Here is a 137,760-nt window from a genome sequence, read left to right as displayed (position 1 = left end):
TGAGTCAGCAGAGAAATAGTGCAGCTTGTTTAAACGTGAGTCCTCTTTAACTCCAGTTGCAGATGGATCATTACGTAGCACATGCTGCTCATAGTTTTCTCTGGTGCGCTTTTCTACTTTATCTTCGTCGAAAACAGTCTGCGCAGTCGTTTTGTCAATCAGGCAGAAGTGACAAAACTTGTTGGCTGAAAAGCTTTCCAAATAACCACAGAGGGAATGGATAGCTAAATTGTCAGCAGTCAAAACACAGATTGTTCCATAAAGTCGATGTCTTTGTCCTTGCATGTCTACTTCTACACCCGACCTTTCAAGTACTCTAACGTCCTCTAGCAGTGGTTTCAAAATTTTACCAAATCCATATACCTCTCTGTCCATAGAATTAAACAAAAGACATAAGTGAATATTTGAAAGTGAAGAACTATATTGCGGTGGCAGATTTTTTAAACTAAAATAAACGGCACCCATTTTATGGATTTTAGTTTTGGAGCCTAAAGGGTTCGTTGTTTCCAGGTCATCAAAATACAACTGTATTTGGAGTGCTTGAGGACATGTTCCAAACAATGGGTGAGATGTAAAATGAGTCCCATCACAATAATTGTGGATTTTCCCTTCGGTTTGCTTCTTACCCTGAAGGTAAACTTTTTGCATCTGGTCATTACTGAACAGAAATTTAATAGTCTCAATTACTGACACATATTGACACGTGTCTGCTGCCAAAACTTGTTTTAATTGTCCCTGTTTTCTTGCTGTGTCTGTCCTATGGCCAGTAAAGATTTCCTTCGGCTTCACAAGATCAAATTTCTCTTCAAAGTATTTGTTCATTTTGTAAGGTGTGTCTACATCTTTAAACATTAGTTTAGCAGCTTCAAACTCGCCCATTAAAAACTGGACAGACTCACTGCCAAGTGGTACCTGCAGATTATTCAACAATGTAGTTGTTGACTGTTTAAGATTATCAACAGTCCTCTCTAATACCTCTTGCGTACAAGAGATAGTTTTTGCTACATCCATTCAAGTTGTATTTGATGAACGGTATATCTTTGCCACAAAAGAGGCAACAGTTTCACTAGGAATGGCAGTTTGAACTGGAACATAGTCTGATGTTTCCACAGTACTAGATGTCCCAGTCTCATATGCATCTGATAAACTGTGGTCATTAGGTTGAAATGTCACATTGTCCATGAATGTTGTTGTGGACTGGTGGTCACTATGAAGCTGTTTGGCGAATGAATTGAAGTTATGATAAGTTCTTGGGCAACCATCTTGGCTGCAGATAATGGTAATGTCCTGTCCATCTGATAAGGCATGAATTTCACGGAGATGCCAAATGACTATCCTTACTTCTGTAGATATAAATTGTCTGCACTTTGGACACGTATACATTGTGTTGTTATTTAATGCGCAGCCTGAAGCTTTGAAAGCTTTGAAAGGACTTCAAGTACCTTGGGTCTCTTGGTTGAGATGGTCACATCATAGATGTGACCACTGAGCAACAGACCAGTTCTTTTTTTCTTTTTTCTTTAGCCCAGGTAAGATGTTTGACATTTGAAGCCCATGTCCAGGACCCGTCTGTGTGTGGTGGCTCTTGATGCAGTAACTCCAGCCTCAGTCCACTCCTTGTGAAGCTCCCCCACACATTTGAATGGCCTTTTCCTGACAATCCTCTCCAGGCTACGGTCATCCCTGCTGCTTGTGCACCTTTTTCTTCCACACTTTTCCCTTCCACTTAACTTTCTATTAATGTGCTTTGATACAGCACTTTGAGAACATCCAACTTCTTTTGCAATTACCTTTTGAGGCTTTCCCTCCTTGTGGAGGGTGTCAGTGATGGTTTTCTGCACAACTGTCAGGTCAGCAGTCTTCCCATGATTGTGAATTCAACTGAACCAGACTGAGAGACCATTTAAAGGCTCAGGAACCCTTTGCAGGTGTTTTGGATTAATTAGCTGATTAGAGTGTGACAATTTGAGCTACAATACTGAACCTTTTCACAATATTCTAATTTTCTGAGATTCTGAATTTGGGGTTTTCATAAGCTGTAAGCCATAATCATAAAAATTATATCAAATAAAGGCTTGAAATATCTTACTTTGCTTGTAATGAGTCTATATAATGTATTAGTTTCACCTTTTAAGTTGAATTACTGAAATTAATGAACTTTTGCACGATATTCACATTTTTCGAGTTTCACCTGTACATAAACGGAGATATGTTTGCAAAGGTGATGTTTTTGCGTCGCACAGCTCCAACCCAGGCAATCCGACGCCTTTTTGTTACGTCCGCGACATGCTGTCCATGTCCTTTCTTCAAAGTGGGAAAGCTAAAAAAAACCTTTCCCCGTTGTTTAGTTTGTGACCCTTTCTGTCGTGAGACTTACTATTGCAGCCTATCACACAACAAGAACGCACCATTTTATCACATTTATGAACACAATTCTCCAAGCAGAATACACCAGCATTGATACCTTACAAATGGCGGCTACGCCCATAATGCACTTCGCGATTCACGAGTGTGACGTCACCTGACAATGACCGATTATTATACTAAATAAATATTAAATATTTAATATTATAAAAAATATATTATATAAAAATATTATACTATTATTATTACGAAATTACACAAATTAAGAGTTAAAATAATTAAAAGTAAGACTTTTAATTAAGCTAAGTGCTCGTTTTCGTTGCACAGAATGTCTGCTAACGTTAGCACTTGGTCCTCCAGTCCCGCCCGCGCCAAAATCCGGTGTAAACTTTGACTGTGGACTTGATTCCATCGAGTGCACCGAGGGAACAGCATCAGTAATCAGCCTCACGTGGTCCTTACTCCGAAATCCCATCCAAGACTCCAACAAATCTCCAGGTCGATAATTCTCCGGAGTGAAATGTGCGCCACAAACGACCGAGTGTGTGGTAACAGACGCGGCAGTGAAGTCTGCTCTCTTCACCTGCACAAAACGCACCCAAGACCGAAAAGCCTTGTTTTTCCTAGAAGGAAAATGATGGACACGATGTCCTGACAGGCTGGAATTCGTGCAACCAGCACAAACACAATAATTTACCATTATGGCTTCTCTAAAACTCGATCTAAAACTTTCTGTCTCTCACTACTGCTCTAACTACATCAACACCCAACAATGAGAGAGCTGACCGCGAGCTCTTTTATTTGCCTCGCCCTACGTCATATGACGTGTTGCTATAGCGGGAAAGGCGTATTCCAGAGCCTAGCACATTTTCATCAAAATCTCTACATCAAATGAGATTTCATTAGTAATTTCTACATATGTTTTTAAAAGACCTCTGCAGACAATATAAAGTATTAATTCAGTTATAAATTCAACCTGCATGTTGCTCTTTAACTTACACCGTTAACGTTAATTCTAACCATGAGCCAGTTAACATTAGACTCATTACAAACTTAGCTTATACATATCTGAAGATTTTTTATTATTATTATCAGCTCGCCGAGAAATGTAAATGTCACAAAATAATACAAAAATACTTACATCGGTCTCCATGTCTGACTGCATCATCCAAGTCTGACTGCATCGTTATTCCCGCGCATAGTGAGTGAATAAGGGCGGACGGAAACAGCGTTTCAAAAAGACAGTGGCATGATGTGATTGGGCGAGACAGAAACAGCCGTTAATCTCGTAAATTCGATATAAAATACGTAAGAATATATTTGTTTTCGTCATGATTTTTATTAACTGTAGAGCGTTTCATATCTACCAGATAAAATATGTGTATTTATTTCCTCTGCCAACACAAATGTTTTCCAATCAGTAAATAACACATGTATGGTGTCAATTTATACAGAGCGGGAAAAAAAAATTTTTACACGTTGTGTGCTAAAATCTACACAACATGTGTCAAAATGCTATCTACACAGTCACATGTGTTGTTTTTTGACACATCTCTTTTTGCAGTGTGAATCTCTTAAAGGGGTCATATAATGGTGCATGCACTTTTTCAAGTTGATTGTACTGAAATGTGTGTTGGCTGTGCCTGTACACAACCATCCTATTATGATAAAAATCCATCCAGTGTTTTTGATTTAATCTCCTTATATATTTTCCCCTGCCTAAAATCGAGCCGTTCGACCGTGTGACGTCACACGGTCGGACGCCCCTCCCAGGATTGTTGATTGACAGCAGTGTTTCAACACAGACCCGCCCTCGCTCGTGAGCGAGCTGTCAATCATAGTCCGTCATCATTGTTGATACACTGGAGCAGAATGGCGCCTAAGCGATTGTGGTTTTGTGTTCTTCGGTGTAATAACGAACACAGCAGTCATTTTGATGTTCCTAAATCTGAACCGCTGAAGATGCAGTGACTGAGTTTTGTTTACGATGGGAATATTCCCCACGAGCAACGTCAATGCGTTCATGTTTGCGTGAATCATTTTTCACCAGACTTCTTTATAAACGAGGGTCAGTATAAAGCTGGTTTTGCTAAGAAGCTGCTGCTGAAAAAAGATTCGGTACCAACTATTTATATTCCCTCTGCACCTCCAGAAGAAGTAAGTGTAACGTTTTATTAACCTTTATATTAATCTTTGCAAATCGCTAACCCTAACGGAGGGGCGGGGTGACCAAAGCTCATTATCATTTAAAGTCATATGCACTGAAACGGCGTGCTGAAAACAGAGCTGTTTCTGAGCAGGTAAAATTAGTGTTTTTTAAAATAAATTTAAAATTTTTAATAATAGTATATTACAAAGTTTTCATTTAGACCCTAAAGAGTCATATTAACTTGTACAAAAATCGCATTATATGACCCCTTTAAGAAGGTAAAACGGACAACCAAAGAAATAGAAACTAAGGCAACAACACCACAACAAAAAGTGAAGTTTCAAGAACAAAGTAAAGAGAAAGAAGCGATTGTTGATAAAGTATCATTCGTAGCATTCATGGCAGAAGTGGTGAATTGCTCTGCCCAAACCGAAATTAGGACCGAAAGAATTAAAATCATTATCAGAGCTGCAGAAAAATATTTGGAATTAGAGGATGTACCTGTAATGTATGATAAACGAAAGGCTTAAGATGCAAACAGCAAAGAGTCAGACAGTAAATAGTCAGACAGCATGTGGTGGTTCATAATGATGATTATGATTGAATGCAAGAAGTTTAATTGCCAATGGACAAGAATTCCAAAAATTCATAACAAACCAAGAAAATTATCCTGACATTATTTGTGTGCAATAAACGTGAATAAAAGCAATAAAAATGTTTAATGCATGGATACAATACGATTCAAAGAGATAGACAGAAAGGAAATGGTAGTGGGGTAGCAACATTTATTAAACAAGATATTGGGTTGAGTTGAGTTGAGGTGAATGGTTAACAAGCGGTAGTGGTGGCGGAAATTTGGAAAGGATCACAGAGAATTAGAATAATTCATTTTTATAATCCTCCTTGTGACAGGTTAAGTAAGGATAAGTTAGAAAATATTAGAGGGAATGGAAATGATAAAGAAGTGTGGTGTGGTGACATTAATGCACACAGTACATTATGGGGTAGTACAATAACAGATCATAACGGACAGATAATAGAAGACATGCTAGAATGAGGAGGGTTAGTATGCATCAATGATGGAAGCTATACAAGAATTGATTTGGCACAGAGAAAATGTTCAATGTTAGACTTGACACTTGTTTCTGAAATTTTAGCAGGAAAATGTGATTGGAAAGTATAAAATCAAAGTACAATAGGTAGTGACCATTTTCCTATCAGTTGTAAAATGTATGTGGACATAACTCAAACAGTGGTGGAAAGATTATCAAGGTGAAAATTTAAAACAGCTGACTGAAACAGTAACAGTAACATTCCTGTCTTAGTATATAACAATAGATCAGTAATATCAGACAAAGAAAAAGCAGGTGTGTTAGCAGAAAGATTTGCTAAAGTGCATAGTAATTCAAATATAACAGACGAAATGAGGAGATATAGGGATCTGAGCTTGAGTAAGAATCCTCAAATTTTGGACGAAAAAGGACCATCCCAATGTACGTTAGATTTAGAGTTTACTCTGTTTGAACTGAAGAAAGCATTTGCTGGGGTAAAACAAACTTCTCCAGGTAGAGATGACATCTGTTATGAGATGGTAAAACACCTTTCAGAAACATCACTAAATATTATTTTGAGACTTTTTAATCTGGGAGTGGGAATCAGGGAAATTAGCAGCTGACTGGAAGCATGAGATCATAGTGCCAATAGTGAAGCCAGGGAAGGATCATTCGCAGCCCACTAACTACAGGCAAATGGCATTATCATCGAATTTATGCAAGCTAATGGAGCGAATGGTCATGAGCAGATTGATATATGTTACTGAAAAGAAAAAAAAAATTCTGCACATTCCAAAGTGGTTTCAGAAAAGGGCAAAACACATTAAATTCTGTTTTATGCTTGGAAACTAAAATAAGAAAGGCCCAAGTAAACAAAGAAGTGTTAGTAGGAGTATGCTGGAAAAGCATACGATATGATGTGAAAAGAGGGACTTTGTGGAATAATGAAGGCCTCTTTCAAAGACTGTGTCTATAGGAATGAGTTTTCTGTCTCTGTACCCTCACGTATCCCATGTAGCTCAAACATATTTGTTATACCCATATAGGGTAAATAACTATTTCATTGGTGGGGGTCCAATGGAATGTGTTTTTTCTGGACCATATAACGAAGTGCTTAACAATAAATGTTGAAGAAGGATTTGATAGCATTGAGTCTCTGTGTCATTTTTTTCTTCCCTCAGCTGAGCCGCATTGAGACGGGGATTGCAGATCAAGAAAAATAAATTAAATACATTGGATGACAAAATAATCTAACAGACTTTTAATAAAACTGGATAGAATGGAAGTAAAAGGAAGAATGTATAACTGGATTATGAATTTCTGGTTTAAAAGAACAATACAATTCTGCTTTTTCTCAGGTATATCAAGTATAATGGAACACCATAAGGAAGTGTTAGCAGTCCAATTCTGTTTAACATAATGATCAATTATTTTTTCACAGATAGCTACGAGAATAGGGAGGTCATTATATGCAGATGACATGGTGCTGTGGAAAAGAGTACGCAATGTTGGGCATGTGGAGAGGTGTATTCAAACTGCTGTAAGAAAGGTAGAGAATTGGGCTTTTGAATGGTGTTTTCGTTTTCAGTGGCAAAAACTCAGGTGATCTGTTTTGCAAAAAGAAAAATTAACCCAACAATAAACATTAATATGTATGAACAGTAATTGAAGCAAACATCAGTAGTTTGATTCTTGGGAATATGGATGGATTCAAAATAGAATTTTAAAGTACATATTCAGAAAATGATAGACACATATATTTGTGCACTAATTAGAGCTTGTGCACTAAATTGAACAAGCTTTTGATGGACAGCCAATAATGAGGCACAAAACATATGAATAAGTGATATCTACATTGCCCCCTATGTGGCTATGTCAGCAATACCTCCTTGGCTTTTTCCTATGCCTCTAGTGGACATTCAGTTATATGAAGATAAGTACACAGTACATTGATCGAACATAACATAGCATGATGTGGTGGTGGCGTAGTGGGCTAAAGCACATAACTGTTAATCAGAAGATTGCTGGTTTGATCCCCACGGCCACCGCCATTGTGTCCTTGAGCAAGGCACTTAACTCCAGGTTGCTCCAGGGGGATTGTCCCTGTAATAAGTGCACTGTAAGTTGCTTTGCATAAAAGCATCTGCCAAATACATAAATGTAAATGTAGCACAGTGCAAATATACACAGATGGCTCAAAAGATCCAGATTCTGGATTTACAGCAGCAGCATTTAACAAACCTCTTTTTAAAGTTAAAATTTCAAAGAGAATCTATGATCATATATCTGTATTTACTACAGAATTAATAGCAATATTCCTGGCACTTCAATGGCTAGAAGAAGTACAACCTACAAAGTTTGTGATATGTGCAGACTCACTTTCAGCTATCAATTGCTTGTCAAGTGGAATATCTGTAGCAAGACAAGATTTGATATATGAAGTGATGCAGAGTCTATTTAGAATAACTTTTTGTGGGTACCATCATATGGCAGAACTTATATCATACTAAATTATGTTTTTTTAAAATGTAAAAATGCAGAAAGTTTTCTGTAAAACTTTAACCAAACTTTAACCAAACATGTGTGTGTGTGTGTGTGTGTGTGTGTGTGTGTGTGTGTGTGTGTGTGTGTGTGTGTGTGTGTGTGTGTGTGTGTGTGTGTGTGAGCGTGTATTTATCACTTTGTGGGGACCAAATGTCCCCATAAGGATAGTAAAACCCGAAATGTTTGACCTTGTGGGGACATTTTGTCGGTCCCCATGAGGAAAACAGCTTATAAATCACACTAAATTATGTTTTTTGAAAATGTAAAAATGCAGAAAGTTTTCTGTGAGGGTTAGGTTTAGGGGTAGGGTTAGGTTTAGGGGATAGAATATAAAGTTTGTACAGTATAAAAACCATTATGTCTATGGAAAGTCCCCATAAAACATGGAAACACAACGTGTGTGTGTGTGTGTGTGTGTGTGTGTGTGTGTGTGTGTGTGTGTGTGTGTGTGTGTGTGTGTGTGTGTGTGTGTGTGTGTGTGTTTCCCCAGCCATGTAGTGCTCCACACTCCAATCCAGACATCACAGGCAAAAACATCATCTATGTGCACAAACCCACCTTCGCTTCCAGGGCTTACCATTCCACAGGTGCATGTTCACTAATGTTTATGGTTCAATGAACAATCATCGAAAACATTGTTTAAACCTCTTACAATAAAGATTTGTAAAGTTATTTGGATTTTTTTATGATAATGCTGCATAAATCGTGTAGCGTGTTGAATGTTCTCATGCATTCTAAGTTTTTATTCTGTTTTTAACAGGTTGGGACCAACATGGTTGAATACTTTGGGGGGACTTAAGCTAAACCCTTCCCCTTTGTCCTTGGCCTCAGAGACAACAGTCAGTGCCATCAAGAAATTAGCTCCGCAGAAATAATTTTAGGTAAGTTAGAGCAGACCCAGTGACTGTTCTGTATGCCAGCATCAGAGCCTTGAATTTGATACGTGCATCAACCTGTAGCAAGTTTATACACAGCTTGAAACAACTGGGTTGTTGCAACCCAGCAAAAAATTATCACTACCATAAGATGGGTTTGGCAATCAACCCATAAAGTTGTACAACCCAACATTCTAGGTCAAAATAACCCACGGTTGGGTTTGTCCATATTTGATCCAGCCATGAGTTGCAAAACAACCCAAATTGGGTTCTTTTCAACCAAACTTTTTTAAGCTTAATGGGTATTTTAAGGATAACAGCCATTTTCTATCCTACATAATGAATGTTTTAGACAGAGGGGCTCACCAGTTGTCACACACTACTTTGTGTTTTTACATTTATGCATTTGGTAGATGCTTTTATCCAAAGAGACTTAAAGAGCCCTTATTACAGGGACAATACCCCTGGAGCAACCTGGAGTTAAGTGCCTTGCTCAAGGACACAATGGTGGTGGCAGTGGGGATCGAACCATCGTCTTTCTGATTAACAGTTATGTGCTATAGCCCACTACAACACCACCACTCCTACACACCACCACCACTCCACTTTTCCCTGCACCTTCAGTTCAGTGACTGTTTAGTTTTCCCCTTGTTCATGGACTACACTTCCCAGTAACTTTTGATTATACTCACCTGCCCTCCTTCTTCCACAGCTGTTCCCTGTTCCCTCATTATACATTTGTGTGTGTGTGTGTGTGTGTGTGTGTGTGTGTGTGTGTGTGTGTGTGTGTGTGTGTGTGTGTGTGTGTGTGTGTGTGTGTGTGTGTGTGTGTCTACAGCCAGCACAAATGAGAAATAAATTCATTTCTAAATTTTATTTATCCTATTACATAAATGAACAATATATATATACAGTGTCTGTCATAGCCTACCTAAACCAACTAGATGTCCAAAAAGTTAAATGTTGACATTTCTATCTGATCTTTTTAAGATGTTCAGCAGATGTTAATTGGATTGTATGCTTTCCAGATGAAAAGATCTAAAAAAAAAAAGACATTTCGGAGATATAACTATACACGTTCTATCTTGGAATTCGTTTTCTGTTCTAGCTGAAATTTGAAAGGAATTAGACATTTAAACATCGACATGAATACTAACCCTGTTCATTTACTGGTGATATAGCCTATTTCTTCTGTCCACTTGTTAGACCAGTTGCGTGTGACCACCAAACTACTGAACGAGTGTGAAGGGCGTAAAACATTGGTTATTAGAGAGTTTTTGACAGAGCACTTAATTTTCACTCGGGATGAGTGAAGAGGAAGAGGAACAATTACCGCTGTTGGAAGAAAGTCCCGTTTGTTAACACATAATTAACATATCATAATAACATATTTGAAACCAGATGTTTATAAAAGTACGTGACATCTTATAAGCCTACTTATCTTAGTCTCCTATTTACTACTATGTAGACCTATAACTAAGAAAAAAATACCTCTTCCATTTTTTCTACCTAATTTCCTCACAATTAAAGACTACTTAACATTTAATACGGCTGTCACATTCTTCATTTTTCAACAGTGTAGCCTTAATAGTGTAGGTACTCTGATCTACAGTCGATGCAAATTATTGAGAAACGTCTCCAAGCCAGTTATTTGCATTTAACCAAATGATGAAGGCTTCACAAGCGAAACCATGTGAAGGGAATTAACTTAGGTGCGTGAGCTTGAGCATGTATATGTCTACTTAGGTTTTTAAATCTTCGTTCTTCCTTTGATATAATGTATGTGGTATATGAGTTTTGCTGGAATAGAAAACAGAATTGAAGACCCTAGAATCCTTTCAGCATTTAACTCAAATCATGATGGAGACAGGTGAGAGTAATTTATATTATATGTCGGAAAATGTATTTTATTTGATGTTGGGTTATTTACATAAAAGCTGTATTCATACACAAGCATTCTATTTTAAATAATTAATTAGTGAAACACATTTGTTGTTGTGTTACATTTGTTGTTTTTTGTTGATACCGCATGTATTTGTTAAATAGTCTACTTCACAGGCTTTAATGTAGCAATTCTAAATAAGAAGGTCTCATTTGCTTAAAAAAATATGTATATTTGTATATATATATATATACACACACACACACAAGAGTACAAAGTATAAGACTGCCTTTGAAAGAAAATATATATATTTTCCCTGTTGGAATATACAGTAAGTGAGCTGTATAAAGTGTTGTCAATCCTAAACGACAAAACAGCTGTTTGCCTAAGGATCTGAATTTAACCTCTTTGACAGACTGCGTGTTATATTGTTTGTTTAACATGGAGAGTATTTGCAATGATTTTTCCTTAGGCTTGATTTAACCAGCATAATGATATATGCACTCAGTTGAGGTAAATTATGATTCACATCAGGAGTGTTCAGTCCTGCTACATCAGTACTTGGCTATATCCTTGCTGTTGCACACCATATTGTAGTTTTCCTTTGATATTGAAGATCTTAATTAGGAGGTGTTTGAATAGAGTTATAATGTTCCACAGGGATGTGGTCTCCAGCAGATAAATTTTAACATAATTTTAATTTTGCAAACAAGAGCACTTGCATGAAAGTTTGGAAGTGTACAAACCATGCCATCACTCATCAACAAAGGAAAATGGCCATGAATGAACAATTCCATGGCAGGTAATGGCAAAGTGGGTCCTTGGTACTGTTTAAAAGGTAATATCATGAGGAATCTGATTTTCTCTAATCATCTTTTAAAATTAAAGGGTTAGTGCTGTTCAAACCGTACAGTGACTGTCAAATCTTACAAAGACGACTTATTGAATCACTGCTGCAAAAATGGCTCATTCCATCCATCTGCAACATTTGGACGTCATACAGTCGAATACATTTGAACATATAACCGCCCACATTTAGTTTTAGAAACATGAGGATGTCTAGAAAAAGTATGATAGACTCTTTTATACCTAACACCAGAATAAATTATTTTACATCTCATGCTGTTTCTGTTTGTGTGTAGCACCTGCTGCTCTGCATATCCTTCTAAAGGATCCCAATATTGGAAACAAGCCACTTTGTTTGTCTTTTTAGGTTTATTTTTAACAAGGTCCCAGATAATTTCAGTCCAACCTTTACAGTTTATGCTGCACATTTCAGAATGGATTGATTTGTGAACATGTTACAATGTGATTTCATGTAGGCTTTAAAAAGACGCTTTCATCAAAAGATGCAGCAGCTAACCATATCACAAACAAGAGTACCACATTTTTTCGTAGATGGCACTAAAGGCAACATAAGGGACCATTTAAAAAAACTAAAATTGTGTCTGTTTTGGTGCAAAAAAAACTTTACTTACACATTAAATAGAAAAAAATAATAATAAAAAATGATATGGCCAATTTAATACATATTCAAATGTAATAAATGTTTCAAATAGATCTTAATTGCATGAACATTTTATGTCAAGAATTGCTGTTGTCAAATTACATGTTCAAAATTGTACAAGCGATAGAATCTTTCGACTTTAATTCACAGTACAATACTAAGGTTTTATAAAAGATAAGTTAGAAATTAAGTTTGCTTATGTCTGTATTACTGCGGAATGGAAGGGTTCAAATGGTCCTGGAAGTCTTCCTCTGACTAATCTGCACTACAAAGCCACAATGCAGAAACTACACTAACACTGAAACTAAGAAAGAATGATTTAAAGGTTTTGAGGATAATAAAATGGTCTCACATTGTTTCCTCTCAATCTGAGCATATTTGAGCCAAATCCATCACACAACATATTATAGTCTACTCTTAAGATCTTCATTCAATTTTGAAAATATACGTGTTACTGTATTTTAGCTTTGCTGGGCAGTACAGTCACTGTACCTGGGGAACCCTATAGATTGTGATATAGGTTAAGTATGTTTATAGCCCTTATGTGTTTAAGCACAGTAAAATAATAAAAATAGTAAAGCATTAAAAAAATTCTCATTAAAACAAAACCATACTACCATACTGTTGGTTGATTCATGAACAAATCACAAGCACTGGCTGTGAATAGTGAAGTAATCCAGTAGTTAAAGTTCAGCCTGTGCACAAAAGGAAATTACAAAAAAACATATTTTTAAATCAACCTCATTGTAAATGTAGAATTCTTTGATTTATTTGATCAAAAGTGACACACACACACACACACACACACACACACACACACTATATGATCTTATATATATATATTAATAAGTCTGGCTAATTTTGTTAGGTTACTGTTGTGTTGTTCAACTGTAAATCTCTGTCACTATCAACATGGAAAGCTTTTGGAACAGACATTCCTTTGCATGTATACATTAGATTTTTATTTATTCACCTGCCAAACGCTTTTATCCAAAGTGACTTACAGTACATTCAAAGTAAACATTTTATCAGATTGGGTGTTGGGAATCAAATCCAAAATGATTTACCACTGAGCTACAATATACATTTATACATTTACATTTTTGCTTTTGGCAGGTTACTCAAGAAACATCCAATTGTTTGTAAAAGTAAAATTTTTGCTGTGATATGTCCACTGATGTCTTGTACAGTGTTTTAAATTTTTTTAAATTGTAATCTTCTCACATGTTATGTACTGTTATGTTTTTGCTATGTCAGACAACAAAAGATGTGTGTTGGGGATCCTTCCCTTGTATAAAGAGAATATTTCCATAAGATACAGTAGTCCTATATAAGATTAGCAACTGCTGTCATGAATTAAAATACTGTAGTTTGATTAGTCTCAACCAGTCCACCGGAAGACTTTTTGATGCTTTTTTTTTATGCCCCTCTTTATGACACTTCTTTAAAAGGAGAGATACAAATTTTGTAAATATATTTCTGTTCTCCCCACAGAGTATTCCAAGAGAGTGTACCAAGGTGTGAGAGTCAAGCATACTGTCAAAGACCTTCTTGCAGAAAAGCGATTAAGACAAACAAATGCACCCAGATTTAGTGTAAGTTAGTCATTATTCTCTCTGTCCACTGTCTTGTGCTTTTCTTGCACCCCATACCCATAAGTGTTTTCTCTTGTGTATGTGTGCATTTTGTCAATGTTAGATAGTATTAAAGGAAATGTTTGGCATTAGAAGTAGCTCAAAGCTATCTCTCAGACAGCCACTGTTGTCAGAACATCCATGTTTGAAATGGCCCTTGTTACTTTTAAGAGATAAGTATCAGACACACCTGCCAAAATCACATCTACCTTCCTGAAATGGCACAGACATGCATTGTTACCAGTAGACGGTTAAACCCCAGCCTAAACCAAGGTCATCACTGAGGTATTTGCTACCAAATACAACAGAAAAGAGAGTCCATGTGGCTAAGTGAACTCCTCGTGCAAGTTGTTGTCTGCTTTTGTTTTGTTTTCTGTCCTTACTGAAACTAATGACCCATTCAACTTATGCAAATTCCCCAGAGGGTGGTTAGCCATCTGAACAATGGTCTAGTAAAAACATACCAATTATATATTCCATGTTTCCAGAAGTAATATAGATGATTAAAAAAAATTAGAAATTGTGCAAGGGTAGTTATAGCTGAACTATCATTAGAATTCCCTTTCCAGAATGTTTGTGAAAGGGTGTTTGTGAATCTATATGGCATGTCCCTTTTGATTCTAAGTCTCTAACAAAGAAAGAAATCTATTAAACAAATTAACTTTTTCCACAGTATTCTTCCTCTACACGTTGCAGAGTCAACTGGGATATATTCCCAGTGATCCAATGATTTCTTTAGATCCTTGTGGCAAAATAGCATGAGAAGAGTACACACTCTACCGGAGGGAAGTGTACATATGGAGCAGGGGGGGTAGCACTATTGTGACACTGGCAAATCATATTCAAATATCCTCCCACATGATTTGCCTGGCTTTCAACAGAACAAGCGCAAGAACTTCAGCCTTCCTGCCTTACTCTCCCTATTCCTTCTGACTTTGAGTCAGACAAAATACAAGCCAGCACACCCAGGGATTCTGTCTCTCTCTTAATTTTTACATTGCAGTTACACATGCAGGGATTCATCCATTGTCTGTTTAATTACACATTGTCTTCTTGAGTGATTTATGAGAAACACATACACACAAAGACACAGTGTGAGGGTGTCAATAATGACTCTCTTACTGTTTGGTTTTCAGCCAAGCACCAGTTCTTCTCAGCCAGCTTTTGTAACAATGCCAGGTGAGTCCATCTTCTCTGTGTTCACATTAATACTAATTTAGGGTTAATTCACTGGTATACAGAGAGCTAACTAAATTTCCTGCTTCCTCATGCAGGGTCTCATATGCTTCCTGGTTATTACAGTATGAGAAGATCCTTCCTCCCTGACTCAGAGCTCTGCCATCCCATGAAGCAGTACCCTGCAGACACTTACTCTTCAGCGCTGGGAAGCAAGGCCTTCTCGTACGACTATCCCTCCAGTTACCCTGCTTTCATTGACAGCTACTACACTCCTGATTCTTATGGAGATTACAGAGTGCCAACTTCATATGCCACAAGTGGAGGGTCGCTGTTTCCACCATCTACACTACCAGCACTATTGCCATCTCTGTCTGGAGAGTCATCGTCCCACTTGCTCTTGGTATTTCACACTTAAAACAACCTGATATTATTTTCTAACGATACTAATTAGTTTAAAGGAACAGTTCACCACAAAAAACAAAAAAAACATTCTGTCATCATTTACTCACCCCCATGCCATTCCAAACCTGCGTGATTTTATTCCATGTTTCTTTTTTTATTATTATTATTTTTGGACACTCATTTCAATATAATGGAATGAATGGGGTTTGGGCTGTCAAGCTCCAAAATTACAAAAAAGGCACTATAAAAGTATCATCAAAGTGGGGCATACAACTATTATTTAAGTCTTCTAAATATATAGTATCATATGATAACTTTGTTTGTGGAACAAACCTAAATGTAAGTAATTACTCACTGATAATCTTCTCTACAATGGCCTGTTAATTTAACAGGATCATTGAGTTTGTTTACATGAACACCGGAAAGCTGTTGATTGCGAGAAAGCTGTTTAAGGCATAAAAGTGGGGTTTGAATTTTCCGGTACATGAAATGTGTTAGCGATTTACTCATTACTCGCTTATACATTCAGTCAGTAGGCAGATTTCTCCATGGCAAAATGGATATACTATAGTATACATTTCCTGTGATGCTGTTGTAAACAACAAACATGGTATCCTATGAAGACTTCGAAATATTTTTGTTCATCGTTACTTTGCCTTATTTCCAAATTTCCACAGTTGCTGCTTTGTTTGTTTCCTTAACTTTCCATCATGGATGCAGCAGCTTTTTGCTGCAATAGTGTTTTTTCTCTCTAACGTCATACTACGGGATTAACCCATCATACTTAAGCACATATGTGGATGCAAGAGACAGTAGTTGATATTTTAAATTGGTTTGTTCTAGTTGACTGTGTGTTTGCATGTGTGTGATTTTTTTTCCTTTCTCTCTGTACTGTAATTTGTATAGAAACCTACTGTAGGTGTGTTAAACCTCTTTAGAGGTAAGGGGAAAATTACATTTGTGTTTACATGACTTTTCAGAATCCCAGAATGCAAAAACTCTGGAATAAACCTTTTTCTTAAAGGAATAGAAAACAAAAAAAAAGAATAGAAAAAAAGAAAAATATTGGTTAAAATCAGGCACACAATGGAAGTGTAATGGGCCAATTTAAAAATGCCATTTAAAGGCAGAAATGTGAAGCTTAGAATTTTACAAAAGCACTTATATTAATTATTTTGTTACAAATTTTTATTATTGTATTATATTGTAAAGTTGCTTAAATCGTAATTTTTCGGGATCTTTTGGGGTTTTAGGGTTTACAGCGGTATGTTGTAATCAAGTTGTGAAATTGAATGTAACTTTACACAGAATACATTAGTAAGCAAAAAACATTTTAACACAAATATTTTATATTGGCCACATTTATTTCCATTGTAAGTGCCTCACTGTTACCCAGATTTTTGCTTTTTTTTTTTTTAAGAACAGGATGGACAAATCAAAACTTATTTTTGGGATATTCAACATTATGCCTCAAATGCCATCAACTGAGCTTCATTTGTATTAAACCTGTAATAAAATAAATACAAATAAAAAAATAAAAGTGCATGAAAGCGGGGTCACTGAGTCAGTAAACTGAACTCGAGAACTGGATCAGTCATGAACAAATAGACTTCAAATAGACATTACAACAAATAGAATGTTTTTTTTTTTTTTTTTTACTGGATCAACCAATTAATTGAAAGATTTAACAACTTTAATTTCCTCACACAAAGGTTTATTAAAACTTCAGAAGACTAGCAGATTTATTAGGCAGTTAGTTTTATTAGGCAGTTAGTATTGTTCATTATTAATTTTACTATAATCAAATACAATGCTGTCATTGATTCCTATTTTATACTTAAATGTATTACTTAAAGAAAAAGAGTGTTGTGTTTCTCAGGGGAGTTGCAGCATTTTTCTTAAATATTAGTGTGCGCAATTATTAGGCAACTAGGTCACACTTTAGTTTTTTGGTCAAAATGGTTCCTGGTCGTTTCACATTTATATATGTTGTAGTTAATTTGCACATTTTTGCGGCTCTCCTGACTATTATTAACAAAGTGTTGCATAGGCTTCCAATATTTTTGGACTTTTATGTTTTAGTTATATCTTTTTTAATGCTTATTTTGTTTGCCCACTTTATCTGTAGTAAGAAAGCTGCCTAATAATGATGCACATCTGAATACTTGTTATTAATCGCTTTATGCCACATCCTCCCTAATCAAGAATTAAATATCACTTGAAAATAATTCTGCTTAATAATAGTAACTTGGAAATAATATATGATAAGACTAATGACTGCCTAATAATTATACACACAATGTATGCATAATTAGTACAGAACATATTTATGAAATTTTATGATGCTTCTCATTTTGGAGCTTGACTGTCCCAGATCTCAAATTAATTTTCATTATATAGAAAGGAGTGGCAAGGATATAATTCAAAAATTCACCAAGGAAAAAAGAAAGTCATACAGGTTTGGAAAGATTGGAATGTAAGTAAATAATGACAGATTTTTTTTATTTTGGGGTGAACTATTCCTATATCAGATACTTTTGGGTGAACTATTCCTTTATTAAGAACTTATATGGAGTTTCTCTCTGTTTGTTTTCCACTCTATGGTGCAGAGAGACCCCTGGGATCAGCCATCTGAGGACCCAGCCAGTCAGCCAGAAGTCATATGTCCTGAGGTTCCAGCCCCTGTGGCAGACTCAACATCACTGGCAGGGCCTGACTCTGGTGGTTCCTCTCCATACCGTCTATCCTCGGGGCGCAGTGGGAGCTCCATATCATCCAGCTCTCAGCCTTACACTCTACAGCCTCTGGAAGATGTTCCTTTCCCAGCAGCCTCCTACACCTCGGCCCCCAGCTATACCTGCCCGCCGTACATGACAACACCTGCAGATCTGGCTGTGGTGAAGATAACACCTGTCACCTCAGAGGAAGCTAGTGGTGGAGTGGTGTCTCTCAGTGACACTACATCCTGGGCTAAAGATGACGGAACTGGTTCCTGGTTGTCTTATGAGACCAGGAGGGCTTTTTAAGAGGCTTAGATGTCAAGATAGCAGCTTTTAAGATACAGTACATGGACTGTGGACTGTTCGGACAGTTGTGATTACACAGCCTCTCTGTCCTTACATAGAAGGAGATTATAGTCATGAATAATACTGTTGTGTGTGTTGTGTGTTTGTGTGTGTGTGTGTGTGTGTGTGTGTGTGTGTGTGTGTGTGTGTGTGTGTGTGTGTGTGTGCACGCGCACGCGTGTGTGTGAATACACATTGTAAATATGACCTCCACAAGAAGTCATAAAACAAGTTCATATTCCATAATGATTCAACATGTAAATTCTGGCTTTATTTAGCCTATTACATGTCCTTGCAATTTATAATGAATTGGAAGCAATGCTCTCTTTTTTTCTCTCTTTCATTTCCGATAACTTGTAAAAAAAAAACATCTTATATCTTGACTGGGCACAAATAAAACTCACTAACAGCACAAAAGAACACTTACAGAAGGTGAGGATTGTAAATCAATTAAAGATGATGCCATGCAAGTTGCATTTTTTTAAACCAAAAAGCATGTTACTGTGTAGTCTTTTGTCAGGAATGCTAATATAAAAAAAATAAACTTTTTTTGCTTGAATACAGTGTGTCATCTTTATAAAATATAATAGAAATTAAATGTTCATCTAGTATATTTAAAGAAATATTCTGGGTTTAATACAAGTTAAGCTCAATCGACAGCTTTTGTGACAATGTTGATTACCACCACCAAAAAAATAAATAAATTGAGCTTACAATGAAGCACTTACAATGGAAGTGGGGGGGCTATTTTTGGAGGGTTTGAAGGCAGAAATGTGAAACTTATCATTTTAAAAAAGCACACATTAATTTTTCTGTTAAAACTCGTAGATTATTTGAGCTGAAAAGTTGTTTAAATAGTCATTTTACAGTCATTTGAGGGTTTTAGGATTTGTTGACGTAACATCATCATGGCATTGTTGTCATTGTAAAATTGTCTATTACTTTACACAGAAAAGTTTAGTAAGTGATTTTATCATGCAGAAATTGCGTTAGCACGCAGATTGTTTGTGGCGATACTTTTGAAATGGTGAGTATTTTAATGTTAAAAATTGGCCCCATTCACTTTCATTGTAAGTACCTCACTGGAACCCACATTTTTGCTTCTTCTTTTTTAAAGAAATGGAGGGGCACGTCAAAATATTATTTTTATGCTAATCAATATTATGCTACAAATGCTGTCTGGAAAATTCCTTTAAGCTCAATCGACAGCATTTGTGGAATAATATTGATTACCATAAAAATAAATTTGACTCGTCCCTTCTTTTTTTTTTAAAAAAAAAAAAAAGAAAGAAAAAGCCAAAATCTGGGTTACAAAAGAGGCTTTTACAATGTGTTTTTATAAAATTACAAGACCCCCCTTTTTTAAAGATAAGGTGGGACAAGTCGAAATTATTTTTATGCTATTCAATATTATACCACAAATGCTGTTGACTGAGCTTAACTTGTATTGAACCCGGAATATTCCTTTTTTATTGTTCTATGAAGATAAGAAACGCCCTGACCTCTCCCGTGATGGGAATTTGGTTGCTAGGACGCCTCTGCGTTGTTATGTTAAGGCCCCCTCGGCGGCAGAGCTGAACGAGGAAACTTACACATAGCCTGTTCTAATCTCTACAGCTACGGTTCAATTAACTCTTATAAGTCATACGTGTATTAAGTAATACAAAGTAACTAAATAATAAAGACGAAGTAAAGGTATATTTTAAAATATAATATTCAAAATAATTTTTCCATTTTGTAATTATTTCTATATGGGCTTCTCTATCTGAGCCGCAGTGTTGCTAGGAGCGTTGTGTTTTTGTTCCACTGGACAGCGCCGTACATCAAACTTTCCCGAAGTTTTGTTTTGCGATTACCATATTATCGTATTTCTTTCTAGAGGCCGTTTTTAAAGTGACATATTTATACTTGTTTTAGAGTCCACTTGAGCCTTTGGGGTATGAAACGATAAATAGTGCTTGTTATGAATTTGCATTAAGGGTGCTAAAATCCGTTCACTAGCTTAGCCTCTCGCTACTCTAGTTTGTCCGTTTTTGATAGAGCTGTCATGCTTTCTTCACCATTCAGCTGTCCCAATGCCATACATGATAAACTAGTAATGGGGATAAACCTTCGTAAATGTAATTTAAGTGCGCATCAACTCTTTTAAAAAGACTGACTTTATTTTACAAGCTCACTTGAAGTCGCCGTACTATTCCTTCGGGTCAAGGTTTTCGTCGCTAATAATGGATCAGTATCATATTTTGGAGGTTATTGGGGAAGGGTCTTTCGGGCGAGTTTATAAAGGCCGAAGGAAGTTTAGCGGACAGGTGAGCTGCCTGTTTGTGCGTTCCCCATACAGCCCCCCACAGGCTAGGATGTTAATCAGTAATTCACCTTTGTCGAAACAGGTGCCCTCTCTCCCTGAGTCACGTCACTTTTTTATTTTTTAGGTTGTGGCTCTGAAGTTCATTCCAAAAGTTGGGCGCTCAGAGAAGGACCTGCGCAGTTTGAAAAGAGAGATAGACATCATGAGGGGACTCAAACATCCCAACATAGTGCTGCTTCTAGATAGCTTTGAGACAGAGAAGGAGGTATGACTGTCACGACCAAATCTCAAGTCATTTTACATTTCCCACTGTTGCAGCTATGTTCCTATAACCTGGTGCTTCCAGTATAACGGCTGTTTGAAATGAAATATAGCTGCCAGGGTTAACAATTTTCACATTCAAATCACTAGGGAATAGTTCTTGTTGCCAAGATGGAGGATATATTCAGACGTTAGGTTGTTGGCATTGGTACAAAAAACTGAGCTTGTCTCGTTGATCATCCCATAAAATGTGTAACTGATAAAGTTTCTGTGGGAACAGCCTAAAAAATTATGACTAAATTAGTGTCAGTGGAATTAATAAAGCATGTATTCCTCTGGCAGGTAGTGGTGGTGACAGAGTATGCAGAGGGTGAGCTGTTTCAGATCCTGGAGGATGATGGGAATTTACCTGAGAGTCAGGTACAAATGAAACTTTGTTCAAAGTCACGTTGTTCTACAGTAAATGACAATTCAATCTAGTAGATTTGATTTCATGCCTACTGTATATGATTAATTTTCTATTGTTGGGGCTTGGAAATAGAACTATCTAGGACCTGTTATACATAATCTTTCTAATCTGTTTAAATGCTATTAAAACTTTATTGTATTAAAATAATAATAATTGCCTCATGGATTCAAACTAAGTAAAACATGCAATAGAGAGCAACAATACCTGCCCACTTATTCTGGGTTCCGGAAGTATTTTTCCCATACATTTTTCCCAAAGACTTTTTATAAAATCTTTCATTAAAGAGTTGTAAGCCATGAACCAAACCAACCAGCTCTGAGGTAAATCACAAAATCACAAATTTTACTTTGAGGCAAGAACTTATTTGAAAATCGGACAAGAAGACAAAAGGTACAAGACTTACAGTTTTTCATGAGGGTACGGACTACAATCCTATGGGAGTTGGTGGTCGCTCCGAGGCATGTTTTGCCAGCTTTATTGGCTGCGGTTCTCTGATTGGTGGATCTTTCTTTGCTGGACCATGGGAAATGTAGGTGTTTACTAGGCTTGGGATCGATTCGTTTTTCAAGCATCGAAAATCTGAAGGTTTTTTAGATGATTATTGAGATATATTGATTTTTTCCTACAGATAGGGTTGCTCATTGCACAATAGTCTTTCACCCATGACAACTCTCGGAAATGTTTGGTATGTTGATGTAAGTAAGGCATTTAGATAAGATATTGTTTTTGGTGGACTAGATCTGCTATGCTGCTGCTGCAGAGCAATTACGGAGACTTGTACTGTTAGTAAATAAACATACGGAGTTAGCATGTGATCATGCTGCATGAAAGACATGTTGCTGCACAATTTGGCATACATTAAATCCCCCGTATCAGACCTAGACAGATGGGAGCTGGGGATGGAGGTGTGTTTCAGAGCGAAGCTCTTTCAGCATGCTGCAGTGATCTGCTATCGCCATACTGAGCTATTTATTTAAATGTTACGCAAAGAGAGAGATGCAAGCTGATTGGCTCCTTGAATAGACTTTAAGGAACCAAACAGATTACTCAAAGCAAACCAATTGGCTTAACATGTCACATGTGAGCGAGCCACTGCGCTCAACGGAATATCATTTGGAAAACCTATCAGCTTGTGTCCAATAGAGTTTCATGGCTGAACTTGGGTCTCTTGTCTCTTCAGACATATTTCTCAACACAGCTTTTGTAAACTGTGAACGGCAGGGTTAATTAAAGGGAGGAAACTAGATGCGTTCTAAAATTCAAAACAATTATTTATTTTCTACAAAGGTACACACAAACCAAACACTCAGCATCAACATTCTGAAGTGTCATGGAATACAAGTCATATAGTTTTCCATTAAATTCTACCCAAATCATTATCAAAGGACAAATATTATTTTCTCTAGTATAACTGGAATATATATTGTGTAAAAGTATCTTTCATAGAGCCTACACAATGTATTTTCAGTAATAATTATGTCTTTTGTGGGTTGACGGCTTGAATGAAAGACCTATTCATGGCTACGTACAGAGAAATTGCATAATAAACGGTGCGCAGTTACACCAGTTTCACTAACCTGCAAACTCATCAACATGACTTTGTTCATTCTTGAAGAAGTACAAAACCCTTTGTGACTTTGGATTGCCATCTGTGCTATGTCAGCTTTTCGTGTGTGTGTGTGTGTGTGTGTGTGTGTGTGTGTGTGTGTGTGTGTGTGTGTGTGAGTGAGTGAGTGATCGTGACCGGCTTCAGTAAATGCCTTCTTGTGGTCTCCCAACGGTATTATGCCAGACTATTAAACAGAGGCAAACTGAGTGAATTGTAAAGCACACCGATTGGGATTCTAATTGAAATGTTGGATAATTTTAATATATTGATGCCTCAAAAATACATAGATAAAATAACTTTCCTATCAATTATCTGTATTATGACATCCCTATTGTTTACCATTAATTCTGCTATCAAACATGATTTTCAAACAATGAAGTTGAAATAACGCAGACTGATGGCTTCAACGGAAGCATATACCATCGATGAACAACCTCTGACCTCAAGTTTGGTCTGTCTTTAAATGTTCATAAGTTATTGTTGAAAATCAATTAATCTATGGAAAAAATTAATGGGATTTTTACTTCTGGAACCAGACTGTTGCACTGTATGCAAATTAGCATCATAACATTTTAGCTTGAAATAAATGTATTTTCTGAAAATATTACAGTTCTTTTGCATCACTGCTTTGGTGATATTCTGGATTTTCACTCGTAAACAGACCTGATAACTCAGTCACACGCAAATACAAACATGCCACCTTATGCATTGTGTTTGGTTTGTGTAGGTGCGTGAAATAGCCTGCCAACTTGTCTCTGCCCTGTATTATCTACACTCTCATCGCATTCTGCACCGTGACATGAAACCACAAAACATCCTGCTGGGAAAAGGAGGAGTAGTAAAGCTCTGTGACTTTGGGTTGGTGTTACCAATAGGTGCAAGGGCAAATTAATTTAGTAATTTAGTAACATAGTTTCTAGTTTCTTTTTAGATGGCTATAAAGCAGCTTGTGTAAGATTGATCCTGAATTAAAACAATAATTAAAACCGGTGTTAACATGTGCGGATACACAATTTCCATATCAAAATGACCTCTAACAGCATATTGGGGTCATGTTTCCTTGACTCTTCACAGATTTGCTCGTGCCATGAGTGTGTCCACATTGGTCTTGACCTCCATTAAGGGAACACCTCTCTACATGTCTCCAGAGCTGGTAGAAGAGAAACCTTATGATCACTCAGCTGACCTTTGGTCTCTGGGCTGCATCCTCTATGAGCTCCACACGGGGGCGCCTCCGTTCTACACCAACTCCATCTTTCACCTGGTGCAGCTTATTGTGAGAGACCCAGTAAAATGGCCAGAGAACATGGGTCAAGACTGCACGGTACAAAGTAGTTTAGTTCCCACGTCAAAAACTTAAAACTGGATTATCCTGAATTTGATTTTGAATTTGAACTGACTATAGCTACAATACATTTCATTAGGCTTCATTTGAGTGCTAGACTTCAATGTGATCAATGTAATGTTAAAAAAAACTTTTTGTTTTCTGTGTTATGGATCAGTTTTTGAATGTCTTGCTGTCTGATTAAATGTACTTGTAGGAAGATGACTGTTTGTTAATTAGAGCAATGCTACTGTTGCTGATTACCATAATTTTTGCATAATACTGAATTCATTGATGGATGCTTTTGATTGAGTGATAGACTTAAGTTAAATTGTTTCGTCTTTGTCTTCTCTTAATGTAGAGTTTTCTGAAGGGATTGTTGATGAAAGACCCCAAGAAGAGGCTCTCTTGGCCTGACCTGCTTCATCACCCTTTTGTTGCAGATGGAGTTTTGAGTGAGGGTTTATATATATATATAATATATATATATAATATATGGAAAAATCTGTTCTTAGTAAACATCTCTGCATACTTAAGCTTAATTTTAAGCTTAAACCAACTTGGAACAGTGTTTCTGAACATTTTACAAATCCTTCAGTATGTGGTAGTTGACAAAACATGCCAAGCAGTGACAGCAATGTCCTGGTTTTTTATATATATGTATTGTACATGGGGTATTGCAGTTTTTAATTAATTGAGGGACTAAATATAATTGTTTTTAAGTAATTTTTCACCCCACTGGACTACTTACTTTGAATAAACTGCAAATATATACACTTATTTTTCACACTTTCTCTCAAACGCTGCTGTTACAGTGTTATTATCGTAACGAAAACTAAATCGAAACTGAAAAAAGATACTGAACCTTAACTAAAATATCTTTTCATTACTCCAAAACGAACTAAAATAAAATAAAAATTACTTGAATTAATTTTAGTTTTTGAAACACAGTAGGGTGAATATGAGTAAAGTGGGACACTTTTAGATATTTTACTTTTCTTGGCACTTTTAATTAAGATCCAAATGGCACATAACTGGACATTATACCTTTTATAGAAAGCTTGGGATGTGTCCTACCTTAGTCAAAGAAAAATGGAAGAAATACACAATACTGGGAAGAAGATCCTTTGAACAACCTCTAATGACCAACTCCCAGATTTTTTTCAGGCAGTATTGGAAAAAATTATTCTATAGAAAATATTTACAAATTATTTGGAATTTATTTTGTCAATTTTCTTATACACGTTCACATCAGAAGCCGTCATATGTGAACCTTTTCATTTTTTAAGAACCTAAACGAGATTAACCTCAAATTTCTCTGTCATTTTCTTTATCATTGCTTTTCCCACCACTGGTCATGAAAAGACTTCTGTCACACATCCCGATGTAAAATCATCAGTTTAAAACCTTGAAATGTTAACTGTTTACTTTTAAGATTGAAAACTAAGTAAGATTATTTTGGTAATTATTTTAACCATTTAAGAAAATCCATATGTCCCACAGTCCCACTTTACCCATATTCACCTTATTTACAATCCACATTAATTAAACATGATAATATCACTAGATAGAGGTCACGCAAGACTGGCATGAGAAATTTAATTATGTGGTTAGACACTGTAATTGATATCAGTAAACAATTTAGCTTTGGCAGCCATAAAATACTGAAACTAAAAATGAAAACATACTAAACTGAAATTAGAAAATGAAAACTAAATGAAAACAGACAACGTGAACTAAAAAACTAAACTAAATTGAAATAACAAATTTAATATAAATTAAAAACAAAAAAACAATGTTATAATATCTAAACACCTTTACTCTAACGCTTCATTTGAAACATTTTAACGCTACAACTCAGAATGCTATAGTTGGAATTTGTCAGAAATTGTGCCATGTCATACTGATTGTTTGGACAGTGGTTTCAGATGAGGGTTCGAGCAACCCCCTCACGGTACCACCCAGCCCGGAAGTGCAGGCTTTGAAACAACAGCAGGCTGCAGAGAAGACAACGGCACACAGCGGAGAGGGCAAACTACTGCGCAAAGCTAGAGAGCTTCGAGAGAAAGAGAGGAACAACAGACTGGTAAACTCACATTACAGCTGTAAACAACAGTAGGCTTGAACAAAGAAGCTTTTTTCTTTTTTTTCTTTTCTGTGTTGAGAGGTTATGGATTAGTTTTATTTAGATGTATTGCTGTCTGATTCTTGTACTTGAAGTAAAATTAAATATCAATTCAATTTACATTGATGCTGATGTTGTCGATGTGATTAGTGCAAATTTGGCTATTTATTTCCATATTATGAAATATGGAAAGCTTGTAGAATCAACCAAGATTAGCATTAGAATCCATTACTGTAAGTGGAAGTGAAATAGTAAAATTGTGTTGTGTCTTGTTTTACTAGGAGATTGGGAGTGGAAATGCTGCATGCACCAGTCAGCCTCGCTGTAAGACAGCTTCTGCTGTAGGGGCCCCTACCACTGGCCTCTCATTGGGCAGCACCTTTTCAGTGTACCAAAATTCATCTCAGCCAGCAACCAATCAGCATCAAGCAAATGACAATGGTGTTACCAGGTAGTATTTCCATCTAGAATTTTTATTTGAAAAACTGAGGACCTCAACTTATTAACAGTGCCACTGAGACAGTGAAATATATAGATTTTTTAATTAATTAATTATAAGAATTTAAATATCTACAATAGTTGAGCGTCTTGATGTGCAACTCAAATGTATCTTGAGTAATCAAATCATGAAATTACTGACTTATTGATCCAAAAAAACTGAAAATACTTGTGGTAAAACACCCAAAACGAATGTCAAATTTCATTGCACACTACACACTTTTATATCAAGTTTAAATGCGAACTTGCAACTTACACACAAAACTCAAATAGAGTTTGTTGATTTTGTCTAAAAGATTTTGTCTTAGTGTTAAATAACTGATTACCCTCTCCCCCATTTCCCCATTTGTTGTTTAGGGTGTTCACAGCTGCATGTAAAGGCCAGATCAGTAAAGACTATGCAAGGGAGTTTCCTTCAGTAGAGGTGGGACCCCAACAAGTTCTGAAGCGCTCTGGATATGCACGGACCAGTCTGGCATCTGTTAGGATGGACAGTGAGGTTTGTACCACTGATCAATCTAGGTTCTTATTATAATAATTTACAATTATTAATTAGTTGGGCATCTTTATAGGTTTTTAATTTAGCGCAGTTTAATAGTCTCCAAGCTCATAAGCGTGTGTAAATTTTGTCAGTTGTGTGTTGCTGTAACATGGTTATGCCACTACATGTTGCTCTGTTCATCATTTTAGGAACTGTCATGATCCCACTTTATTTGCTCTGTGGTCCCTGTCTGTTTTCTGTCTGTGAGTGTTTGTCATGTGAATGAGCAATTGGCTGTTTCTGTGTTTGTGTTAGCCATGGTCTTTCCTACCCCGCCTCCTCATTCCCTCACCCTCTTGTCTAGTCCTCATCATTTTAATTGCCATCACCTGTTCCTCATGTGCTTTGCCTCTATATATTGTGCTCTCTTCCCTTTTTTTTCTTTTTTTTTTTTTTTTTGGTGAGATTGTTTTGTGAGTTTGTTCCTGTTTCCGGTCGGTTCCTGTTTATATATTTTTCTGGTTTATGTTTTGTTTGTTTCCTCTCCCACGTGAGAGTTTTGTTTTGCTTGTTTGTTTTCTGTTGTATAATAAAATAATTTATTTTTCACTCATTCCTGCATTTGGGTCCTCGTTCCAGCTTAATCCATGACAGAATGATCTAACCCAGCAGGAATGAGTTTTACTTTTTGTTCACATCCTCGCACCCATCATAGAAGCTCTTTTAACTTCAGCAGGAGGACAAGTCGGTGTGGGGATATGCGTTGGAGTTTTTGGTGCTGTCCTTGGGTCTAGGTTACAATCAGGCCAGCCATATGCAATTCTTAAGGGCTGGTCTGAATGAGCCCATTAGATCTTGTATCCCAGATATGGGTGAAGGGGAGGGGGAGTCTTTCCGCTACCATCAAGTTGGCCATGAAGTGGGATGAGTTTGTCTCTGTGTCTCAGAGGACAGACTTCCTTCAACCCAATTCAAGGACAACTCACTGGGGTTATAAATACAATTATTATTTAATTACTAATTTTTAAACACAATTCACAATTGTATTTTATCTGATTACACAATGATGACCCATCAACATTATAGACATTACAGTTTTATCTTCTGTTAATGCCTGATCATCTGTAAAGCTGCTTTGAAACGATGTGTGTTGTGAAAGGCGCTATACAAAAAAATTTTTACTTGACAACAATACCTCACCGGCAGTGGACGGGTGGCCGCTCGTCCTACCTCTCAGTGGAAGAGAAGACAGGCTACTGTACCCAAGCCCACTGTGCACCGGCAGGAGGCGGAGGAGCCCGCTGCTGCTGTTCAAGCCATCGGTAAGTGGAAGAAAACCGGTCCCTATTTCTGAGCCCACTGCAGTGCTCCTGCAGTGCCCCTGGAGAGGTCAGAGTCTGCTGCTGTTCTCAGGGCGGCCACTAATATCCCTTCATCTGAGCCTATCCAGTTTCCCTTGGCCGTTGATGAGCCTGTCCAGTCGCCAGCGACTGTCGCCCGCTTTGACACCTAGTCTGTCCAGTCTCCAGCGTCTGCCGCTTAGTCTGAACGTGTCCAGCCCTCTACGGTCACCACTCAAACTGTCCAGTCACCTGCGGCCACCAACGTCCAGTTGGACTCTCTCTCAGGTCCCAGTGGCTACAACTGACCTCGCCATCTGCCCAGTGGCCGCCACTGATGACCCCATCTGCTCAGTGGCCACCTTTGACCCAGCAGCCCTCACCAACCTCCGCCCAGCGGTTGCCAAAGACCCACCAACATATTCCCTGCCTTCAACAACATCCAGTCTGTCCAATCCCCAATGGCTGCCAACCAAACTGTCCAGCCCTCTGCTGTCCTCACCCAATCTGCTCTGTTCCCTGCAGCCACCAAGCCTGACCCATTTCTGTTCCCAGCAACCCAGTCTGTCTCAGTCGCTTCTTCCACCATCTCACTCTCAACTCTCAACTCACTCTACACCTCTCCTGTGGTCAGCAAGCCAGTCCCGTCATCCTCTGATCTTAATTATCTGACTGGGTTATCACATCACCCTCCAACTGTGCCTCGATTCCCTGGTATGTCATGGCCACCTGTTCCATCCTGCTCCCCTCCAGCTCCGCCATGGTCTGCCTGGTCCTCCTATTGTCTTGCCTAAGCCACCCTCATGGTCTTCACCACCACCCACCCACCCTCCCTCGTCTGTCATCTGCCTCTGGGTGATGTAATGATCCCGCTCTGTTTGCTCTGTGGTCCCTGTCTGTTTTCTGTCTGTGTGTTTGTCGTGTGTATGAGCAATTCTCCTGACCCCACCTACTCATTCCCTCTGGCCTCACCCTCTTGGCTAGTCCTCATCATGTTAACTGCCTTCACCTGTTCCTCATGTGCTTTGCCTTTAATATTGTGCCCTCTTGTATTTGTCAGATAATTTGTTTGTTCCTCATGTTCATGTTTATAATTTTTTTTCTGGTTTGTTTTGTTTGTTTCTTTCCTTTTTTTCTGTGGTTTAATAAAATAATAAATGTTTCACTCATTCCTGCATTTGGGTCCTCATTCCTGTTAAATCCATGACAGGAACAGGATGTTGACAGTGATTATGAGTGGCAGCAAGTGGTTGAATTTGGTGTTCAGATCCCTGTTAACAGTGCCATCCTTCAGAAGTTAAAGACTAAGCTTCTCTCAGCCAAGAACCAGGTAATGTTTTACTGTTCAGTGTTCCCATTGTTACGGAAACCCCTAAAATATCAGCTAATTTTTAAATTGTGATTTCCAGGTCTGGAAAATAATCATGGGAAATTAATTAAACCTTATAAAGTCATGGAATTTTTTTTTTTAAGTTTCTTTCTTATTTTTTTTTTAGTTATGCTCAGCTCTAAAATATTTAATCGTCAAAGAAATGCTCTTTGTGAGTGCAGTCTCTTTAACCTCTCCTGTGCATTCATTGAAAAGCCTATATACACATACTGCGGAGTAGACTAATCGCCAAAAACTGGTCTAACTTATTAAAAGCAACCCCCCTGATATTCATAAATGGTATTGCATTTTTACAATCTTATGTTGTATAGAAATTTTATATGCAGCATGTAATTCTGGTTCTCCCTCCAAAAGGTCTTATTTTATTCAACTAGATGGCAGTACTAGAAAAAAATATTTTTCCTTTATCATCATCCATCACAAAATGCAGATCTGAAATGTAGGTAGCGCTCGAGCGCATTTTAGCCCTCACAGATGTGCTCATCCATAGAACTAGTCTAATTTGCCGTTCATGCACCAGCCCATTGTTTCATTAAATATCTTAGCCTCTGGGTGGACTAGAAGCTCATTATTGGTGTCATTAGAAAGCTGAGATTCTCCTTTGCGATGATGTATAACATTTCTTCATCAGTAGTCGATAACCTATATTTATGATGATTTGTTTAGCATGCTTTTTGTTCTGGACCGTATTTTGTTCTGGACATCTAAAATATAACATTGGATTGTTCAGAAAAGCAAGCTCACAGTCACAGTCATGTAAATAAAAAAATAAATCATTTGAGAAAACTGCAGATATAAAGTTTTTAGCTATTTGGGGCTTACAGCAGCAGTGATTGGTGCATAAATAAGACATCTGTATTATTATCTTACAGAAATCATATGAGAATCAGAATTAGAGCTTTAATTTGGTGTATGATTTGCATATTTAAGTGCTATTGGAAAGACTTTTATTTTCATATTAATATTTCTACCACATGACCTATAGGTGGCTCTAATTTGTGAAAAGTTTTCAGGCCTTATTTTGTTATTTCATGTAACATAAAGGCGTAAGTGATGGTTTCTATGAAAATGTCAGATTCTAAACTTTAAAACAATATCACATACACAGGTGGCCAAAAGTTTGAAATAATGTACAGATTTTGCTCTTACGGAAAGAAATTGTTACTTTTATTCACAAGTGGCATTCAACTGATCACAATGTATAGTCAGGACATTAATAACATGACAATTTGAAAACAAATGTTCAGAACTTTTTAAAGTACTTCAAAAAGTTCTCGTCAAAATATTCTCCTTGTGCATCAATGACATATTTGCAGATCCTTGGCATTCTAGCTGTCACTTTTTCCTGATACTCAGGTGTCATTTCACCCCACACTTCCTGTAGCACTTGCCAGAGATGTGGCTGTCTTGTTGGGCACTTCTCACACACCTTACAGTCTAGCTGATCCCACAAAAGCTCAATTGTGTTAAGATCCATAACACTTTTCCAGTTATCTGTTGTCCAATGTCTGTGTTTCTTTGCCCACTCAAACCTTTTCTTTTTGTTTTTCTGTTTCAAAAGTGGCTTTTTCTTTGCAATTCTTTCCAGAAGACCTGCACCCCTGGGTCTTTTCTTTTGTACATGAAACTGGTGTCAAGCGGGTATTATTCAATGATGCTGACTGATGTACTTATCCTCTTGTTTAGTTGTACATTTGGCCCTCCACGTCTCTTTCTGTCCTTGTTAGAGCCAGTTGTCTTTTGTCTTTGAAGACTGTTGTGTACACCTTTGCATGAAGTCTTCAGTTTTTTGGAAAGTTTCAAGCATATAGCCTGCATTCTTTAAAACAACGATTGACTGATGAGTTTCTAGAGAAAGTCGTTTCTTTTTTGCCATTTCTGACCTAATAATGACCTTAAAACATGCATACTGTGGCAACTTAAAAACAAACGCAAAGACAATTTTAAGCTTCATTTAAAGATCTAAATAGCTTTCAACTGTGTTTGATATAATGGCAAGTGTTTTTCTAGTACCAAATTAGCAATTTGCATGATTACTCAACGATAAGGTGTTGAAGTGAAGGCTGCTGGAAATGGGGGTGGGCAAAAATGACTTTTTTCAAATAATGATGGTGCTGTTTTTTTACATCAGTGATGCCCTATACTTTGTGACCAGTTGAATGCCACTTTGGTGAATTAAAGTACCAATTTAGCTCGAAACAGCTAAATCTGTACATTACCAATTTAGCTCGAAACAGCTAAATCTGTACATTATTCCAAACGTTTTGCCACCAGTTTATCTGCATCTGACTTATGTATACAGAGACTTGAACATTTTAAGTATAAACTTTTTCGCGAAAGTGCCTCCTTTTGCATCCGCCGGTGGGTCTGCGAGTTGAAGAGATTAATTACATTCTTAATAATCCTTAACGAGTAATCGCAAACAACTGGAAAAGTCATGCCAATTCTTTCGTCACAAGGAGTGGGAACCATGTCTGTTAAATGTTGAGTAATCACATTTGCTTAGCCTTTTTATATAGCTAGTGTATTAAAGACAGTGACCCTCTGTCCAGCTTTTGGTCAGGAATGGTGAAGAGGCCTCTTCAGTTCGACAGCCACTGAAAGTCCTCCGGAATATTGTTCAGAGCTGTCAGCCTGGAGATGTTGAAAAAGTGGGCAAAGAGTTGGAGCTGCCTCATCTGCTGTTCAGCCTAACTGAGGACTTTTTGAACATTCCAGATTTAATGCAAGTAAGAAATAATGCAGATACATTATCATTATACATTTTAATCTATAGATAACTTAGTGAAACTAGGAGGTCTCATAAAAATAAACAGTATATTTTAGATTTAGTTTCATTTGAACAGGATGATCTCTGAAGCTAGTCAAAGCACAGTACAAATTAAAAATTCTGTTGAATATTATGGGTTTTATTAAAGTCATTCCTCTCAAAAGTGAAAAATCTTAAGAAAAAAAAAAAGCATACATAGGATATTGGTAAAAAACAATTGTAGTGGTTATCATACTTTATTTCTGACTGGCTGTTATTTTCTGAAGGAGGAGCAGGGTGAGCTAGTATTGGGAGATCTGATGAGCATACTAATAATGTACCTGGAAAAGAGTCCGGACTGGGAGATAAAGGGGAGGTATGGATTTATGAATAGTTTTTTATGTGCCCCATTTTCTTTTCACAACAGTCTATTTCACTGAAATTATTTTAAATTTCATTACTTCATTAAATTTGTTACTACTTTAAAGTGTAAGAATGTTTAAGTGATAAATGAAGAACAAAGTCTCTTTGTTAGGCTGTTGTTATTCTAATTGCCCCTGGGGATTTAGTGTAATATTAATATTTTTATTGTATGAAAAATATGTTCTTTCACCAGTGCTGAGGATCTTTGTCAGCTATTTATCTCGGTGTTCCTCTGCCGAGACCCAAAACGTTCAGCGGTAATATTTTCTAACAGAAAAAATACTTTAAAACTGAAAAAATCAAGTTCAATGATGGTAGGATGACTGGTTTAATTTGCATTACAATTGTGATTGTGGTCTCCTACAGCTTTTGGCAACAGCAGTCTTAACCTTGTTCACTCACCGCAGTATATCTGTGAATATCAGTTTGGAAAGTCTTACCACCTTTTTGGGGAATATTTTGAAATACACAGAGGAGGTACATTTCCATTATTTATACTGTGAATAAGGGTTAACTGGAGTAATTCATGTCACTGATGTGATGATGCTTTAAGAACACACTGTGATGAAATCGAGTGTAGTCATTCCCCATTCTCTCTCTGTCTTTCTCTTCCTCTCTTCCCCATCTGTCTTTCTGTTCCCATCAAACTGCTCTCTACCTCTATTTCACATAGCCACAGAACCCTTTACCTGCAGGTTGGGGCATGTATGATGGTCTTCTGTCACTGATTCTCTACAGACTATATGAGGTAATTCTTCTCAGATTTATTCTCCTAATATCTGTGCTGTGTTAATGTGCTTTCTAATCACTATTTTATTTCTTCCCACTGATGAAAGTGTGAAAGCAGCTCATTGCTCGAGTTTCGGTACTTAAAACTCTGGCCCTCCCTGTGGACTAAAGTAAACACCACACTGGAAAACACAACTTCTGAGAGATGCCATTTCTCTCCTAATGGTACTGAACACCAAATAACACTGCCTTATTAATGTAATAATAAATAGCAGATTTAAAATGCATGTATTTTAATAAAACATATTTGTCCCTCTTTTCCTCACAGGTTTGTATGTGTTCCTGTCTCTCGCTTTGTTGGTTTTCTCCAGTGATACATGCAACTTTGTGGCTCTTCTGTCAGATCTCTCCATACACTGCTCCTCAGCCCTCAGTCACCTTCTCACCACCAGTTGGTGAGCTAAGCTTCAAACATTATCTTAAAGGCCCTGTCACTCCAAACGCCAAATATTCAGCTCAAGATTTTGAATAGAAACAATGCATTCCTATGGAGCTATTCATACCTGGAGCGAACATTTGCCCACCAATAAACATAAAAAAACAACAACATTTCAGTGGGTATGACTAATTATTGAATTCTTTGTTCAGCAAATTAAAATGCCAAATTTTTTACATGTGCATCCTTTTCCCTTGGTCTCACATACATGTTGATTAAATAAAAACTAGGGCTGTGGAAAAGGTTAAAATAATCATGCTTATTTTTATTGTTCTGTAGACAGGTTATTGTTAACTCATCAAAGTTCCTTTTATGTCAAAATTTTTTGCAAAGAATTGGGTTAAAAAATTTGTATGGAATGATTTTCCGGACATTATTCAAAAGGAATTGCAAATTGTATTTGCAATTGCGTTTTCAATTTGTGGATGCATAAAATGTGACATAATCCAAACGCAATTGCAAATCGCACATTACCGTTTGCATTTTCGTTTAAGCGAACGCACAGTGACTGCCAGATTTCAAATGGAAAAGCAAAGTCCGTTTGCAACTGTGTTTCCCATATCTTACGAGTTTTGGCCCTGTCATATTTAAATAGCAATTTCAATTACCACGTCTGCTTTTTCACTTTCTCAGCGTCGCGTATGTAGCCAGCCAAAACTCAAATGGAATACTAATTCCTTAGTATTTCCATTGATGCCTTACACGAAACCTGTCAATCAGGGTCAAGGGTGGGATTATGCTATGGGGCGTGTTTGTCTTGGGAAGTGACGTCACTCACAGTCGACGGTCAAGAGTCATTATATAAACAAGCATTAAAAGTAATGGACCAGAAATCTGTAAGATGGCATCACTGCATCATTCTAAGGAAGCATAATATCTTGAGTTTTGACAGTTTTGTAAATTTTTCTTTTTAAAACTAATTTTTAAGTGTGTGAACAACGTTGCACCAGAAATATTCTGTCAACTAGTACATAAACAAAAGAGCGGAATAAGAACTAGAGGCACAATAAGTGGAAACTATAGCCACAAAGCGTTAGAACAACATTTGGTCAGACATCATTTTCAGGAAGAGGCATACATTTGTGGAATGCATCTGAAATTAAAACATTGACAGACTTCAAGGTTTTTAATACACATTTAAAGCAATGGCTGAAACTGAAACAACTTTGTGAACACTGACTGTACAGGACATAACACAATGCATACAAACATAATGTTGCATATGTGAGCACGCACAGACATATGCACCCTTTTGTGTTCTTGTATTTTTAAATGTGTCTAGACTTTGTTTTATAGTGACTTCCACATCTACTTAAGCCCATATCTTATTTCATATATGGGATGTATTTGTTGTATGTATTTTATTAATTATAAATCTTAAACTCAGTACTCTGTAATTTTTGTTTTAAATTTATAAGCCTAACCAGGGACAGGGGTTGCAAATTAGTCATGACTAGAAACATGTATGCGTGGCATCTACTTTGTATTCTTTATAAAGCAATGTCCTATGCATTTGTCCCTGTCAAATAAACATTAAAATAAATACAAAATAAATAAAGAGGTGATGCCCTGAACAGACGCCGGTTTATTTGATCTTGACCGTCGACTGTGAGTGACGTCTCTTCTCAAGACAAACATGCCCCATAGCATAATCCCACCCTTGACCCTGATTGACAGGTTTCCGTGTAAGGCATCAATGGAAATACTAAGGGAATTAGTATTCCATTTGAGTTTTGGCTGGCTACATACGTGACGCTGAGAAAGTGAAAAAGCAGATGTGGTAATTGAAATTGCTATTTAAATATGACAGGGCCAAAACTCGTAAGATATGGGAAACACAGTTGCAAACGGACTTTGCTTTTCCATTTGAAATCTGGCAGTCACTGTGCGTTCGCTTAAACGAAAATGCAAATTGCGTTTGGATTATGTCACATTTTATGCGTCCACAAATTGAAAACGCAATTGCAAATACAATTTGCAATTCCTTTTGAATAATGTCCGGAAAATCATTCCATAAATTTGTTTGGGCTATACTTGTAGTAAAATATACTGGATGTACATGTGCTGTAATTATAAAGACACTAGACTTGGGTAGATTTCCTGTAATAAATACTTTCCCCAGCACTTTATGGATTTAATCTAACTTTGTTTGCCTATGCTTTTGCTGCTGGCGTTCAAAGATTAAATGCCACCATATAAAAACTGCAAGTGAATTGACTTTAGTTAAATGCTCCATCAGTGTTCCATAAATAATTGCTCTGGTGTGTGAATAGGCCATTCATCTACAATTTGTTTAGCTTTTTCATTTCACATTTGGTGTGAAATGGCTTTTTAAATTCTTACCATGGTGTTGAACATTAATAACACTATGCTTTTTATATTAGTGTTTATTTTAAGTTTGATCTGTCAGCTGAGGTTTTAAAGTACATTTATCATTTTATACCTTGCAGCAGCACTGCATTGCTTCAGAGTGGCCTTTTCTGGGGTGACTCAGAAATAAACAGCCTATCAATGATGAGCTGTCAACTTCTCTGCATCCCCTTCTCTATGGATTTGCCCTTAGAAAAAATAGTGTCTATCCTCCATTCGTATCAAAGTTCAAATATTGTGGCTGGCCTAGTACAGGTATGGTTTTATGTGCTATACTCTTGTAGTTTTCAAGATTTCCTTATAATCAGAGGTTTTGATGGCTGATGTGTCCAGTGGAATATTGCAAATGTAATTTAAAAAACATATATATATATATATATATATATTAATTCTGCTTGTTTGTCTTTTTGGTCAGATGATTCAAACTCTTCCTGTTGCCCTGGTGGAGCTTCCGCTGTGTCTTTTAAATCGTCTGCTACTATCTGACCCACAGCACACTGCTTCATGCCTTATCAATGCAGCCCAAGCCTCTGCCTTCCTCCCTTATGGCACAGAAAGCTCAGACAATAGAACAGACCAGACTCAGAATCACCTTAACCACTTTGAGCATAGTGTGGAGCAAATTAGGAGCAATGGAACCACTAAAAAACACAAGATAGATCAGATTAAAGGTGATCAGTCTAAGAAGAGAGTAGACCTTAAAGGAAACGTAGATACATCCAAGAATAAAAAGGATTCGCTGAAGGCTCAACACCAGCTCTCCAAAAACAAGACTGGCAAGTTAAGTGAGATAAGAGAGCAGCCAAAAAGCAAGCGATATCAGCAACAAAGCATGAAACATTCTAGAGATAGATTAGAGCAGCAAAGTGGTTGTATAGAGGAGCTCGTGGACAGTTTAGAACTCTGTGGCAGCTCTGCAGGCCATCTCCAATTTCTCTCAGATCAGCAAGGATGCAGTATCAGCTGGCTTATGGACAGTCTGGATGAGTTAAGGAGAAGCAATGAGTATAACAGGAGAAATGGAGGTAACTCTAAGGTCTCCATGGCAAAACTCCCATCTCCACAGGTAGAGGGTAGAACGGCAAATTCACTGTTGGCTGAACTGCTACAAAGTGAAATTCTCTTTGGATGCGCAGTGGAACTTCTTATGCTTCTTTCCCAACTAACACGTTATCTCACCCGTCACTCTTGCTTGTTTCATCCTGTGGAAGCCACCCAACTACGACTTGCCTTGCATCACCAAGATGATGGAATCCGAGCTGCCTGCTGTAGCCTGCTGGGCCACCTGGGCTCAGGTGTTAGGCAGGTCATCACTGAATCAAGGTCTGACTCTGATCCACAACTATTCCAGGACCTGTTGAGCTGCCTGTGTGATCCTGCTCCATCGGTACGTAGAATGGCCTGCAAGGCTGTGGGAAACTGGCTAAGTCTAATTGGAAAAACTGATCTTAATGTTTCCAGTAAAGGCCTGCAGAGGTTTATGACTACAGAGTGCGAAAGGGGAGATATAATTGCCTTGTCAGTTCAAGGCAAATTGAAGAGGATACCAGGAACGGAAGGCATCAAACAAGGGCTTCAAGGAGATTCCAGCTCTGCTTCAAAGGGAAAGAATGGTTACAGTGAGGGGGACATATGGATGGAGGTTGCCATAGAAGCAGTCCCTCCCCTTGTATCTCTGCTGTCAGATGCTGACAATGTCATTCGACAGCACTGTTGTGGGGCCTTGGGTAACCTGGCTACTATCAATGGAGGAGATGGAGCACTCCTCAGTGCAGATGTGCCATGCTTGCTTCTCCAAACTGCCTGTGATGATTGCCATCATGCAGTGCGACGGGTGGCTATGGCCACTCTGCGTGTATTTAGCCAACATAATTCACTACTGCAGGTAAGAGAAGTGTGAAACAAATTTACTTTTTAAAACTTGAAGAGAATTAAGAAAGTTGTATTTTTTTTTTTTTACCTGATACTACTATGTCCAAACTATTATTAAAGGATTATTAAAATGTTAACATCATGCTTAAAAAAAAAAAAAAAAGAAGTTTCTGAGTGCAGAGAGTTCTGTTCTGTATTTAAACACTTAAAGTAAACATAGAGCTGATTTGTGTTGTATTGCATAATTTTGACTAGTCAGACAAAATCGAGAAAATCTCAGAAAAACTGAGTTGGTAAAAACAATTCCTTACTGTCATTTTCACATTCTTTCCTCCCTTTAGGCTCTGAGGTCTCTAGATGCCGGAAGAAAACTTTGTCACACATCCCAAAGCTCTTTATTTCAGAGGGATTTTAAATGGCTTATCAGCAATCTGGATGGGTCAGTTGAAGGAAAAACGTGAATCTCAACATCCGAAAAACCGCTCGATTAAACATGAGCTGTTTTGTGTGTAGAGAGTATGTAATATTACATTACCTAAATATCAGTTAGTAAAACTGGATAGATAGCAGTATACTTACAATTCCAATTAGTGGGTTGCTGGCTGCTTATATGGCTAGGAAAGTCTATATTTATTTGATCTATGATCAAAATGTATTTAGTTTATTAATTACTGTTCTGCATTTTTAGAAAATTACAGTAGCTCAAAACATTACCAACATTCTGTAGAAAAACCTTGTATCTATACATTTAGATGATTAGATGATTTAGGTGATTCAGCACATGCTTGCGTTTTTTATTCACACACTGAAACCGTTATATTTAAAATACTCCAGGTTTGCTCTTTTTTTTTTTTTTTTTATAATTGCATATAAGTTTGCAAGGCTCCAGCCCCCCGTGACCCTGTACACAGGATAAGCGGTTGACGATGGATGGATGGATATAAGTTTGCAATGCCACTTTTAGTTTAAAAGAAAAATATGACATTAACAATCATCTAAAATTTTTGAAAAACTTTCCAAACGTAAGTATTATTTAGCTATATTATTATTGTGGATTTCGAGGGGTTCGCCCAAGCTGCACTCCGTACGCTATAAAATCTTGTTCATTAATACAGTTTTCATTAATATTACTTTTTTCCCCCATGTTGTTGTTTCCTTTGTACAGATCCAAAAATAAAGTAGTTATGCGCAATATAAATATTTCGTATGCATTTGTCTGTCTTTCCTTGGTTAGGCTCTACTTTTATTTTTTCGTCTCCCCTTAAATTTTCTCACCCTGCCTTTTTTAACAGTTTTATAGGCATTCTGACGTTTATTTGAAAGCCGCCACCATTTACTATGACTTTCAGAACCTTAATTTTTACAGATATAAATAGCCCACTAAAGCATCTTACCAGTGAAAAATATGGGTGCATGAAACAGACTGCGTCCCGAAATTTAACTGTAGTACGCTAAAACAATAGCCTATTGTGTTTGATCGGGTTGTGTGTTTGCGACGCAGATTAGGTTAGATTATTGTTTAGACATTTTTTAAAAAGCCGTGTTAACAAAATAATTTAAATAAACTTATCTACAACAATTAGCCTATATACATTTAAGATCACAAACAGCATGCAAATTTAGTCTAATGTAAAATAATGGGTGACTTTGTTAACAATATTTTAATAACAATTCGTTTTTACAGGCCTATATTAAATCTTTAAAAAAATATATTACACATGCTTTTTTTTTTTACGCTAAGATTTATGTTGCCGGTAATTGCTGTCTGATCTGTCTGGTGCATGAGAAAAAGACAAGCATTAAGACATTAATATACTGTTGTTTACTACAGTTAAATTAAAGAGTCAGTCAGAAAATATTGAACAGTAACCACTCGTGATTGATCGGCGTTCATTTTAAATAGTATGCGTCCCGGTTATGACATACATTTGAAAGAATAAATCACTTAAGTAAAAAAAGTTTTTTTTTTTTCTCAGCTCCTTAATTTGCTTGTGTGTTTTTTTTTTTCATGATTTAAGATAAACCGGGAAACTTTACTAATGCAACAGCTTTTAGGGATACAAAATGCAGGAGTGAAATACAATGAACATTGGGATACATTTAGAAGAATCCTCCGTTGATGTACTAAACCTGACGCATCATTCTGTTTTCTGTGTAAACTAAAACTGACATCGACAGCGTATAAACTGATGTCGGGATGCTTTTTAAGACTTCCTCCCTCCACATCGTGAAATGAGGATTCCGAATCTAAATATTTGTCTTGTCTGTAAACTAGATACCGGCCAAACAAGGGGGTAAATTCTACCCGTTAAACCCAAGGAATACCGAATACAAATCTCACATAAAGCCATAATCCCGACATAAACAACAAATCACTTTATTGGAATCAAAGGGTAACAGGAAAACACAAAGCATCTATTCGGAGACGATACATCGAAATGCCTCGTACAAAATAACTTGGTATTATAGCTGGTGTAAACTCCTTGAACACCGCGTTTGTTGGGGGTATAAAAAAGAAACATTGCCAACATATGGGCATAAAACACAGCGCATAATAAGCTATATTTCAGAAACATGATTGTATACCGCCATGAGGAAAGAATATTTTAAGTCGTTATGGTAAGCGCTCTCAGTAGGTTGTTAATTTAGAGGAATTAAATAATATATGTAATATTGCTACGTAATAACTTACACACCACACTTCGGCAAAAATGCCACAAAAGAACGACAGAGGAAATAATCAAAGCTTGATTTGCTGATGATTTCTTTGTTATTGTTATAACTGTGATATTGCATGTCCCCTATTTAATCAAGTAGCAAATCAGAGTCACTAGAGGTTGCCAGGAAAACCCCCTGAAATCGACTAAATTGTAAACATGAAAACCATGAATTGTGCAGATTAAAAATGCAATAATCATAATTTAAGACATTTACATTAATTAAAAATTGCTATAAGCTGCTGGGAGTATGCAATTGGTATATAAAGCCAATGCAATCATTTCAGTTAATTATAAAAAGCTATCCCTATAAAGATTTATTTTCTGTCCCCAAACACACACTTGTGCATTAGAGCAAACCAGTTTTATAAAATCACAAACCCTGATTGTTATCGCAATAACAGTAGAGCCACTGGGCCAAGCATTGGTTTGTGAATCAAATTCACTCATTCATCTCTAATGAAACGTATTAGCAAAGATAATGTAAAATAGGATTTTTTAAGCAAAAAGAGTTTTGCAGTAATGTTCAACATGTCATTCAGACAAAAAAAGCATTATTTTTTAAAGATTCATGAACCCTTCGGCATGCAAGAACAAAAGTACAGAAAATCAACACACACAACATTAGGCAGTGCCATGTCTTTAGCATTGAGTTACAAACTGACATACCTCCATGACTTTGGACATAAATTGTATACCTGAGCTGCAGGACTAATCTAAATTGGGGATTTAAAAACACATGATCAGGTTCATTATTCCTGAGTGAATTCATTTTGAATTCCCCTGAAACTCAATATCTGAGAAATAGATTGCTTTTAATATCAGTGCTTATTCCTTAATTGATATATAAAACGATAAAGATAATAGCATCAACAAATGTTGTATAGGTTGTGCATTATTAGTATTATGTTGAAACTGTTAATAAATAATTGAAACTAAAAAACAGCCTTTAAATAAATTAAGATACATGCAGGTCATATGCTAAATTTTGATATTATCTTCCAGCCTTTTCTAAATAAATGATAAACATTTAATGTCTAGATTTATTCAATGCTGATTTCTGTCAGTCCTGAACAGTAAATGCTCTGTTGATAAAGCTCATTTATGGAAACAAGAGGATGACTCATTCCGCCACTCTTGAAGAAAGCAGACCCATGTTAAAAAAATGGCGGTCATTCAAGACAAGACATAATCACAGTGCATATTGACTGATTTGGAGTTGTTTCTGAGAAAGTGGATGTCTGTGCTGCAGCTGTTGATGGACTTTGTCAGTTTGTAACAAAAATTAAATAATTGAATAACGTGCAATAGTACAACCTCCACCACTTCCTAAAAACATAAAACATTCCAACTCAAATTCTGTTGCTAACAATTCTACTTGCAGGTGGTCAAGCTTTTGGTCAGGTTCTGGTTTCCTGTTTTAGGCGTTGGCTACGGGCCTTGTACACCTCAATCAGGAGGTCTTTCACATACTGGATCTCCCGTTCCACTGATTCTGCCTTGTCCCGCAGCTCTCGGTTTCTACCCTCCAGACCATGAAGCTGTTCCTCTAATGAGTCAAACTCTGCTCGCTTTCTTTGACGATATCTGTTAAAAATGGTTAAAGTTGTTGACAGTTAAACTGGCATTTTTGTATTTTCAGGTCCAGAGAGAAGGTGTGGTCTTTCAAATCACATAAGCGTCCACTTCAATTTGGATTTTAATACCATAGTTTAAAGATGCTTGTTACAGACTTGCTGGTTATAGGCTCATAATGCTAGTTGACTGTGTAGTACAGCATTAGAGAAATAAAACAACCAAGCATGAATTTCATGTTTTTAAAGGAATGTCAATTAGCTCTATCAGGGATTATGGACTTTAAGTGCAACTTCAAACCCCAAGCAACCTGTCTCAGCACCCTACCATTCTGAAAATACTCTACCTGTGAGCTGCAGTCTTGTTCTGATCTCTCTTCTTCTGTTTGCGTTCACCATGGTTCCCTTCGATAAGTGGTACCTCTAGCTCTGGTTTCACAATGCAGGGATCTTCTTTTAACACACAGACTCCTCTAGCACATGGAGATCCCATTTCTGGTCTGTGGTGGTCACCACCCAAACAATCAGGGCCTTGGCCTTCAAGAAAGCCGCAGTGAAAGTTATTATGTTGACGATGAATCTCTGCACTTTCTGCTTTAACTGGGTCATTGATGGCCCCTAGAAAGCTATTGTAGGCCTCTTCTTGGGGTGTACCTTGGAGGAAACGGCTTTCGTTGGGCTCAGACTTCCAAGTGGTGTTGGCCTTCACCACGTCGCTAGAACCACTCTTTGCATCACTCATTATCTCCATCTCTGTGCTTCCTCCTATGCCACTTAAATTTACTTCTCTGACACCATACATCATTTCATCTTTCTTTAGGGGAATTTGAAGGGGTCCACTAAATCCGTATCCGCCGCCAACAACCTTACTTGTGGCAATGGCCTCTTCTGTGTAGCGGCAGTTCTTCTCCTCTTTGGGTAAAATAGTGCACCTTCTGATCTCCACCGCACTGCCCAGGCAGTAGCCTTTGCCCACCACCTGTTCATCTTCTGCACAGCTATAGCTACCAGCAGGTGCAACAGCTGAGTTACCTGAGGAACATCCTTTGGAACTCCAGATGCTACTCTCGTAGCTTTCAGCCACCCTCGCCCCATCGGAAACACGCTTGCGGCTGCAGATGTTGCTGTTGGGGCGGCTGCAACTGTAAGGGGTGTGTCTAGGAATTTTGGTACGCCCAATGGGACCCCCACAAAAGCTCAGCAAGTCAAGTTCCCCAGTTGCCAGGGTAACAAGTAGAGGGCTGGATTCTGATTGGTTGGAAGAAGAATATGATGTGTAGGGCAACTGGTAATACGATGGAGGACCAACTGCTGTTGGACCCTTGTCGCATTTGCCCAGTTTGGAGGCCTTTTCTGGGAGTGGTTCAGACAGGAAGTAATCCTCCAGCTGAGCAAGCTCCTCTTGCAGCAGAGAGGTCATGACCTCCAAATCTGAGGGCACCTGAATGTCATGCTGGAGGGGCGAGGGGGGAAGGGATGCATTTGGGGAGGGAGAGGAGTGAGGGGTTGGGAGGTAAGAGGAGAAATCTACTTCTTCCGTCATCCAATCACTAAGACCATCACCTATAGGGAAAACAGAGGACAACATGTTAATCACTGGCCTAGAGATCCAATATAGTACAATCATTGAAATGAAATGAAAAAACTAGACAGGTAGTATTTAATGTTGTACATTTTAATTAAAAAAAGACCAATTATAGTTCAGTGTACTTGCAAAATCAAAAATCAAAAGGCAGCAATAAAGTAGCATGCTATCTACAAATAATATATTATAGATCCACATTGGTAGTTTTACTCACTGTTCAAGGAGAACGAAATGTGCTGCAGTGCGGTGCCCACCTGAAACTGGGAAAAATAAAAAACTGTATTCACTGCAACTCACCAATTAAGTGCTGGCTCTCTTCTGGCCCCTCCCCTTTGCGCCCCTCCGATTGGCTGTGGTTAGCCTGTGGGTGAGAGAGAGTGAGGGGGTCTGCCGGGCAAACAAGTAAAGTCTTCCAAATGGGTGCTGACATAGTCATCATCCTGTCCGTTGGTCCTACGATTCAAATGTCCGAGCTTACAGTGCAAAATAGTGAAGTTTGAGAGTTGAGCCACAGAAAACAGGGCTTGGTGTGCATTATGGAACCTAAAAAAGAGGGGAACATAATAACGGAAAGTGCGTTAATCACATTGTCTGAGATATCGTTCTATCTAGAATCTAGGAGATACCATTACACCAACCAATCATTTCCAGTTATTAAAGTAGGTTGGTTAAAAAAGACTGCTAAATCAATGTCTCCCAGTTGGAGAGACTTTCCATTCAAAACTTGTCCAGGCTCACATAAAATTTCTAAAAATAACTCAACCTGTCCATAATTCAATATTTTAAGAGTTAAAAAGATAAGAGATACAGTGCAAACTGGGTAACATGACTATAACCCTCCATTTTGCTACAGCAGCATCAGTTAAGACACACTGGTGATTAGCGAGGGACAAATTTAGAAAAGTACCACTTTTCCATACATCAGCGTCCCATGTGCCCACTTAGGGGAACTCTATTGAGATCCAAGAGAACAAGGCGAATGCTCTACTTGTGGGAAATTTAGTAGAAGCCTAAATTTTCAAAACACACAAATGGAAAGTTTCTTCATATCATAGTTTTAGACTATACTGATAATTAGTCTTTTGGGATGTTTTTTTCCCCCCATTTGAGCTTTCATATATTAAGAAAGAACAAACAAAAAGCCAGTTGGTTAACATTTAATGCAGCCTAAGATATCTCATAATGCTCTCTTAACATCTAAACTGAAGTCCAGTTTGTTTATAGACTAATCTCCGACATAGAACAATTTTATGTATGTATTTGTTCGGAAAAAATAAACAAACAACCTTAGGGGACAAAACTTTCAAACAGCAGGAACAAACCAAACAAATGTGTGTGTTTTTAAAATCATCCATTATACTCTAATTCAACCTTTCTAAGCATTCGGCGCCTATGAACTAGGTGTATGAACTAGTCGACGAGCACGTGGGCTACACTATGACGTAATGCGAAACCAAATACACCTATTTTTCTGAAAGCTTTAAAATGATTCTTGCTTTTTTGGGGGGCAACGTGGCTATTTCTGAGCGGGATAGGGGGGAAAAGACTTACGTTGTATATGAATCAAGAGATAATACTATTCATTAAAGTGATAGACTGTCAAAAGAATAGGCAACGGAAAAAGTTTTTTTCATGGCAGAATGACATGAAACCCTTGCTTAAATAGCCAGGCTCTAGAGCAAAGATAATCCGTTTATTAAAAACCACTGGCAAGCTGTTCATCAAACCGTCTTTAATCACGTCAAAATGCGTACAAGAATGGAATAGAGATGTCAATCTAAATGTAATATGTCATCTTTAGTGTCAAAATACTAATAAATTAGGTAAAATATATTATCGTGGGATTAATTATAAAGTTTATCAAATGTTCAGGAACGAAAAACAGAACTAAGAGAGCTGAAGTGTCTGAAACTTTAACAATAAGCAAGGCACTGCATAAAACATTGTGACAACACTATTAACAACATCTAAACAAAAACAATACACCCCAAAACTACTCTGCTAAGAGCCAAAGACCCAATTGCCTCGCACATAAATCACAAAAAGTAATAAGTTGCACTTACTCCATTCTTGCTGAAATGTTTTGGGCTTGGGGTGCGTTGCAAGAGCAAAGCACGGTGTTTCTTTAAGATCGAGGACAATACTGAATTAAAAAGCCATGTCTCCGGAGTGTCTTGGACTGAAGTGCTGCTGGTCTTGCTTTGTTGTGATGGAGTTGATGACTGAGAATCGGCTAATTGAGTCAATGCATCAGGTCACCCACCCCTAGCAACCAGCTGCGTCACGCGGTCAGCCCCCGTGCTATAGATTCCTCCGCCCTACGGATGTTTTGGTCTAGAATAAATTTCACACCTCGAGTTGAAGCACCGGCGAAAACGCCCAGAAGACCTAGCTGTCATATTTTCTCCTCGACCTCCGTGAAAACAGTTCGTAGCCATTATATACTTATCTAGAAAGACTGTTGGTTTGAGAGAAGAATACGTTTTGAAAGTTGCTATTCACGAGAGTTGGGATGGCATTCGCAATATCTGGCTATACATTAAATATGTATATCATAGCACAAACACGCTGCCGTTCAGATATGTATTGTTACACAGGGACTACTTCATTTATTCTAGCGAGGAAGAACACGTTTTGCTACCCAGGAGATATGTGGCTGTTGTTGCAGGTTAGTTGCATCAGCGCTTCAAACTGTTAGCCGATTCGCTGGATGGACTGAACCTGCCGTGCATCGATTGGCTGGAGAGGAACTGATGTCATCTCTCATTGGCTGGCGGGAGAGAGACGACGCATCCCAGTGGTCGTCAGGTTTCCACTCTCCGTGCACATGTTTCACGTAAACATCCCGAGAGTAAATCCTGAAAGTAGTTAAAACTTTCATATCGCACAGTTTACGACATATAACTTTACACACAAACCATTGTAACATTACTCGTAGCTCCCATCTTCCCATTTAACGTATTGTATTTTAAGGTTTAGTTAAGTTTTTACCCGGAAGATGAGAATTATACATCTGTATCTATCTATATTTTCACCTGTGGGATGATTTTGTTTACACTTTTAAAGTATTGCCAGTTTTTAACTATAGCCAGTTACCTCAAAAAAATATGATACCCTGGTGTAAAGCAACGTTTTGATGGCTTATTTATTGTTTATTATGTTCCTCTAATTACCTGTCTTATTGTCACGGCACACAATCAGCTAGTGACATTGTGATTATCATTGTGACATAGATTAAAGGTAAAAAGGTATGTCTTCTAACTTTTAAATTAACTCTCTATATATATTATACTGCACTGTGTGTAACAACAGGTGGAGTCTCATTCCTGCTTCAGCATTTCTATAACTGCCATTGGGAGAAGCGGATAATTCAGCGATATGTCAAAAATATAAACACTGTCTAGCGAGAGACAAAGAAGCAATAAACATATTGTTTGCCATATTTTGGGAGTTTCAGTTCAGATTAGTCCCACATTACATGTGCTGAGCTACTCAAGTCGTGCGCGGTCACAGTGAGAAGAGACAAATGACTTCACACTTAAATATACATCTTATTTTATTGCTGTTAATAACGGGTTTTCAGAGAATCGAGCTTTGTTTTCCCTCCCTCAGCAAATCCTAAAGCTGATGGAAGGAGCAGTGTCTTCCTGTTGCTATAGTAATAGCGAACACTGCCCCCTATTTTAGACATGTTTTCTGGTTGCTGTTGCCATGGGATTTGCAGCGAGCGCTCTCGCCCTCTCTTTCGGCCCGCATTTTTTCAGTTTTGTCTCTGTAGTATGCAAAATCACATTCAAAATGTGAAAAGTTTTTAAGTCATATATGAGCACAATTTCAACAAGTGCCATTGATTAAAAACATTTTATTAATATTATCATTTCCGCAATGTTTGATTGAAACGCCCTTCACGGCCCGTAGAAGTTTCTGCTGCCTATTCAGTGGTCTCAAATTAAATGGTAGGCCTATTATCTTGCAAATATTTCGAATTCTGAAAGAGGGCTTTCATTGTTGAACATTTTGGTAGAATAAACTATCTAATAAAATGTAAAAGCATTAAATAATTAAATGAATATTTCAGGTTCAATACAATTTAAGATCCATCAACAGCATTTGTGGCATAATATTGGTTACCACAAAAGTAATTTCGACTTGCCCCTGGGTTCCAGTGAGGCTTTTACAATGGAAGTGAATGGGACCAATACGTAAACGTTTAAATACTCACTATTTCAAAAGAATAGCCATGATACATAAACAATATGTCTGTTAACATGATTTTACTGTGACAAAATATTTTCTGTGTAAAGTTATAGCCAATTTTACAACTTTGTTGCCATGACGATGTGACAGTAAAGTAAAACCTAAAATGACTACAAATGGCCATTTAAACAACTTTAAAGCTCAAATAATACATGATTTTAACCGAAGAATTAATGTAAGTGCTTTAATAAAATAAGATTCACAATTCTGTCTTTTAAACCCTCCAAAAATTGGCCCACATTCACTTCCATATTAAGTGTCTCACTGTAACTTCAACTTTTGCTTTTTTTTTTTTTTTAAGAAAATGTTTTATTTTTGTGGTAATTAACATTGTGCCACAAATGCTGTTGATTGAGCTGAAATTGAATTTAACCCAAAATTTTCCTTGAAGACGTGATTTGACAAAAATCTAACAGACAATCAAAGCAAAGTTGTGCACAGAAAACTATTAAAGGAATGTTCCAGGTTCAATACAAGTTAAGCTCAGTCGACAACATTGTGGCCTAATGTTGAGTACCACAAAAATGAATTTTGACTCATTCCTCTTCTTTAAAAAAAATACAAAATAAAAAGCAGAAATCGAGGTTACATTGAGGTGCTTACAATGGACAGGGTTTGGGAGTAACAAAATACATGTAACAGGATTACATATTACAATACAAAATATAAGTAACTATATTCCACTACAGTTACAATTTAAATAATTGGTAATTAGAATACAGTTACATTCAAAAAGTATTTTGATTACTGAAGAGATTACTTTGCATTTTATTGTCATTGTTTCATTTAATATTTAGTCCTTTCAGATGGAAAACATTTATACATATAAATAATGCGATACAAAGTGCATTTGAACAGCGGTAAAACATTTTCTTATGATGTGTTACATTCATACGAGCAGACAGAGAAGTACGTTTGGAGCAGATGAAATAGAATAAACCTTGTGCACTGTAAAAAAAAAAACAATCCTGTAAAAAAACAGTAAACTACTGGCAGCTGTGGCTGCCAGCATTATACTGTAAAAATAAGGTTTGTTACCGTTCTTGAAATTAACAGCAATATACTGTTTTTGACAGCTACAGTATACAACTCCAATTTAGCTGCATATTGTTGTTAAATTACTTACTGTCTACTGTTGTTGAAATTAACAGCTTTGTTCCCAGCATGCACTGCGGCATGAAGAATTTACTTAGAATTTACTTTAATTTTTACTATTTGCTGGTTTATTTTGATATTGTTTTTGTTGCAGTCTAAGATACTTGTATTTTAATGTTCAGCTTTTACTTTTTTATGTAAAAGTTTGTTTGTTAATTGTTACCATTGTTGCGCTTTGTATGCAGAGAGTTGATATCTGTGTGTGTCTTGTTAACAAATTCTGTTATTCTGTAAGTTCATAAAAAACATCAAGCACTCAGTTTGCTGATTTAATTTTTATGAAATATGTTCACTGTTTTTGCTTTTATGTGTAATGCATCACTATTGACACGCTAAGTGCCATTTGTTAGGTAGGATCAGATATTCAGTCTGACCTTAGGTTTTGTCTTCCAACTAGCACAGTGCATCAACTCGTGTTTTACTTAAACAAAAATTGACTGGCCGGAAGAATATAATATAATAATAAAGAAGGTCTGAGGTGCCAGCTCAAGAGAACACTATTACCGTAATGATGACTTGAAACAAAACACAACTATTGATAACAAAACAACAACACTAATTAAACTAAGACTTCTATTACGTCTGAACAAAAATTTTTGTACAAGTTTTTTGTTTTAAATTTTTGTAGCCCCAATGCATTTCCAAAGCATGCATACTTATTCAAGTGTAAAGGCTTATGGGTATTTCACCATTATAACCCACAATGCAGTGCTATGCGCTTATTTTACTGTGTGCAGGTTGTTGTTGTTTTTATCATAAAAAAAATACACTTTTCAATCCTGGCAAAACTGTACATTTAATATGTAAATTGCTTCAAAAGTTGATTTTTTTTATTATTTGACTTCTCATTAGACAGACAAGCGAAGGCTGATGTGATAAAGAACAGAGGAGTTGGTCAGAAGCATCATGAAATATATATATGTATTTGTTTAAAAATGTCACTATAGCTTTCACAAAGATGATATCGTGATTTTAAATGTTCATTTTCTCCTAATGCCTTGCATAGAACAGCTATTTACTGTAAAACTAGTCACTTCACTGTGAGCCTGCTCTTGATCTCCCAGAATGCACTATTTTTAACAGCAAACTACTGTATTTAAGAATCACAGTAAATTGCTGTAGGAATTTGGCCATATATTTACAGTAATTTTTTACAGTGTGTAAATTGTCAGCTTTATGCTAAGCTAAAATGCTATTTCTAGCCATTTTACATGCACCTGTTATGAGACATGATCATATTTTTTATCAAGAAAATTCACATTGGACCATAATTCCTTTGTTCTAGTAAGACCTTTTGATATTAGGGCAAAAATTATATTCTTGGTGATCATTTTTGTATTGTTTTCTTGTAAAAATTTCTAAAAATCCTTAAAACAAGATCAATTTGATTAATCTTGTTTTAGAAACAACACTACATAAGATATTTAGATTTTTCAGAATGTATTTTTAACATGTGTATTTTGTCTTACAGTACTGGCACAGTATTTATGGTCAAAACAAGTTAAAAAAAAAAAAATCTACCAGTGCTTTAGTAATTCAAAGTATTTAGAATACGTTACTTACCTTGAGTAATTTAACGGAATATGTTACAAATGACATTTTACAGCATGTATTCTGTAATCTGTAGTGGAATACTTTTCAAAAGTAACCCTCCCAAACCTGACAATGGAAGTGAATGGGGCCAATTTTTTGGAGGGTTTAAAGACAGAAATCTGAAGCTTTTAATTTGAAAAAAGCACTTAATTCCTTTGTTACAACACGGTTTTGAGCTGTAAAGTTGTTTAAACTGTCATCTTTACAGTCCTTTTAGGGTTTGTTGTCATTACATCTTCATGGCAACAAAGTTGTAAAATTGTCTAACTTTACATAGAAAAGGTTAGTAAATTATTTTATCACACTAAAATCACGTTAACACACAAACAGTTTATGCCTTGTGGCTATACTTTAGAAATAGTATTTTCATTTTTACAGATTGGCCCCATTTACATCCATTGTAAGTGCCTCACTGGAACCCAGAGTTTTGCTTTTTGTTTTTTTTAGGAAAGGAGGGAGGAGTCATAATACATTTTTGTGCTAATCAATATTATGCCACAAATGCTGTTAAGCTTAACTTGTATTGGACCCGGAATAATCCGTTAAAACCCATTTTATTTACACGTAATAGCTCTGCATGAAACGAGATGACACCTGCTGAGCGACTGGATCAAAGGGGGGCTTCTGGAAGCACTGTGATACTGTAATTCCTCTTGTGAGTCGGCTCAGCCTCGCAGGTGTAGAAGCGAGGCCTGATGCAATCTTCGTGTCCGCAGTCGTAACGTAGGAGAGACTGAGATAATAATGGTTGTTGAAGTGTGGGATCTCTCCCAGGAAAGCGCTGACTCTCCCAACTCGTCGTGTCTTAATTGGTCCGTGGGGGCGCCCTGTTTGCGCAAAGCGTGAGAGAAAGTCAGCAGTAGGCCTACATACACGGGCACCACAGCCACCGACTGCCCCAGTGCTGCTGGGGTATCATACTTGGAGTTTGTATTGTGATTTTTTTTTTCACCTACGCTATGAAATAGCTGATGTTGCAAACAGAGACGTGCCATTAATTAATCGCAGGTTTTTCTGGATTAAAAACTAGTTGGAGTAATAAATCCAACTGTTCATAATGTGAAACAATTTAAAATATGATCATTAAAAAAACGTATAAAATTTGAAACGCTATTAAAATATCTGAAATGTATGCTATGTGTAAGGAGTGGGTGAGAGAGCAAACGCACCATGCCAAGTTCATGAATAGCACACATTAGTAACAGTTACATCACAATTTCATCACCACCTCCCTCTGAATTCATTGTTGTCTCTTTTTTTTCATGCTTGCACTCGAGCGATCAAATCGCTTCGACGACTTGGTAGCCTACATAATTTTGTTTAAGATCAACAAGCACTACAGTAGAAATCTCAGCTGTATATTCATTTCCACCGAAGTCACCAGAATCGGAATGACCTTTCTACAGGTTTCAAGAGGTTTGAAGGTTCTCAAAACCCCTAGCTATTTAGGATAACAATCTTGCAAGGTAAAGATAATGACTAACACATGTTGCTACACTTGACATGAACGCAGATCTGCCAGCATGCACACACAGTCAACTGTTCCTCTGGGAGCTTGAAACAGTTGTTTGATTTCTCGCTTCTCCCGCGGGAGACCGCAGTATTTGGGGTGCGTCTCGCATCTCATTACAACACCGATCCCATAAAGGGAGGTGGGCACTCAAGGACAACCTGAAGGAGTTTTGCGTGGCATCTTTTGCACCCTGTTTATATTTTTTAATTTCCTTGAATGGGTTTACTTGACATTTCAGTGAATTTACATTTGTAAATATTTAATTCTGAATAGGATGTGATAGGCAGTATCGGAGTAATTTAGTACAAAAAAAAAAAATATATATATATATATATATATATATATATATATATATATATATATATATATATATATATATATATATTCTTTGAGTCTCAAGGTGTTGGGTGCTTTGACATCGCAATTTGTGTGCTCCTCAGGACTCATACCCCATTCCGTTGAATTGCATATGCAACCATGCAATTTGATCACACTATTAACAAGCTGGGAAATGTAGTTGGTTATGTAATGCAAATTATAAAATGAGTCATGCGCTATAGTAAAAGTGTATATATGTCATAAGATAGCATTGTGTGAGGAATGGAGTGAAAAGTGTATATGTAATATGCAGTTTAACTCTGATTTGAGTGAAAGGGGATAAAAGTAATTGTTGTTTTAGCGCCTCTAGTGTTCACTCCAACAGGTAATTGCTGTGTTATGTACAACAGGCCACAAAAAACTAATTTAGCAAAAAATGTAGTTATTGTTACATGAGGGACCAGGTTGAGAATGCCACTGGAGAGAAATATGACAGTCGTCAGAGACAATAAAAAGGCGATAGAAATTAATAGAAACCAATAGAATTTAACAACATCCTCTCTCACACAATCTCCTCTTATTGATTTAATTCTAGCTAGTTAACGTTTTAACTTTTTAATACATAAGTACAATTTAATGTGAAAACATTTTTACTTTCACTCAAGTATGTTTTTGGCTTGATACTTGGACTTTTAATTAAGTAAAATTTTCACTCAGTATCCATACTTTCACACAGTATTTGAGTACTTTTTACACACCTGATTGCATGTAATCTATTGCTTAAATTGACTTAATTGTGACAGCACATATATGCATCAGACTTTTTAAGCACTAGAGCTGTATTGAGGACCAATTATGTTTAGCTTATATGTGTGGCTACATACACAATGCTTCACTTTTTCCAAATTTTGTTATGCAACAGCCTTATTCCAAAATTGATTAAATTCATTATTTTCCTCAAAATTCTACAAACAATACCCCTAAGCACTGTGAATACTTTCCGGATGCACTGTATATAAACAGAAAAATAATACTAAATTTACATGCGTGTTCTCATTGTGTTCTATCTTGGATAACAGTGTTTTTCATGTTTTTTTTTTTAAATAATGACCCTTTAAAGGGATTGTTCTCTCAAATTTAAATTCTCCAATCATTTACTTCCCCTCATGCCATCCCAGATGTGTATGACTTTCTTCTGCTGAAGTCAAACAAAGATTTATAGAAGAATATTTCAGTTCTGTAGGACATTGCAAGTGAATGGGTACCAAAATGTTTAAGCTCCAGAAAGCACAAAAAGTAAAAATTAAAGTAATCCAAAATACTTAAGTAGTTAAATCTACAACTTCAGAAGTGATATATGTGTGGGTGAGAAACCGATCAATATTTTAGGCTCCGTTTCCACCTGGTATCAAGATGCATTTTGTGTGCTCTGATCACATGTGGTCTGTCTTAAATACAGGACTAAACAGGGTCTAAACCGTTTTATGATCTGATCACAGAAACCACATACAAATTTTTCAAAAACGTATGTGGAGCTTAAACATTTTGGCTCCCATTTGAGGTGTAAACGCTAATCCATCCTGTATGCGTCCTGGCAGCAGTGAAGCACAACCCCTCACCTGTCAATCAACCAACCAACCAACTGCTGCGCTAAAACAAGTGTTTAAACTTTGCCGATTACGAGCGGCTTTAAATGTAAATAAATGTGTGATCTGAAAATTTTTAAAAGTCGATATATATATAAAATAACAGCATCTTTAGTGTGCCTGATATCGACACAGTACTTTGACAAGTACAAAGATCTGAAGATCCTTACACGTTATAATGGATAATTCTGCTTGACATGTTGCATTTGTGCTTAGATTCAATTTCAACCGCATCTGGGAGAAATAGCGCTCCGTGTTTTTGTCATGATTTCTTTGTCTTTAATTAATTTGTTGCACTTTATTATAATGCAGGAACACACTGACATAATGACTGATGTATGTCATCATGAAACAGAGACTCTCACCTCCAAATCCAAACACAAGTGGTCACATGAGTCACATTTAAATGACCTGGTGTAAACAGTGATGTGTCTCAGTGATCTGTTTCCAACCCACATCTATTATATATCTTTTGAAGTTTTGGATTACACCACTGGAGTTTTAAGGATTACATTTATGCTGCCTTTATATGCTTTTGGAGCTTCACAATTTGTATACCCATTCATTGGCAATGTGAGGACCTACAGAGCTGAAATATTGTTATTTTTACTAGTGTTTGATGAAAGGAGTGTTAATTGGTATATTTAAAATTATGATTTGATTTTCATCAAATATGCATTGAGTAATCCAAAAGTAATTAGATAATTTATTACAATTACTGATTACAGTTTAAGTCCTACAATTTGTAATCATTTGGGTACAGGGCTAAAGGCCCCCTGGGGTAAAATGCACTTTTAATTTATTTTCTCCCAAAACACTAAACAGCAACAAAAACTAAGCTACAGTACTTTCTTAAACACCTGTTTGTCAAACACTGCAAAATACTGCTGATCCACGCCCACACCCGGTTGCCAACAGTCACCGTCCCTCGTGTTGCTGGAAGTCGCCAGTTCTTATTGAAAAAGAATGAGATGAGGTCGTTTTGTCGCTGCGTGCAGGCAACTTCCGGCGACACACAGCGACGGCGACCAGATATGGCATGTTCAAAGTTTAGAAATGTTTAACTTTATGCAAATGAGAAACTTTCAGGAGCGAGAGAAGATGGTAGAGCTCATGTGATCCTAATATTTGAATCATAATATTAATTGTATAGAAACAGTGCTGTTTAGACTCTCCATACACACCACTAGCAACCTAACCGCCAGCCACTGGCGACATGCAGCGACAAAGTAGCTGGCAGTGTGAACGCAGATACAGCCTCACACCATATCACACATCTCATTTATGCTGGTAGGTATTATCTCCCGTGCCTCCCGACATGTACTACCCCATGTTTTAACTTTACATATCACTGTTTTTACTGCTGGTAGCACAGATTGTCAGAACACCGGTCATTCACATCTGGTGTAAAAATGAAGAAGGGTCACCATGCAGTTAACATGAACCAGTTGAAGCGTAACACTGACGAGTGCACACACCTACCGGTAGCCTATATACATCTCTGTAAAAATCTCTCATTCAGAAGTAATAAATGTTTGTGTTGTTTTATGCTCTGATTTGGTCACAATATTACAAAACGTCTGTGATGATCCCGTCTGTATGAATGTATGAGATGCTTTTAACTCATGAATAATACACACGGTGGTGTGAATAAAGTCTGTGCTTCATGATATGATGTGATATATATATATATATATATATATATATATATATATATATATATATATATATATATATATATATATATATATATATATATACTATATATATATATATATATATACGTATATATATATATATATACGTATATATATATATGTATACGTATATATATATATATATATATATATATATATATATATATATATATATATGTATATATATATATATATATATATATATATATATATATATGTTTGTATATATTTTTGTATATATTTGTTCATAGAATACATTTAGAAGTTATAAATAGATGTTATAAAATGCCAAATGTGATTGAAATTAACAGGAAATTCTGCACCCTTTTCTGAAGTAGTTGTTGAATACGCATTATCTTAATTTGTTACAAACAACAGACTTGTGTGAAGATGCTCGCTGGTTCACATCGATGGCTTTAGTTGGTTGATCACAGCGTCAAATTGTAGGGCTCTTGATTCCCAAGTGGCCCCTCAATGTCTCAGAGTTGATCTTCACCACCGACTTAAGAGTTGATCATGTCAACTCAGTCCCCATTAGGCGTGAACTTTCCCTTTTGCTTTGATATGCTGCTGGATAGTACGCTGTCTTTGAAACTCTTCTTTGAATCTCGTAAGGTCTTATAGGTTTAAAGTCTTTGTTGGTTGTTTACATGTTGTTTTAGCAACTATCCTTACTGAATTTCTTAAACTTTAAAAATGTTATGACATTTGTTTTAAGTTGGCCTACTTGAAATAGGATCCCACTCTTTGCATTTATTATATTCGTGGGGTTAATTCATTGTGATTTTATATTGTTTAGCAATTTTGAAGTGAGATGAATTTGCATGAACTGATACATTAATTGTTTGCTCTGCTGGTGTAGACAGCAGATGGCATTTTTATAGCACTGATGGCATAACTGTTATGGTAATGACGGTGAGAAGCAGTGAAGAAAACAAGCTCAGAGCGGAACCGTAGATCCAGCACTCGCATCTGGAACACGAAAACAGCTCTGAAGCGGGGAGACTGGTGCCCTCTACTGGACAAAAGGCGTAAAGCAGCCACCTCAAGAACCATAGCGTGCATACAGATTTTTATCCTGCACAGACAGACTTAATCCCTCAATCAGTAAACAGGGATATGTAATGAGGGGTTTTAACCGTTACTGTCAGAAATAAACAAAATATAGTTTTCTCATTAATCGACTATGTTTATACTGCTGGGTTTCCAAGGGAATTTCCATTACCATTAACAGGTAGTTACAGGTGTAACTGCCTGTGGTTTAAAACAAAAAACTGTGCTCTGTGGTTACAGGGAAAAGCAATTTTAACTAACCCCACACATTACAGTTATATTAACTGGTGCCATAAAGGTATCTGTCCTAGGTGGCTGACCGTTGTTTGGTCTGTTAGACCCATGTTAATAGCACTTCTGCGGTTATTCAGTCTCATAAATGTGTCATTCAAAACTGTCAAGCCTCATTTCACAGCTCTAGTTTATTTAATTTCATAACATTATCTCCATGGTTTAATGAGTACCTTTGCCTCTTTAATAATGATACAACAGTTTTCGTGCATGATTTCAAAACATTAGGTGTACAATATTGTGATATTTTTATAATAGGTTTACTAAAATGAACACAAGTGTTTTGTTCTACCTTTTATTTGCCTCAGAGTATATGCTACATGGTTCTGTCAAATTAAAAAAGCAAAGTTACTGTTTAGAAATACATTGTTAGTGATGTAACACTGATTTATCAAAAGTTTATTCTGTTCTTATAATGAATTTAGAGGACATCAATAAGAGGATCTCAATTATCTGAATAGCACAATGAACACAACATATACGAGTATAAATCATAGCGGTACATCAGTACATCTTTAAAAACCCTGAAATAAAAGATGTGCAATTCAGCATATATATAAATATATATATATATATATCACGGGTAAATACAGGTGAAGCTCTGGCAGGACAAACCCTTTCAGTACAAGTGTACCAAGGTTCATTTTAAAAACACAAAAACATTTACTGCAATGGTCCCCCACCAAAACCTTGTAAAGTTACAAATCAGGCAGCAGGCATATCTTCTTTTTTTAAATTTTTTTTTATCGTCTAAGCACCTGAGACATTTGTTTGAGAATCTGCAGAAAAAAAATTTATTCAGAACAAACAAGACAGAGACAGACAACATGTAAAATGCAGTAAAATATCTTGCATGGTAATGAAAAATGTAAATACAGATTTCTCACCAAAAAACAGAGATTATGAAGACTATCAAATACATTTTATTTAGAGTTTAATATCATCTCTTCCTTGTAATTATGTCACTGCAACTAAATACCTAAGAGTAAATATAAGTGTTTGGTGTTGTAATGTACTGATGTATATACACCATAAGGCCTGGCACCATAAAATTCAAGAGATATATGTATAAAAAAAAAAAAATGAGGCATATAATTGATATGAAATGCCATTAAATACTGTAAGCTCTGAGCTCTGTAATTTTCCTTGTATTACAACAGTATAGAGACAAACATTTGTTTTTCTTTCTGTCTTTATATATAATCTACTTTTATTCAGGTTTTCTATTTACCAACATAAAATCTGAGCATCAGTTGCACAATATTATGTCAGCATTAGTCCAGCCTGCTTCCAGTTCCTCTCTAGTCCCGATGACACAGAGATCCGTCTGTGCTGGTCGGAAGTTTTTGACACGATTTGACCACAATTTACACATGCTTCACATCCTGTTAAATGAGTCTTGCCCTCTCTCAGATCATTGTAGGCATAATTGTGCTCTCTCGCCCTCAGGTCATAAACTGTGTGTAGCCCTCAGCACCTGTAACTATGACGTCCATCCAAATTCGCATGGCTTCTGGGGATGGTGCCACCATGAAATAAAGTCGATCGTGAGTCTTCACACAGAAGGTTAGGGAGGGATTGGGACTCTGTAATGACAAAAAAAAAAAAAGATAACGTGTGTGTCTAAGTGCGTAAGAAGATGGAGAATAACAGTAAGAAATGTACATGAACATGGAGCTGGCTTTGGTCTCTTTTGCCTTCTGCTGTAAGAAATTCTCTTTATGAAAAGACACCTGTCTGCTTAAATTTTAAGTTTGCTTAAGTTTGTGTGGTATGTTGATTTACTGATCTACAGTGAACAGGAGGTGTTGAAACAGTTCAGCATACAGCATACAGTTCTCATATTACTGTGCTTACCTTAGTTGCGCTGCGCAGGTGATCGTAATAAACCTCCTCAATGGCTTGAAAGTAGATTACACCCTTCAGTTTGGTCTCATGCTTATCTGAAGAGTAAATACCATGAGGAATTACAATTAAGGAAAATTAAAATGCTATGAATAGAAAAACCTGCCTAGTTTTGGAAGATAATTGTACAGATCAGCTTTATTATTCATTTAGAGGGATTAAGAAGGGATTACAATTGTCCATTCACATTCACAGTTTTTACAGAATTATTACAGTTATTACTACAAGATGGGTAAATTGGGATTTGTGTTTTACTTTTCTATTAAATCACACAGTGCAAGAAATTAAAATAAATAAATAAAAAAGCTTTTTAAAGCTTTGCTGCAGGGAATTAAACAAGCATATAAAGTAGACATTAATTCTAGAATTGCACACAGAGTGAGTCACTTAAAAAGCATGGTCTGTCTCAATTTAATGCTGTCTACCACCCACTGCAAACAGCTATTTCACAAATGTCCTTTTTTTACTTCTTAGTGCAATGAACACATCTCTTTGACTGGTTTTATCTCATAGACTGCACCTCTATTGAAGTGTGACAGCCTCCAGTGGGCCCCCTCATACCTATGTCAACGGTTAAGATTTATTAGTTTCCTTTGAACCGTTCTATCTTTTTAACTTGCCTCTATTCATTACACAAATCTGCTTAGTAATGGGAAAAATTGTTTTTGTTTTTCATGTTTTTGAAGAGTTTTAAATGTGGTATTGTTGCTCAGAACTGAGCCAGGGGTAAATCTACACCCCCATCCCTCACAAACGGCAGGCTAGAGAAAGTATTGCAGTTTATTTCATCATCATCATCACCATCATCATCATCATTACTAACATGAGGAGTGAGGGGGTGAAAAGGCTACACACATGAGCATATGTGTATGTGTGAGAAAGAGAAAGAGCATATAAAAAAAGGCAGAATGATCGAAAATTTTGAGATAAAATGTTTCAAAAGAACTTGCTACTTCGTCAATGCCATTTTTTGGATTGTTTGTTTTTTCTTTTTCTTGTTTCGCTTTTTCCTCCGTAAAAATTAAAAATATTTAAACTAAGCCATATCAAAAACAAAACACACTTGCTCTCCCCCATATTTACGTCCAACACACTTTGCCGTCAGTTAGTAAATAAATAGCTAGTTTCATATCTATCTAAACTTTTTTAAATGACAAAGCAGAACTGAACAGAAATCCCTCAATGACCTTATTCAGAGACCGTGATGATGTGTTTCCGACTTAATTGGCAGCATAAACCTAGCAAACCTTTTTTATATAAATATTTTAAAGGAATAGTTCACCCAAAATTTTTTATGTAATCATTATTTACTCACCCTCGTGTTGTTCTAAATCAATATGACTTTCTTTCTTTTTTGGTACACAAAGGAAGAAATAATCGATATCTAACTTATTATTTAGTGTAAATCTTGACTGGCCATTGCTCTCTCTGTGCATAAGTTATGCAGTTATGCTGCCCCCTCTCACGAGAAGGGGCGTTCAAGCCAATACTCACTGTTTTGGTACAAGGGGACCACCACAGAGATATTAGTAACAGAAAACACAACACAGCTGCACACAAACTAGAGAACCAAACTTACAAAACATGTGAAGAGTTTGAAGTCAAAGAGGACATGAATTTCTATGACCAGCTTAATGTGAATGAATCGGAGTACTCGGAAATAAAACAGAGAGATGGGAGAGTCAAAGGCAGCCACAGTCACACTATGTCCTAACCAGAAGTGACATACATAAGCTATAAAAAAAATCTGTCTTTTCTATTGTTATTCAGATATTTGTCCTAACCACCTGCAACGAGCAACAGGACATTTTATTGATCATTTGGTTTCTATTAACGCCCCGTCACCTTTAAACTGGCATTGATCCAAAATATTTCTCATAACAGTATATTGAACCCAGCATCTCACTATCCAGCTATAAGCAACTTGATTTTGGTTGAGAATGTCACACCTATCGACTGTTCTGTTGAGGTCTCGCTCTCTTTACTCAGAATTTGGTCACACACACCTGTTCAGAATGGAGGAGACAGACAGATATTCCAGCTCCCTCCGCCTTTGTCTCTGATTCTTTCAGTTCAATTTCAGTAAGCAAAACATCCAAAACACCATGGCTTCCTGTCTCTTCAGTCTCTTCAATCTCTCTCAGTTTGATTTCCGATTACTCTGGTTTATACAAAAAAGGCTGGTCACAGAAATGCATCTGCTCTTCAAATTCAAAGTCTTCAGACATGATTTGTAAAGGTGGTTCTCTGGTTTGTGTGAAGCTGTGTTGTGTTTTCTGCTGTTAATATCTCTGTGGTGGTTTGGTTTGAATGCCCCCATCTCACAAGTGGGGCTACATAACTGCTGCTCTCATGCACTCTCATGAACGTGCACAGGAGAGCAACTGTCAGTCAAGAATTTCTCCAAATAATACGTTTGAAAGTTAATTTAAATCATTATAATTTCATTTCTGACATTATTCTTTGTGTTATATTACTCAGTCATTCATTTAATAAAAATTGTCAACACTATTTTCCTTCTGACTCTCTATTTGTTCCACTTTTAAAACATCATGGAAATTTAATGGTGCATTTTTTTCTTTTGATATTAGAAAAAATGGGAACATAACAATTTTTTTTGCTGTGGTACCCCTTCACTGCTATGGAAGTTTACCCTGCTTTTTTCCCTTATTCCAAACCCTGAAATGTAAAGAGAGTGCACTGGCAGACAATGTAATCAGACATAAATACAATGATTATCTCACCTACGTAATAAGAAAAGGCCCTTTTAAGTCGATCGAAGACAAACCACCGTTTTTTCCAGGATTTGATCTTGCCACCCATCTTCACAAGATGGCCCTTGCACATTTTCTCTGTTACAGTGACATATGGACAGGTGTCCACGCAGTGGCCTGAAGACTCCACATGAGAACGAAGGTCAAACTCCTCTTTCCGAATAGGCAGGTACCGCGTCATTGGCCGAGCCTGAGGAGCACAAACTCAGATGTAGCTATTGCAAATCAAATACAGTAACAAGTGTTTTCTCAAATATTTAAACACAACACAATGAACTTTGGTATTTTGGTATGCATAACATGAGCACATGAACAAAAGCACAGTATGTTATAAAAAATATATTTTTACTACAAGGAAAGTTTTCTTGTGACATTTTTATGATATTTCATTTGCTTTAATACACAACTCATATTCATTACAATAGAGAGTATCACTGTGAAAATGTCTGTGTTGAAAGTTGTGTGTATTTTCTTTCAATGTTAAAATACTTTCTCCTATCTCAGCTTAATATGCAGACTGCAGAGTCAACTTAAGTTATTCATATGCTGATTTTACAGTGTAAACACTGTGTCTCTGTGATGCTATCAAACATTGCTCTGTTTGAGTGTCCTGACCAGCCCAGAATGGCAACACTGGCTCAACAATTTGTTCGAGGGGAGTATATGGGGAAAGCTGCTTGAAAACAATCAATATTTTTGCAATTTCTTTGGGTGAGGCTTTAGTGGCACAGAAATTATACACTTCAACATTAAAACATCAGTGTCCTACTGCCCTGCCATTCCTTGCCTCTGTCTCATCCCCCTCCTTTTCCTCTCATCTTATCTTCTTTTTGCTGTCTCCCTCTCACCATCTGTCTGCGAATCTTCACTCATCCACCTGCTGTGCGGAGCTGCTCTCTGTGCATTTATGCCTCCTGTCTGGCCCAGTCAAGCTGAGCCAATGACCTCATAAAGACTTTTAAAGAGCAACTCAAAACAGTCACTGACCTCAGAGCTGCAACGATTAAGCAGACTGCTGTGCTAAGAGTTGTACACAGATATTGAAACTGTCTGTTCAAGTGCAGATGCTAGTCCACTGACGTCAGTGTTTTTTGCACTGCTGTCCACCACTAACAAATATTTAGGGCTGCTACTGAATCCACAGCAAATAATTGATTTTGAAAAGAATTTTAAACAAGTTGTGGTCACACATCTTCCATTGAGTTGTTCTGGTGGGCTGTGCAGCGCAACTGGTGTAGTCCAATTCACGAGAATATGACGTTTTTGAATAGGTCCTTTAAATCATTTTTTTTAAAGATATACGTTCAAGTTACCAATTTAATTCAGTCTGAAATTGCCACTGAATGACTTACTGAATCAGTCAAAGCTGTTACTGATTCAACATTTGACTGAAGTAATACTACTTTCAGAAATGTTATGTAATATTTTTGTAATAAATTATTATTTAATTAAAATATATACAGTTGTATTGTTTTTATTAAAATATGATTTATTTATTTGTTTTTTAACTAAATATAAATGGGGACTTCCCCACTACAAAAAAAGAATTCCGTTGGAAACACAGACTGACACAGTGTGAACAGTGTATTTCAAATCAAATATTAGTTTACTCTAACTCTTCATTAAAACACTAACAATAATTTATAGTATATAATAGATAAAATCATTCATTAAAATTCATATAACATTTTAAAAATGTTATATTTAGAAATGTCATGAAACTATTTATATGTATATATTAACGGATGGAGTATTATGTATTCATTTAAATAATATATTATAAACAGTGCATTTAGACCCCTTACTTGTTTTCACATTTGTTATGTTGCAGCCTTATGCTAAAATTATTTAAAAACAAATTTTCACATCAATCTACACTCCATACACTGTAATGACCAGATTTTTCAAAGCAAAAAACAGATTTTTGATAACTTTGCTAATTATTAAAAATAAAAAACTGAAATATCACATTAAAATTAGTATTCAGACCCTTAACTCAGTACTTAGTTGAAGCACCTTTGGCAGCGATTACAGCCTCAAGTCTTTTTGGGTATGATTTCACAAGTTTTGCACACCTGGATTTGAGAATTTTCTGCCATCCTTCTCTGCAGATCCTATCAGATTCTGGCTGTGTGCTTATGGGTCATTTTCCTATTAGAAGGTGAACCTTCAGCCCAGTAGGGGTCCTGAGTGCTCTTGACCAGGTTTTCATTAAGGATATCTCGGTATTTTGCTGCGTTGAGCTTTCCTTCAACCCTGACCAGTCCCTCAGTCCATGCAGCTTAAATACACCCCTACAGTATGATGCTACCACCACCATCCTTCACCATTGGGAAGTGCCTGGTTTCCTCCAGTCCAGACATGATGCTTGGAATTGAGGCCAAACAGTTCAATCTTCGTTTCATCAGACCAGTGAATCTTGTTTCTCACAGACTGAGAGTCCTTTAGGTGCTTTTTTGCTTTCTTGCACTGAGGAGAGGCTGAAACAGAAAGCACCCACCCTCAGAACGATACAGTGCTGGTCGGACCAATCAGACTCTATGCTACAAGACTGTTTTGATCACGCGGACTGGGAGATGTTCCGGTCCGCCTCTGATGACGACATCGAGGTTTACGCTGATGTGTTTCATCAGGAAGTGCGTAGAGGACGTTGTTCCGACCAAAACAATACAGATCTACCCCAACCAGAAACCATGGGTTAACGGCGATGTTCGTGCGACACTTAATGAGCGGACCTCCGCTTTTAATTCCGGGAACTTGAAGGAGCATAAACAAGCCAGTTATGCCCTCCGTAACACTATCAGAGCAGCCAAACGCCAGTACAGGCACAAAACTGAAGGATAGTGTAACACCACCGACTCTAGAAGTATGTGGCAGGGATTTAACATCATCACGAACTACAAAGGGAATAAAAACTCCGCCGTGAACACCGCTGCCTCTCTCCCGGATGAGCTTAATACATTTTATGCTCGTTTCGAGGACAATAACACCGCCCTCACGGAGAGAGAGCACTAATGGCCGACGCTACAGAGGATGTTCACGCTCCGTCTCTGTTGCGGATGTAACCCGATCCTTCCGACGGGTGAACATCCGTAAAGCCGCTGGTCCAGACGGCATTCCGGGCCGCATCATCAGAGCGTGTGCGAACCAACTGGCTGGTGTTTTTACGGATATTTTCAACCTGTCCCTCTCCCTGTCTGTAGTCCCCACATGCTTCAGAACATCCACCATTGTGCCTGTACAAAAGCAATCAAAAATCACTTGTTTAAATGACTGGCGTCCTGTTGCTCTGACCCACATCATCAGCAAATGCTTTGAGAGGTTAATCAGAGATCACATCTGCTCTGTGCTGCCCACCTCTTTGGACCCATTGCAGTTTGCCTACCGCAACAACCGCTCCACTTATGATGCCATTGCATCTACACTACACACTGCTCTCTCCCACCTGGAAAAAAGGAACACATATATGAGAATGCTGTTTGTAGACTACAGCTCAGCATTCAACACCATAGTGCCCTCCAAGCTTGATGTGAAACTCCGGGCTCTGGGCTTAAACAGCTCGATGTGCAGCTGGATCCTGGACTTCCTGTCAGGCAGATGTCAGGTGGTTAGAATGGGCAGCAACATCTCCTCATTACTGACCCTCAACACTGGAGCCCGCAGGGCTGTATTCTCAGCCCACGCCTGTATTCCCTATACACACATGACTGTGTGGCAACACATAGCTCCAATGCCATCAAACATTAAGTTTGCTGACGATGCGACGGTGGTAGGTCTGATCACTGACAATGATGAAACAGCCTACAGAGTGGAGGTGCACACTCTGACACGCTGGTGTCAGGAGCACAACCTCTCCCCCAATGTCAGTAAGACCAAGGAGCTTGTAGTGGACTTCAGGAGGAAAGACAGAGAACACAGCCCCATCACCATTAATGGCGCACCGATGGAGAGAGTCAGCAGCTTCAAGTTCCTCGGTGTCCACATCACTGAGGAACTCACATGGTCCGTCCACACTGAGGCCGTTCTGAAGAAGGCTCACGAGTGCCTCTTCTTCCTGAGATGGCTGAGGAAGTTTAGAATGAACCACCACACCACACATGTGCAATTAGACCCCTGCAAATGATCCAGAATACAGCTGCACATCTGTTCTTTAATCTATCAAAGAGCATGCGTGTTACACCACTCCTTGGCTCTCTTCACTGGCTGCCAGTTGATGCACCTATCAAGTTCAAGGCTCTGAGGCTGGCATACAGAACAGTCACTGGGTCTGCTCAAACTTACCTAAAATAATTTCTGCAGAGTTACACACCCACTAGAAGCCTGCGGTCGGCTAAGGAACGTCGCCTTGTTGTACCAACATACAGGCACCAAAACACTTTCTCGGACTTTCAGCTTCATCATACCACATTGGTGGAATGGCATTCCCAACTCCATCCGTGAAGCTGACTCACTTTCTGTCTTCAAAAAATGGCTTAAAACACATCTTTTCCAAGAGCATTTAACCAGTCACTAAAACAAAATTCTTGTTGCACTTTAATCTGTTTTGAATACTATTCTGATGCTAGTGAAACTTTGTAATATGGCACTTTTCGTACCACTGTCTCCTTAAGATGATTCGCTTATGTTTTCCTCTTTTGTAAGTCCCTTTGGATAAAAGCGTCTGCCAAACGATTCAATGTAAATGTAAACACACGAACTCTACCTGGGAACACTGTTTCTCCCTCATCTTGACCTCTTCCTCCACAAGTATCTGCCTGTGTTCAGTCTCATCCTGCAACCTCCTCTCCACATCCTCTCGCCTCTTTCTCTCGTCTTCCAGCAGCTGCTTTCGTGCCTGAACTTCCCTCTCCTGATAAAGAAACAGACAGATTAAGACACAGAGGGGCTTCAAATCTACAGTGAAAAGATTTAATAGGCAATAGGAGGAAAATACACACAAATACATAAAATACACAGAGTGGCCTGACTAGGGATGCATGAAAAAATTATTCTCAGAGAGATTGTCAGAGTGAGTATTACTGTCGGAAAGAATGTTAAGATCCAGCCTTCCACATCCATCACTCTTTATAGGAAAGAAACAATCTTTAATGAAGTTATGCCAAAGGGACCAGGGGCTTCCTTTTTAAATTCATGAAAAAGATCTCTTTCATATTAGAGACAGGGAGAGGGATGGATTATATTTCACAGACAATTAAGGTTTAATGGTACTCACTCGTCTCTCTACCAGTCTGGCTTTCTCCTGCTGGGCCTCCTTCAACATCTTCTCCATCTCCTCCAGCCTCAGTCCTGCCAGCCCATTGCCACTGAAAGAGAAACACAAACTGTGTTACTGTTGCTGTGGAAGCTTCCTGCAACAGAGAAAGACATTGGGCCTGAGTGCTCAATCTGGACAGATCATAGCTCGCTTCATTGAAATTTTACAGAGGCATCTGCTGGGTCAAGGAGGATGTGATGTTTTTCTGGATTTACTTTTAGCAATGACCTTCAAGTTGCTTTTGATGGGCCTCTTTTATGATCAGAAAAAACTACGCTGTTGGAGTTTATAACTGCTGAAACATCTAAATGTGAATTTTGAGAATGACTGGTCAAAGCTTCTTGTCCAGATTGTTGATGTTGAAAAGTAGGCCAACATCAGAGAATTTCTTTTCATGACATCTGACGAAACACCTGAAGCCTCCCTGGCTCCAAGGAGCATATACTGTAAAATGACATTCTGTGCTTGTTCTGCCTCGGGACAAGAGCAAACTTTGAAGGCGAGAACAATAGCATGTCTCTTTGTATAGATGTATGTGTTGTCATGGAAACAACCAAAGAACTATTCTGGGAAGTGGATGAAAAAAAAAATTATGGGTAAATTGGGCAGCGTGACCCGTAGTCAGGGGAAAGGAGGCAGAATGAAGGGTTCCCTTGACAACTGAATCTCACCTTTCAGGTGAGCAGGCAGAGTTGTTTTCAGTAGATAAGCTGGTCTCCATGCTGTCAGAGCTCTCCAGACTCAGAGTGTCATACATTGATTCTCCAGCTGGGGGTGCCTGGTGGTGCAGAATAGAGTGGTGTACCATGGGAGCTCCTGAAGATAGGAAAGGGGTGTTGAACTGGGAGTTAGAGCCCTGTGGTGCCCTCCAGTGGCTTTGAGTCTCTATCACAGGCCTCTGTTTAGGATCTGTAGGACAGATACTAAATCATCACATTCATAGAGCCCAGGAAAAAAATTTAACAGAACAGTTTTTCTATAATCACCTTTAGGGTACGTGCACCTAAACCACCATCAGTTTTGTAATCAGAACAACAATAAATTATTCACCAGTATTATAATGTTTGTGAATGTTTTTGGTGAAGGACTACCTCTGTCCTGTAGATCCAACTGTCTCCTGGAGTCCAAATAAGCAGGAGACAGATCTGTGAGACTCTGTAGACAATAATGAATAGATAAATTGTGACATTTATACATTATACATTTACTCACCATCATGTTGTTCCAAACCCATATAACTTTCTTTCATTAACACAAAAGGAGAGAGTGTCAGTCCCCATTCACTTGTCATTCTGCCTAACATCATCTTTTGTATTCCAAGGTAAAAAGTCAGTCACAAGTCACAAGTTTGGAACGACATAAGGATGAACAAATAAAATTAGACAGAAAATACATTTTTAGATGAACTATGCTTTTAACAGTGAATGCTAAACACTTTGATAAAAGTGTACGCTAACAAAAAGTTCCAAAAATCATTATTGGCAAATTGTACCAATAATTAATAGAAATATTTTAATACTACAAAAACTGTGTTCACATTGTAAACTATATACTGTGGCCTCTCTAGCAAAACTAAAAGAAATCATCTTACTTTGGTGGGCGTGTTTCTGCCTGATGTGCTCATGCTGGATGGTGGGGGAGTAAAAGTGCCGTTGGTCTGTCCCACATCTCCATCTTGCTTACACTTGGAGATCTGTAAACAAATAAAAATTTTATTCAACCCCCTCCATCCAACATGACATCTATAAACCTTATGGACAGCAGCACCTTCTCTTTTGAGGAGAATGACAATGAGAATTGAAACATTGAAAAACCACTAATGAAACATTGAAAAACGAATCTTTCCAACAAATTTCAGTAGACAAAAAAATTCAGAAAACATGAGTTGAGGAAAATTAAATGTGATCTAGGAGCTTTCTGCAGCAAAAACCATTGAAAAGACTAAGTCTATCCCTCATAGCCTCATTTTCATTCACATCAAAAATCAAATATGGCACTACTGTGAATAAGATCTATGGCAGCTATCTCCCACAGCATAGAGGAACACCACACCATAGCCACTACACCAGGCAACAAAGTGATAGCCTTATGTACTGTCTTTTATGTAAATTTATATCTAAAATAAAAAAAATGTGTGTAATTATTTCTGTGCAGTTTTGCAACAAAGAATATCCCTCATAGCACACATACATCTATTTGATGTATGATTTAATCAAAAGCGTTTGCTCATCTGCAATATGTCTCTAAAACATTCCAAGTCAGAGGGTAGAACAATATCTGCTAGATATCTGCTCTTGTTAATATATTTATTAGATGTTTCCACTCATTAATTGAATGTGATGCTTTCCAGATGATCCCTAACAGATTTATGAATGCTTTTTAACATCTTGAAGATGTATGTGTGCTTACTGGGACTGATACAAAGATAGGAAACTTGGGGACAGACAAAGGAAGGCAAGCAGAAGAGAAGCCAGGCAGATGAGAAGAGTTTACCTGCATAGGTTTACGTGAGGAAAGACATTTGGCTGGCAGAGGAGGAGGGCAGTCATGACTGGGCTGACCAGCTGCCATGATTTCCTGGTACCAGCGTTCAGAATCTAGCCTGGGGATTGAAGACCTACTCCATGAAGGCTGGGTCTGAAGTGTAGTCCAGGGAAATGGAGAATCAATGGAGAAACAGAGAAAATAATTGATACAGGGAGAATGAAAGAACTAGAAAAATAAGAGTCATTAAAAAGAGGAGAAGCATGCATTCAAATAATGAATTGAACACTGTAAGTTTGCAATTCAGTGACATTTAGATTAATTACAGTTACATTTTTTTTATTAAAATGTCTTTAACTGGTAAGAGACATAAATAATGTTTAAAACCAAACAATTGATCCTACTTTATCTATTCTGTTTTCACACCGCTCTAAATGATCAAGCCAAAACAGCTACAGTGAAAAATAAAAATAACAAATGAATACACAGACAACAGGAAATAGTGGTTGGTGCACACACCTCAACAAGAAGTGACTGGAAAGAGCCACACTGAGATGTGTAGCTGGAGTGGACAGGGTCAGCAACAGTAGCTTGGAATGATTGGACGGTAGTTGTGGGGGAGAGGTCAACTTTGGGCATCCCGAACAACTGATTTAATTGACTAACTGTCACATACTCCTTAATACGATCAGAGCATTGCACACATGCACACACAAACACACACAAATTAAATGTAGTGATGGCATTTTAGGTATACAAAACATAATGAAACAAATGCCAGCCAGCTGGAATAGCAAAAGCAGAGGCTACACAAATAGCAAAGACAACTGGAAAGAAAGGTGAAAGAAAAATAACAGAAGAAAAAGAAGAGATCGAGTGGGTCATTCTGATAGACACTAAGAATAAGTGGCATTGGAAAAGGACACAGGAGATTGAAAAGCAAGGAAAGACATTCTATCATGAATGAAAGAGTGACTAGAGGAGTCATACCTCACGAGGTGTGTCTGATTTTACAGCCAGGGGAAGACAGAGAGCATTAGGGGAGGCAGTTTGGGCTGGTATACATCCGTTCCCATACATCTTATATACATCAGAGAGTTTGAGGTATTCCTGAGCACACACATCCATCTGCACACATATCCACAAAGGATACCAGTTCTCAAATGACACACCAACAGCTGCACAACAAGTCTTAATGCACACACAATGATAAAAGCATGCTAACCACACTGCAAAAACGTTTTCTTAAACAGTATTTTTGGTATATGTTCCAGTAAAATAACACAATTTAAAAAGATAATGCTTATTGTTTTTTTCTTGTTTAAAGCATTAACTTCACTACATTAATTCACTACTTATTCACTATTAATTCATTAATTCATTCACAACCCCGTGTACTGTACACCAGGGATGTGCCATCCATATAAGCAAGGTAAGCAGTGCTTACCTAACAGAAGAGTGAAAAGAAAAATGACACTATGAAATATTTAAATCTAATTGTTAAAATAAACTACTGTTTTCATTCAAATTCGTCATCTTTCATCTCAGTTGAGCAGCACAGACAGTTATTAATTTATTTGCTTTGGCACCACCCTCAGGTATAAGCACATTATGTTATACTTTTTCTGATTCAAAGCATTGTTTACCGCCCTTTCATTCAAAACTGCATGTATTCAAATGGAATCACGCCCGCTACTACAAATGGCCAAGGTAACCATGCTTACCAAAATGAGAAAGCCAATCAGAAGTTTCTTCCTTCAGTCTTCATCTGATAGGCTAGATTTTTGTTTTGTGTCAACACGTTTAAGTTCACGTAACCAATGCATTATTAAGCACTTAAATTGATATCTGTCGTGTAAGCATTGACAACCTACGTGTATCTGGCAAAGTTAATTTCAATAAAAAATCGAGAAAGAGAAACTATCGAAACTTAAACATGCAGGCAACTTTTACAGTGATGGAGATATTCATTCGTAAGGAGAGACACATGGATTTTGTGTTCAAGTAAAGGTCCATTAATTTATTTATAAAATATCTGTGTTATTGATACTAGGTCATAGATACTAGGTCAGGGGTCTTCAACCATTTTCAGGCCAAGGAACCTTTGGTTGGTAGAGAGAAGGAGCCTGGACCAGCGTTACATGTTGTATAAAATTGAGTGTTGCGTTTTATGCCTATAAAAACTTGTATGGTGGTAGGCTATCTGATCAGGCTGGTTTTAAATGGGTTTTGGACACTCTTTTGACACTGCGCCCTAATGTTAGAACTATAAAATAGACATAACACAAGAAGGATATGACTGCCAGTTCACCACTTCATTGCCTCAGACTAACCAGAAACAATGGCTAAGTACAAGGGTCTTCAACAGGGGGTCCGCAGTGGTACTGCTGGGGGTCCGCAAATTATTGTTGGAAAAACACGATATCAAGAAAAACCTAAAAAAAATAATTTGATCCATGCCAAGCCCCAGAAAAATTGCATACAGGTCTGAGGTCAGCACACATATTGGCAAATTTGACTTTCACAGACATTTAAATATATTTTATCCATGATTCACCTCTGTATGCCGGAGAGTCTGATGTGTGACTGGCAAGTGTACCAGCACACATCACCATAAACATTGTTCATTTAGAAGTTACAAGTGTTTGCGTGGTTTTCTGCTCTGATTTGGTCACAATATTACAACACCTCTGTGATGATCCCATCTGTATGAATGTAAGAGATGCTTTAAACTAATGAGGAATACACAGAAAGCAAGCAAGGCATATTAGTGTGTGTGACTGCTATGCTTAAATTGCAGTCTGGTTGTGTGAATAAAGACTGTGCTTCATGAACTTATGTGTTGTTTATTGACTAACATTAGTATATATACACTAAATACAGTATATACTATATATTCACATTATAGTGCTTTTTTATTTATTACAATGTGTAACAATTATGACATTAGACCCCTAAATTTGGGTGTTATGAATAACATCATCCTATGTGCATTTCTAGTTTAATTGTATCCAAATTTATGATGTTATAAATATAATTGACATGTGTACAGATAACTGACATGTCTGATTAAATTAGCAAAGACCCACAAGTGTTTATCCCTGCTCTCCCCCTTCATCGCTGTTTGACTTAAGCAAAATTTAGCAGTGTCACGTAAAGCTTTATTGAAAGAAAAATAACATTTTGGCTCTAGTAATTAAACACCAGTTTGACCTTTTAATGATTTATAAATAGAAACAAAATAATTTGATTTTTGTTTTAAATTAGCATGTTTATTAGGTGCTGCTAGCAACAAATCATAAAGGTAAATTGAAAATGCACACAGCAGTCACGCTCGTGTCTCAGGAGGTTAAGATATATTCTCTGAAAATAAGCCTTAATATTATTATCTTACAGTATGTAATGTTGCTTCTCAAGAAAATGTATACTGTAAAAAAAAACAATACAAAAATACTGATTAAGACCATGATTTTTTCCAACAAGTTTTTCAAAAACAAATGTCAATCTCCACTATCCAAGAACTACAACTGACCACAGTAAACACTAATACAGAGCAGAGGACTGGACACAACAGAGGTCATGCTGGATGGAGGCAAATAACAGAAAATATCACAGTAATGCACATTGCACACTGCACGCCGAAGCAGAGTATATTTTTTTGGTGCCCATGTTAACAAATTAGAGTTTTCACATCGGAAGCCAAAGCAGCGCAGCAGACCGGCCAGAATTGCCAAAGCAGCAGCACTGCAGAGAGTTTCGGCGACCATTCTACTTCTGCCACACTGAATTAAAGTGACAGTGCACTGTTGCTGGACATCATTAATCAGCTATCAACTGACACAAAAAAATTGCACAGAATAAGAATATATTTGTGGTCAAGTGGGTTTTTGTATGATTAAAGGAATAGTTCACCCAAAAATTAAAATGATCTCATTATTCACTTACCCTGATTCCATCCCAGATATATATGACTTTCTTCAGCAGAACAAAAATTAAGATTTTTAGAAGAAGATAGATCTCTGTCAGGTCCTTACAATGGAAGTACAAGGGTGCCAGCCCTTTGACGGTCCAAAAGTTACATTTAGTCAGCATAAAAGTTATCCATGCAACTCCAGTCAATCAAAGAATGTCTTCTGAAGCGAATCAATAGGATTAAGAAAGACACAATTCAATCATTAAAACGTTTTTAACTTTAAATCGGCACTTCAATCCAGGGCTCTGATACTGTTTGAAATTGGCGAACTCTCGCATGACGTTCATTTTTCTGTTGTAAATATGTGCCCCTTCCAAAGACCCACGTGAAATCAACAACACGCTTACATCAGGCTTTGCATCAGCTGCTGGCAGGAAGCACTTTTTAAAAGTTAATAAAGTTTTAATTATCGATTTATTTTTTACAAAAACATACCGATTTGCTTCAGAAGACATTCAATGATAGAGTCGTGTGGATTACTTTTATGCCACCTTAACATGACTTTTGAACCTTTAAAGTGCTGGCACCCTTTTACTTCCATTATAAGGACCTGACAGAGCTCTATCTTCTTCTACATATCTTAATTTTTATTCTGCTGAAGAAAGACTTACACATCTGGGATCACATCAGCGTAAAAGGGGGTCGCACACTGGATGCCTCTGGCAGATGACATGGCGTGTTCTAAAATTCAAAACAACTGTTTTCAATGAAGGTCCACTCGCTGTCTGTCGGCAGCACGCAACAACGATTCCAGAGGCTGCTCAAATTTCTGCCACACTTACAGAGTGCAACTCTAATATTTTCCATTAAATTCAACCCAAATCATTATCAAAGGACATAGATTATTTACGTCAGTGTTCTTCATTCTTGAACAAGGGAAAAACCTTGGTAACTTTTGTGTGTACTGTCTGCAACCTGAACCGCATTGACATGCCCCATGTTTGATACCTGTGCCGTAGGAGCTTCTTGTCCGGTGTGCGGCCCCCTTAAGTGATTAATGAGATCATTTTTTTATTTTTGGGTTAAAAATTCCTTTTATAGCATGAAGGAAAGCAACAAAAAAAAAAGGAAAAATTTTAATATCACAAAAAAAACATGAAATTATTTTAATTATATAGCTTCAACAGAAATACTGTTTTATCATTTAATACAGTATACTTTAAGTCACACACTCATTGTTTTACAATGTACTTCTACATCTTTGGGTTTGATTAGAAAAGACTAAATGACAGATGATCAGATCCAATGTCCTTTCTCTTTTAGAGGACAGGTTTATCTTAGTATTCATATACAGTCTATGGTAGTCTATTCTTGAATCATAATTGAACAAAAACTGCAAAACATTGTGTTTATCATAAATAGCAAACAACTTGAGCATGTTGCACTGGTTATTTTTGTCTTATCTACATAAGCGTTACTCACACGAGTGATCAAAACTCACAAGCTTCCTAATATTAACGGTCACGAAAAGTCGGTTGAGATGAAAGCTTGAGGGCCCCGTTACCCTGGTAAATACAAAATATTAATTAATTTGTTGATTAATTTTAATAAATGTCGACAAAACTGTTTACTGCATCCTTTAACACTAAAGTTTTGGCTGAAATATCGCTATTCAATGGTTGTACATAATTACTTATTTCTGACTATATTATTAAGAGTGATCAAGTCAAACAGAGTGATCAAACAACATTCAGAGGCTCATCATCCTCCCCCTCCCCATTCTTCTGAATGATGATGTTTGAAATGAGCAGAGCTTATTGTGTTTGCTGTTCTACAAAACAACATTAGGTCACGACAGCATCATAAAAATACGATTTTGTGACAATCATGATTGTAATGCTCACTCCTGATAACAATTTATTGTTATTATTATTTAACTTTATTTTCTGTATAGAGTAGTTTTGCAGCAGAAACGCTGCCAGTGTTAAAGCACAGGTGTTGTTTGCTGTTAAAGTTGACCTCACCTGCTGCTTCAGCATCCTGTGTGTAACAGGCATTATAACTTTAGCTGTTGTTATAACAGTTGACAAATACTCACCAATCGAACATCACAAATACCCCACATCTTTTAATAACATCCAACAAACATTGCAGGCATGACAAATGAACACTCGTTTGTCTATTTAGGATAGCATGTTTATCCTCATGTTTCCTGCAGGCCACATTAGCCACAAATAAATATTTTACTTTTAAAGGGTGGAAAATCTGAATTATATTAGGGAGTTATGTAACAGATAATGTACAGTCAGCCTATCATTATCATAAAATAAACCCAGACAGGATGATCAGGATCTTGTATCTGGGTATTATTTAAATATTTTTGTTAACTACTAATCAAATGGTCAAACAATATTGATTTTAATTCAAATTCATTTATTATTTGAAAAGGAAACACTGCGGAATGATACGAGGGGCATGAAATTCAAATAAATCGTATGTAATATAATTAAATACTGTATAAACTTAAACGTAACTCAAATATTTTACCGCATAAATTACTAATCAGAATTATGTTTTCCAGAGAGTCGTGTAATAATGATGGTTATCATGCACTTATCAGTTCTGTTAGCTCTTTAAATCCTTCCCGATTGTTCTGGGGACATGCTATGAGTTTACCTCCTGTGGCCTGCTGCAATATATCTGAGGGGAGGAGCTTTGACAACAAGATGATGGGAGAAGAGAATGCTGGGTAGGGAGAGCATCTAAAAGGTCAGGTTCGCTGATGTACAGCACTTCCTGTTTTGAATATGAACATCAAAGTCAGAAAGCAGTGCACTGGCAGTGTTGCACATACCAAGCTAATCAGATTCCTACTAAATATTTTATGACTAATCAAAGAGACATTGGTATGAAGCTTATTACCAACAGCGATAAACAAAAACAAACAAGCTAAAAAATAAAAGAGAGAAAAAAGTGAGAATCAAATGGATGCCTACAAACCCCACTACTATCAAGTTGTACACAACTATACATTTATCTCAAAGTATATCAAATATTGAGATACTGCACAGATATCTCATGAATTATAATGATTCTACAAAAACAAAAAAATTCAGATCACAAGGACTCTGTTTACAGTCTGTACAACAGCATAGACTGACAGCAAAGTTAAAATGAGATAACTTGCAAACCAAAAACAGTTTGATTACCACTGAGCAGCAGATGGATACAGTGTTTTTAATACCCACAAATACTGTATGTTCCATTTTGTCTCTGAAATACAAGTATTCATTGCATCTGGATGGACCTAAGTCAGCACAGTTTCCTCTTATTTATTTGGTGGTGAGAGCATTTTGTTTATAATTTGCTTCAGATTTTATGCAACATTCTAAAAACATGTGAGATTATCTTTTAGTTATGGGTCAAATTGCCATGCGTGAAAAAGACAAGTTGATAAAAAACATTTAGGACTTTACTAAAAACATTCTAGACTTAAGACTCGGTTATACTTCATTTTATTGTGTCACATATGGTCGAGTGCTCAGCCTTTCAAAGTATACTCTTTTGACCGTAAGCGAATATGAATGCGTTTGATACTCTTTTAGTATAGTCAAAAGCATGCATGTGTGCCGACGATGCGCACAGACGAGGACAATCCGTGAGTCGAGAAAAACTGGGGCGCACACAGACAGTCCGCAATTTGCATCACATACTGTACCATGCGCAATCTGATCTGGAACGGGGAAAAACAAAGTATACTTTGGCCTTTAAGCCTCGGAAGTCAACCTCTAGTGCTGCTCTTGGATGCAGTCATGACTGTAGAATTGTCTTACCTCCTTCTGAGTGTTGGTAGGCTTGGGAAAAGTGTTTCCACCTGTCAGGCTCTGGTATCTCTTCTCCAGGGAAGCCAGTCTCTCCTTTTCCTTGAACAGGAATACATACAGTACAGTTGTATTTTTGTGGCTTAATATAACCATGATGAAGACAACTTGTATGAAGTGTAGAGGGAGGTCAAGTGTTTTTCTCAACCTTGTGGAGCCTCTGTAGGGCCAGAATTCTATCTTTGGCCATCCTTTCACAATCCTGAGTTGCCTGAATAGCTAGTTGATTAGCTTGGATCTCAAGGGATGCCATTTTTTCCTATACAAAAACATGAGAAACATTTCAGAGGAGCCTGTGATTATATGTTATTGTAGTGATACAGCAGTGTTTTCCAACCTTTTTTGGGTAATGTACCCCCACAGCCCAAATCATAAGTGCCCCTTAAACACCATCAAAATAGAAATGTGTTGATTTAAATTATATTATACTGGATATCATTTAGCATTATAATTAATAGTATTAAGGTCCCTTTAACCATTTAAGCTCTGAAGGTGTTTTTAAAGAGTTCCTGTTTCAGTGGCATACCCAAAATTAAAGGCTTATAACTTGACAAAAGTAACAAGGAAGGTTGTGTTTGGTATCATTAAAAAAGAAAATATTCACATATTAAAAAAATATAGATCAGATAAATTCGGAGACTCACCCTTAGAAACTGCTGAAAAAAATCTGTAAAATTGTGCTTTGGGTGTATTATCTAATGATCTAAGCGTTTGATAACCTTGTGTGTAGGCTTGTTTGAAAGATAATGAACAAGTAATGGTATGTGATTTTTTTATACTCTGTTTATGTTTCATGAAATTATAAGTGAAAACGTGGCATATAAAGCAACACAAACATACTGTAATTGTCAAAGACATATCCTTTATGTTTTTGTCTTTGAGTAAAACAAATAGGCTGATTGTATTCTACTCTTTGAGAGCTATCCAACAGCAGAAAACACATGGCTATTTGATGAGTTTGATGTTCCCTATCTGTCACTCACTCGGTGTGTCGATGAGTTGACACTAGGGGTTGCTCCTGCGGAGCCCAGATATCTCTGATCTTGAGAAAAGTCCTATGGAAATTGCAGTGTGGAATTTGCATGCCACTCCCCTGGACATACGGGTATAAAAGAAGTGACCTGATGTGATGGTATCCACGGGCTACGAGGAGGAAAATCGTCCTCCCCGTCCCAGGCTGTTTCCGGAAGCGGTTACAAGAAGCCAGGTAAGTGCTTTGATGTCTCTAGACTTAGCACCTCGGGCTCCACCCCATCGCGAGGCCCCGCCCGCTGGTACGTCCGACGCTGTAGTTCCCTTGGTCCCTCTTGCACGAAGCTTGGGGGCGTGGCTCGCGCTCCCCAACCCGTCGCGTTGGTTGATCAGAACCGTCCGACTGGGCTATGCGATTAATTTCGCCAGGCCCCACCCAGGTTCAACGGTGTCCGCTCCACTGCGGTGAGAGACGAGAGCGCCGTTGCCTTGCGCACAGAGATCACCTCCCTTCTTCTACAGCCTGTCCCTCCAGCCGAGGTGAAGAAGGGGTTTTACAGCCCCTACTTCATCATACCCAAAAAAGGCGGCGGGTTGCGGCCAATCCTCGACCTGCGAGTTCTGAACCGGGCTGTGCACAGACTCCCGTTCAAGATACTCATGCAGAAATGCATTCTAGCAAGCGTCCGGCATCTGGATTGGTTTGCGGCGGTAGACCTGAAGGACGCATACTTCCATGTCTCGATCCTTCCTCAACCCTTTCCAACAGACCCTTTCTCCGGTTTGCCTTCGAGGGTCAGGCATATCAGTACAAAGTCCTCCCCTTCGGCCTGTCCTTGTCCCCTCACGCCTTCACGAAAGTCGCAGAGGCAGCCCTTGCCCCACTAAGGGAAGTGGGTGTCCGCATCCACAATTATCTCGACGACTGGCTAATCTTAGCTCATTCGCGGGACATGTTGTGTGCTCACAGGGACCTGGTGCTTAGGCACCTCATTCGCTTGGGGCTTCGGGTCAATTGGGAAAAGAGCAAGCTCCTCCCAGTTCAGAGCATCTCTTTTCTTGGTACTCGGTCTCAATGACGGCGCGCCTCACCAACGAGCACGCACAGTCAGTGCTGAGCTGTCTGCATGCGTTCAGACAGAACACATTGGTCCCATAGAAATCCTTTCAGAGGCTCCTGGGGCATATGACATCCTCAGCGACGGTCACGCCTTGTCACGCAGGCTTGTTGCCGCTTCTTCAGCCTCTGGTCAAACCTAATGTTCCTACGGGCAGGAGTTCCCCTAGGCCAGGTCCCCAGACACATCGCGGTTATGACGGATGCCTCCCAACAGGGCTGGGGCCCCATGTGCAATGGGCACTCAGTCGTCGGCCCTTGGACCAGCCCGCGACTGCACTGGCACATCAACTGCCTCGAGTTGCTGGCAGTACAACTTGCCCTGAGGAGGCTATTACCGTTAATCCAGGGCAAGCACGTGTTGCTCCGGACAGACAACACAGCTACCGTAGCATATATCAACCAAGTCACAACTCGCCCACCTTCTCCTCCTTGGAGTAAGCACCGGCTCAAGTCACTGCGAGCCACTCATATCCCGGGCCACATCAACAGCACAGTGGCAGGTTACGCCCAGGGGAGAGTGGAGGCTCCACCCTCAGGCGGTCCAGCTGATCTGGAGTTGATTCAGCCAAGCACAGGTAGACCTGTTCCCTTTCCCAGAATCCTCCCATTGGACGGCTGTCCCCCTCCACCTTGTAAGTGTATGTGGCCGCCATAGCGGCACATCACGATGCAGTGGAAGGTAAGCATTTAGGGAAGCACGATTTAAGCAGGTTCCTGAGAGGCGCGAGGAGGTTAAACCCCCCCCATGCCGTGCCTCGTACCCTCGTGGGACCTCTCTGTGGTCCTTTGTGGCCTTCAGGGAGCTCCCTTTGAGCCCCTTGAGTCAGCAGAGCTAACAGCGCTCTCTCTGAAGACCGCCCTCCTGACGGCGCTCACCTCCATCAAGAGGGTAGGGGACCTGCCGGCATTCTCTGTCACCAAATTGTACCTAGAGTTCGGTCCGGCTTACTCTCACGTCATCCTGAGACCCCGACTTGGCTACATGCCCAAGGTTCCCACGACCCCTTTCAGGGATCAGGTGGGACCCCTGCAAGCGCTGCCCCAGGAGGAGGCAGACCCAGCCTTGGCGTTGCTGTGTCTGGTGCGCGCTCTTCGCATCTACTTGGATCACACGCAGTGCTTTAGAAGCTCCGAGCAGCTCTTTGTCTGCTTTGGTGGACAGCAGAAGGGAAGCGTTGTCTCCAAACAGAGGATTGCCCACTAGGTCATCGATGCCATCACTATGGCATACCACGCCCAGCACGTGCCGCCCCCTGCTGGCCTAGGAGCCCATTGTACCAGGGGTGTTGCGGCTTCTTGGGTGTTGTCCCACGGCTTCTCTAGCAGACATATGTAGAGCCGTGGGCTGGGCAACACCTAACACCTTTGCAAGGTTCTATAACCTCAGGGTTGAGCCAGTTTCGTCCCGTGAGTTATCAGGTGACACAAACAGGTAAGTTCGGGTCAGCTGGCCGGGTGTATCGCTTGTGCATAGCGCCTTTCCCCTCCCTTGAGGCGAAGACGTACACTCTTTCCCCAGTTGCGTTCGCAAGAATTGTTAACCCTGGACGATCTTCCTCTCTAGCCTAGTGGCCGTTGAGTCTTTGGAGAGGCTCGCTGTCGCCCCAGTACGGGCGTCACAGGCTCCCGTACTGAGGTAAGTGCTCCACATGTGCTGGTTGTCCCCCTAGGCAACCCTGTGTGATGTATATTCCGCAAAATGGTTTCCCTGCCGGTAAACAGCATCTTCCTTGGGCAGAGGGCCCTCTGTCCTTGGTCGCCGTTTTTGTAGTAACTCCTCCCTCCTTGGGTAGGATCTACCATGACGCCGCTCCACAAGATGCGTTTCCGCTCTTAACCGGTAAAGACCATGTGTTGTATTCCACCTAAACTCCCACCCCTCTTTTCGGGGCCGGGTGTGGTCTCAGCGGTGTCTCCTGTTTGGAGGGACACCCCCCAGCTTGGACCATATATTTGGCCCCCAGCCGAACGGTTTCGTTCCTTTTGGAGAGAACAATAGAGAGAAGGCCACGGCTGGGCCAGCCAGTCCTTATAATCCTGAGCAGTTAGCCGTTCCCCTAGGTGCAGGGGACCACTTCATGCCTGCCAGTGTGTTGGGGGTAGTTATGTGACGGCTTGCAGCGCTGGCTACGAGGCACACAGAGGTCTGCCCGTCTTGCACCGCCAGTCAGGGTAACTCTGTTCAGCTCTTGTGGCGTTTTCCATTGGGACCCCTAGTGTCAACTCATCGTTATTGAGTTATACATAGTTATTTTTTTTCCACCTGGCGGACTCATCCGAGCTTTAAAGTAAAGGTTTAAAGTAAACAAAACAAAACAAAACAAAACAAAAACAAAAACAATCAAGACTTTAGGTGGCAAAAAGGCTCACAAAGTAGCATGTATATTCTTTTACAAATGTCATCCACACAAATGTATACAATTTGTACATACTGCAGATCAAATTTTTTATAAGGAATGGAAAAAATCTATTTATTATTATTTTATTATTGTGTCAGGATGTGCAGAGAATGAGAGGCTCTGGACCCAAGCGCAGAGTAAAAATAAGGGAATTTATTTAATACAAACACAAACTCCCACAAGGGGGAAAAACAATAAACTTAAACTACCCCGAAGGGGAAAAAACTAAGGACATATAATCTAGGCTGGGGTAGGGGAAACATGAAACAGGACAGACCGGACAGAGGTAGGGATGGGAATAAAAACAGGACCAGCAGACCAATAAGACTAGTCCGGAAACACAAGCACACAAGACAAACTGGCACTCGATAGTACACAAGAAGGCTAAAATAGGGAGAGAAATCAAATGGGTTAACAGGGGACAGGTGATGAAAATGAACTAATAATAAGCAAACAAGGGGGTGGGGTATGTCATAAGACAGAGAGACACGCAGCAATGCAGAAACAAAACAAAGTCACATGCTCTCACAAGAAGACAAAACACCCGAATGGCATGAGCACACATCACCAAGACAATAAGGCAATATACGCCAACCGACAAACAAGACGAGAGAATGCGTAACAATGCCAAACAAAGCAATGCCACGCACTCTCACACAAAACAAAACCTGAGGATTTGCCTCGCGATGCATGCAACAAGCAACAAAATCAATACAGGACACCTGTCTGGCCACACACAAACCCGAAATCTCAGACCGAAGAGGCCGAACCTAAGCACAACGTGAAGACAGCTCATGACCAGGGAGCGCAGCATAAAGCAAGCACAATGCGCGGTCATGAGAGACAGACACGGAACATAAAGCATGAGTATCTGGATCCCGACACAGACTGAAACTGAACCAGACAGGTAAGTCAGGACCCAGACACTATGCTCCAGTTCAACACAAGGAGCACCCGTGTTCATGAGAGACAGACATAAACTACTGATGCAAGTGCATGCCACCAAGATGACATAAGTGTGATACACCCGTGTCAATAACAGACAGAGCATAAAGCATGAGTGTCCGGATCCCAATACAGACTGAAACCGAAACCGACAGGAAGTTGGGATCCAGACACCATGCTTCGGACATGTAACAAGACAGACCAGCTGGGAATTCAACCATAACCGTGCTCTCACACAAAGACAGACAATGAAACACAAGACAGAGATGGGACAATGATGCTACGGTCCTGTCAGACAAAAACCCAAAATGACAAAGTGACAGGACAGTGACATTATTAGTTATTTGAATCTGTAATTTTTTCTGTTTTACAAGTTTAACAGTTTAACAAGTTTAACAGTCCCTTAATGGAACTGACCTGCGATCAGTATCATTACCTTCCTTTTGTTCACATTGCGGTGATACTCTGCCTTCTTTTGCAACAGCTGTTGACTGACTGTATCTTTCTCTTCCTCTATGACACTCTCTCTCTCCAACTGGTGGAACTCCATATCCTCAAAGCACTTAGTGGCCGACTCCAGCGGCTCCAGCTTCTACAGCACACACGTGCACAGATGGACAGAGAGGGAGAGAGAAAGAGAGGAGCAGACGAACAGATGGTAAAAACAAAGAAGCAGACAGACAAATGTGCCTCAATGACACGCTGAAGAAAATAACTCTGTATCCAATATTTTCATTGCATATCGTGAAAATCTATTTTATAAACATCTTTTTGGTGCTTATTTGTTATAAAGTACAAACTGTTAAAAGATTAAGGAGGGTGAGATGATATGCTCAATTCATTACGATATCAGTGGATTTGTGAGAAGATTTAGTAAAAAATAAAAAAGCACTTAAGCAAGAAATAGTAAAAAGCAAGGACAGGCAAATACAGCCAAATACAGGAATTTCATGCTCAGACACAGAACAATAACTTATTTTTTTGTTATTAACAATTTTTTTATGATTCCAATCATAAAGCATACAAACACAACATTGAATACAGAATCAATTATTCACATTAATCATTTACATCTGCGTAAAGCAAAAGCTTATGCGCCGCACCTCCCACCATCACCCTGGAAAATCATCCTCCTCCCTTATCGTGGCTGCTAATGGCTCCAGGGACAGAGACAATAATGGGGAAAGAGGGCAACCCTGCCAGATGCCCGTACCCAGAGTAAAATAATCGGAAATTAATCAATTTGTTTGTACCACTGCTACCGGTTGTCTATAAACTAACTTAATCCATTCAATAAAAGTATTTACGAACCCATATATTTCCAAAACCTTAAAAAGATAATTCCACTCTATCATATCAAATGCATTTTCAGCATCAAGTGAGATGGTAGCAGCCGGAGTCTGATCATTCGCCACTGACCAGATGATATTGATGAAACGCCTAATGTTATCAGAAGAGCTGCGGCCCTGAATATACTCCACCTGATCTATATGTATAAGAGATTACATAACTTTACTTAATCGATTAGAACAATTTTTAACAATATTTTAATGTCTAGCTGGATCAGCGAAATTGGACGGTAACTCTTAAACTCACTTGGATCTTTGTCCTTTTTAAGAATCAGACTGATCTGGGCTTGTTTCATGGTTGGAGGAAGCTTTCCATTCTTTATTGATTCCATATTAAATTCTAATCAAAGTGGAGCTACATCTGTAGCATAAGATCTAAAAAATTCAGTGGCAAAACCATCTGGCCCAGAGCCTTGCCTGTAGGTAAGGCCTTAATTACCTCGTCAAGCTCCTCCAAGGTTATCTCGGAATCAAAATAATTGTTTTAATCGGTCATCAGTTTAGGGAGATCTAATGGTTCCACAAATTTTCATCAGTAGACAAAGATGTGGAACTAAAGAGATCAAGATAGAATTCTTTAAAAGCATTATTAATATCAATGGCCGAGGTAAATATTTCACCACTAGCAGATTTCACTGAGGGAATGGTAGAAAATATATATTTGGCTAGATATATAAAGCACTCTCTGCTTTATATATCTAGCCAAAAGGAACCCTGCTATTTCCCAGATTCAAAGTATGACTGTCTTGCCCTGAACAGCCAAAACTCCACCTTCCGTGACAAAATAGTATCATATCTGTATTTTAATCGGGTCAATTCTCTGATGCCTGTAGACCACATTCGGCGCTTCAGCTCTGCCTTCACATTAGTGCTCTGCCTTCTGCTCTTGTGCTTTGGATGTTTTGATGAATGAGGTATACTGTATTATTGGACTCCTATGGGACCCCTATTGGACGCTTTAAGTGCCTCCCAAGCCACGGCCACAGAGGATACTGAGGACCAGTTGGTCTCCACATAAACATTGATTTCAACCTTTAAGATTGGTTGGAATTCAGGATTTTGCAAAAGTAATACATTAAAGCGCGAACTATATTATTTCCTTTTCTCCATATGTGGCAACACCTCTAAACACACCAGGGCGTGATCTGAGATTAAGACGTTTCCAATTGAGCAATCAACAACAGATGAAATGAGGGACTTAAATATCAGAAAAAAAAGAAAATATCACAAGTCTTATGGACTGATGAAAAAATGTATAGTCCCTACCAGATGGGTTCAAAAGTCTCTGAATATCTGTAAGACCAAGATCTTTACACATCCTGTGAACTATCAATGTTGCTCTAAGGGGCTTACACACTTTTGATTCACTATAATCAAGGACTAAATCCATCAATAGATTAAAGTATACTCCCAATATTATATCATGAGGGGTGCCAGCGTCTTGCAACATCCCTTCAAGATCTATAAAAAAGCCCTGATCATCAGCGTTAGGTGCGTAAATATTAGCCAAAATTAACATTTGTAAAACAATAATGACTCTTCCTAATGTATCTACTTTTTCGAGACATTTGAATCGTAGATGTTTACTTATCAATGTAATGACACCCCTACTCTTACTCGAGCCAGCACTAAAGAAAACATGCCCACCCCATATCTTCCCAAATAAATAAACTGAAAAAAGATAAATGTGCGCATTAACCCCACGCACGACAGCGCCAACTGGCATCCATCCCTCTAAACTCAAATAGTCCATGTACACCTATAAGAGCCCCGGCAACAAATTTGTCATCAGATTGCTCAAGTCCGGTGCTTCTATACAAATTTTGTAAGACAGAATTACATAACAGAAGAAAATGTATAAAACAAACTCCAGCCAATAGGCAGAATAAACACAAAGAACATGTAGATTCATCCAAATAGTGTCCCGAAGAAGTGTTCCTCCCCAAAACCAGCTCCAGCCTCTAGCGGAACCAACACATACACACACACACAAATAAATAAATTAAAATAAATTAATTAATTAATAAAAATTGTTCAGTTTCCTTGGGCAGTCAAACGAATGTTCAGTGAGCCGGCTGTTTCATAAATGCAGAAGATGACCTAATCCTTCCAATGTCCTGACAAATATATTCCACAAAACAAACTCCATCCAATAGGAGGCATGCGAACAAAGAACGAGCAGATTAATCCACAACTGTCCCGAAGGAGTGTTGTTCCACAAAACAAACTCCAAACGCTAGGCGGAACATTACAAAAAGAAACAAAAAAGGCTACCAGCTTCCTCGGACAGACAAGTGAATGTTCAGTGAGTCAAGCTCACCTGGGAGCAATGTGAGAATCACATCATGACTTACTCATTCCAATGACTTTATGAAAGACATTGAAATGAGTAAGAAGCTTGTTGTGGGCATGTAAATACATTGCGGCCATCCTTAGTATCTATTCTCAGTTTGGCCGGAAACATCAGAGCAAAACGATCTTCCGCTGATGTAAGAGTCTCTTTAATCGATCAAGTTTCTCTCTTGTCTAATTCGCAAAGTCTGGGAACAAAAAAATGCTTTGGTTCTTCCAAGAAAGCCTTCCTTTACGCCTCGCCTCGTGTAACACGAGATCTTTATCGGACGATTTCAGAAATTTGGCCAGTCTCCATCAGTGGATCTCCAAGCTGGGACTCTATGAGCGACACATCCGACTCTCACATTGCGCCACGTGACTCCCTGAACAATAACTTATAAGAGTGGTGAGGGGCATAATAATGATGATTGTTGTCCGGACAGTGTGTAAACCCTTTATTGCCATGAGCATATTTTTGCTAGTGAGGGAGCACATACACACAGCCATGACACATTTGTATATTTGTCCAGTTAAGGCTGTTATATCATGTCATGTGTTTGCCCATTTATTGCTGGTGTTACTAGGGTGATCTACTCAATTACAAAAAAACTACAAAATCCTTATTCTCATAGTGTTTTTGCATTTATTGAGAATGGGATTTGTCTGGTTGTAAATTGGTAACAAACAGGAATAAAGGCACTGAACTAATTTCCGGGAATCTGATTATTTGCCACCAAAGCAAACGATTTAGTTATATCATTATTTCATTGTTTATCTCAAAGCTTTCTAATTTGACATTACAACTGTTTCACTTTCAATAGAGCATCACCACAGTTGTCTAAGCTCAATATACGCACATAACAACAACCCTGCAGCCAAGCTCTCATTTATTCTACTATAAATGATAGACTTTTATTAACTGCTAATTTATTTCTATATTAAATACAGATGGGACTTTTAACATCCTTAAATAGTCATTTGCAAACTTTGTATGTAATGTAATTGTCATTGAAGCTCAAGCTTTAAATATTCATTGCAAATGTAACATACAGTCCAATGTGGGAGAAGACCACAGCAGGACAGTTGGGGTAGATTCTTTGTTACATATTATTTTATCTTATTTTTCCATAAAAGAGGATCTAAAAACATAAAACTGGAAACAGTACTGGAAGCAAAATTTTGAAAGGAAATACTCTTTTATTTAGAGGCTAATTAAATATTTTAGATGAATTGCATAAATTACTAAATGAACATGAGATATATCGCAATTACATCTAAGATCTACCGAGAAGCCCTACTATGCCTTTTTCTTTATATTTTCCTCTTGCTTCTCTATAGTGAAGTGGTTGTTTATGTTCAACATTCTCTGTAACTCTCTCTCTCTGTAGGGCAGTATCAAAGCACACACTGACACTGGTCAGTTGTTCCTTTAAGTGCTCCCTCAATGATTTGGGGCATTTATGAATCTGGCATTTCAGCTCGGCCAGGACATCCCACTCAGCTGAGACTTTTGCTCTCTCCTACAGAAATATTACACACACGTAACATACACCAGCAAGTGATGGCGGAGGGGGTGAAAACTGCTTAAAAAAACACTGTGCTGTGTTAAGACAGGGGGTTTTAGATATGGGGTTGCCATGGCAATCAGAGCTCATATTGCACCAGACTAAATCATAAATATTTATATAGCAGTCAGTTCTACTCAAAGTCCATCTGCAGACTGTTTTATGTCAATATCTTTATTCAGTTTGGGGTGAGGATTGACTCTCGATACTTAGAATGGGATACAAAGACCAACAATAACATAACATATGGTCATATTGTATTAAAATACCCCTATCTGAATTTTCCTAAAAAATCATTTTATTGTATATTTAATTCAGAATGACTTCTTTGGCTGTATCAAAAGATTGTAATTAAAGATTGTCCATTCAAAGATGCACTATAGTCAGTGTAATTTGGATTAATATTAAGAGTTAGAAGTCAGGCAGTTAGAACACTTTTAACCAGGCATGACTTGATAAAGCGATATATAGGTATATAAATATAGGTTTTTATCCTAACAAGTCAAGACTGTGACAAGTGATGAGACATTATGTTGATTGCTTGGTTTCTATTTTTGTGGCGCTGTGCTTGGTAGTCTCATCCACTTTGAAATCTCAATGGTATAAAATCTCACTCAATATAAATGTGTATTAAACAGAATATGTTCTCACTGGATTTGATTGTGTCACGTTGAGCAGCACTTTCATGTTCAGAATGCACATTTTATTTGTCCCTGGAAACTTTTCACATCATGCCTGGTGACACACAGTGTAATAGCTTGGTAGTAAAGATGCATCCACAGAGTTTTTCAGGAGGTATGAATGGGAAACTGGGAAGTTTGAGCAAAGTACATTTATTCTTCATTGTATGTGTGTGGGTTGGTACCTTCTCTTTCTCCCTGTGAGTTGCATTTTCCACTTCATTCAGTTTGAGCTGAAGTTGATTGATAATCGCTAATTCTGTCTCCACTTGATTGAGCTCCGCCCTCCTTTCTCCCTGCAGTAATGCCTTTTCCATCTCTGCCTGCCAATAAAACAACACATTCAACATTTTGTTCACAGCCATATGCTTCTGTTAACATTCATAGCACAGCTTTGCTGATGAGGCAAAATCCTTCATTCACACAGATTTTATTATGCAACACTAAAGATGTATCTATGCATGACAGATGGTGATTCAAGGGTATGGAAGAATAGAGCTAGTGATTGAAATGTTGAAACAGACCCCACAAGTGATGTGAATAACTTTATCTTTTGTTCTCACTGGTGTGGTGCTGTATTTATATTTATATATATATATATATATGTTATAACATAGAACTTCAGGAACATGTACAGTCCTTTGCAGATATCTCAACCACATTACATTGCAGTGGTCTGTACATATGGCCTAGTTTCAGGACTCTAACCTCTTGCCTGTACTCCTGTATCTGTTGTTCCAGCTCAGTGACACGAGTCTTCATTTCATCCACTCGAGCAAGAACCCTGAGACACTCCTCCTCCAGAAACACTCTCTCCTGCTGCCCCAGCACTGAAGAATCTTCATGCTAACAAAGAGAGAAAGAAGAGAGAGAGATTGAATGGCAAATGCAGAGAGAGAGAGAGAGAGAGAGAGAGAGAGAAAGGAAATGGTGAGGTAATACCACCTTCACTGACAAAAATATAATTTGTCAATTATTTTGTTATTACTACAAATTGTGCATGTGTGTGTGCGCGCAATTAGCTAGAGTGTGGGGACAAAAATGTCCTCAATTGGTAAACTAATTTATATAGAAAATAAATATGTTTTTTTTTTATCTACAAAAATGTTAAAACATTTTCTTTTAGTGGTAGGGTTTGGGTTTGAGTTAGTCTGTAGTACTTAAAATTAGCTTTATATAAAACAACAGAAGTATACGGTGTGTCCCCATTCAGATAGATGAGTAAACATGTGTTGAGGGGTTTTGGTGTCCTCACAATAAAGATAGTAAACCTGAAATCTTCTACATTGTTGGGACAAGCCATCAGTACTCAAGATTAAAGTAACTTTATAAACATACTAAAAAACATCTTTATGAAAATGTAAAAATGCTAAAAAGTTTTCTGTAAGTGTTACACTGTAAATAAAAGTTAACCTGCAATTGTTCCCTAAAGGTTCAATCTCTAATTAATCTTATCCTTATTGTTTTAGTTGGTGGAACAAAAAGCATTGAGGTTGTTTTAATCATACTGAATCATATATTTGACCTGAATAAAACCAGTTGATTTAGATTTTAGTTACCTGAAAAAACAATGGGTGTTACTCAATGTTAAAATTGAAAAGAACGGATTTGCATTTCCATGAAATCGGTCTTACCTAACTACATCGAAAGAGCGAACTCCGAAGGATAGGAGGACATAAAACGCATCAATGCAAATGCACATTTTGAGATGTGCTGATTCAGTATGTAGATTAAACAACCTCATATATATAAATATATATATATATATATATATATATATATATATATATATATATATATATATATACTGTATATACAGAGTTGAAGTCAGAAGATTACATACACCTTAGCCGAATACAGTTAAAACTCAGTTTTTCACAATTCTTGACATTTAATTGTAGAAACAATTCCCTGTCTTAGGTCAGTTAGGATCACTACTTTATTTAAAAAATTTGAAATGTCAGAATAATTGTAGATAGAATTATTTATTTCAGCTTTTATTTCTTTCATCACATTCCATGTGGGTCAGAAGTTTACATACATGTTGATAGTATTTGATAGCATTGCCTTTAAATTGTTTAACTTGGGTCAAATGTTTTGGCTAGCCTTCCAGACAGAACTGGTGTAACTGAGTAAGGTGGTAGGCCTCCTTGCCCGCACATGCTTTTTCAGGATTGAGGTCAATGCTTTGTGATGGTCACTCCAATACCTTGACTTTGTTGTCCTTAAGCCATTTTGCCACAACTTTGGAGGTATGCCTGTGGTCACTGTCCATTTGGAAGACCCATTTTAAACTGAGCTTGAACGTCCTGGCTGATGTCTTGAGATTTTGCTTCAATATATCCACATACTTTTCCTTCCTCATGATGCCATCTATTTTGTGAAGTGCACCAGTTCCTCCTGCAGCAAAGCACTCCCACAACATGATCATGTCACCCCCATGCTTCACAGTTGAGATGGCTTTCTTTGGCTTGCAAGCGTCACCCTTTTTCCTCCAAACATAATGAGGGTCATTATGGACAAACAGTTACATTTTAGTTTCATCAAACCAGAGGACATTTCTCCAAAAAATAAGATATTTGTCCCAAAGTGCACTTACAAATTGTAGTCTGACTTTTATGTTGGTTTTGGAGCTGTAGCTTCTTCCTTGCTGAACTCCCTATCAGGTTAAGTCAATATAGGACTTGCTTTACTGTGGATATAGATACTTGTCTACCAGTTTACTCCAGCACCTTCACAAAGTCCTTTGCTGTTGTTCTGGGATTGATTTGCACTTTCACACCAAAATGCGTTCATCGCTAGGAGACAGAATGCATCTCCTTCCTGACCCGTATTATGGCCGCATGGTCCCATGGTGTTTATACTTAGGTACTATTGTTTGTAAAGATGAACGTGGAACATTTAGGCATTTGGAAATTGCTCCCAAGGATGAACCAGATTTGTGGAAGTCCAAAAAAATTCTGAGGTCTTTCATTCTCATTGACCTTTTGGCCGATGTATTTTCAATTGCTTTCCACTCCTAATTAATCTTCAAACGAATAGCAAAAGACAAAAAAAATGTATCCAATCAGAATATATTCCTCAATGCTTACAAGCAAAGTGTGTCAATTGTTTCACAAATCGCATGCCCAAAGCCATGCTCCTTAGCTGAAGCAGTGCGTGAGTATGAGCTCCACCCCATCAGGCCTTCAGAATTTCCACAGAACACCCTAACAGTGTAAGTGAATAGGCATCTACAGACTGTCAGATTCATCAGCCAATCAGATTTATTTATTTGTTCTTGTGGGAGTGGTCTTTAGGATATGTCCCATTCCAGGCCTTCTAGCTGGCCTTGAGTTACGCAATCACACTTTAAGTGATGTACATAATTTGAAAGTGAAAAGCGTGAGATCTTGCTGACAAGTTGGCTGTCATCACTGCTGGTATTGTCGTTGATAAAGAGATCCTTATAGATTTAAAAACATAAGATGTTCTGAATGATTGTCCAATTGATTAATTAAACTGGAAAGGAGGACTGATATTCACTTCAAACTAATTGGTAAGTGCTTTTTGCATTGTTATAGCAACATCAGAAGTTTTCAAAGTGTAAATTAGGCTGCTTGAGCATTCAGTGTCAGATCAAGTTTTGAAAAGTAACCATGTACCCTGAAGAAACAAAATTTATTGCAAGCAAAATTTTAATTGCAAATATTAATAGAGAGCTTTTTCTTGGTTTTAGACCACCTTGGTTCTTGCTTTCGTGCGTGGATGTGTTTTTAAAATGTCAATTAATTTTATTAGTTGACTGCCAAGCAATGTATGAATTGCATACTGCATCTTCTTCATTGTGAAACTGTGTTTTCTTAATGGCATGAATCACACTAAAGGCCTAGACTTAAAATGGTGGATGACATCAAATGAGTACACAAGAACATAAGAGCACATAAGAATGCACACATAGAAACAGACAATGTTTTCAGTGTAGGTTTAGGGTAGTATTGGGAAAGTTACAAATAGTAATCCCCTACAAATGACTAATAATTTATCTAAAATTGTAATAAGATTATTTTACCAATTAATTAATTGAAAAGTAATCACATTAGTAATTACTTTACTTTGAATTACTTTCTAAAACACTTTTACACTCATCAATTCAAAATAATGTCTATAGCTCTTCCTTGTTCATTGTTACACACGTTACACTCTGGTCAGCTTTTCGAGACAATTGTAGGGACACTATTGTGTTATGAACACACTCTCACTCTGTTTGGGTTAAACTTTGTCCTGTGATCTCTGGTCTGTCTGGCACTGTTGTCATGGTTACAGCACAGCTACATGTTACACACATGTACACACTCTGCATCTCACATTTCTCCTTCACAATGACCATAATTAATGTATTCTACTTAACAATATAGCAGGAATAAACATAATCCTATAATGTACTGTACTTAATTAAGTAAATTTTACTTAAATGATCAGACTTAATACTTAAGTAATTAAATTAATAGAAAATTAGTAACCATAATCTTATTACAAAATGCATTACCCTACTTTTTTTTACAGTGACTAATTACTTTGTAATTGGATTACACCTAACACAGGTTAAAGGATCAAAAACAGCATTATGTTAGTATAAAACAATAGGAAAAAAATGCTCAGCATTACAAAAAACAAACAAACTTATGTGTGTCTGATAGAGCCACCCAGATTATGGAAAATAAAGTTTAGTTGGAACAAATGAAGTCTACCTGAAATTGTAAAATGACATGAATGAAAAAAGAATTTCCACTTAAGAGAAGGGGAGAGAAGGAGAAAGACAGACAGAACGAAATGTGTTTAGAGATGGCATAAAACCAGGAAAACTAGGTGAATTTAAGAGGGACTAATTCTAGCAGACCAACGAAGACACTTGGTGAGCATCTGTTTATTTTCTTACATGCAGTACAAAGTAACTTGCACAAGAAGAGTCCATGAAAATGTTGGCAAAATCTCACATAAACATTACTTAATGGTAATTATGGACACAAGAGTAATAATATATGAGCCGAGTTAGCAAATGTGTCCACATACTCATTTGTGCAGTTTTTATGTTCTTTATCTGTCACTCTCTGTATGTGTGAATTTAGTTTGTTAGTCTAATATTGGGAGTATCTCTGAAAGTTTGTGTGTATGTGTATTTATGTGTGTGATTCACCTCCTGATGCTGGCTTTCAGTGCTGCTACACTCCTCTTTCAGGTTCTCCTTCTCACTATCTCTCTGTCTTTGAGAGTTCTGGACTGCCACACTCGCGGGTTCAGGGCATGGTCGCCGAACAGAGACCTCCTCCATACCAGGAAATTGACACGCCCTTCCTGTGTCCACGCCATCCAGTGGGTCACTCTTATTATATTCCATGCACAAATTAAGGATGGTCTCAAGCCTCTGCCTCTCCTAGAAACAAACACACATATACGAGTGAAGGGTTTTGCCATGCATGCTGCTTTAAACTTTGCACAAACCTAACAAAAAAAAGGTCTCACAAGGACCTAAAAATGTATAAACATCTAGTTAACACACACACACATACTCTTTAAGGAGGTCCATGTGAAGTGTTCTTAACTATCTGCAACTTGACACCAAAGGGACATATTGAAGACATTGTGTACACAGCGACCCCATAACATTACCGACTGCATTCAGTCCAATGCTAGAGCATTAAGGAACTCCATATGAATTTTAAAATCCCCAAACATTTTGCACATGAATACTTCACTATAACTTTTCTACTCCAATCCCAAACCAGTTACTGTCAATCACCCCAAACATCTTACCACAATCAAGCGACCTCTCACTTGTCTTTCTAGTCAGCTGCTGCCATTACTCTACCAACACTTAGTGTGTGTGTGTGTGTGTGTGTGTGTGTGTGTGGGTGTGTGTTTGTGTGTGTTTATGTGTGTGTGTGTGTGTGTGTGTGTGTGTGTGTGTGTGTGTGTGTGTGTGTGTGTGTGTGTGTGTGTGTGTGTGTGTGTGTGTGTGTGTGCTTAAAGACTGCCAGAGCCCCAGTCTCCTCTCAAAGCTCTAGTTTAGAAAACTAGCTCTCTAGGCACTGGGGCTCATTATAATTTACATAGACAATACCCAGCTCAGCTTGGCTAGATGGCACCAGTGGCATTACTAAAAGAGCATGGCATGATGATACTATCACAACAGCTCAGGGAATATACAGCCTTCCATTTCAGCTAGTCAGTTCGGTCAATTAATGTTTGACAACACACAGCTTTAAGACATTAATACAGTATTTGTTAAATATAAAAGAATGGATATAGTGCACTAGGCGTACAGTGCTGCAAAATCTTTATTGCTGAGCCATTACCTCACAAAAACAGCCAATGGAACCTCTCGGAACATATGCACTTTCTTTTTTAACGAGGTCTGCCCTATCAAGAGTATCCAGACAGAGTACTAGAACAAGAAAAATCTAACTGATGGGTAACATAGCAACAGCATTCTTTTCCAACAAAGACAGTATCAGCAGAGCTGGTACGCACACTGAAGATGCTTCAACACAGACCAACACAAGGCACAGGCTACTAAACCTCTGTGTAAAAAACTCACTTTATGTCACAGCTGTCCTCTGTTTGGACATGGTAGCCAAAATAGTCAATTTACTTGATTATTAAGGGCCTAAGAATTATGGGTTTAAACCAGTTTATTAAATATATTTATAATATATGTATTTGTTTTTACACAGATAAATCTGTTAGACTCTCGTCAAAGAAATCTGTCATATTGTGAGTCACAGCTCAAATAAATGGCAGATAAAAAATAGAAATCTTTCCATATTTTCTTTCCCCTCTTTATTAGTCTCTATCTCCAAGTCTCAGTCTCTCTGCGCATCTGTTTTTAACTGATTTTCAGACGCTTTAAATCTGTTTGGGTAAACAAAGATAAATCTTAAATTCCTTCATTCAGAATTTGGTCCCATTCTGCCCTCATGTGGTTCTTAGTATGTAAATGCTTCTGTCTGCAATTCACTGAGATTTAACAGCGACACAGACAGGAACAAAAGGTAAAAATACCTTAAAAAAAAAAAAAACTCAGCTATCCCAGAAAATAGAGATATGCATTTTGAGGCACTGAACTTTAAAGACAAAGGGAATCTGTTTGACTGTGGTGTAAAGCAATGGTTCTAAACTTAAAGGGTCTATGCTAAAAACAAAAAAACAAAAACAAAAAACAATGCTATATGCATCTAAACATAAAATTGTGCATAGTTAGGATAGCAAAATACATTAGTTGAAAAAATATATCAAGTTTTAAAAGGGAGAATACAATTCTTGATGTGTTTTTTGTTGATGACATCAAAGGCTCTGGGTCCAATCAAACTACATGGTATTTTGGAGCAAATTCATCTGTCATTTTGTAATATGGTACAATAAAATTAAACAATATTTTGCCTGGAGTTTGTTCCATGTTTTTGGCTGGTAGTGCACAACTGATGATGTTTATGCATTTAAAAAAAAATTCAATTTTCCTATTCATTCTATGTAATGTTTAGAATTATGCATATTGCAAAGTTAATGGCAGTATTAACTCATTCTGTACTTTCACTGTTACATTCAGTTAGATTTAAGATATTTTTGTTTATTTTGTACAGTAAACAATTTTTGTTTACTGTACAAAATTGTGTTGGGCTTTATGTCTGAAGTAAAATCTGTATCCTGAAGCTTGAGAAATTGTGAGAATGTATTTTGCTTCCCTTTTTTATTCATTTTAATAATATAAATATTTAATTTTTTTTTTTAATTACCTTTTAATTAATATTTCTTGTTCTTTATAGGTTTTAAAATGTATTTTTATGTCTGGTTGACTAAAATAATTTTAATCTACTGAATCAATTTTCACCAATTGATTTGGTGACTGCAAGGCTCAACGATACAGAGGGGAGTTTTCATCTTCTGTTCTTTAAATTTCTCTGTTGACTGATTGTGATATATCTTGTGATATATATATATATATATATATATATATATATATATATATATATATATATATATATATATATATATATATATAAATATATCCTGTAGCCAGATGGTATGTGGTAGCTGGTCAGTGTGTAAACCTCACTCTCCTGGCCTTAAGAGACTTATATAGCCTCATTGCTAGCTTGTCCAACTTCCATGTTGGGGATCACTGGTTTGAATCCTACTCGGGGCAGGTTGAGTATGACCTTTTCTTTCAATTTTGGCTTCAGACGAAGAAATAATTTGTTGGTCTCAGCAATAATCTGTGGGGACTGATTGGGTGTGATCAGTCCTATTAATTTGATGCTTTTTGGAATAAGAAAGTGTAGAATCTTTGTAAAGCAGTGGACCTTTGTCCCATTACTTGGATCCTGGATATGGGAGAAGCATCCGTGGTTTTAGGTGTGCACCTTTTAATAGCTTACTGTTCCATTACAGTTACAGAGAACCTTGCAGTTGTAAATTTAAGTGTTGAATTTGATCCAGAAAAGCAGATTTAAAAAAAAAAAATTGTCATAAATTGTCTTTTTATTCTTATTTAAAAAATGTTTTGTCATATTTTCTTTTCTTTATAATTTCCATTTAAAGCGCTTTGAATTACCACTGTGTATGAAATGTGCTATATAAATAAACTTGCCTTGTATGTGTGAGTGTGTGCTTGCGTGTAATAAGTGAGTGATAAAAGGTGGGCGGAGCCCAGCAATGCTGTAGAACAGAGAAGAAACAAAGTTTCAAGCCAACTGGGCCATGACCTAGAACTGAGTAAACACAGACACGCATACACGTGAGGGTATTTGAGAGTAAATATGACATCACCCCATGAGCCATTTTATCTCTTCGCAGGACTATTTGAAAAGATTAGATTTCAAATGTATTTGCTTTCTTTTTTCTCTACTTTGTAATTCCTTATCCCTAGTTGCTGTTGTATTTTTATCTTACCTACCAACTGTTTTTGTGGTCAAAAACCAGCATAAAAATTCCTCCCTCCATCCTCTGTAAATTTCACTCCTGCCCCCTCTTTAATTCCAGAATCTGTGGTCACACAAGGATTATACTCACCCACTGTGTGAGGTCTCACCTCTGAAATGTAATTTCAAAGCAAGCAATCAGTGTGCGTGATGGCATTAGGAAGGAGATTACTGCTAAATACAGCTCAGTAGTGCCATTGGTTTTCTTTTATGTGGCAATGTTTTTTTTCAAAAGGTGATACAAACCTGAGAGCTGCATTAGAGAATGTTAGGCAGATTTTGGATAAAGATGGGACTACCTAAACTAGCACTACCTTTCCAGTTGCCACGCTATTGGACAGAGCTGTGCTGTAACTATGACAACAATGCCAGACAGACTAGAGATCACGAGACAAAGTTTAACCCAAACAGAGTGAGAGTGTGCATAACACAATAGTGTCCCTGCAATTGTCTTTAAAAGCTGACCAAAGACTAGTATTATTGATAAAGACTTCTTGTTCTGTATTCATTTTCAGTTCTATCTCATATTAGGGTGTGTTCACACTTGGCAGGTTTGGTTCAATTAAAACAAACTCTGGTGCGATTGCTCTGTTAGTGCGGTTCATTTGAACAAGTGTGAACACTGCCATTCAAACATTGGTGCGCACCAAACAAGTGGACCGAGACCCCCTGAATAGTGGGTCTCAGTCCACTTCCAAACAAACTCTGGTGCGGTTCGACTGATATATGAACACAGCATGGACCAAAGATGTCTAAACGGACCAATAATAGGATGTAACAAGATGAGATCCTAAAAATCAAATGATTTGATAACAAAGAAAGAGTAGTAAGAGTGGTGTACGCAAACAAAAATGAGCAGGCAAACATGGACCAATGAGGAGGTAAGTTCCTTATGAACATTTGGTCCGACGAGTATATTTCCAGTATACTGGAAAAAACACACAAAAATGCTTAAATGTTCAAAATGTTCAGTGATAGGTGAAGTGAAAGTGGGTCCAACAAGTACATTTAGCCCAGCAGCCAGCATTGTTTTGGATGTTCGTCCGTCGAAAAAATGATACGGCATAAAAGCTGCCCAATCAGGTTGTGACCTTATCCTTATGCGTTTTGTATCTTTAGGTTCGGTGTTAAAAAGGCCAGTCTGAACGCTAAGCAAAAAGGACTAAATGTATCATTTTCTTTTTTGGTCCGGACCAAGAGAACCAAGAGAACCGAACTACAAGTGTGAACACACCCTTAGTGACCTAAAATAGTTTTTCTCGAGGGAGAAGCAGCAATGTGTCTCCTCTGTGGCAGCTGCCCCACTGTATATAATAAGGCTTTTGTGTGTGTTGTATTTGTCTGTGAAATGTTACAGTACTTCATCATATAAATTCCTTTAATCTGTTGATTTTAAGCAAAAGAGATGGATATAATCTGGAATAAATAAAATGAACACATATTATGAATGGGAATTCTGTGTGGGAATTTTGGATGCACTGAAGGGAGTGACTGAGGTTTGCAATTGGGTGGTATTGTGGAGACAAGTGTTTAAACTCCAAAAGGAGGAAAATATGTGTGTGTGTGCGTGTGTGTGTGCATGTGCGTGTGTGTGTGCGTGCGTGTGTGTGTGCGTGTTTACATGTGTGTTTATGAGGAGGAGGGCAGCTCAAAGCACTGAGATTGTGTTGGGTAAATATATTCTTTGGGCAGCCACACATTCTGCACATAAGCTTTTAAAAAGGCCTCAGGAATTTACATCCGTGTGTTATTTCTCTCTGCTGTTTGTCTTTACCAGAAACCTCTCACCATATAAACAGCTAAACCTCTAGGTCTGAAATCTAACTCCACTCCAGAAGCCAATGTCAACTCACAGCCTGTATCCTCAATCCTCTACAGCCATCTATAGCTTTTCTATAACTTTAACTTTCAGAAGACAAACACACAATTGTACCACTTTCACAGTACTGGAACCAAAATTGGGTTCAATTAAAAATTAAAAGTGAAGGAAAACTTCACCCAAGACATCTTCAGACTTTCGGACACAATTAAAAAAAACATACACACAAACAGAACAAGTGAAAAGTTTGGATGCACTTGAATGTGTTTCTCATAACCTTGAAACCTTTTTGATTTTAAGGCTTATGCTTAAATGTTTTAAATTAGTTTGCAAATATAAATTGTGTCTGTGTATAAATGTATTCATATTTATTTTTTTACAAAACTAAACCTTAATAAAAAAATATTTAAATGGATGAGTTAGATCACTCAGAGGGAGTAAAGTACCCAGCATATGTGGTAATTTCTTTAATATTGTCTATAAAGCATCCCAGATCAGTGTTTTTGCAGTGGGTGAGCCCTCCATGTCTGTATAAATATTAAAAAAATAATAATTATTTAAATCAAATTTATCACTATTATTGAAAATGACTTGGCAGGTTTGGTTTGATTAAAATGAACTCTGGTGCGATTGCTCTGTAAGTGTGGTTCATTTGAACAAGTGTGAATGCTGCCATCTGAACCATGGAGTGCACCACACAAGCGGACCATGTCTGTATAAATATATATATTTTTAATAAAAATAAAAACATAATTGATCACTTATTACAAAAATAACTGTTGCAAATGTGTATAGTTTACTACACGTTGTGATATGAACAATAAGTGTAATGAATTATTTAAGTTTCACAAACCTTTAAGTAGCCTACAATCATTTCTTTATGCATTTCAAGTCCGACATGACTGAAAGTAAAGACTTGCGGTTCAGTGAGTCAAATTTTCATTCAGTAACTGCTCTGACAGAGCAAATTCATGAAGAATTCGCCATACTGGTTTGGAGCGTATAATTAAACGAAACAGTTTATAAGAGTCATTTGTTCATGAATCGGACTATAATAGTCACTCTGTATCTTTGTTTTTGAGTGCAACCAGCGAACACAATGCAAAAGAATGCCATTATTTTGTAGGACATGCTGTTTTTAACATTCAAATCAGACTGGAAACTCACAACTCAGCAAAAATATGTCCTGCCTGGCACTGGATATTCAAACTTAAAGGTGCTGTATGCGATTTTTTTCATGGAAGGTATGCAAAAAAGGTTATTTTTTTGGGGGGTTTCCTCCCCTTTTCTCACCAATTTGACATGCCCAATTCCAATGCACTCTGGGTCCTCGTGGTGGCATAGTTACTCGCCTAAATCCAGGTGGCAGAGGATGAATCTCAGTTGCATCCACGTCTGACACTGTCAATCCGTGCATCTTATCACGTGGCTTGTTGAGCGCATTACCACGGAGACCTAGCACGTGTGGAGGCTTCAAGCTATTCTCCGAGGCATCCATGCACAACTCACCATGCGCCCCACTGAGAGCGAGAACCACATTATAGCGACCACGAGGAGGTTAACCCAACGTGACTCTACCCACCCTAGCAATCGGGCCAACTGGTTCCTTAGGAAGCCTGAATGGAGTCACTCAGCACACCTATCCAGGTGTGATAGTCAACATCTTTACTTGCTGAGCTACCCAGGACCCAGCAAAAAAGAAGTCTTACTCCCTGAAAGATATTACTGAAATAAGTGTCATGAGATACCTCACTGACAGCTCCAGACTCTGTAAACAGAAAAAAAATATTTGTAAACGGTCTGCGATCTCTGACGCTTTTGACCTGTCAATCTTTTTGTGCATTCTAATTGTATTGAAGTTTCAGCAAATTATTGAGGCTTACTTCCATTTTTATGATATGCTGCTCACAACATTAGTCAGTTGATGGTGCTATTGCTGCTGCTGTTTCTGCATGATGTTGGCCTTAATAAAGCTCATTTGGTATCTTTGGAGTTTTGGACAGAGGGGGCGTGGCTAATACAATGGCTCAGTCTCGTGGAAGTAGAACGGCTAAAATAGCTTACAACACCTTTAATCCCCAATGCAATAAAAGCGTTTATTGAAACCAAGCTACAAAAACGCCTCTCTCTACTTCTGCTACTTCCCTGGAAGATGTCTTTGACCATTGTCATGTAACTTGCGGCACTTTTAAAAGACGTGGTTTCAAGTTACAACTCTGAAAAGGATACTACATTCTCTTTCATTCAGACTGTTTGCACCCATCTGCTATATTTTTAATTGTTGGTGTATGAAAACATGCACTAGATGCGCATCTTGGACCATTTTGATGCATTTAAGGTGATATGTGTTTCAGTGCAGGATGACACTGTACTGTATGTTTGTGTGTCTACTTTATCATGCTTTGGATTATGTATGATTATGCCTTGTGTACCTCTGAACTTGAGAAAAGGCCAATGTCAAATTAGCAGAGAGAATTTGCATGTCCCACCCCCGGATATACGGGTATAAAGGGGAGTGGGCGAGCATCTGTCAGACACATTTTGTCTTTGGAGCCGAGCGGTTGTGTGATCAGCGAGCTTTGTGTCATGACTGATTTACCCACCTCTGCAAGAGAGCTTCTGTTGGATCTGATGGCGCATTCCAGAGGCTTTCTCCAGGACCTCTTCTAGGGCCCGTAAAACCCCTAAACGCTCCTGAGACGGCGCACCCAGGAAGCCAGACGTTTGCTCCGGAGCTGGTAGCAAGACCACTCCGGACGCGGCCATCTCGCCTCCGAACCCACGACTGCCCAGCCTGACGAGTCTCGAAGGCATCCCTACAAGACCTCCTCCTCTGTCTATAATCGGGTGTGCGGAGCAAGGTAAGTGCTTTGAGTTTTTCTCAGCACCCAAGCCTTGGGACGTGCCTTCCGACGCACTATTACCTGCATTTAAGTTTTAAGGGGGCACTTAGGCCAAAACCGAGGATTTCAGACAGAGGGCCAGATACAGGGTTGAAAATGATCATATAATACTGCAAAAAAACTACTAACATTATCAGTAGACTTCAGGGAAGATAATAAGATTGTACCATAAGAGTATGGGATGACCCCTTTAAACAACTTCTATCTTTTTTTCCTTTATCTGTGTATGGCCATAAACGGCTTAAAGGGTAACTAAACCCTATCTGTAAGAATGGGGCTTTATTAGTACTGGTCATTGATTCAAGTAATTTTTTTGACATTTGTGTATAAAGTGTTTTAATTCTACAATATATGGTGTAAAAACGTCTGAGTGCTGCCCTCTTCAGGCTGAACGGTGGCTACTGCAGTTGAATTTTCCTATTGGCTGTTTGCGGTACTTCGTGATGTAAGCGGTGACAGCTGAAGTAAGCACGTTTGAACTCGCGCTGAAAAGCGACGCAGTGCCAAACGCTGCTCTCCTGCATGGACTCCACCACCTCAGCGGCGTCTTGAGGTGAGTGATCATATATATTTGAATCACAATTTATGGTTAGGCTAAAGTTAATCCTCTGGGGTCGACAAACGCGCGTTCGCGATGCTGGAGTGTTAAACGTATTGCACCCTTATACATTGTAGTACGGTATTGACTACCTGTATAGTTTTATTTGGAGGTATACGGTTTTGTACATGATGACGTTACTCTTTACGTCTCATTCTTCTAAGTTGAGAGAACAGCTAACTGATGTTATGTTCAAGTGAAGCTTGCTAAATAAAAATCCTGCTAAAAGGATAAACATCACTGAACAGCGTTTCGTTTGTTTTTCCTGCACGCGAGTGAAGGTGAATGCGCACTCGGATGCTCAACAGGGAGTTAAAACCGCAGTTTGAGCCAGTGGCTCAAATTGATATGGCTCCGGCCCTGTGTCCACAGACAATTCACCCTCCTCCACTTCAGGTGAAGGTGGGGGAGAAAGGTCCTCGACTTCAAAAGACCGCTCCGTGGCAAAGCTACTTGCGTCACTCCAGTCACTCTCCATTTTAGAGTCTGACAGCAGCTGTCAATTAATCTGTCACTACGGGTCTCAGGTGAAGACCCACCCCCCCCTCAGCCCCGCCCTCGGTTCATCCCCTCTATCCCCGCTGGGGTCTGCCCACTTTTCGAGCATTTTTCAAATATTGCTAGTGGGTGGAGTCAGACTCTGAGCAGGGGTTTAGTTACCCTTTAAGAATAAACCAATTGAGAAGGGCAGATTTTTGCCCACTACCCCGTCTTGGCACTACATGCCTCTTCAAGGTTTGACATCAAAAGCAAAGAATAATTGTATTATTTTAAATCTCATGTAAATGCAGTTTTCTTGCTTTGTATGATTTTCTAAATAAATATTTCTAAATTGGTTGGTGTCTCCAAACTTGTGATTGTTACTGTATATGCATACACCTATGCACAGACATACCAGCCTTTCCATCTCCTGCTCACGCATCCTCTCCTCTCTCTGCCAGCGATGGTATTCCAGTAAGTCTTCCTCTTTGTCGCTGACCTCTGATATGCTGTTCTTACGTTCCCATATGCGTGGCTGGACTTGCCGTGGCTCCCTGGGGTTCTTCCTTTGGTTCCGGGGACTGGTGAGAGGAGACACCCCAGTCTGAGAGATAATAGCTGGGGTGATACCCCCCCTCTGTCTACTTACAGGTCCACCTGGCTGGTCCTTCAAAACTCCTGATACAGGAGATGGACTTCTGGCTCGCAGCCTGCTATTTCCTACTTCTTCCTCTGTTGCGATTCGTCGTTGGTGTCGAGGACTCTCTGGTACGCTCCGACCCGATTGGTTGCGAGGGGTCAGGGGAACACCAGGTAGAGCTCCAGTGAGAACAGGCAATCCTAAGACACTTCTGCGTGCTGCAGAGGGACTGAGAGGAGGAAGATCACTCATGCTGGATGGTTCGATGCCACGGCGAGTGGATTGGGGGCCCTCTGGAGGGAAGTGTGGACGTAAGTGAAGCTGGTTGAGCTGAAGACTGGAAGAAGTTTCTTGGACAGAGGAGCCAACACTGGAGCTTAGGCTGGAAGAGGCTGGTGAGGAAGAGGTTGTGACGGACTTTGGGGTGAGTGTGGCACTGGCCTGTCGGTTTGTTGTGGGGCTTGAGGGGGTTTCAATCAAGACTTTCTTCTGAAGTCTGGGACTTTCTTGATCCTTCGGACCACCATTAGAGCTGCTGACCTTGGAGGCAAATGTGCGTGGTTGTGGCACTGGTGCCTGGATTGTGTGGGTGTAGGTTGTTGAATGATCATTGGCTGAGTCCAAACAAGCTTTAGGACTGCTAACCACAGATGCTGTTGAAAGGGGAGAGAAGGCAGGACTGCCATTTTTATAGTTGGAGCTTACAGACATAGCACCAGGACTGGCTGCAGGGGAGACAAGACTGTGGCCATCCCCGTTAAGCATGTCAGATTGTGGAATGGGGTGGTGGGTTTGTTTACGGTGCTCACATGAGGAAGTCTGAGCTTCATCCATAGACAGAGAGTTCATGATATGCTGGAGGTCTCTCTCAATAGAGCGGACAAGAGTGCCGTGTCCAGGACGAGTTCGCTCTTGAACAGGCACATGATTTCCATTGAGCTGGCTATGGGTTTCTGTGGAAAATACAAAGCATTCATTTTTATTATTTTTATTATCTTAATTATAGCACACCACATCATATAAACAGATATACACTCACTATGCACTTTATTTGGAACACCTGTACTCCTACTGATTCATGCAATTATCTAATCATCCAATCATGTGGCAGCAGTGCAATGAATAAAATCATTCAACCATCATCAATAAGATACGGGTAAGGAGCTTCAGTTAATGTTCATATCAACCATCAGAATGGGGTAAAATGTGATTTCTGTGATTTTGACCTTGGCAGGATTGAAAGTTCTGCGGATAGAAATGCCTTGTTGATGAGAGAGGTCAACGGAGAATGGCCAGACTGGTTTGAGCTGACAGAAAGTCTACAGTAACTCAGATAACCACTCTGTACAATTGTAGCGAGCAGAATAGCATCTCAGAATGCACAACACGTTGAACCTTTAGGCGGATGGGCTACAACAGCAGAATACCACGTTGGATACTTAAAACATGCTCAGTGAGCGTATATACACATACAAATATGAACACAAACACATCAAACAAGCACACATATACCTACACTCTTACTGACAAAGGATTTTTACTACAAGATAAAAACACTCCACACACTCTGAAAAGTGCATTTAAGGAAGGCTTTTATGTCCATGTTCCTTGACTTGGCCTTATCTCCCCCCCATTTCTCTCTCAATTCACTTACACTCAAACTTGGACTGGGTGTGGCATTCAGCCCACAGACTGCGTTGCGGATGGCAGGCCTCCCACCCTCAGCACAAATGTCAGAGCAAACAGAGGAGAATAGAGCCTGAATTACAGCATGACTCATTCTGCACACTCTAGACCAGCTGAACACACTGAATATTGTGCCACAATGCACTAACCACGCAATAACATGTTATTTTAGTCAGTGCCATGGCGCAGTGGGTAGCGCATGTGCATATGCTTAAGAAATGTTAGCTCATGGGGACGCAGTTTACAATAAGGTCTGTATCACATCCTTACCCTATTGCCTCCCTATCACTCCCCATTAGGATCCTGTGTCTCTTCAATTCTCCTTTAAAAGCCCATTAAAAATAAATAAGAAATAAAAAAAAAATATGCAATTTTACCATCCCAAAAAAAAATTACAATAATTTCTTATTAGAAAAACTTTGGAAGCTAGAATCATAAATGTTGGACCCATGGTCTAGCAGTTAGACCCACATGCTCCAGACACCTTTAGCCAAGGTGCTCAAGGTCTGTCTTGCATGCCAATCTCATTCCTCCCTCTTCTCAACCATATCCTACAGTTGCTGTTGAAAAGGTGAAAAGCCCAAAATTGAAAAATCAACATAAAGAAAGTTAATGTAAAAAAAAAAAAAAAACTTTAGCTATCATTGAATTTACCTTACTTTTTACTAAAACACACTGGTAACAGTAGCTTTTCTGAAAGGAAAATACCAAATCCTGTGCTACTACAGGAACTATAAATGTGCAGACCGGTATCTTACATTAAACCAAAGAATGAGACATTTAAAGCCATTTATGTTACAATATTGAACTGGAAATCAAAGACCACCATGAATAGGGTCAGTCAAATAAACAATGATGCAACAGAACATTGGTCTCTCCTCTGCACCTGGTAGTTTACACCCACACTGGCCCAACAACAATGTGATATTCATCATCGTCATGGTGTCACCATTCATCAAATGTCAAATGTGGTGTTCAAAGAATTTAAACTAAAAAAGGGTTAAAGCCAGGGTCACCCAGCAGGGGCTTTCCAGTGGTTGGTAGAGTGCCTATGGCCATTCAAATTCCCAAGCTATTTCTTCTCCTAGGATCCACTTCCTGGTTTCAAGACTATTGTCTAATATGAAAGCAATGCTTAATGAGTGAGTGCAGTGTTTAAAATGGATATTAAAGAGGCAGAATTAAGATTAGAGTTATTTTTGGAAGATTTGTGTCACTTGAGCAGTGTATGAAACTTATTATAATTATCTAGGGTACAATGTCTCTCTGTGCCAATTTTACTATAACAATTATTAATTAAATTGGCAAAATATGTCAGTATTCACAAATGTAGCTCACTCTTTTTTCCTTCAAACTCCCTACATTTAGAATACAAAGCAGTTGGCTGATTTCTTAAAAGGACCTTCACACAAAAATCAAAACCTGTATGACTGTATGACTTCCGTGGAACCCAAACATGACATTTTAGGTAGAATGTTAGTCTCAGTCACCATTTACTTGCATTGATTGCATCTTTTTTCAGTACAATGAAAATGAATGGTGACTGAGACTAACATTCTGCCTAAAATCTCATGTTTTTATGAAGAAAGAAAGTTATAAGGGTTTGGATCAACATGAGAATTAGTAAATGTTAATGGAATGTTTCATTTTTGGTTGAACTACACCTTTAAACTACCAGATCTTTGATTAGCATGATTGTGTTAATACATGCATACCATACATACCTGAGTGATTCTTGTAAGCACCGATAAGTCCAGGGTTTACACATGGCATCAAACTTTTCATCCTCAGGGCCTCCTCTGGGTGGTTAAAGCGGAAAAAGGATGACTGACCAAAACACAGCATACACCCTGTGTAAGCAACAAAATAAATAAATTGAGATTAAACACATAACCTTCTTTAGTAGAGATGCTGGTAAATAAGCCAGGAGAAATCTAGGTTCACTATAAGAAATGTCATTGTCAATAAATGTAATTTGTCAGGTAACTTAGGATACAAAATCTTTCACAAAAAATATATATATAATTTTTTACATGTGGTAACATTTAAATTAACTGGTTTCATCCAAGTAAAACATATTAGATATTATGATGGAATTAACATAACAGCATTATCTTTATATATCATATTTTTATATAATGATATAAATTATAATAATATATAATTATATTATATTATTTCAAAGGTCATTTTAAGGGTAGATCAGGTAGAAATAACTACTTAATATTAGTTTTAAAACACAGTTTCACTAGTTTATAAAATACATCATTAACATTTCTGTAACCATTTTCATCAGTCTTATAGGGTGGAGTTGCTACCCCTTTACTCAGTCAACCTGAGTGGAGCAGCAGAATCTAGTCCTTAATTTAAGATCATTTATGCTCCTAAATGCTGCATAAATGGGGCGGCTGTGGTAGAGTGGATCAGCCACTAATCGCAAGGTTGGTGGTGTGATTCCCGGCCCACATGACTCCACATGCGTAAGTGTCCTTGGGCAAGACACTGAACCCCAAGTTGCTGCCAATGGCAAGCTAGCGCCTTGCATGGCAGCTCTGCCGCCATTGGTGTACGAATGTGTGTGTGAATGGGTGAATGAGTCACAGTGTAAAGCGCTTTGAATACCTATAAGGTTTAAAAGGCGCTATATAAATGCAGACCATTTACCATAAAGGGGTCATTACAGCCTCTAAAATTATTATTTCAAGATAATCTAGAGCATCTAAATGAAACAAAACAGGGGTGTGAATAAAACATAAAGACAAACAAAGAGTTGCCATAACATTAAGTTTAAAAAAAAAAGTTTGAACTGAGTTTGCATTTTTGAAATGGATGCATAGATATCTCCTACACATTCAAAACACTTTGTCCTCTGGCTTTATGAAAGTGCAGTGATTAAACGGACAAAGAAGTCAATGCAGGGTCTGTCAAAATACAAGTGAACTATGATCTAGAATTTCATTTCATAATGAACATTGGCACAGAAAGCACCTAGAAAATATAAGACCAGTATGACCCATTGCTGACGTACAGTACAACAAAGTGGAGGTTACATTCAAATCTATTTACAGTTATTCAATAGTCCACAAATAAAATGTATGCCCTCTTAAAACACTCATCTCTGTGCAACTTAAATAATTACCTTATTCTGAGCATGTTAAAAATTAACTTTCTATTTATTGGATTACACATTAATGCAAGGTAGATTACCCTCTTCATAGGTCTGTATAAATTCACTCAGAGAAATAAGCAGAAATATTACTTTTGAAGACTTTCTGTTAAATCTGTGCAAGAGACACAATGTTTTAGATCAAATCACTCACTACTATCACCTCTATTTAGACAACTAAAGAATGAACAATCACCAGGACATACGCTATGGCATAAAGACCATCAAAGGTTCAGGCTGGGCATTATGAGGTCAGAAAGGGGTTTTAAAGCAATTCAGGATGAAACACAAAAGATATAGCCTAGGAAAGATACAGCTGAGCTCCTTTAGTTCTCGAAGTAAGGAAAATGCTTAGCAAGTATGTGTTTTAAGAAAGTTGGTAAAAAGTGTTTTAAAGGAAATTTCCAGGTTCAGTACAAGTTAAAACTCAACCGACAGCAGTTGTGGAATAATATTGATTACCACAAAAATATATTTTGAGTATCACTCCTTTTCTTTAAAAAAGCAAACATCTGGGTTACAGTGAGTCACTTGCAATGAAAGTGAACGGGACCAATGTTGAAATATGGACTGTTTTAAGTATAGCCACAAAACACAAATGACATTCACATTAACCTGAGTTTAGTGTGATAAAATCAGTTACTAAACTTTTCTGTGTAAATTTATAGCCAATTTTACAACTTTGTTGCCATGACGATGTAATGTCTACAAACCCAAAAAACAACAGTAAAAATGATCATTTAAAAAACTTTAATAAACACAAGTTTAAATAAACACAAGAAAAAGTTAACAGAATAATTAAAGGGCTTTTATAAAATTATAAGCTTCACATTTCTGCCAAAGAAAATGTAATTTTCAATGTAATCTTAATTATTTTTTTTAAGAAAAGGAGGGACGACTCGTAATTATGTTTGTGGTAATCAATAGGCCACAAATGTTGTCGATTGAGTTTAACTTGTATTGAACCCGGAATATTCCTTTAAAACCGAAATGTCGGAAAAACATAAATATTTATTTGTAAATAACTTAATTTCCTACATATTTCTATACTGTCAACCGATTAGATTATATTGTACAGACATTTGCATTACAGAGTTCGTAATATAGGCTAGATTAATCAGATTCAGCCAATAAATACAATTACTTAGTTCTATATTTATAGAACTTAGTCCTAATCTTTGATTAGGATCATAAACTAACACAATAACGTGACGAGTAAGATTTAAACAGCATTCAATGACTAATCAATAAACTGTTTCTTTAGAGTAGCCTAACAAGATATGGAAGATGAAGCAATTTCACCTACCGGATTTAGAAAACAAAATTCATACTATATCCAATCGATTGGAAGCACTGAGAAACGGCGAGTATCTTTGTTCTAGTAGTAAAACAAGTGTCGTGTGGAGTAGGAGCGCTGCGCGTGTCGCTGTCCGCAGCTTTTGTGATGTAAATGTCATGCGCTACGACAGCGCTCACGTTCACTCATTGACTTATGCTAAAACACAAAACAGCGCAGATGTCCTGCCCCACTGTCAACACATCACCATCCACAAGAAATATGAAGATGAAGGGATGCAGTTAAATTTCCAAAATCCAGCCAGGGGATTAAATGGCGAAAAACAGTTACCTCATGTGGCGAAACTCTGGCCGGTGTATATTTCGGAGATGCTCAAAGACCAGAAGTTGCCTTTTATTTTTCGTATATTTATTTTATTTTTTTAAACGTACGTTACAAGCAAGTAGTCTGTTCAAGACTTTAGAAGCCTCATTAACACAAACGTATTTGAAGATGCATGGGTGGCACCGGCACGTTGTACAGCTGTCCTCACGTCGGCTGTATCATGTTATTGTCAAGCACAGATTGCGAGCAGGGGGTTGGCTGAGAATCAGCCCAACTTGCTGCTTATTTGAGCTGATAAATAAATTACTCTAGGCTAAGCGTCAAAAATATATGCTTAAAAAACGTATTACTTGTTTACCAGACACATTTACCAGAACATTCCAGTAAAAAAATTTACTTTTTCTGTAGACTATAATTACAATTCCCCAATTGTCTAGAACGTTAAATGGTACAAAGTAATTCCAAAGTAGACTGCGTTAAATAGCCCAACAGAGCAGGGTCAGGGTCAAGGTTTTAAACTGGAAGTTCAAACTAACCCTCATCATTATAATGGCACAATTGCCTGGTCCCATGTTTAGCACAAATAGGCCTATGGACTGAAGTGATTCCAACGTGAACAGCCCGGAATAGCTCAAAGGTCTTGCCAGGTCAAGGGACAATCCAAACAAACCCTTATCAAACCCTTTTCAAGCAAACACAAAGTGCTTACACAAGGTGTTACTTTTCCTTTTAAAAGTGCAAAAATCTTGGCATCTTAGCTGTGCTAATATCTGATATAAAGTTCTGTATTTGACCAGAGGCTTTATTTACCTTTAGGACTTCTTCTAAATTTAGAACCATGCAAACTGCTGTCTGATAATAGCTGGAACATTACATTTACATGTATGTATTTGGCAGATGCTTTTATCCAAAGCAAATTACAGAGCCCTTATTACAGGGACAATCCCCCCCAGAGCAACCTGGAGTTAAGTGCCTAGCTCAAGGACACAATGGTGGTGGCTGTGAGGATCGAACCAGCAACCTTCTGATTACCAGATTACCAGTTATGTGCTTTAGACCACTACACAGACATAATCCACTTGATCACTAAGTCTCTTGACTCTTAATTAGGAATAGCATTTTATTTTTTTATTTTTTTATTGATTTGCAGGCTGAATCTATAGATTAACTGTTCCTAGAGTTCAAGGCAACTAGTTGAAAATAAAAATTAAAATGCCAAAGAAAATAACTTCTAGGTGTGGGTGAGAAACAGATTCATATTTACTTTTTTAGAATAAATGCTCCTCCCTGTCCAGTAGGTGGTGATATGCATGAAGAATGCGAATTGGCAAAAACAAAAGAAGAAGAATGTGGAAGTGAAAGTGGAGATTTATAGCAAAATATGACTTAAATATTGATCTGTTTCTCACCCACACTTATATCACTTCAGAATATATGGATTTTAACACTGAAGTCTTTTAGATTACTTTTATGCTGCCTTTATATGCTTTTTAGACCTTCAAAATTCTGGCCACCATTCATTTGCATTGTATGGACCTGCAGAGCTGAGATATTCTTCTAAATATCTTTGTTTGAGTTCAGTAGAAGAAAGAAAGTCACACATCTGGGATGGCATGAGGGTGAGTAAATGATGAGCAAATTTTCATTTTTGGGTGAACTATCCCTTTAATTACAGAGAGAGGTCAAAACATCACCCATACTAACATATTATGTGCCTTTGTTTCACAAAATGTATAAGTACTATTTTTTATCATCAGATGTAGTTATCCATTAATTACTGAGAAGAATATATTCTAAATTCCTTATATTCAGATATTGTAAACTAATCAACAGATTTTGAAATAACAACAAGGAAATGAGCTTTAGAGTAATCTTAAAAACCTAGATCAAATGCAAACTTTTCCCAAAAATGATCAATTGCTTACCTTGTGTGAGTCTAGAAGGCTTGGTAACTGCTAGGCTATCCATTGAGCACTGATTTCCACAGGGGTATAGTGTGATGGTTCCCCCTGCATTTTCAATGTAGCAGTGTTGAGCAGTGATACCGGGACCCTGAATAGTAATGTCTGTGTTCCTATGTCCGAGTGTAGTCTTCCCTGCAACATGTCATGCAGATTCAGGTTATTGACATTGATTATTGCAATAGTTAATGCATTGAAAACTAAATTTCCTATCAGCCCTATAAAAGTGTCTTCAAATGCATCAATGTTAAACTGCACTGATTGGACAATGGTTTTGGAAAAATGATTCTGAAACAATTCTGAAATACTAGATCACAGACATTATACTACTAATGATGTTTTGATAAGGCTCTTCGCCAAACTTTGAAAACATAGTCATCAAAATCTAAGCATAAGCATAAACAATAGTGTAATGTGTAAATAATTCGCATTTGAAAACAGTATTGGAACAATCACAATCATGCTGGTACTATTTACTACCGGTATGTCTGACAATGCTCATTTCAAATATTTGACAGACTCTCCCCTCATCCAATGACTGACCCTGTCTGAGTTATTTCATTCGAATTGTCTAAGCAGATGTGAGTAAAAAAGCCCTAACCCAAGTCTATTGTGATCGCAGACGTGACAGTGACAGTTGTGAGAAGAAAGTGTCAGGGGCGGGTGTGTACTGCACTTTAGATTGAATATTACCACAACTCATTCTATTAAAAAAGCTTTTTCAGTCAGTCATACACATGCTCTTAAACAAATGTGCATGCTCTTACTCAAGCACTCTCAGTCACACAGTAAAGCAACAGGGGGTTGTGTCAAAGTTAGGTCGTAACCCCATAATTCTGTCCCCAGTTCTAAAGCAACTGACAGTGTGAATGCATTTTACAAACAGTTGAATCAATCTGTGAGATAAGGACATACATTGGATATTTGTTTATTTGCTGTGTCCTTAAACTGCTTTAAAATAATACTTATCAGTGGTGAGACTATTTTACAAAAGCAATCAATTTAAAATAGATCCATCAAGTGAAGACAAAATGTGTTTAAAATATAGCTAAAAACTTCAAACAAATGATGACCAGTTACAGATTTATACTAAAATATAAATATTCCCTCATACATTTAAAAAAAAGTTAACCTAAAACCTAACTATGGCATGGGGGTTGTGGTCATGTGTCTTTTTGCAGGAGAAGGAAAGCAAAAAGGTTCGTCACCTGTACTGTAATTACTCTAACACCTGTCTCTCATGATAGTAATGGTGGAGGGAGACCTGATAAGGCTCGCCAGAGCGGCAGAAGGGAGAGAGAGTGTGGCCCAGAGCATCATTCTTTATGAGATGGAGCAAAGCCAAGCTATGAGGACAATACAGTGAGGTTTGTCCTCTCTCATGAACTTCACCGCACAAATACACACAAACACACACAAAGAGAAATACTGATCATAATTTGGAGATCCCAAATTCTCAATTGACATCTCCTCTGCCAGGAGATCATATAATTGGGGACCAAGTATTTGGAATAAGCATTGCAACTAAACACAAATTATGCAACAAACCACATCCTAAGTCATATAACTATCTGGATCTATTCTCGGGTACAGAGTAGACAGAATCTGGTGGGGATAATTCATAAGGGTGCATATAGTATTTAATAGATCATATTAAATACAATATGTATTTACGTTATTAACGCCATATTTGATTTCTGAGGGAAAGGTGTGCAGTCTCTTCAATGGGTTGTACTACTGTTTAAAATGTTTTTGGATAGTTCCGCTGACTAAACTTTGAATAAAATCTTTCCAATTTATTTCAGTAGATGAAAAACTCCAGACAACATGAGTTGTGGAAAATTAGATCTATGAAATTTTGATTGCTTTATACTGTGAATATTTTTGAAAAGATGGTAAGTCTATCTCTCACAGCCTTGTTTTCATTCAAGTCAAAAATCAAATAAGGCACTACTATGAAAAAGATAGAACTCACCCTCCGGCAAGGGCAGTAGAGTTATAGCTGTACTCAGACGACCACTTCCCAAGCTGACAAGATGGGGTAGTTCTGCCTGGACTTTGAGAGTCTTGCCTGTTTCAATCAGGTCCAGTGGTGTGCTCTGTGAATATATTAAGATAATACAACAGTAAACTTTCAGCAAGTGAAGTCCAAAGAGCTGAAAAAGCTGCAAAGACTTCACAAAAGCAATAATTTCCTCTCTTAGATCTTACTGTTTCAGATAGAACTGGATCAGTTCCTTGGTACAGTCAAAAATATTAAAACAAACAATTTACTTGCCACAGTTTTAATAATGACAGCTATTTTACAACATCAGTCCTTCGATCACCATTAAAGGGATCTGGCTGTACTCTTTTTGATGACTGCTCAAGGTTCATCCCAAAACAGGATTAGTGTAATTTAGTTAGGGCCATTGAGTACTGCAGGGAAGGGCTAAAAGGCTAACTATGCCAAATTGGTTTAGCTCCATCAGGTACCACCATGCAGGCCAAGAGTCTAACAGGATTTAGCAGTTAGGAAGACAAGGATGAAAGACAAGGATGAAAGTTATTTAATATATAACTAAAAATGGAAAATGTTATACATTTATATACATTTAATGTTTTAAAAAGGAAAATAACCAGTCACCAGCTTATGTTGTGTTTTGGGTGCTGGTCTCCCAGCATGGAATGCTGGTATGCTAGTGACCCTACCAGGATTTTAAACTAGCTTAACCAGCTTCATCAAAAAGACTATGCTGGTCATCCCGATTCACCAGCTATGTGTTTGTGGAGCGGAGGGGGGCGGGGCCAGGCTAGAATGTCGCACGCCCGGTCCCTAATCGGCCTGATGGGGTGCGCGAGGGATAATGGCGGCCGGTGACGACGGTTCGAGAGAGAGAGAATTACGGGCATGTCCGTCATGTGTGTGTTTATGTTTGTGTGTTTTGGTTTTGAGTTTAATTAAATATTATTTATATTGACAAGCCGGTTCTCGCCTCCTCCTTGCCCATCTTAAACCCCCTTACATTGGTGCCGAAACCCGGGAAGGAGGAGGGATGCCCGTCACAGAGTCCTCGACACTACTGTCCACCCAGGGGAGCGGGGAGTAACTCCCCTTGGGGAGTAACTCCCCGATCGCCTGGAGCGGTAGGTCCGCTGCCAGGGGCAGATGAATGTTCCCAGGTGCCGCCAGAAAAGTGGAGGGGCGTCCTGTCCGCTGGGGGTCGGAGATTTGACTTCGGTTCGCCCGGAGAGGAGCGGCTGTCATCCGCCGGAGAGTGTGGCGTAGGACCACACGACGGTACATCAGAGAACCGGTGAGTGAGCTTCTTCTCTCTCTCCTCTCTCTCTCTCTGTCGCACTGTGTTGGCCTTTTCCCTCGCCTATTTTTTGTTGTTGTTGTTTTCCCCTCCTGTCTCCTCCCAGGTCGAGTAAGGCGGGGATGACCTGACGGGGCATCCCCGCCTTAGCACGCCCCTCCCCAGGGAAAGAGGGGGGGGATGTAGGTCATGAAGGTGGCACATCGGCCTGAGGTAACGCCAGGAGGAGTATGGAGTGGAGGGGGGCGGGGCAGGGCTAGAATGTCACACGCCCGGTCCCCAATCGGCCTGATGAGGTGCGCGAGGGATAAAGGCGACTGGTGACGACAGTTCGAGAGAGAGAGAATTACGGGCATGTCCATCATGTGTGTGTTTATGTTTCTGTGTTTTGGTTTTGAGTTTAATTAAATATTATTTATATTGACAAGCCGGTTCTCGCCGCCTCCTTGCCCATCTTAAACCCCCTTACAGTGTTGTGAAAAGCATAGCTATCCTAGTTCACCAGCTAGACCAGCACCGAACCAGCACTACCAGCAGAAACAAGCCTAGACCAGCATGGGAAATGCATGCTGGTTATGCTGGTCTTTTCAGCAGGGTTTTGTTTTTAAATGATGTTACAAATCAAGCAGGCTAGAAAGCATTTTGGGAAAATGAATTCAAGAGGGAGCAACCAGTGGCTGATAGTCAGTTGAGGAGTTGAGGGTTTGGAAATTTGGCATCTGACTGTTTTCCCCATCTGTGATGTAAAACTATTCTTTCACAGGGACTTTTCCCAGTGGACCGGTCGACTTGTGGGTCGACTGTCAAAAACAAATTTCTATTTGAAATAACTATACAAATATTTAAAGGGAGAAAAACTTCCAGCATTATCAGTCCAGCCAATTTACGCAAATGCCACCTCGCAGGAAGTTTTGATGTGCACTGTTTCTCATATCCATGGTAGTTGCACGGAATTAAACCTAAACCCAACAATGCATGAATTCTTTTTTGAAGTGTTTAAATGTCAAAGTAGTTTGTTTTAGCTCATATCGTATTCTGTCATCTCCTGATATTAGGGCTATGAGGCTGTTCCGCATTTTCAATTGTTCTGTGATATTTCTTTTCCAAACAGTTTTTTTTTGTTGTTTTGTTACATAAACTGTATACTATTGTGCAGTTGTTCATGTTTCTTTAGTTTCTTTAGTTTTCAGTGTTGTAGTTAGATTTATGAATGGTTTGTTGACTCACAAGTCACACAACAATATCAGTGAGATTTTAAGAGGTACTAAATGTTTATGGGGCCCTGAAATGTTTGTTTGGAAGAGTAAAGCTCAGTGTTTGAACAAGGTTAAATGTAAACAGACAGGCGGAACTGCCTGACCCTCTTTGTTCAAAATGATTAATATTAACCCTATAATTAAGGAAAAGTTCACCTATACTATTCCACCTCTTTTGGATTTCTTCAGACTCCACTCATAGGTGGTAAAATCTAGGTGATAAAAAAAAAAAAACTTCTAAACCATTTTACAATTGTGGGTGCGGATCACTTTGGCTGTTACTTTTATTTACAAATATTGAAATGGCTTTAACACCTTATACATGTGCATATATAGCTTTTTGACCCACCACATTCTCATATGAATCTCATGAAACCTGTCAAGATCTTGCCCAGGCCATATTTCCCCCCAATCCTATTAATCTCCACCTTTGACCAGTGCTGACCAGTAGGTGCCGATATGCTCAAAGAATGTGAATTGCCAAAAACAAAGGAAGAAGAATGTTAAAGTGGAGATTTATGCTAAAAAAGGACTTAAATATTCATGTGTTTCTCACCCACACCTACCATAGCTCTTCTGAAGACATAGATTCTTATCTATAGAGTCTAATGGATTACTTTTATGCTGGTTTATGTGATTTTTGAAGATCAAAATTTTGGTCAGCATTCACTTGCATTGTATGGACTAAAAGAGCTTAACAGAACTATCCCTTTAATATAGTAATTGTAATGCCTTTAATTTTACTATATAAATCATTATATTTCAGTATTTTGTTTTAACATAATGTTATTTCAGAATCTAATAAGAATCAACCCTGAGATCTTTGGAATTACAAAAACAAGAAGTACAAAATCTAGACATATTATGGTATGGAGAATGTGCTGAATTATAATGTTACAATGCAAAAGAATCTGGTCATAAAACTGGTCTTCATTTTCTTTATCCAAAATATAATCATGTTTTTTTCCCCCAAGATTTTGGGATTAAATGTGGCCTAGACGTGTTTTTGTAAGATTTAACCTCTCAGGTTGTTCACTCACCTGTAGCACCTGATGAGTCTGGCGGCCATGTTCTGGAACATTGTGATTCAGCCTGTCCATGTCTATGGAGTTATTAATCACTTCATGACACTAATTCAATTCCTGCATGAAATAAAAAGATAGAGAAAGATTTCTTAAATAACAGCTTGTCTCACTTTAAATTTACTTGTAAAAAGTATTTGGATCTGGCACAATTCCAAGACTTAAAGCTTTTGCCTTTGATCTGCTTAATAGTGGTCTATAAAACACACTCAGGTACTTTCATTATTGTAGACAAAATACAGTGATGCAATGATCTAACACATGCATACTGTGATTAACCAACTGTCGTGAACAGACTGGAGTCTGCATCTTAGCTGAAATACACAGCATGAGTGAGTGTGACTCATCTCATGCAAAAAACACACAAACACAATTCACAGGGAACAGATGCTGGTGATTATCTATGGTACGGACACATGCATACTAGCGTGAAGAGTAAACCTTAGGTCAGTACACACTTCACAACAAATCAGTCATTTTGGAACATGCCTAACCTGACATCCCCCTCTCTCTGTCATTCACCTCAAGTCTCCTCTATCTCTGACTCATACCAGTGTCTCAGACAAAACATATTGGAAATCATAGAGAAACAGATACACTAGATAAACTGAGCATTAAGGTCTGTGTGGGTCAGGTTTGTCTACATTGTGGAGACCAAACATCCTTACAAGGTTACTAAAACCTGAAATCAGCCATATTGTTGTGACAAGCCAATGTCCGTCACAAGGAAAACAACTTAATAAACATACTAAATAATGTTCTCACAAAAATTAAAAAGTACAAAAATGTTCAGTTGAGGTGAAGGGGTTGGGAATAGAATATATTTTTAGCTCTGTATAAAAACAACAGAAGTCAATGGAATATGTCCCCACAATGATAGAACAACAAGTGTGTGTGTCTTGTCTGTTACACATTGTCCATAGAGAATACAAATTTTGCAGTCTCGTATATCTAAACATCCTTTATTCACCAAGCATTTTTAAGTTATGTTTGTTTTACCACAGTTACCAATATATTACATGTATAACATACAACTTGTGAAAAACAAAATTCTAAAAGAGTGGTAGACTGAGCCAGTACAGTATACCTTGTTTTTGTCTTCATTTGTCTGAGAGGACATCCTGAGTTATAGAGGTGTTTGAGAGGCAAAGCTGTGAGAGACTAACATGACCTTGATATTCCAGTTGGAGTCCCACTACCAATGCTAAAGAACTCCTCCCTCTACTGGCATGTACATTCAGGGAAACTACTGGAATGAGAAGCTTTGCTTCTCCAAACAAGCAAAGACAGGTTGGTTACAGTGCATGCACATTGATTAAGCAGAGATTATGGAAATGTATAACTGATGCTCTAGCAATGTATAAGGTTCAGTGTTTAACACAGAGAGAAGAAAGACAGAAAGCCTCTTTCACTATACTGACTATGGTCACTGGTCATGCCATCTCTCTCTCTCTCAAAAATGTCAGAAATGAACCAAGTTTAAAAAGTGATAAAAATGGGCAAAAAGTGTCCACATAATGAATTCCTGTTTTTATTTATTAATTTATTTTTATATATTACATCTGATGTATACAATTCCAGGTCTAGGTAGTCTAATTATTCAGATGAAGAATTTATTTTAATGAAATTGACATGAAAAATCATCCCCCTTAAAAGGAAAAATGCCCCTAAAATTCAACAACAGAGGGCAAATACAGACCCTTAATAAAGGCACAATTCTGACACTAACAGACATTATACCTCTATAGAAACACGGTGAATATTTCACAATTAATATTAGAAATGTTTTATTTTAAATGTTAAAATATTTCATATGGCTGCACAATTAGTCAAATAAACAAATCTAAATTATAAGTACAGCATGACCACTCATAAACAAATGTCAGTTATAGCAGTCTTATAACCACTCACAAACATGTCCATTGCTCAGTTTTATCTATAATTGATTCAAAATTGTATTATGCTTCTATAGATGTGTCTTCTTTGTCTGTTAAGGTAACTTGGTTTAATTATGTATAAAACAGAAATAAAGTCAATCAGGAACACTGTTCTCAGCTTGTTTTGAATGTGTAGCTGACATAAAGAATACTACATGCAGTTAACACCCCAAACAAGTATTTTAATGTACATTTTATTGAAAATTGAAACCAAAAAAGAAAATCGCAATTACAATATCAATGGAAATAATCAACAATTGCGATAATTTTTTTTTTTTGTCATAATCATGGAGTCATATTATATCTCTTTATTAAATGTTACACACAAACATAGCTTGTGCACAAATATACCCTTCATATTTCATATGTACCCTTCATACAGGCAGGAGTAGGCCATGTCATGCTGGTAAGCAGTGATGAGCAGTAGATGAGCTGTAACTATATATCAGATTAGCGAGACAATAGCTTCGCTAGTTTTTAATCAAGTAGGTTTTCAGTAGCACAGCAATTTTTTTGATTAGATAACGGCGTAGCATTGAGAAAAGCTACACCGCTGCACAGGGCCATAGCATGGTATTCTGGACCCCCTGGCTGGGCCCCTTTCCTATTAAAAAATAATGTTTATAATTTGTTGTGGGACCCTCTAGAACTGTGGGCACCAAGAATCATTATCACCTTTCACCCCATTAGCTACGGCCCTTACAAACCGCCAGTTTTGAATGAAAGCTAAAGATGTCTGATCACAAAAGAACTGCTCATCTGATCGGTTCTTTAAAAGAATTGGTCACACATGATATGAAAGCAGTCTGAATCAGTTCACGATTCAATTTGAATGACTCAGAAAGCTTGCACGCACGCTGGAGTATTTTATAACACGGCAAATAAAGATAACGCTGGTTGCAGTGGATCTACAATCAATAGAAACCAAACCAGCAAATGCATCCTATCATTTGCCAGTGATGAAGAAGGTCTTTATAAAGTTCAACACATTTGCAGCTTGTAAACGACTTCTGCATGTCAATACATTGTCCAACCAAAAGAGTATTAAAAAATGTGTTAGCCTACACAAAAACACTTAAAAAAGTACCATGGCATTACCATGTTTTTTTGGACATGTACCATTACCTGGACGGACTGTGTTAATACAATTGTAGGCTAATCGAATATGGTACTCATATAGCGAAGTACAATGATATTTCTTTTTATAATCTTGAAACACCATAAATAAAATAGAACATGAAAATCGTATATGTATATCAATTTACCATGGTAGTAACATGGTATACTTTGAAGCACCATGCAAATACAGAATGGTACATAAATGTGGTAATTCTATATCAAAGTATCATTGTATTACCATTTGATAACATCAGAAATCACATTGTTATTGCCCAGATGTGCTCTCTCTCTCTCACACACTCACACACACACACACACACACACACACACACACACAACCATGCACACATACACACGCACACACACACACACACACACACAAACAAGAAATTTGGCTTCTGATTATATATCCTGTAATTCTGTGTCATGCTGCTGTATTTCTGTATTGTATAGATGAATATATAGATGAATAGTATACTGTATGTACGCAGAGTTTTCATACAGGAATGTACTAATGAAATTACAGTATGTTTAAATGGGTATGGGTTTGTAGAGGTAGTAGTCTACCCCAATCTGAAAAATAAAATGAATATAGCGATTTTTTTCATATTGAACACATGTGTTTGTAGAGGTGGTAGTATAAATATGAAAAATAAAATGTAAAAATAGTGACTTTAAATGTTGAACACATGGGTTTGTAAGTGGCATGTCTAAAAATAGATTTACATGTTTTGTCTTTGTTTTTGTTTTAACATGCACATTCCAATAAGTATTGCACCATACTTGTATACTGTATTGCACTAAACTGTAATATACTGTACCATGGCTTTGATAAACGTCATGTAAATACGTATTTAGGTGCTTTGTATATGACGGTATGCTCCATGCATCTGTGGTTTAAAAAAATATGAAGTAGCTACTTTTGGCAAGCTACTTTTGGCATGTAGCTTGAAGTGTAACTTGCTACTTTCTCTGAAGTGTAGCTTTTAGCTTAGCTTAACTAATTTTGCTTTTGATTAGTTTGTAGCTTAGCTTGCTAATTTTTTTGAGTAGGTTGTCCAACACTGCTAGTAAGTTGTGGGGCTTACCTCAAAACATGTCATTAAGTCTGCAGTTACGCCACAGTCCTGCCCTCTGCAGCAGAAAATAGACTCAACCAAATAGCATACACCACAAAGCTCCTCTTACAGGGGTTATAATCATACAGGCTACACACACATACACATAAGCACACACACACATACTGTATATAGACACACATAGGCAGTATGTTAGAGTTACAATCAGAAGTGGGAAAACCACAGCAGGAAAAAACTGCGACTATTACAGTATAGCTGAATGTAGCATAAAGAACCACAGTCTGTGAATCTGGTCAGTCACCAAATACTGAATACTTAAAGGTCTGACCAATCTTTTAAGACTTTTGTTACTTTTAGTAAACCAGTCTGGTCCCATTGAGATTTAAAATAATTTAGATCCAACCAAGACAGGTAGCGGTATAAACAGACAAATTAAACACTTAATTAAATAAAATAGACCTACATGATCAACAAAGAATTTACATCCATGGACCTTATTGGATTTCAACTACTTTAATGGGGTTTATAAACATGGTTTGCCCAAAAGCACCTGTTGTCTGGGACATTAAAACTGATAAACACACTGCAATATACACTGATAAACCGCAACATACAGTACACTGACTGTAAATGGCTTCAGTCACTATAAAGTCAAGGCATTAGTAAATTAAAACAAACAAACACACCTATCAGAGAAAACCAATTAGAAATACTACAGAAATTAAATGTGAATCACAAGCTCATAAGAAGTCACTAAAAGTCTAGCGTCCACTCACCATCATCTTAACCCAAGAATGACTCACTTTGTAGCTTTATAGCCCTGTTTACTGAGAGTTTCTGTGCTATGTCCGGAGTTTATGGCTTCTAGCTTTTAGCTGACCGTCTATAGTCCAGCTCTCTCTGTTTGTTTGTCTCTGCTCTTCACTCATGTCTCTTAGTGAATGCTCTGAAGTACTGAAGGACAGAATTACATACTACCACCACAGCTGGGTTAGAGAGAGAGAGAGAGAGAGAGCGAGAGAGAGAGAGAGAGAGAGAGAGAGAGAGAGAGAGAAAGAGGGAAATCTAAAAAGAGAATGAAGTGCTAGTGGAGTATTCCACAGAAACTGGTCTCTGTCCAAATTTAGGTGTCTGTCTGTAGTTTTCATAATCCATGTATAATCATCAATTTGTGTTTAAATTTAGAATGCTAATACAGCAGGGACATTTATCTGTGACATCATACAGAGGACATTTGTGAACTTGATTCACATGTTTACAACTCATTGGCTTCCTTCAGAAAAATACGCTAAATGTATTTGTGCAATCGGCTCACTGCACAGTTATAAAAATGCTGTATACATGCTGTTCTTGTGTGGTTCGAGGATGGAAAAGACCTTGATATTCCAGGTGGAGTCCCCCTACTCACATCCTGTCCTTCCCTCCTTCACAGAGACAAAACAAAATGGTGTTTTCCATTTGATGTTTAACAGCTGCAAAACTGCTGATGTTGCCGTTTAAGTGAGTCACATCGAGAGTGTTTGTTATATAATTAATTTATTTATAGATACAAGATGTTGATTAAAAAAATCTTCATAGCTGTAACAGAACGTCGTGGAACTTCCCAAAAAAATTAAATATTTTTTACTTGGCCTTATATAATTAAGCAATCCGTTACACACCAAGCCAGACTATTTGGGAGCAATCTTAAAAAAAAAAAAAAAACATGGGAAAGCTGTGAATCTAAGAGTGCAAGAGAGAGAAAAACATTCTGCATGAGGGAGAAAGAAAAAGATCAAAGCGATATCTTTTCCTGATTTTTTTTCCATGCCCATTGCCAGTGACCGGAACATAGTAAGACAGATGTCAAAAAGTCCAAACCTATAAAACATGAACATAAGAGGAGAGTACTTTTTTCCAGTGTGGGTTCCTAAGAAGGGATGCTTCCTGTTAGTTGACCCTAATATCTAGCTGCTCTCTGGAAATAAACATTCTCCAGTTGCTCCCTTCTCACCCAAAACTGAGAACAGAAATTACAATATCCATACTACTACAAAGATGCGCAGTTAAAATTTAGGCCGGATTTCTTTCTTTCTTTCTTTCTTTCTTTCTTTCTTTCTTTCTTTCTTTCTTTCTTTACACTTTGAAAATCCATACACTAGATAGACGAGTGCATAGTTGAAGAGTGGGGTAAGCTGAGCCTGTGGATAAATTGACCCACCCAGTGTATTTTTTGTCATGTGACCTTGTAAGCAGGAAGTATCCATCATTTCTATCTGGCTGTGAAGAGAAGCACATTTGAAAGAGGGAAGTACATTTTTATATAGTGTTTTTGCTGGCCACAGTGAATTATTATTATAATTTTTTTACATTTGAGGTTTACTGATTGTTGTGCCACAGCAACATTTTTTCAGGTACAAAATGACATGTCATGTATAATGGTGTATATCCAGTGTATAAGTACCCATGATTTAATTAGTACAATATTAGCTAAAGATTATAGAAATAAAAGCTGTAAGTTTGTTTAAAAACAAATTGTTCCAATAACTGTTCTGTTTATAATGTCTGAAGTTAAATAAGACCTTCGTTCCGAACGAGCTTTTGTACGGTAATAAAAGATTCCGATGCCGCTATTCATACCAAGCGACAAATCGTCCTCCGATAAGTGTTCTGATTTTTTTATTTTTTTTCGGACTGTGATGAAAACTGAATGACTAATGAGACACAATATTTTTTACAGTTGCTGCAGCTGTTCAGTCCAGCATGTTGGTGGTGCTAATCATCTTGAAAATACCAGAATTGGATGTGCTGCTGATACACACCCCAAAATTATATAGCCTACTTAAAAAAAAAATGGTTGCAGTTCATGAACCATTAGTACTGCAAACATAAACCCCTTCTGTTTTTGAAAGTCTGCTTATGTTTTTGGTCTTAATGTGCATTATTTAAAATGTATATCACTGTGCCTGTTATATTCTCATGGCATTAAAAATAGCAGCGAGGTTCAGCAATTTGTTTGCTCTAAGTTTGTAGTAAAATGTCCCATAAAAAGATTTGTTACATGCAATGTTTTAAACAAACGAACTGCATAACCACACCACTATTTTTATTGCAAGGATAAAATAACAAAGTATTGCAATCATTTAAAAAAAAAAAAGGCAGTGAGTCAGTATTTTCATTTATATTATTTTTAATATATGCATCCTATTATATATTAAACTGTTATTCTTAATGTGCATTTTTCCACATGTATATCACTGTACCTTGTGTTATATTATCCAGGCATTATAAAAATAATGTTGGGTTCTGGGGTCGGTTTGGAAGATTGCAACCTTATGCAATGTCACATTTATTTCCATCCAGAGTTACATAATTGTTTGGCCAAGATCTTGTATTAATGACGGGCAAGTCGAACTACTCTGTAAAGTCTTCTACAGCACATCCCAAAGACTTTCGATGGGGTTAAGGTCAGGAATCTCTGGTGGTCAATTCATGTGTGAAAATGATGCTCCCTGAAACATTCTTTCACAACTTGAGCCCAATGAATCTTGGCATTGTCATCCTGGAATATGCCCATGCCGTCAGGGAAGAAAACATCCATTGATGGGATAACCTGGTCATTCAGTACATTCAGATAGTCAGCTGACTTTATTTTATTGCTGCATAGCATTGCTGAGCCTAGACCTGACCAAATGAAGCAACCCCAGATCATAACACTGCCTCCAGAGACCTGTAGAGTGGGCACTATGCGCTTGATGCAGGCCAATAATTTGCCCCTTTTGAAACACAGTAACAACTTTTCCACGACCACGGGATACGTCTTCTGACATGGTTGTTTAATAAATGAGAAGCTACAGTTAGGGTTAAAATAATTGTTGCCAGCTGAAACATTTTAATCACTGCAATAATAATTCAATCATTGGCTCTTAAGTATCTGTTTATTTAAATCCAGACTTCAGCTTTTTTTTTCACCAGGCAAATACACGTACAAATATAAATATGACATATATTTCTCATCTCACTCTTATAAAAAACACAGATTATATACTCCTTATAAAATGCATCAATATCACGGAAAGAACGTAATGAAACAGTCATGTCAAATTAGGTAAATAAATGGTTTAACAGCGTTCAATGGACTACTTTCACATCTGCTTCCATGTTCTAAGTAGTATGGCTCAGGCGTTTCCAGTTACAGCATTCAGCATGCATACGTGCAGTGATTTATTAGTGGTAAAGCAGATTATATTACAGATTTTAGGGCTGTCAGTTGATTAAATCAATAAATCATATTTGTGATGCTAACGTGACTTAATGTGAAATTTGTCTAAAATAATATATATCCCTGTCCTTCTCTCCTTCACAGAGACAAAACAAAGTTGTGTTTTCCATTTGATGTTTAAGAGCTGCAAAACTGCTGATGTTGCAGTTTAAGTGAGTCACATCAAGAGTGTGTGTTATATAATTCATTAATAGAAAGAAGATGTTGAAGAAAAAAATCTTGATGAAATATAGTTTTTTCCTTTCCAAATGTACCTTAACTCAGCTCCTGAATAATAAATCAAACATACAGTACCTGTAGCAGTGTGGCCGTCTCATTATCAAGCGTTTCGTTCACTGATAACATTTGAGATTCAATGACAAATTCCACCATACAACGATTGCAAATAACTTTTCTTTAAATAAATGTCCCAGATGTATTTATTTATAAATATATATGCTGTTATCTTACTCTGACCATGCTTTAAAAATCACTCAGAACAGAATGAAGCAGTTGTATTATCAAACTAGATAGGTACATTTCCTGAAGAAAATGTGAGTGGTGCTTGCCGTGGCAAAACTCGTCAAATAGCATGCTTGAAAAGAACAGAAATTATGGTCATAAATAAATCAACCCAGAAGTCTCTACGTTTTTCTGATGCAGAGATATGTGATTTGTTACTCGGTTGCTAGGGTAAACCCATCTGGTTGCTAGGCAGTTACCATAGTGATAGTAATGAAGTCTCCTTGCCATCCTTATTGAAATAAGTCAACCCGGAAGTCTGTACTATTTTCTGGTGCAGAGATATGTGATTTGTTACTCGGTTGCTAGGGTAACCCCATCTGGTTGCTAGGCAGTTTCCATAGTGATAGTAATCAAGTTTCCTTGCCATCCTGAGTGAAATAAATCAACCCAGAAGTCTGTACTATTTTCTGGTGTAGAGATATGTGATTTGTTACTCGGTTGCTAGGGTACTATGTGTAGTTGCTAGGGAGTGGTTTGGCAGCTGCCAATCATGAAATTCCAAAGGCTGCTTGTCAGTATGAATGACATAAATCAACTCCCATGCCTCTGTGACATTCAGAATGGAAGATATCCCTCTATGGATTTTGGTTGCTAAGGTGCTCGACAATAGTTGCTAGAGAGGGGCTAGGAAGTGTTGAGGTGATTCATGATTGGCTGTTTGCTGCCCCGAGTCAAACGAGACCACCCTTGTGTTGGTATGACACTTCTAGCCGGAGATATCCCTTTGATCTCTTTCATTAGAAGTCTATGGGAGTTGTTGCTAAGGTCCTCTAAATGGTTGCTAGGGCGTGGCTTGATAGCTTTGCAATGATCCTGAGAGACTGATTGGTCGTCTTAGTAAAATGAGGCAGGCCCCTTGTCTCTATGACACTGTGATCCAGAGCTATGTTTAATTAAAAATCCCTATTTCATGGGCCAGCCCTACACCATTGTAAGTCAATGGGGGCAACTTTGGGCAGCTCCTGCCCCCAGGGGTGCAACTTTTACCCCATATTGAGGTATGCTCTTACAGAGCCTGCCAGCCTCTTCAAATGTGGCAAATCACACGTTTCTGCGAAATCCTCGCTCGGAGCTGTGACGCGTCAAAGTTTGTCTCAATGTTAAGTCAATGGGATTTTTCGGCCGGTTTTTTGCCCCTGGGGCAAATACCGTACCCCGATCGCTTATAAAAGTCATAGCACACGTGTCCTCAATAGGCCGCTCGATTTGACACCTCATTCGTGGGTCTATGCCAAACGGTGCGGGACGAGTTAGGTGCCGAAGTTTTGTTAAGAGATATAAAAATAAAAATAAAAATAAAAATAATAAGTATGTGAGATTACAATAGTGATGCTTTGCAAGCACCACTAATTAAATAAATTAATATCTACGCTATAATATATTTAACCACACTACATATATTGAATCTATTTAAAACATTATAACTCATTATCTTTAGCAGCCCGTACTTATGCATTTGCATTTCAACATTTATCGATATTCAGTACTTATTAGTGAACCAGTGACACAAAATGAATATTAAAACATGCATTTAATAAAAACAGGGTGATGCATGCATTCATTGTGTCTTTCTCCCTCATTTACACATAGATCATAGCAATGACTGAAGCATGTAGTTGTTTCATTCAAAGAGCGCCACTGGTGCTGAAACACTTTAGACCCTTTCCCACCTACAGTCCTGTACTTTTCCCTTAAGTAACTTTCTAGATGAGAACTTGTATGAGGAACGGAACTCCCGAGGAGACTTTTCACCTATTGCATTCGCACTGCCAAAAGTTACCACCGTTGTGACGTAATCTAGTATCAGCCCTCGAAGGAAGCATTTTCCCATTTTCGGACGAAGTCCTTGTCTTTATGTTACAGTTTAATCTGGGTGCGAGAGCTGTGCGTGCTGCAGCTGGATAGATTAGACGAACAGTCAGACTGCAACACAGCAATCACTGAATTTAGTGGACAACATGTTGAAAGCACTATAAACCTATTTATCAACATAATCTTTCACAATATAGGCTTTTATGCCTCTACATAAATTACTGTATTGAAAGACTTACTCATTGACTTAAAAAATACATTTTGATGCAAGTTACCACCACAAAGTAACAGGCATGCAATACTTCCATCAAGTAAACTAGATTTCATGACAGTTTACTTTACAACAGAGTTCAATTACCTATTTATCACAGGGAAAAATGAATGTGGTAATCCAGAAATCACTTTATTTTCTGTATAGTCACACAATACAAACAGTACAGATTCGATGAAAAATCTAAATGTGTCTCCCGATTAATTTACACACACACACACGCGCGCGCGCGCACACACACACACACACACACACACACACACACACACACACACAGATGTTGTGTTTCCATGTTTTATGGGGACTTTCCATAGACATAATGGTTTTTATACTGTACAAACTTTATATTCTATCCCCTAAACCTAACCCTACCCCTAAACCTAACCCTCACAGAAAACTTTCTGCATTTTTACATTTTCAATAAAACATTGTTTAGTATGATTTATAAGCTGTTTTCCTCATGGGGACTGACAAAATGTCCCCACAAGGTCAAAAATTTTGGGTTTTACTATCCTTATGGGGACATTTGGTCCCCACAAATTGATAAATACACGCTCACACACACACACACACACACACATGTTGTGTTTCCATGTTTTATGGGGACTTTCCATAGACATAATGGTTTTTATACTGTACAAACTTTATATTCTATCCCCTAAACCTAACCCTACCCCTAAACCTAACCCTCACAGAAAACTTTCTGCATTTTTACATTTTCAAAAAACATAATTCAGTATGATTTATAAGCTGTTTTCCTCATGGGGACCTACAAAATGTCCCCACAAGGTCAAACATTTCGGGTTTTACTATCCTTATGGGGACATTTGGTCCCCACAAAGTGATAAATACACGCTCACACACACACACACACACACACACACACACACACACACACACACACACACACACACACACAGCTAGTTGTTTTTGACCAATAACAGGGTGCAGCACCTCCCACAGTCTCCAACAGTCCCTATACTTCAAAAGTACTATATACAAAGTACTATATACAAAGAGCTAAAAATACCCCCAAAATGGCTCAGAAGAATTATAGTTCCTTAGGTGTGAAAGTGCAGAAAAGTACTAGTCCCGGGGGACACTACTCTTTAACAAGTGCAAGCACTTTGAGTGAGAAGGGAACAAAGTCCATTTGGAAGCGAATGTATGAGGTTAATTTTAGGAGAGTTATAATTATGTGCAGTAGAGAGAAAAGAAAATAGATTTTACAGGTGTACTTTTGTCTATTGTTAATTATACATATAATATATTCTGCATCCATCTACTGAGGTACTTATACTTGGGAATTAATATTACTTGCATTTGAACATTATATTTTCTGACAAATTGGCATCATTTATTTTAAACAAATTATGTTTATTTCTGTATAAGTAAAGAATTGTTGGTTGTATATACCCACGAAGGATACACCTCATACATCCTCCAAATTCCCATGTAAGAAGGTCGTATTCGAATTGCATGACTGCATTTGGAGTGTCCTATTTACTTTTCTGAAACGAGAAGTATGCGGCCGACAAATGTGACCTCCGGAGGACGCAGCCTTGACAGGAGACTGGTATGACAACAGCGCCACCTACTGTACAAGGTTGAAATAGGTTTTCATTTAACGGACTCTGTTTGAATAGACCTTCCGTCAGAGGTTCACCTTTTAAAATCATCATGGATTTGGTGTGAACAAGCCCTAAGACTTTAGGTATTTACTGTAAGCAATGCTGCAAGTTGACCCAATGGATAATACTTTAAAATAAAAGATAATAAGGCCATATGTTTGTGGCTTTCTGTCACAGACTCATTTTTATAATATGAAGCGATAGCAGACACCTTGAAACAAAGGTATCACTATTTATTTGAACTCTGTCTCATTTTTCCTTGTATAGGAGACAACATATGTAAAAATATGCTCATCTTATCTCATCTTACCCCACTCTCCCCTATAGTGCATAAATTGGGGCACAGCATTTGGGACAATAGAGGCTTGCTGGTTAAACTAAGTGGTTAAGATCCCTTGTATTGACACCAGTATTCCAGCATTCAAAACACAACATATGATGGTGACCAAAATTTCTGGTCTTTTTGGCAGAATCATGTGCATTAAAGGCAATTAGCAGACACTCTTTACCAGAGCAACCTACAAAAATGCTTTAGCTTCACATGTGGGACTGCTATGGTAAACAGATGACAAGCATCCTGGAAAACATTCCACATTTCCATACTGGACTGCTATCTTAAAATAATATGTGTGATTTCAAAGCTAAACATTTTGGTTTTACTCATAGTTTCCTTGACAGCAAGTGGTCAAGTCACTTATTTAAGTATCAGAGCAAAGTAAGAAGGCGTCAGAAAGATTGACCCCAGATCTCACCACAGAGAACATTCACAGTGCTTGCGTGGCATAAATGCCCGATACCAGCACACTGTTTATATCAGATGTTGTTTGTTGTGTGAGAGAGATAGTGAGAGAGAAGAAAGTCTGAATTTTTCTCATTGGCACAGCGGAAAGACCTTATCTAAAGAGAGCACGATGTTCTTGGATTATTTGTTTTTTGTTCCAATAACATTAACTATTTAACTTAAAATATCCACAGGCATGTAATAATTTCCCATCTAAGCCTGCCTCTTTCTATCAAATATCTCACTCTTTCTCAAATACATAGACCAATATTTTGGAACTGAGTGATCTTCTCACAGTCATTTCTGTTATCAAGTCTGAAATTAAATCCTCATCTTTCAGTACACTCACATTATGAATCATCAAAGCAAAGGAGAAGTGAAGAAGATGTGTGTGATGATCAAACAGACACTCAGGAAGGTAAGTAAAAGTTAAAACAGATAGAAAGTCTGTGAAAGACTGAAACTTTAGCAGCAACTGAATTTAAAACTTTGGTGCAGAAAATATCAAAAGTCTGCCCTGCACTAATATCCTGCTGTGGTCCCTGCTGGAAAGACCAGCAAAGCTGGTCACAAACTTGTGCTGTGTTTTGGATGCTGGTTCCCCAGCAAGTTATGTTGGTGTGCTGGTGGTGTCCCCATCCAGCTTCTTACCTTGTTAAACCAGCTTCATTAGAAAGACTAGCTAAGTTTTGCTAAATTGGGCAAACTGGTCCACCAGCTAGACCAGCTCCAAATCAGCATAAACCAGCCTAGACCACAATTGTAATTCAGAATTTCAGCAGCGGTAAAGCAGTACAGCCACTTCCAATAAATATTCACATTTTGGATAATCCAGAATGGAGGTGTTCTTTTCCATCTATGTGTCACACAAAGGGTGTAGATCACCCCCTCCCCCCATATTTTCAAGACAATTCTACACCCTTGTGTCACCATGGAAGAGGTAACCATCACCTGGAATTGGAGCTGGTGTAGTCTTGCAAATCCAGACTTTTGACTATTGGCATGAATTGGTCAGTGAATGGACCAATGGTGAGTAAATATGGTAAAAGCCGGACCGAATGTAGGTGTGGATACAAGGTGAAAAAGCTTGAGCAATCATACCACTGTCACCAAATAATGTTTGGTACATTTAAACCAACCCAGTGCTGGTTTTCACTTGCTTCTTTTTTTTTTTTCCTTTTGTTCTTCTTTCCCTCCACTCCCTCTCCTTTCTTTCCCCCCAGTATGCTGGATGTTCAAGTAAACTTTTAAGGAATACTGATTGTATTGGCTGTGATAATGCATAAAAGTGAACACTTTCTGCAGCCTTGCAGCACTTTTTCACAATCAGGCCAAACAGTTCTGAGTGCGTAGAGTAGCAGTTTCTGTAACATTTCCACTTGAGCACAGTTCAGTACGGTACAATTACAAACTGTTCCTGGCCTAGATTTCTCAACATGCTTAACTACATTTACATTTACATTTATTCATTTGGCAGACGCTTTTATCCAAAGCGACACACAAGAGGAAAACATAAGCGACCATACTCAACAGTGTTAGTGGAACACCTATAGCATGTGGCCACTCACAATTGGTCACTTGCTCAGTTTTTCTGTTCAAATCCAGATTTTGCAGCACCACGGTGGAAAAAGAAACCGCAACCTTGCCAATGAGCCCGGAATTATACGGGAATTATCTCTTTAAAAGTTATTATGAAAACTTTTAAAGAGATAGTTCACCCATATTTTTAAATTCTCTCATCATTTACTCAGGCCATCTTAGATGAGTATTTGACTGACAGGTGAGGAATTTATTAAACCACCTGTTGCTTCTCTTAATGAAAGTGTGTAATTGCATTGCTGGTGCAAAAATGTGTCAGTAGACCAACAGAGCCAGCATGGCCCTCCTGCACATATACACAGAACTGCACAGTACTGTTTCCATTGAGACAATAGTCTAATTGTCCATGCTTGAGATCAGGGTCATTATTCCCAGACTGGTCCAATGTGGGCAGTTTTCTATCTCACTGATATTCAACATAACAAGACTGGAGTCTCAAACATACAGGAACTAAAATAATAATAATAAAAAAAACAGATTTCATCAAGTACAAGGTCATTCATTACTGACTCCGGTAACAGTATCCGACAAGAAACGAACAAGAACCTATTTTTGTTCAGTTTGCAAAATTACTTTTTACAGACAGTTTCCCTATATTGTATTTCAGTAATATGTCGTACACAGTGAAGTCTGTTACTAATAGTTACGGAAGACGAAATTAATAGGAATTTTTCAGTTTCATTTAGAAATCCTCTCTCCCTTTCAGTTCCTCTTTTAATGATTCATATGCTGATTCTGATGAAGATTGTGAAACGTTTGAAAAGTTTTGGTGCTGCCAGAGAAACAAACAGATGTAGTTTTGTAGTTGTAGTTTAAAAAGTAAAATTGATCTGATTGTCCAAGGGCCAAAAATCCATCTCTAGATCTCCTTAATCAAGGCATCCAAGAAAACGTTATCACACAAGCCTTACCTACGAGATTAGGTAGGTACAGCTCCTAAGTGTAGCTTGGTCTATCCCATGTGTAATCCAGAGAGCTGAAAGCAGGTGTAGTTCTAACTCACTATAAGACATCTTCACCATTCATCTGAACCTCTGTAGGGCACCAGAGCAGGATGGACATATATTTCAGAATAAGAGATGAGAGAGAATGAGAAAAATATCTTCTTTTGCGCTCTCTGTCCTAGTTCGTTCCCTCACCTACATTCTCTTTCTCATAGGCTCCCTCCTTTTTCATTCTGCTGCCACAAGGCAGTCTTTTATTCTCACAGCTGAAGTGCTCCTCACTCGTTTTGGAACGAGACACCCACCAAGAGCCCAAATCAGGTGACAGACAGGCAGATGTAGGAGGCATTCACACAGAACAGAGGCACAGTGAGTAAAATAGTGCCCACTGATGCAGAGATTACCAAAATGGTGCATTATAAAATTTGATTTTCAGCATGAGGCAGCAAGTCAGATGACTCTTTTAGTCTCTCTCCTCTTATAAAGAAATCTAATTCCCACAGCATATTTGAACCCTAGCTGTAACGTTCCTGTGTTGTCTGCCCTATGTTCTCTGTTTCACCCATCACGTTTATGTCATGTTTCCATGTAGTCTGCTCCGTGTTTTCCGTTTCACCCGTCACCGATCCCGTTCCATGTCATGTTTTCCCTGTTGTCCACCCTGAGTCTCACTGTCTGTGTAGAAAACTTCAATTCCCACAATTCCCGGCCTCCCTACTGCCTGCACTCATCATTGTTCTCACCTGTGTCTCGTTTAGTCTTTATTGTGTCCTTGTGTATTTAAACCCTGTTTGTTCCTCCATTCCCTTGTCGGTCGTTGTATTTGATGTTCCATGTTTCCAATGTTTTATGCCTGCTCTTGTTCCCTTGTTTGATCGTTCGTGGATGTTTCGTGTTCGTGTGTTTATTTCATTTTCCCATCGTGGACCTTTAATTTGTTCCAGTGCTTTGTGTTCCTCTATTATTTAATAAAACTGCTTTTGGATCCGCACCTCTCGTCTGTCTTGTCCAGCTTCCACACCATTCGTGACAGAATGACCGACCACAATGGATCCAGCGGTTCAGCAAGCCAACTATTGCCTGCTCTGCCTGCAGCAAGAGGACCGACCGGTGGAGGATCATGTCGGTGACTTCCTCGAGCTGGCGAGTGTCTCTGACTTCCCAGACTCAGCCCTGGTGTGCTTCTTCCGGGGCAATCTTAACGCCTAACGGAGAGAGCGGTAGCGGAGGTGACTTTGCGGGTCTGTGGCTCACCGTTAACCGTGGGCGTTGCTGAGGACGACCCTACCTCTCCCCCCTCAGGGATGACTCTCCAGTCGCCCATGGCGCTTCCTGTCACGCCAGCCCCATCTGTCAGCGAGCGCACCCCCACACCAGTCACTTTCTACGAGCCAGCGCGGTCCACTTCGTCTGCCCGGAGGAGGAGGAGAAGACGGGCTTCTGCCTCCTGGCCCACGTCAGCCACGGTCTACGAGCCAGAGCCCACGTCAGCCACGGTCTGCGAGCCAGAGCCCACGTCAGCCACGGTCTGCGAGCCAGAGCCCACGTCAGCCACGGTCTGCGAGCCAGAGCCCACGTCAGCCACGGTCTGCGAGCCAGAGCCCACGCCAGCCACGGTCTGCGAGCCAGAGCCCACGTCAGCCACGGTCTGCGAGCCAGAGCCCACGTCAGCCACGGTCTGCGAGCCAGAGCCCACGTCAGCCACGGTCTGCGAGCCAGAGCCCACGTCAGCCACGGTCTGCGAGCCAGAGCCCACGCCAGCCACGGTCTGCGAGCCAGAGCCCACGCCAGCCACGGTCTGCGTCCCTGAGCCAGCGCCTGTAGCCTCGACCGTCCCCGAGCCAGCGCCTGTAGCCTCGACCGTCCCCGAGCCAGCGCCTGTAGCCTCGACCGTCCCCGAGCCAGCGCCGGCAGCCGTGACCGTCCCCGAGCCAGCGCCGGCAGCCGTGACCGTCCCCGAGCCAGCGCCGGCAGCCGTGACCGTCCCCGAGCCAGCGCCGGCAGCCGTGACCGTCCAAGAGCCAGCGCCGGCAGCCGTGACCGTCCAAGAGCCAGCGCCGGCAGCCGTGACCGTCCAAGAGCCAGCGCCGGCAGCCGTGACCGTCCAAGAGCCAGCGCCGGCAGCCGTGACCGTCCAAGAGCCAGCGCCGGCAGCCGTGACCGTCCAAGAGCCAGCGCCGGCAGCCGTGACCGTCCAAGAGCCAGTGCCAGTAGCCATGACCGTCCAAGAGCCAGCGCCTCCCGAGCTTTCCAGAGCTCCGCCTCCCGAGCTTTCCAGAGCTC

At 38.3% G+C, this 137,760-nt stretch overlaps 4 protein-coding genes across 13 annotated transcripts; 2 read left to right on the top strand and 2 right to left on the bottom strand.

Moving 5' to 3' along the window:
* Window positions 1-10,710: 10,710 nt before the first annotated feature.
* Window positions 10,711-18,860, top strand: pou2af2 (POU class 2 homeobox associating factor 2). The gene is made up of 5 exons (XM_052110549.1): window positions 10,711-10,854; window positions 13,868-13,968; window positions 15,144-15,186; window positions 15,282-15,586; window positions 18,198-18,860. Exons 1-5 carry the CDS (start codon window positions 10,842-10,844, stop codon window positions 18,612-18,614), a joined length of 879 nt encoding a protein of 292 aa, XP_051966509.1. The 5' UTR covers window positions 10,711-10,841; the 3' UTR covers window positions 18,615-18,860.
* Window positions 18,861-20,443: 1,583 nt separating this feature from the next.
* Window positions 20,444-40,282, top strand: stk36 (serine/threonine kinase 36 (fused homolog, Drosophila)). Of its 3 annotated transcripts, none has more exons than XM_052093976.1 (20): window positions 20,444-20,962; window positions 21,086-21,226; window positions 21,565-21,642; window positions 24,028-24,158; window positions 24,375-24,624; window positions 24,986-25,079; window positions 26,544-26,710; window positions 27,031-27,200; window positions 27,605-27,746; window positions 30,279-30,398; window positions 33,011-33,187; window positions 33,495-33,583; window positions 33,824-33,887; window positions 33,997-34,107; window positions 34,310-34,378; window positions 34,467-34,584; window positions 34,688-34,814; window positions 37,306-37,480; window positions 37,641-39,110; window positions 39,439-40,282. In XM_052093976.1, exons 1-20 carry the CDS (start codon window positions 20,879-20,881, stop codon window positions 39,556-39,558), a joined length of 3,897 nt encoding a protein of 1,298 aa, XP_051949936.1. In that variant the 5' UTR covers window positions 20,444-20,878; the 3' UTR covers window positions 39,559-40,282. The 3 variants fall into 3 exon arrangements, with proteins under 3 accessions (XP_051949936.1, XP_051949927.1, XP_051949945.1); XM_052093967.1 differs by having other exon boundaries at window positions 34,304-34,378; XM_052093985.1 differs by lacking the exons at window positions 20,444-20,962; window positions 21,086-21,226; window positions 21,565-21,642 and having other exon boundaries at window positions 24,070-24,175; window positions 34,304-34,378.
* A 1,174-nt stretch (window positions 40,283-41,456) lies between these two features.
* On the bottom strand, window positions 41,457-47,884 carry LOC127629420 (uncharacterized). The gene is made up of 4 exons (XM_052106507.1): window positions 47,037-47,884; window positions 45,271-45,516; window positions 43,736-44,951; window positions 41,457-43,401 (listed from the first exon to the last, which is right to left on the bottom strand). The coding sequence occupies exons 2-4, from the start codon at window positions 45,410-45,412 to the stop codon at window positions 43,215-43,217; spliced, it is 1,545 nt and encodes a 514-aa protein (XP_051962467.1). The 5' UTR covers window positions 45,413-45,516; window positions 47,037-47,884; the 3' UTR covers window positions 41,457-43,214.
* Window positions 47,885-58,621: 10,737 nt separating this feature from the next.
* Window positions 58,622-135,520, bottom strand: LOC127626946 (pleckstrin homology-like domain family B member 1). 8 transcript variants are annotated; one of them, XM_052103126.1, is made up of 23 exons: window positions 135,445-135,520; window positions 119,498-119,599; window positions 115,878-116,001; window positions 113,867-114,037; window positions 108,879-109,004; window positions 105,244-106,421; window positions 95,248-95,484; window positions 90,780-90,917; window positions 90,257-90,394; window positions 84,580-84,735; window positions 78,856-78,966; window positions 78,660-78,749; window positions 71,904-72,041; window positions 71,433-71,591; window positions 70,923-71,066; window positions 70,021-70,122; window positions 69,521-69,584; window positions 69,101-69,338; window positions 68,388-68,478; window positions 67,878-68,024; window positions 63,146-63,365; window positions 60,354-60,439; window positions 58,622-60,082 (listed from the first exon to the last, which is right to left on the bottom strand). In XM_052103126.1, exons 2-23 carry the CDS (start codon window positions 119,555-119,557, stop codon window positions 59,942-59,944), a joined length of 4,059 nt encoding a protein of 1,352 aa, XP_051959086.1. In that variant the 5' UTR covers window positions 119,558-119,599; window positions 135,445-135,520; the 3' UTR covers window positions 58,622-59,941. The 8 variants fall into 8 exon arrangements, with proteins under 8 accessions (XP_051959086.1, XP_051959059.1, XP_051959094.1 ...); XM_052103099.1 differs by lacking the exon at window positions 135,445-135,520 and adding an exon at window positions 124,451-124,641; XM_052103134.1 differs by lacking the exon at window positions 135,445-135,520 and adding an exon at window positions 124,451-124,641 and having other exon boundaries at window positions 69,101-69,245.
* Between the last annotated feature and the right edge of the window lie 2,240 nt (window positions 135,521-137,760).

Source organism: Xyrauchen texanus, chromosome 3 (genome assembly GCF_025860055.1).
Source record: "Xyrauchen texanus isolate HMW12.3.18 chromosome 3, RBS_HiC_50CHRs, whole genome shotgun sequence".
In the NCBI taxonomy this organism is placed as follows: Eukaryota; Metazoa; Chordata; class Actinopteri; order Cypriniformes; family Catostomidae; genus Xyrauchen; species Xyrauchen texanus.
The sequence above is the reverse complement of the archived record's forward strand: the minus strand, read 5'-3'. Positions and strand labels throughout refer to the sequence as shown.

Coding starts and splice junctions, on each gene's coding strand:
- LOC127629420 (XM_052106507.1), bottom strand. CDS start 45,412: ATGATGACTATGTCAGCACCCATTTGGAAGACTTTACTTGTTTGCCCG. Junction 44,952..45,270: donor AGAGAGCCAGCACTTAATTG/GTGAGTTGCAGT, acceptor TTTTCCCTATAG/GTGATGGTCTTAGTGATTGG. Junction 43,402..43,735: donor AACAAGACTGCAGCTCACAG/GTAGAGTATTTT, acceptor CATTTTTAACAG/ATATCGTCAAAGAAAGCGAG.
- LOC127626946 (XM_052103126.1), bottom strand. CDS start 119,557: ATGGACAGGCTGAATCACAATGTTCCAGAACATGGCCGCCAGACTCAT. Junction 95,485..105,243: donor AGCAGGAGATGGAAAGGCTG/GTATGTCTGTGC, acceptor GTTTGTTTCTAG/GAGAGGCAGAGGCTTGAGAC. Junction 71,067..71,432: donor TCCAGTCACTTCTTGTTGAG/GTGTGTGCACCA, acceptor ACTACACTTCAG/ACCCAGCCTTCATGGAGTAG.
- stk36 (XM_052093967.1), top strand. CDS start 20,879: ATGGATCAGTATCATATTTTGGAGGTTATTGGGGAAGGGTCTTTCGGG. Junction 21,643..24,027: donor GGAATTTACCTGAGAGTCAG/GTACAAATGAAA, acceptor TGGTTTGTGTAG/GTGCGTGAAATAGCCTGCCA. Junction 33,584..33,823: donor GACTGGGAGATAAAGGGGAG/GTATGGATTTAT, acceptor TTCTTTCACCAG/TGCTGAGGATCTTTGTCAGC.
- pou2af2 (XM_052110549.1), top strand. Junction 15,187..15,281: donor AGCTTTTGTAACAATGCCAG/GTGAGTCCATCT, acceptor TTCCTCATGCAG/GGTCTCATATGCTTCCTGGT. Junction 15,587..18,197: donor CATCGTCCCACTTGCTCTTG/GTATTTCACACT, acceptor TCTATGGTGCAG/AGAGACCCCTGGGATCAGCC.